The sequence below is a fragment of the Oncorhynchus mykiss genome, chromosome 21, assembly GCF_013265735.2.
Source record: "Oncorhynchus mykiss isolate Arlee chromosome 21, USDA_OmykA_1.1, whole genome shotgun sequence".
Classification (NCBI taxonomy): domain Eukaryota; kingdom Metazoa; phylum Chordata; class Actinopteri; order Salmoniformes; family Salmonidae; genus Oncorhynchus; species Oncorhynchus mykiss.
The window spans coordinates 33,968,700-34,112,878 of record NC_048585.1 but is presented as its reverse complement, the minus strand read 5'-3'; positions in this window follow the sequence as shown (position 1 = coordinate 34,112,878).

Below are 144,179 nucleotides of genomic sequence, written 5' to 3'. Positions count from 1 at the left end.
TAAGTATGCCCTCTCTAATTCTCTATTTCTTTCTCTCTCTCGGAGGACCTGAGCCCTAGGACCATGCCTTAGGACTACCAGACATGATGACTCTTTGCTGTCCTCAGTCCACCTGGCCGTGCTGCTGCTCCAGTTTAAACTGTTCTGCCTGTGATTATTATTATTTGACCATGCTGGTCATTTATGAACATTTGCACATCTTGGCCATGTTCTGTTATAATCTCCACCCGGCACAGCCAGAAGAGGACTGGCCACCCCACATAGCCTGGTTCCTCTCTAGGTTTCTTCCTAGGTTTTGGCCTTTCATGGGAGTTTTTCCTAGCCACCGTGCTTCTACACCTGCATTGCTTGCTGTTTGGGGTTTTAGGCTGGCTACAGCACTTTGAGATATCAGCTGATGTACGAAGGGCTATATAAATAAATTTGATTTGATTTGGTTTGAATTACTTCCTTAAGATCTTTCATCTGAACCATCCACACCGGCTCTTGGCTCTGGACAACTCCACGGTCAGTATCTGCTTTGTCAGGGACTCTGCTTGTATTCTGGCTGACTATAGAGCAATCATCCTCTAACTTTTTCTACCCAGAATGCACTAGATTATCATCTGAAACCCTGACTTTCGCTACATTCCATCTTCTTCCATGCTGTATGTAGATTTATGTAGCCCTCTCACATGATGTGAGCTATAACCTGTTTCCATGAACTACACTGAGACTTGCATAGATGTCTTCCATAATGGATGCTCTTAGTCCTAAACTGCCAAGGAGTCAGAGGCCCCATTTGGTCTACATAGAACTCCACTGAGACATCCTTCCCAATCCCACTCTCACTTCCTGTTTATCCAGATCAAGTGATCTCTTATGCTTGGTTAATACTAAATCCTCATTGTCCAACTACATGTCAATATTACCCTCTGGCCTTATCGGGGTTCATGGTGTATCAGGAATATGGCTCCCACGATCAGACAGCTTAGGATGGACAGCCCACCTATAAAGCCCCACCCTCTCCCAGAGAACACATCATCAGCATGAGGCCAGACACACTTTCACTTCTATGAACAAACACAGGGATGGAATGACGGGAAAAGGAAATCTTCATTTGAGAGATGGCCCCCGGAATTCTGTTAACCTCTTGAACCTATAGGGGCGCTGTGTCATTATTGGATAAAAAGACGTGCCCGTTTTAAGTGCAATATTTTGTCTCGAAAAGATGCTCGACTATGCATGGAATTGACAGCCTTGGAAAGACACAACTCTGACGTCTCCAAAACTGCAAAGATATTATCTGTGCGTGCCCCAGAAATAATGCAACAGGCGAAACCAAGATGATGTTTCATACAGGAAATGCCGCGGATTCTGAAGGCGCTGTGTTCCAATGTCTCCTTATATGGCTGTGAATGCGCCAGGAATGAGCCTGCGCTTTCTGTATATTCCCCGAGGTGTCTGCAGCATTGTGACGTGTTTGTAGGCATATCATTGGAAGATTGACCATAAGAGACTACATTTACCTGGTGTCCCGCCCGGTGTCCTGTGTGCGTAATCAGTAAGTCCATGCGCGTTCCATTTCTTCAGAATTGAAAGTAAACTGCCACGATGGATTTTATCGTCGATAGATATGTGAAAAACCCCTTGAGGATTGATTCTAAACATCGTTTGCCATGTTTCTGTCGATATTATGGAGTTAATTTGGAAAAAAGTTCGCGTTTTAATGACTTTTTTTTTTTTTTTTTTCTTACCCAAACGTGATGAACAAAACGGAGTGATTAGTCGACACAACATAACATAACATAACATTTGCTATCTAACAGAGTCTCCTCATTGAAAACTTCTGAAGTTCTTCAAAGGTAAATTATTTTATTTGAATGCTTTTATGTTTTTTTGTGGAAAATGTTGCATGCTGAATGCTAGGCTTAATGCAATGCTAGGCTATCAATACTCTTACACAAATGCTTGTTTAGCTATGGTTCAAAAGCATATTTTGAAAATCTGAGATGACAGTGTTGTTAACAAAAGGCTAAGCTTGAGAGCAAATAGATTAATTTCATTTCATTAGCCATTTTCATGAATAGTTAACGTTGTGTTATGCTAATGAGCTTGCTGATAGATTTACACAATCCTGGATACAGGGGTTTTTTCGTAGCTAAACGTGACGCAGAAAACGGAGCGATTTGTCCTAAACAAATAATCTTTCAGGAAAAACTGAACATTTGCTATCTGAGAGTCTCCTCATTGAAAACATCTGAAGTTCTTCAAAGGTAAATGATTTTATTTGAATGCTTTTCTGTTTTTTTGTGTAAATGTTGCCAGCTGAATGCTAATGCTACGCTAAATGCTACGTTAGCCATCAATACTGTTACACAAATGCTTGTTTTGCAATGGTTGAGAAGCATATTTTGAAAATCTGAGATGACAGTGTTGTTAACAAAAGGCTAAGCTTGAGAGCTAGCATATTTATTTCATTTCATTTGCGATTTTCATGAATAGTTAACGTTGCGTTATGGTAATGAGCTTGAGTCTGTATTCACGATCCCGGATCCGGGATGGGGAGATCAGAAAGGTTAATTCCAGTTCTCTTCTCAAACACATTGACACCTTGTTCGACAGTGTCAATGTGTTTTACCCTCCCGCAGTGTGATATGAATCCGGGTAGCTCTTTCAGCTAGCTGTCACCAGGAGTCCTTGGTATGGTTCCCCCAACAGGCCTCAGGGACTGGATTGAGTAACTTCACCTGTAATTCAACTGTAGTGCATAAAATATTGGACATACAGGTTTGTTTAATCAGCAAAAAACAAACTATACAAGAACTCACTACTATAATGGTTCAGATGACAAAATTACTCAGAGACTCATGTTTACATCTCAATAAAATAAAACACAGTCTGCATGTTCCTCAAAAAACAACAACTGATGCCTATGTATCAGGGGAAAAGCTCAAATAACCAAATTCATCCTAGCTAATTTCCCAAAACATATGCAATTGTTTTTTACTATAGAGATTGCTTTTCAACATTAATACCCTAACATTGTTCCACATAATGGAAACAGATTATAATGTTAGACTACATGAACTTTCCTGCTCAAATTAACTGGTGTTACTTAAAAGCCCTCCGACACAGCCTGAAATAAGATGTTAACTAGGGATTTACGACCCCTGGGCTTATAGTTGTATAGGTAAGACCTAATATCTGATCGACAGTCAAAGCTATTGAGAAGGTTTCCAAAAAGGAGAAAACACAAATAGAAATCCATACACATAGATTGTAATCATTAAAGAGACACACACATAGTCAGCCAGTAGATCAACCATAGTGACTAGGTAATGGTAAACAGCACATACATAGATCATAGAAATATATACACATAGATAGGGATAAATACCATAGCTACTAGGAGCGGCAAGGATTTATTAAACGTGAGTAGTAAATCCTCAGAGGAGGGCCCGAAATTAACGGGAGATGATAAAAATATGCAGGAAGAAGATAAGAGGAACACCTATTTTAGCCAGACATGGAGGAGTAAGTACGAATTTGATGAATGTTTAAATAAAGAAAACTGGAATCAATGATTAAACAAATAAATAGGGTTAGGCAGATAAACAACGGGCAGAGGGGCAAAATACAGCTAGGATATGGTTAGCCGAGGCGAGGAAGAGAGCTGAGTACAAAGGGAAATGAAGAGAGGCGCCCAAAGTCTGACTCAGACTAAGACGATGATGAACTCTGAATAGGAACTGATACTTTAAATTAGGACTATTTTCGGGGAATTCTTGGTGCCGGAGTTTGCGACTACAGACAATTATAATAATATAGTTATTGGCGGGGAACTCAATCATTTCAATAGCGTTGGTGGTTCAGCGGTAAAGTTACTGCCTACAACGCGGGAGACTGAGGTTTGTATCTCAGCTTTGACACCGATAGACTGAAATTGATTTTAGATTGTAATTCAGCTATTTGTATGTTTTGCCTGGAAAAATACGGTCGCTAGTGTTTGTATAAGATATCAACTGAATGTTTTTAATAGGTTGTTTAGGTTGAATTGAGAGAATTATTCATTCAAAAATAATGGCGAGGCAATTTAGATGTAATTCGTTGTGTTACCCAAAAGAATCTGCTGGAATAATATATTGAGACGGGAGTCGTATTTAAATAAATGTATCATAGAAGAGAAAGTTACCTAAACCTGATGAATTCTAAGGAATAACGGAGAGATACGATAAAGTTTTGTGCCATCAGGATGTTATATTTTTTTATGAATCGACTGACACACGATATAAATTTAGCAAAGAACATGGTACGTTTAAATGTTGGGGTATATAGAAAGTTGGGAGGTTCGGTTGGTTTTACTTTTTCGATAGAATTTAAAGCAGAACTCAATCTGAATAGGGGATATATATTTGACAAGAGGCAGGCTGACTGACGTTGAATACACAATAACGTTCCTCAAATTATGACAGAGAAAATGGGTTGTGTCATTTAGAGGGAAAATGCGTGCATTATAGCTTTGAGTCACTTTTCAAAAGTGGCTAAAAGTTCCAAATACATTTTTAAAAAGCAGCTGAATATCGTCAGGATAGTCTGAAAATATGCTACAGCTAGCAACAGAATTGCTAGGCGTTTCATTGGGCTATATTTGGCCATAAGATAGGGAGGTAAGAATAGTTGAATTGTAAAAAGTTGTGGTTGTTTCCCGGGTATTGATTTTTGGTTAGGTAACGCCAGTGAATTCGAACAAGAAGTTAACGTATTCTAAACATGATCTGTTTTCATTACGGGGAACAATGAAAGGTCTACAATAGGGTATGGCTGGCTGGGAGTGTTTTATTTTAAAGGGACAGTGCACGTTAATCACAGTTGTGTGAGTGTAATGGCAGGGTTGAAAAGTATTTTGGGGAGATAATTTGGAGAAAGACTGAATGAGTTACATGAAACATTGAGGAAATGTAAAACTAATGATTTGAGGGTATTATCATAATTATTAGGTTTTGTTTTTGTAGTAAACATTTGGGTTAAGGGGATTTCCATGTTCCCAGAGACAAGATATGTTAAAGGGGTACACTCACATATGGAATTTTAGGAGTTTAATTTCTGAGTTTTAATTAAACAAGTAAAACATTTTAGATAAAGGGTTCTTTAATATGTTTAATATGGTATGGAACACGAATGTAAAGGGTGGTGTAACCTTTGACCAGTTTTTCATGGCATTCCCAGGTGGTCTGATCAGCCACAGCGGAGAGCCATTTGAATAATGTATTTGTGGTCATGGGTGGTACTGGTTTATAAGGTAAATTAATTATAATGAGTTTATAGCTCTTTGGACATAATTATTAGTTTAGAACAACAATTATTAGTTTTGAACCACAGAGGAGAAAGAGGAATTGAGGCAGGACAAATTATGGGGAGTGGAGGAACAAATTCTAGTGAGGAAGAAGGCCAGATTCAGGGTTCTGTTTAAAACATTGGCTGTGAAGGGTTCAAATTGGCTACTATTGATTTAGTACTACAACAGGAACAGAAATCATATTAACCATCGATAATAAATGGGGGAGGATGGTCTTTTGAGGTTTGGACAGGACACAGTTTACTTGAAGCTAGGGGGCACTATTTTTATGTTTGGAAAAATAACGTTCCCAAAGTAAACCGTCTATTTCTCAGGACCAGATGCTAGAATATGCATATAATTGACAGCTTAGGATAGAAAACACCCTAAAGTTTCCAAAACTGTAAAAATATTGTCTGAGTATAAAGAACGGATATTGCAGGCGAAAGCCTGAGAAAAATCCAATCAGGAAGTGACTTTTATTTTGAAACCCCTGTGTTCCTATGCATCCCTATTGCCCATTGAAAGGGATATCAACCAGATTCCTTTTTCTATGGCTTCCCTAAGGTGTCAACAGCCTTTAGACATAGTTTCAGGCTATTATTTTGAAAAATGAGCGTGAACAACCACATTGCGTAAGTGGACAGGTGGGGGCTCTGAGTGATTTGTGCGCAAAAGAGAGAGGCGGCCATTATTACTCCCGGTCCTAGTGAAAAGCCAACTGTCCCGGTTGATATATTATCGAATAGATATTTGAAAAACACCTTGAGGATTGATTATAAAAAACATTTGATAATGTTTCTGTGTACATTATGGACATAATTTGGAATTTTTGTCTGCGTTGTCGTGACCACTCTTTACGGTAGATTCCTGGGCATAACGCACCAAACTAACGGAGGTATTTGGATATAAAAAATATCTTTATGGAACAAAAGGAACATTTATTGTCTAACTGGGAGTCTCGGGAGTGAAAACATCCGAAGATCATCAAAAGTAAACGATTAATTTGATTGCTTTTCTGATATTCATGACCAAGTTAGCTGAAGCTATGTGTACTTATTGTTTTGTTTTGCGATCGATAAACTTACACTAACGCTTGTATTGCTTTCACTGTAAAGCATAATTTGAAAATCTGAGACGACAGGGTGATTAGCAAAAGGCTAAGCTGTGTTTCGCTATATTTCACTTGTGATTTCATGAATAGGAATATTTTTTAGTAATATTATTTGACTGTTGCGCTATGCTATTCAGCGTTGCTGACGACAAATATACCAGATCCGGGATGGGTGGTTCTAAGTTAAGCCAACAATGCAGGAAAATACATGATAGAAAAGGTGATTTTATAAGCATTAAAATGATTTATGAATATAAATAAGTTGCAGTTCTTAGGGATATGGTTAGCATTCGTTTTGGCTTTAATTAACCATTAGAATATTTGTAGTTAAATAGTATTAAAGTTTGACAGGGATATATGACATATGTGGTGATTCAGGATTAGGGATAGGATCGAGAACCTTAATTAACCTATATAAGGACTTTAGAAATTGACACCAAAGACATGTTTTTCTAAAAAAATCCATGAGTTTAGATAAAGCCAAACAGTGAGACATTTAGTTAAAATTTGGAAGCAACACATAGTTGTTACAGACAGATAGGGGAAAGGGCAGACAGAGGAGTCCTCCCCTCACTGTTGAGACCTTGACGATTTGAGAGCAGAGAGGAAATGAACACAGATACCTCTTAAAGTAGATAAGACACTTGACAGAGAATTGGTACAGGATAGATATGAATGGATGCCCAAGGGATAATTGGACAAGTGGAGAATGAAAGGGGTGTTCCTACATGATAATGTCAGAACATAAGGATAATTGACTAATCTTACCTAAGTCATTGTTTAGAGTAGGCAAGGTTGTTACCTGGGCATAGCCAGGTATCAAAAGGGGGATGGGTAAATTGTGGTCTAGGATAGGACACTTAGTGGCCTATTGGATAATAAACTAATAATAAAAACATTTTTAGCTAACAAGTAGGCATGGAAGTTAAAGATAGAACATATGAGAAACTGTTTGTTAACCAAACCTGTATGTCCAAGATTTATGCACTACAAGTGAACTACAGGATAAATCCAGTCCCCGAGCAGAATAGACGGGAAGCAGCACGTTGGGTGGGGCCATACCAAGGACTCCTGGTGACAGCCTTTGCCCTGAGAATAGCTAAAATAACTACCTGGATTCATATCACACACTGCGGGAGGGTAAGACACACTGACACTGTCGAACATTCAGTGTTCGAGAGGAGAACTGGAATTAACAGAATTTCTCAAACGAAGACTTCCTTTCCCGTCATTCCATCCCTGTGTTTGTTCATAAAAGTGGAGGTGTGTCTGGCCTTTGGCTGCTGATGTGTTTTCTGGGAAAGGGTGGGGCTACGTTACAGCATTATTCTAACATTGATTAAATCGTTTTTCCCCCTCTCATCAATCTACAAACAATACCCCATAATGACAAGCAAAAGCAGGGGTTTTTCATTACAAAACCCCCAGATATATCACATTTACATAAGTATTCAGACCCTTTACTCAGTACTTTGTTGAAGCAGCTTTGGCAGCGATTACAGCCTCAAATCTTATTGGGTATGACGCTACCAGTTTGGTACACCTTTGCAGATCCACTCAAGCTATGTCAGGTTGGAAGGGGAGAGTTGCTGCACAGCTATTTTCAGATTTCTCCAGAGATGTTCGATCAAATTCAAGTCCGGCGTCTGGCTGGTCCACTCAAAGATATTCAGAAACTTTCCCGAAGCCACTCCTGCATTGTCTTGGCTGTGTGCTTAGGATTGTTGTCCTGTTGGAAGGTGAACCTTCACCCCAGTTTGAGGTCCTGAGCTCTCTGGAGCAGGTTTTCATCAAAGATATCTCTGTACATTGCTCTTTTCATCTTTCCCTCAATCCTGACTAGTCTCCCAGTTCATGTGTGTTTTTCTCACTGTCTGAGAGTGCTTTATTTGCCTTATGGCAAACTCCAAATGTGCTGTCATGTGCCTTTTACTGAGGAGTGGCTTCGGTCTGTCCACTCTACCATAAAGGCCTGATTGGTGGAGTGCTGCAGAGATGGTTGTCCTTTTGGAAGGTTCTCCCATCTCCACAGAAGAACTCTGGAGCTCTGTCAGAGGGACCATAGGGTTCTTGGTCACATCCCTGACCAACACCCTTCTTCCCCAATTGCCGGGCGGCCAGCTCTAGAAAGAGTCTTGGTGGTTCCAAACATCTTCCATTTAAGAATGACGGAGGCCACTGTGTTCTTGGGGACCTTCAATGCTGCAGCCATTTTTGGTACACTTCCACAGATCTATGTATCGACACAATCCTGTCTCAGAGCTCTACGGATAATCCCTTCCTCATCCGTCTTTCGGATGGGACATCCGTCTTTCGGATGAGACGTTAGACGGGTGTCCTGACTCTCTGAGGTCGTTAAAGATCCCATGGCACTTTTCGTAAGAGTAGGGGTGTTAACCCTGGTGTCCTGGCTAAATTCCCAATCTGGCCCTCAAACCATCACGGTCACCTAATAATCCCCAGTTTACAATTTGCTCATTCATCCCCCTCCTCTCCCCTGTAACTATTCCCCAGGTCATTGCTGCAAATGAGAACGTGTTCTCAGTCAACTTGCCTGGTAAAATAACGGATAAATTGGCTTTGTTTTTGCTCTGACATGCACTGTCAACCTTGGGACCTTACATAGACAGATGTGTGCATTTCCAAATCATGTCCAATCAATTGAATTTACTGCAGGTGGATGTCAATCAAGTTGTAGAAACTTCTCAAGGATGATCAATGGAAACAGGATGCACCTGAGCTCAATTTCTAGTCTCATAGTCTGAATAATTTAGCAATTAATTCAGCAAACATTTCTAAAAAACTGTTTTCACATTGTCATTATGGGGAATTGTGTGTAGATTCCTTAGGATCTTTATTTATTTAATCCATTTTAGAATTAGGCTGTAACGTAACAAAATGTGAAAAAGGCCAAGTGGTCTGAATACTTTCCGAAGGCACTGCATCCACAGCAGGGCTACAGTAATTTCCAGAGAGGATCAGGCTCCTTGGGCTTTGCGGTGTCAGGTTTGGGTGTCCTCGGCAGACCGGTGTCGCCTTAACCAAGTGGTCACATATAGTTCTGGATTCCACTGCGCAAGAGTAGAGAGGGGGTTGCTTGGAGTTTTATGACCAGAAAGGCAGATACGCAATGAATTAGGATTTTTTTTCAAAGTTATTATTGGCAAAAGTGGTCAAGCCTTTGACAGGCCCCCGCAGTGCACACATGTAGCCTATATCGTTTTTCATAATTTTCACCACCACCAGAGAGAAGACAGGGAATAAACTACCATTTACCTACCTCTAGGCTGCTACACATATTTATTTGGTTTGTCGTCCTATCGTCTTTCATGGAATTTTAATGATAATTAAATATAATTTATTCAGAAATAGTTTTACCAGCTCAAATTGAAGTGATGAAGTGCATCTCCTCCAAACTCATGCATCCTTACATCCCTGAAAGTGGGAAAATACAAATAATAATGCTGGATATCCCCACTTTGGCTAGATTCCGATATGAATTACACATCACTATACAAGCAATCATAATGTGACTTGCACGCCTGAAAACCATCAGTTTCAGACCACTATATTAGGGTCAAACTAGCCCCTCAAAATTAGGTTTTATTAAACACTTGAATTGTGTTTAAGAATTGAATTAGAATGATAACATAGTTGCTTAGAATCTCACAAACTCTCTCGTAAACTTTCAGGACCTTGTCTTTCAAAGACAATTCGTAAAAATCCAAATAACTTCACAGATCTTCATTGTAAAGGGTTTAAACACTTGGCAATTTTAATGTATAGGATTCCTATAATATCCAATAATGATAGTACTTAGCATCTGATTTGGACCAAACTTTTTCTAACAATGGCTAAGACATGAGGAATCCAAATAAGTGGTCAAAAGCCATCCATAGATCCCCCCACACCCCACGCCAATCTCACCCCATTAACGAGTGCATACTGTAGTATCAGTTCTCCATGTTTGACAAGTAGTGTGGAGCTGCGGCTCGGACAGCAACCCATCCTTTGGTTTTGTTTACCTGGCCACTGTTTCAAATGCTACCTTTTTCGAATATGTGGCACAAATACAGTGCAAGTCAATGTTACCTTTATTAGCATTTTCTCGTTTCATATCCAAATCATCGATAGGTAACATCACTGAGTTACACAATCCATTTTTAGATACTTTTGGATGATTTGGGCATGAAGGTGTGAAAATGCTAATATAGGTGTAATCAATTAGCTTAATTTGTTCAGAGATCAAATTATATTTCAACAAAATAATGTTGCAGTAATGCTATTGCAGTAATGCTATTAATATTATATGTTTTTAACAACAGGAAAGATTTCAGAACAATCTGAGATGGTGGTTGTCAAAATCCTCTTTCTTTTGCTTTTTGCGGTGAAAGGATCCTTATGAGAGGGTAAAATCTGCAGGGCATTATTTCTCTTGTCCAACAGCCCCAGCTTTCAGAGTGACAGACCTATTATACAGTGTGGGGAATTTATAGCATGATCATCTTTGAAGACCTGGGTGTCCAGCTGTGCTCCATCCACGCCTGTATGGGCTCCCAGTAATGTCGATGGTAATGATCGAGAGAGATGTGTGTCTCTCTCTCTCTCTGAAGAGTCATAGTCAATCTGACTCCCTCCACCAAAGGTATTGTTGACGGCTCCATTAACTAAAACAAATATTTTTCCAGCTTGTAATGTGGGAATAGCGGGGTTTTATAAGACGATAGGCGTTGGACTGTCTGTCTGGGAATAAAGCTAACAGATAATACGCCGGTATGCATTTGGTTAATGAGCTATTGATTGAGTTGAGTTATTGATTCATTTGAAATGTACACAAGGCATATGATTTATATTTGCTATAAGCAATCAAACACATATCTCATATTCCTCATATAATATGATAATGATTACCAGGTTCTTATATGGTTCATGAGATTTAGAGCATGATAAAACTTTAATACTCTTGGCTGCAGTTAGGCCTACATACAATCCACAAGGGCAGGAGAAGTAATAAGGGATTGCCATTGAGGTTTGCCTTTCCGCTGATATTTTTGGCCTTATAGGTGTAATTGTGTTTGAGAGGTCTCAGAACCTGAATGTACTGTTTTTCAAAGCTGAGAGATGTTTTGTATTTGACATGTTTCTCCTTTTCAGCGTTTTCATGTTAGCGCTGACTGAGTTCTGTGATAATTATGTTTATTTGGGCTAGATTGTTATTTTTAGTTGCATTCCTCTGGGGCATAGCAGAATTAAAAGAGAGGGATTTGTATTTGAAGCTTTCCCCCCCAATTTATCAACACTACTTTGTCTAATCTGCATTCAAGACATTACTTCAAAGATTTTGGGGGAGAAATCAGTTTTTAAAGGGATTGTACATTTTAAACAGAACTTTAGAAAATTGTACAACCTTGAAAAGGGAAAAGGAGTCCAAAACAAGTAGAAACCCAATAATCAATTAGAGATTGATGAAGTGATGACATCAACTTGAGGACCAGTTGAAAGCCAAATATTTAGTCACAAAGAGACAGAAGAATACGATTAATTTGAATTCCAATCCAATACTCTTGTTATGTTCAGCCCTTGCTTTGAAATGTGAAGTTTTGAAGATATACATTCCAATTGTCATAATTTGAAAAATAAATAGTAAACAGCAATATGTCCAAAAAGCCAAGATGATACTAAATCATATTTCTCAAAGCTTTTCCACCTCTGGGGTTGATAGAAAAGTTAAATAAAATGAATACATTTTCTATATTTTACCTTTGAAAAAAACAGATTTTTGATCAAACCAGAGCTGGGTCTCACAGGAGAGACCAGAGCAGACAGGTCAGATAGATAGATCCATTACTGATGCTGATTAGAGAATTAAAAAAAACTTTTACTGTTTCTCTTTCTTTTTCTCTCTCTCCTTCTCAACCTTCACCTTCTCTTCATCATTAGTCTCGTCTCTCAATTTCTACATCAGCTAACCCAAAACAGCAGGCCATTCTCTGTCTCTCTCTATCCCTCTCTTCCACCCTACTTCCCTTCCTATCTCCCTCTCCTTGTCTCTCTTCCTCCCTCCTCCTTTTCTCCCTTTTTATTTATTTATTCCTCTCCCTCCCTCTCTTTCATCCCTCCAGTCTCACCCTAGACCAGGCTGTGTCATTGTGGAGACAAGGACAATACTTTCCCCGGGCTGCCTTTAATTCTCAGCAGCTGACTCTAATCACTAGCTTATTAATAGTTGATGATCTTGATTACAAAAACACCAGTGCTATTAACCTGAGGTGCGTTCAGTTCCCTTGAATCCCAGCTAGCAATGAGGAATCAGCCCAGAAGCGGGCCTCTTCCGGGGGGCCAGAACTGATTGAATCGGCCCGAAATCGGGTGTCGGACTTGGCCTGGTATCAAAATGAATGACTGCCCAGAATCGGCTGACTTCTTATCAGAATCGACTTCTTACCAGTTTCGATCTACCAGGATTCAGCCTACTTCTTACCAGAAGCAGCCCGATGCAAATTTAAAATAAATGTATACAAATTTACCCGGTTTAGTAATTTTAAATAGTACTATTATACATTTTATACATACAAATTATACCCATCCACAATTTTAAATAATTGTATTTATTTATTTTATATATATTTTGCCCCTTTTCGTCAAATCCAATTGTCTTGTCTCATCACTGCAACTCCCTTATGGTCTCGGGAGAAGCAAAGGTCGTACGTCTTCCGAAACACAACCCCGCCAATGTGCCGGAGGAAACACTGTACACCTGGTGACCGTGTCAGCGCTCATGTGCTAGCTGGGATGTTTCCTACGTTGCGGAACGGTTTGTACTGACCGACACATTTCCTCAAAACGTTTCTGTACGTTCTTGAACAGACTGAGGTGCGTTTGCTCCCGTTTGGTGGGTGTGGCGAGGTGTGGCTTGAAGCAATGAGTAATGTATTTAAAGGGCAGTGGCCTTGCTGACAATGTTCCCCCAACTCACAATCTAACCCCTCCCTGGTTTGCAACTGTTTGATAAGTACAGCACCGTTTCCGTTCACTCTGGAGTCTATTGATTTAATGTCCTCCTCATCCCTCTAAATATTCAAGGTTGTCTGGGCCCGCTACCTAGGGACGTGAGGGGTAGGAAAGAAGAAACCAGACATAGGTTGAGGGATTTTTGCAGCATAAGGTTGAGAAACATATAGATCATGTAAATTATTTGACTTTGTAAACATGAAGGTGAGAATTGTCCATTGACAAGGATAATCTAGTAAAGTATATCATTTGTCCCAAGAAATGTTTTACAAACAACTTGATCTCTTAAACACCGTGGGCCTGTCATGCCAAATAGTGTCCCCATGTCCAAAAGGTTGGCTCTATTTTACCTCACTGCGGTCACATAGGACGCGGGCAGTTCTAGTTCTATTTCACCTTATAAGCGCTAGCTCAGTCCACGCAAAATTATTACCTCAGAATTGCTCTCCAAGGATGGTATTTTTGACAGTGACTACCTGCTGACTACCTACAGCTTCAGAGGATTGAAAAGACTGGAAAGAGAACACTCTTTCTTTACCATATACAGTGCCTTGCGAAAGTATTCGGCCCCCTTGAACTTTGCGACCTTTTGCCACATTTCAGGCTTCAAACATAAAGATATAAAACTGTATTTTTTTGTGAAGAATCAACAACAAGTGGGACACAATCATGAAGTGGAACGACATTTATTGGATATTTCAAACTTTTTTAACAAATCAAAAACTGAAAAATCGGGCGTGCAAAATTATTCAGCCCCCTTAAGTTAATACTTTGTAGCGCCACCTTTTGCTGCGATTACAGCTGTAAGTCGCTTGGGGTATGTCTCTATCAGTTTTGCACATCGAGAGACTGACATTTTTTCCCTTTCCTCCTTGCAAAACAGCTCGAGCTCAGTGAGGTTGGATGGAGAGCATTTGTGAACAGCAGTTTTCAGTTCTTTCCACAGATTCTCGATTGGATTCAGGTCTGGACTTTGACTTGGCCATTCTAACACCTGGATATGTTTATTTTTGAACCATTCCATTGTAGATTTTGCTTTATGTTTTGGATCATTGTCTTGTTGGAAGACAAATCTCCGTCCCAGTCTCAGGTCTTTTGCAGACTCCATCAGGTTTTCTTCCAGAATGGTCCTGTATTTGGCTCCATCCATCTTCCCATCAATTTTAACCATCTTCCCTGTCCCTGCTGAAGAAAAGCAGGCCCAAACCATGACGCTGCCACCACCATGTTTGACAGTGGGGATGGTGTGTTCAGCTGTGTTGCTTTTACGCCAAACATAACGTTTTGCATTGTTGCCAAAATGTTCAATTTTGGTTTCATCTGACCAGAGCACCTTCTTCCACATGTTTGGTGTGTCTCCCAGGTGGCTTGTGGCAAACTTTAAACAACACTTTTTATGGATATCTTTAAGAAATGGCTTTCTTCTTGCCACTCTTCCATAAAGGCCAGATTTGTGCAATATACGACTGATTGTTGTCCTATGGACAGAGTCTCCCACCTCAGCTGTAGATCTCTGCAGTTCATCCAGAGTGATCATGGGCCTCTTGGCTGCATCTCTGATCAGTCTTCTCCTTGTATGAGCTGAAAGTTTAGAGGGACGGCCAGGTCTTGGTAGATTTGCAGTGGTCTGATACTCCTTCCATTTCAATATTATCGCTTGCACAGTGCTCCTTGGGATGTTTAAAGCTTGGGAAATCTTTTTGTATCCAAATCCGGCTTCAAACTTCTTCACAACAGTATCTCGGACCTGCCTGGTGTGTTCCTTGTTCTTCATGATGCTCTCTGCGCTTTTAACGGACCTCTGAGACTATCACAGTGCAGGTGCATTTATACGAGTCTTGATTACACACAGGTGGATTGTATTTATCATCAATAGTCATTTAGGTCAACATTGGATCATTCAGAGATCCTCACTGAACTTCTGGAGAGAGTTTGCTGCACTGAAAGTAAAGGGGCTGAATAATTTTGCACGCCCAATTTTTCAGTTTTTGATTTGTTAAAAAAGTTTGAAATATCCAATAAATGTCGTTCCACTTCATGATTGTGTCCCACTTGTTGTTGATTCTTTACAAAAAAATACAGTTTTATATCTTTATGTTTGAAGCCTGAAATGTGGCAAAAGGTCGCAAAGTTCAAGGGGGCCGAATACTTTCGCAAGGCACTGTATTTGTCTTTATATAAGAAAATATTGCATAGGAAGAAATAATTTAAGGGTCATTCTTGGGCTCGGGTAATATTTCCATCCCTCTGATTTTTATTTTATATTTCAAGTATTGGGTCACCAAAATAAAATGTTAAAATACTTTATATAAATTGAAATGTCCAGTATAATGAATTTAAATAAATATAGCATTCATTTTAACTTTATTATTGAAAAAATCATATTTTTTTACTGACGCTAAGAATTGTGCCATGTCCCCCAGGTGTTTCACTTCATTTTTACTTGGGAAATGAAATTAATGTTAAAATGTGCACATAATTAATAACTTTTGCCATTAATGTAAACATCTATTTGTGTTCTTTTGTTGAGAAAGTATGTTTATCGAATAAATGCATGATTATTGATTAAAATCACACAATTAACTCTGTCCCTTAGTCAACCCTGTCACGGCAACCAAACTACGACAATAGAAATAATCAGTCCACCCTTATGTGCCATCATTAACAGGAAGTGACATCATTCAACAATGTTCAACTGCATGGTACAGAAACAGGCAAATAATCACATTATTTTAAATCTGTATTTTTTACTTTTTTAAAGTCAGGTGGGGATCGTCGAGCTGACCAACTCAAGCCTATTACATGAAATAAAGATGGAAAACTAGTACTTATCACAATTATATTTTAATCCATTAAAATATACAATCTATTAATTTAATGCACACCATGTGGTCTCCTGTCCTTCACCACATGAGGAGCAGAGGCCATTTTGAGCCAAAAAGCTCAACACCGTCATACTCAACCCTGGCACATGTTTCATTGTTCATTGTTCATTGTTGTAAAACCTGTGACAGGGTCGAGTTATTAACTTTTTTAAATGAATATTGCATCTAATCAAATTAATTATTCAATATATTATCCATTATATATTGTTTATATTCACTTATGAAACAAGCTGTAATGTGTTCCAAATGAGCAAAAACTATATTTTTAGGCAAGTAGGCTAGTGGTAGGAGAGTTGGTAAAGGCTCTTAACTTCAATTGTTCTTTTAAGTCGCTCTAGATCCAAAATTACTCAAGGATTATAGTGTACACATGTATATACAGTGGGACAAAAAAGTATTTAGTCAGCCATCAATTGTGCAAGTTCTCCCACTTAAAAAGATGAGGCCTGTAATTTTCATCATAGGTACAGTTCAACTCTGACAGACATTTGGTCAATAACAAAAGTTTCTCAATACTTTGTTATATACCCTTTCTTAGCAATGACAGTGGTCAAACGTTTTCTGTAAGACTTTACAAGGTTTTCACACACTGTTGCTGGTATTTTGGCCCATTCCTCCATGCAGATCTCCTCTAGAGCAGTGATGTTTTGGGGTTGTTGCTGGGCAACACGGACTTTCAACTCCCTCCAAAGATTTTCTATGGGGTTGAGATCTGGAGACTGGCTAGGCCACTCCAGGATCTTGAAATGCTTCTTACGAAGCCACTCCTTCATTGCCCGGGCGGTGTGTTTGGGATCATTGTCATGCTGAAAGACCCAGCCACGTTTCATCTTCAATGCCGTTGCTCATGGAAGGAGGTGTGGTCACATGATGCTCCCGGAGAAAATATTGCGTAAAGTACAGAGGTAGCCATTATTCCAATCACTTCTACTGAGAAACCAATTGTCTCGGTGGATATTATCGAATAGACATTTGAAATAGACATTTGAAAAACACCTTGAGGATTACAAAAATAATATTTTGGGAAAAAAAATGAACTTTGGCTATCTACCTGGGAGTCTCGTGAGTGAAAACATCCGAAGCTCATCAAAGGTAAGCGATTTAATTTGATTGCTTTTCTGATTTGTGACAAGGTTGCCTGCTGCTAGCTAGGCATAATGCTATGCTAGGCTATCGATAAACTTACACAAATGCTTGTCTTGCTTTGGCTGTAAAGCATATTTTGAAAATCTGAGATGACAGGGTGATTAACAAAATGCTAAGCTGTGTTTCAATATATTTCACTTGTGATTTCATGGATATGAATATTTTCTAGTAATATTTATGTCCGTTGCGTTATGCTAATTAGTGTCAGATGATGACAACGCTCCCGGACCCGGGATGGGTAGTTACAAATACAGCGTTGACATTGTTAATAATGTTAATTACTATTGTATCTGAAACAGCTGATATCTACGTAGGCGTACAGGAGCCCATTATCAGCAACCATCACTCCTGTGTTCCAATGGCACGTTGTGCCAGCTAATCCAAGTTTATCATTTTTTAAGGCTAATTGTCCATAAGAAAACCCTTGTGCAATTATGTTAGCACAGCTGAAAACTGTTGTTCTCTTGTTCAATAAAACTGGCCTTGTTTAGACTAGTTGAGTATCTGGAGCATCAGCATTTGTGGGTTTGATTACAGGCTCAAAATGGCCAGAAAAAAACAACTATCTTCTGAAACTCAGTCTATTTTTGTTCTGAGAAATGAAGGCTATTCCATGCGAGAAATTGACAAGAATCGGAAGATCTCATACAACACGGTGTACTACTCCCTTCACAGAACAGTGCACACTGTCTCTAACCAGGATAGAAAGAGGATTGGGAGGCCCCGGTGCACAACTGAGCAAGAGGACAAGTACATTAGAATGTCTAGTTTGAGAAAAGACACCTCACAAGTCCTCAACTGGCAGCTTCATTAAATGGCACCGGAAAACACCAGTCTCAAAGTCAACAGTGAAGAGGTGACTCCGGGATGTCGGCCTTCTAGGCAGAGTGTCAAAGAAAACACCATATCTCACATGCCAATAAAAACAAAATATTACGATGGGCAAAAGAACACAGACATTGGACAGAGGAACTCTGTGGAGATATGAGAACCTTCCAGAAGGACAACCATCTTCCAGAAGGACATCCACCTCTGCAGCACTCCAATCAGGCATATGATATAGTGGTCAGACAGATGCCACTCCTCAGTAAAAGGCACATGAGAGCCAGATTGGAGTTTGTCAAAAGGCAACTCTCAGACCATGAGAAACAAGATTCTCTAGTCTGATGAAACCAAGATTAAACTCTTTGGCCTGAATGCCAAGTGTAACGTCTGGAGTAAAACTGGCACAATCATTACGGTGAAGCATGGTGGTGGCAACATCATGCTGTGGGGAGGGTTTTCAGCAGCAGGGACTGGGCTACTAGTCAGGATCAAGTGAAAGATGAACGGAGCAAAGTACAGAGATCTTCAAAGAAATCCTGCTCCAGAGCGCACAGGACCTCAGACTCGGGCGAATGTTAACCTTCCAACAGGATAACGACCCTCAGCACACAGCTAAGACAACGCAGGAGTGGCTTCGCGACAAGTCTCTTAATGTCCTTGAGTGGCTCAGCCAGAGCCCGGACTTGAAGCCAATCTAACATCTCTGGAGAGATCTGAAAATAGCTGTGTAGCAAAGCTCCCCATCCAATCTGACATAGCTTGAGAGGATCTGCAGAGAAGAATGGGAGAAACTCCCCAAATACAGGTGTGGCAAGCTAGTAGCATCATAACCAAGAAGACTCAAGCCTGTAATCGCTGCCAAATGTGCTTCAAAAAAGTCCTGAGTAAAGGGTCTGAATATTTAAGTAAATTAGATATTTCCGTTTTTTTTGCTTTGTCATTATGGGGTATTGTGTGTAAGGGGAAAAGGGGAAGGGGAAAAATGATTTCATCCATTTTAGAATAAGAATGTAACGTAAGAAAATGTGGAAAAAGTCAAGGGCTCTGAATACTTTCTGAATGCTCTGTGTCTCCCATTTATAACACTACACTAATCCATCACATTTTCACACAGTAAAGTTTAACATTTGTGTTTGCTTGTTACGTCTCTGTCTCCTGTGAGAGTGAAATTACAAGATTAACAATAATAATGTTTTTCCATCAAATCGTTGTTTTTTGCAACAAAATAAGGTTCTTAGAACTATATTGTGTCTCTGTAACGGTTGTCGTTGGTGGAAGAAGGGGAGGACCAAGGTGCAGTGTGGTACGTGTTCATGATCTTTTAATTACACTGAACACTAGAACAAAAAGAACAAAAACGGCACAAACGAAACAGTCCTATCTGGTACAGAGACAGAAAACAACTACCCACAACTCAAGGGCGAAAACAGGCTGCATAAGTATGGTTCTCAATCAGACAACGATCGACAGCTGCATCTGATTGGGAACTATACCAGGCCAAACACAGAAATACAAAACCTAGTCTACAAAACATAGAATGCCCACCCCAACTCATGCCCTGACCAAACTAAAACAGAGAATTAAAAAAGGAACTAAGGTCATGATGTGACACTCTGTGAACTGAGAGGAGCTTCTGAGACAAACAAAAACAAATGTAGGGATGAGGTAGGTAGTTGGCCATTTACAGATGGGCTGTGTACAGCTACAGCGATCGGTAAGTTGCTCCGACAGCTGACGCTTAAAGTTAGTGAGGGCGATATAAGTCTCCAACTTTAGTGATTTTTGCAATTCGTTCCAGTCATTGGCAGCAGTGCACTTGGAGGAAAGGCGGCCAAAGGAGGTGTTGGCTTTGGGGATGAAATATACCTGCTGGAGCGTGTGCTACTGATGGGTGTTGCTATGGTGACCAGTGAGCTGCGATAAGTCAGAGCTTTACCTAGCAAAGACTTATAGATGACCTGGAGCCAGTGGGTTTGGTGACGAATATGTAGCGAGGACCAGCCAACGAGAGCATAGAGGTCGCAATGGTGGGTAGTATGTGAGGCTTTGGTGACAAAACGGATGGCACTGTGATAGACTGCATCCAATTTGTTGAGTAGAGTGTTGGAGGCTATTTTGTTAATGACATCGCCGAAGAATCGAATAGTCAGTTTTATCAGGGTATGTTTTGCAGCATGAGTGGATATTATAGTTGTCCACATATTCTAAGTCAGAACCGTCCAGAGTAGTGATGCTAGTCAGGCGGGCGGGTGCGGGCAGCGATCGGTTGAAGAGCATGCATTTCGATTTCTAGAATTTAAGAGCAGTTGGAGGCCATGGAAGGAGTTTTGTATGACATTGAAGCTCGTCTGGAGGTTTGTTAAAACCTGTTGGGGCAAGGAGTTCCTCACATTAACAAGTCCAATACCTCAAATGAAAGATAAACATCTTGTTCATCTACCCATCATGTCAGATTTTTTAAATGTTTTACAGCGAAAACACAACATATATTTATGTTAGACCACCACCAAACCAATGAAAAAACGCAGCCATTTTTTCCAGCCAAAGATAAAATCACAAAAGCAGGATTAGAAATAAAATGAATCACTAACCTCTTGAAATTCTTCATCAGATGACAGTCATATGACATGTTACACAGTACATTCAGGTTTTGTTCGATAATATGCATTTTTATATCCACAAATCTCAGTTTACATTGATGCCATGTTCAGAAATTCCTCCAAAATATCCGGAGAAATTATAGAAATCTACCCCAGATAACAGAAATACTCAAACTTTGACTAAAGATACATGTTCTACATATAATTAAAGATACACTGGTTCTTAATGCAACAAATCTGTGTCAGATTTTTTAAAACGTTACGGAAAAAGCCTAACAATATGAAAAACCCCGGTGGAGCGCACTCGCCCCCTGTTGGATTTTTGAAGTGTTACAACTGGCAATTGCCATATGGCATTTGCAATATACTTTGCATGAATCAACGCCAAATTGGGTGGTATTGGACATCGTGTATATGGTTTGTCCAATGCCAATAAGTTGACATTCATTTTTGTCCAATTCAGGGGTGTATTCCCTTACATTGCAATAATCTGAGACGGCGCTCAGACGTAACCGCCATGTTGGAGTCAACAGAAATACGAAATTACAACATATATATTCCGTTACCTTTGATGATCTTTCATCAAAATGTAGTGCAAGGAGTCCTAGTTCCACAATAAATAGTTGTTTTGTTCCATAATGTCCAATACTAGTGTCCAAGTAGCTGCATTTGCTATCACTTTCAGCTCACGTGCCCAAAAACTGACTGCTGGTCCAAGATAACTCGCACGAAAACTTCCAAAATATATATTCCAGGTCGAATAAACTGGTCAAACTAAGTAGAGAATCAATCTTCAGGATGCTATTATCATATATATCCAATAACGTTCCAACCGGATCATACGTTTTCATCTGGGGCCGAATGGAACAGCCGTAGCACCCACAGAGAAATGCGCCACAGCAAAATGGCATTCAGTCGGGACACTGACTATTTTCCCTCCCATTAGGTCAAAGTTCACAGCAAATGCTCCATTACACTTTCTACTGAATGAGGACATCTAGTGGAAGGTGTAGGAAGTGCTTCCAGATCCATATCTTGTTGGGATGACGTCAAAATTGCCCCAACTTTCAGAATTTAATTTCTTGTTTGGAAGATTGCCTGCCCTATGAGTTCTGTTATACTCACATACATAATTCAAAGAGTTTTAGAAACTTCAGAGTGTTTTCTATCCAATAGTAATAATAATATGCATATATTAGCAATCTATGACAGAGTTTGATGCAGTTCACTATGGGCACGCAATTCATCCAAAGTGAAAACACTGCCCCCTATCCTCAACAAGTTTTAACACAGTGTCCAAAGAAGGGCCAGATGTATACAGAATGGTGTTGTCTGCGTAGAGGTGGATCAGAGAATCACCAACAGCAAGAGCGACATCATTGATATATACAGAGAAAAGAGTCGGCCCGAGAATTTAACCCTGTGGCACCCCCATAGAGACTGCCAGAGAAAGGGCACTCCACACTGCCCTTTCCCACCGGGACAAAAGGAACATCTATGTGAGAATTCTATACATTGACTACAGCTCAGCGTTCAACACCATAGTGCCTTCAAAGCTCATCACTAAGCCAAAGACCCTGGGACTGAACACCTCCCTCTGCAATTGAATCCTGGATTTCTTTACGGTCCGCCACCAGGTGGTAAGGGTAGGTAATAACACATCCATCCCGCTGATCCTCAACACGGGGGCCCCTGTTCACTCATGACTGCACGGCCAGGCACAACTCCAACACCATCATTAAGTTTGCCGATGACACAACAGTGGTCTGATCACCGACAACAATGAGACAATGGACAATAGAGAGGTCAGAGACCTGACCGTGTGGTGTAAGGACAACAACCTCTCCCTCAACGTGATCAAGACAAAGGAGATGATTGTGGACTACAGGAAAAGAAGGACCGATCACACCCCCATTTTCATCAACTGGGTCGATAGATTCTCAAAAAGTTATACAGCTGCACCATCGAGAGCATTCTGACAGGTTGCATCACTGCCTGGTATGGCAACTACTCGTCCTCTGACCGCAAAGCACTACAGAGGGTAGTGCGTATGGCCCAATACATCACTGTGGCCAAGCTTCCTGCCATCCAGGACCTCTATTCCAGGCAGTGTCAGAGGAAGGCCTTAAAAATTGTAAAAGACTCCAGCCACCCTAGTCATAGACTGTTCTCTCTTCTACCGCACAGCAAGTGGTACTCGAGCGCCAAGTCTAGGTCCAAGAGGCTTCTAATCAGCTTTTACCCCCAAGCCATAAGACTCCTGAACAATGGCTATTTGCATTGACACGGAAACAATCACCCACAAAACAACAGTGAAACCCAGGCTACCTAAGTATGATTCTCAATCAGAGACAACTAACGACACCTGCCTCTGATTGAGAACCATACTAGGCCGAACACAGAAAAGCAACCTAGAAACACAAAACATAGAATGCCCACCCAACTCACGTCCTGACCGACTAAAACAAACAAATAACACAAGAACTAGGGTCAGAACGTGACAGTTGTATTCAACGCATGTGACAAATAGAATATGATTTGATTTGAACAAAGAGAGCAGAAGTGCCTGTATTTTGCACTATCCCTACATAAAGTCTATTAAAATTAAGGACAAAACTGTACCAATCATATGACCCACTGATGAGTCTTCAGTAAAGACTTAAAGGTTGAGACCGTGTAGGTATGTACGGCAGGACCAAATCAGAGAGATAGGTAGGAGCAAGCCCTTGTAATGCTTTGTAGGTTAGCAGTAAAACCTTGAAATCAGCCCTTGCTTTGACAGGAAGCCAGTGTAGGGAGGCTAGCACTGGAGTAATATGATCAAGTTTTTTGGTTCTAGTCAGGATTCTAGCAGCCGTATTTAGTTTATTTAGTGCTTTATCCGGGTAGCCGGAAAGTAGAGCATTGCAGTAGTCTAACCTAGAAGTAACAAAAGCATGGATTAATTTTTCTGCATAATTTTTGGACAGAAAGTTTCTGATTTTTGCAATGTTACGTAGATGGAAAAAGCTGTCCTTGAAACAGTCTTGATATGTTCGTCAAAAGAGAGATCAGGGTCCAGAGTAACGCCGAGGTCCTTCACAATTTTATTTGAGATGACTGTACAACCATCAATATTAATTGTCAGATCCAACAGAATAACTATTTGTTTCTTGGGACCTAGAACTAGCATCTCTGTGTTGTCCGAATTTAAAAGTTTAAAACATTCCACCATCCACTTCCTTTTGTCCGCAAGAACCATAGCCTAAGTGTTGAATCAGCGATACACAAATTGGCTTAATTATTTATTTACTAACTAAATAATCACACAGATAAGTAAACACACACACAAGGTATAGGTTATCGAATACTAACATAATGCATATGAAAAGTCCCTGATGGACTAAACCGATATGAGGGCTTTTTACTCAATGAAAGGGGGGGAGTAAAGAGCAGGAGAGACAAAGAGAGTGGACTCATCGTACATACACTTGGAAAATACACTCACTGTAAATGTTTATATTTAGCACCCTATCAACCGCTCATTCGGATTAGAAGTGCAACATATATTTACGCGTCTTTCTCTGTTGTCTCTGTTGAAACCACTCTATCCATCTATGGCGAGTAGTTCAATGTAAGTTGCTGGTTGTCCACCAGAGGTCACAATGTCCTTAGTTCTAGGCTACTTTGTCTCTGAGTTTTTGTTAGATGGATACATCAGAGGTGTACCACATTGTGTTCAGAGGGATCTGTACTTCCCTCTGTTCGTTGGTCAATTGTCTTAGACTACATTACATACCAGCTGCAGATTGGGAATGTTTTGGTATAGTCTTCAACTTCTTCGCTCGTCGAGAGTTTCAGAGGGTCTTACCATTTTCTGGTCTTGTAGATTTAACCATTTCGTGACGTCCGGCTCACATCGTCCGCCTGCTTGGTCTAATGTAAATTTAGTTAAGTATTGTTATACCTAATCATTTATTTTATACAGCATTTAGATGCAGACCTGATAACTAGGATTTGTACACTTTCAGAGTTACAGTTCTCTGTCATCTCTCTGTTGAAACCACTCTATCCGTCTATGGCGAGTAGTTCGATGTAAGTCTCTGGTTGTCCACCAGAGGTCACAATGTCCGTAGTTGGTGGCAGGTTGCCTAGTGGTTAGAACGTTGGGCCAGTAACTGAAAGGTTTCTAGATCAAATCGCCGAGCTGACATGATAAAAATCTGTAATTCTGCCCCTGAACAAGGAAGTTAACCCACTGTTCGCCGGTAGACCGTCATTGTAAATAAGACTTTGTTCTTAACTGACTTGCCTAGTTAAATAAAGGTTAAAGAAATACAAATATATATTGTTATACAGTCTTTCTAATAATTTTAATGATATCACAAAATATATATTAATTTTCCATATTCCATCTGTCATAATTCCCAACATTTGGATATTGAAATGTATTGTCCCAATGTTCATTCATTTGAAGTTTTGGCAAAGTCTCTCTCTGTTGTAACAAAGGGAATTTTAACTTCTCTATACTGCAGGGTCAAGAGAGATAACGTGTACGACTGGTCGTTAAGTCATAAAACCTTCCAAACTCCCCCAGGAGAGGGGGGTCCGGCTATCTTCAAACCATTGCCTAGTCCATGGGTCCTTTTGATCCTCACCAAGAACAGAGAGTCATAATAGTTCCTTAGTCCTAATCTCACAGGTTACATCCCAAATTGGCTCACTACATAGTCCCATAGGTCTCTGGTCAAAAGTAGTGCACCCTATAGGGAACGGGATGCCATTTGGGATGTAGCCAAAGTATTGTACTTACATTAATCACATTATTTCAATGCCTTCATCTCTCTGGTTACGTTTAAATTAGATTGAGAAAGAAAAGACGATCATTGTCCTTGGATGTTCCCATCACAAACCAGCAAAAAGGATAAACCGACAACAATGTTGTGTTTCTTCTCACACTTAGCCGAACAGAGGGGGCATGGCGGAATTAAGGTATGATACAAACATGGAGAGAATTGAGTCAATTTGACTCTATATAGGTTTGATGTGTAGCCAGCCCAAAATGAAGTGCTCAAATGAAAAATAAGGCCTCTCATCTTTGGTCTTAATTATGTTTTTCTGAGCTCAAAGAAGAGTTCCAGGAGAGTAGGCAGGCAGAACAGGCAGTGACAGAGATAACAAAAGCTGACATCACATTAGCCTGTGGAAGAGATGCTGTGGTGCATCACTGGCCTAATGGGTGCACAACACCGTGGCGTACGGTAGTTAGAGTCAGATGCTCCATGTTCCAGCCATCTGGAAGTAACAGGACGCCCCTCAGTTCTCGGTTAGATTCGGAGTGTGTGAAGACAGACGTGAAGACAGGGACATTAGGCTGATAAGTGGCCATGCAAACAGACATTAGGGTTGTTGTTCAATCAGAGGATACACGCTCAGAGGGCATAGACGTGCACACACACACCACATGCACGTGGTCCTTTCAGATTGTCAACTCAACTCAGAATTTATCACAACTGAGCAAAAAAACTTTATTTTTTTTTAAATTGAATCAGAACTGACAAACTTTAACCTGAAGTTCTCATTGTTGACCAGCAGACAGTTTGACACAATCATGTTGAGGTGTAAACATCTTTGAAAGCCTTTTTATCCTCCAACTCTGAGTGGGTACATTGAATCCATTAATCATTTTCTATGTGATGAGTGTCAGATTTGCTCTACTTTAGTTGTAATAGGTCTGAATTAGGCACTTTGTGCAATCTGGCACGTAGGCCTAGCATTGGGGCTTTGAAATACATAAATCTAACTTTAAACGAATACACACACGCACGGCTTGTCTCAGCCACTTTGCAAAGTAATTCATCTTCAAAGGACATGATTCATTCAGTTATTCAGGCAAATTGACAACCATGGCTGTCGTCCTTGTTGTCACCCTTAGGGTCATTTTGATTGTGGGACTGAGTGAATAGAAATGCGCTGGCCTTTATTGGCTGGCCCAGAAGACAGGAAATCAGCCAACTAAATATATCAATAAGAATGATCTCTACAATACATGACAACCTGCTTAGACTACAGACTGCTGAGGATGGACGGAGGAGGGGAGGGATGGTATGTGGGGAGTAGGCAGGGTGGTGGAGGGGTCATGTGTATGTGTGTCCACATGCAGCTGAATAGGGAGGTATTCATGTTTATTATTGATCCGCATTAACCAAGGCAGCAGCTAATCTTCCTGGGGCCCATCAAAATTAAGGCCGTTATACTGAACAAAAATATACATGCAACATGCAACAATTTCAAAGCTTTTACCAAGTTAGACTTAATTTCAGGATATCAGTCAATTGAAGTAAATAAATTAGGCCCTATTCTATGGATTTCACATGACTGGGCAGGGGTGCAGCCATAAGTGGGCCTGGGAGGGCATAAGCCCCACCCACTTGGCAGCTAGGCCCACCCACTGGGGAGTCAGGCCCAGCCAGTCAGATTTTTTTTTTTTACAAAAACAAAATACTCCTCAGCACTCCTCCACCCTCAGACGATCGTGCAGGTGAAGAAGCCGGATGTAGAGGTCCTGGGCTGGCATGGTTGCACATTGTCTGTGGTTGTGAGGCCAGTTGGACGTACAGCCAAATTCTCTAAAACAACGTTGGAGGCAGATTACAGTAGAAACATTGACATTAAATTATCTGACAACAGCTCTGGTGGACATTTCTGCAGTCATCATGCCAATTGCACGCTCCCTCAAAACTTGAGACATCTGTGGCATTGTGTTGTGTGACAAAACTGCAAATTTTAAAGTTGCGTTTTATGGTCCCCAGCACAAGGTGCACCTGTGTAATGATCATGCTGTTTAATCAGCTTCTTCATATGCCATACCTGTCAGGGGAATGGATTACAGTATCTTGGCAAAGGAGAAATGCTCACTAACAGTGATGTTAACAAATTACCTTTTTGAGTGTATAGACATTTTATTTTTATTTCAGCTCATGAAACATGTTGTGTTTATATTTTTTGTACAGTGTATATACGATTAAAAACATTACATTACATTTCACAACATATTTCACAGCCCAATACTTGTGTGCCCTCAGCCCATTACTCTACTACCATATATCTACAACACAAAATCCATGTGGACATGTGTATAGTGTGTATGTTATCGTGTGTGTATGCAAGTGTCTGCCTGGGTGTGTCTTTTCAGTTTCCGCTGTTCTATAAGGTGTATTTTTATCCGATTTTTAAATCTGATTTTACTGCTTGCATAAGTTACTTGATGTGGAATACAGTTCCATGTTAATTGAAATGCATTCCAGGTGACTACCTCATGAATCTGGTTGAGAGAATGCCAGTCTGAATGTTGAACACTTTTTTGGTTACTACATGATTCCATGCATGTTATTTCATAGTTATTATTATTCTACAATTAATAGAATACACATTGGTGCGGCTGGCTTCCAGGTTAAGCGGGCAGGTGTTAACCTGTTAGTAAAGTGTCTCACATGTATCGAAAGCCTAGAATCTTGCTAATCCAACTGCGTCAGATTTAAAAAAGGATTTACGTCGAAAGGATACGACGCGATTATCTGAGGATAGAGCCCCATCAAACCAACTATTTCAATGAGCACAGGCGTAACAAAATCACAAACTGCATTAAAATAAATAGTTTACCTTTGAAGATCTTCGTCTGTTTGCAATCCCAATGCTCATTGTTACACAATGAATTATCTTTTGTTTGATAAAATCTGTTTTATGGCCTAACACGAAACATTTTGTGAACCTCTTGTGTCGTGAATTCCGTCTCAATCCATTTTCGATGACACATTCGAGGTAAATACCCACACAAAACGTGACTTTTCCAGTCATGTTTGGTTTCATTGCAATCAACTGGTTTGTTTGTAACACAACCGAACGTGATGGGCCATTTCGCGGGACGTATTGACTGAAAGAAACCAATTTGAAGACAACAAGTAATGACATCAATGTGCACCAATGATATGACCACTGTTTCGTTGATTGACTGTATGTTAACCCAATGACCACTGATCGTCTTGAAATCTAGCTGGGTAGATAGCCAATGAGGTAAATGGCAATAAGTAATGGTTATGTGTTGCAAGACCAACCCATGTAGTAAACCACAGCGTAAAGAGAGTCATTCGCATTTAAGTTTCATACAGGAAGGAGCAACGCATATTATGCACAGCATTGTTTTGGTAAACGCGCAGATTCAGCTGTTTATATATCAATCAGTATGGCGACTAAGTCAGGGAAAGCTAAATCTAAGTATAGATATACAGACGTACACACAATTTACAGACGTACACACAGATATACAGACGTACACACAATCGGGAAAGTGAGAGAGAGATTGTTGTAGGACGATTTATTTAGCGATTCCCAAGTGGAGGAATATTTTTTTAACGGAGAGGACATCGTTTTGGACTGGTAAGTTCTTCTCATGCTAATGCCCTTGTTTGAAATAAAAAATATAAAATATTATTTGTGCTTTTTTTTTTATTTTAGAAGCAATATATAAAAATGTAATGTAATGAAATGTGAGATGCGTGTGTCTGCCCCCCCATCCCAACCCACATGAAATAGCCTATTTGAGGCTGTTGAGGGGAGGGCAGGCCCACAACAATGGCCAAAGTGAAATGGAGACAGTAGATACAGCTGGTCTGTTGTAATATAATAAAGACAGTAGATCTAGCTGGTCTGTCATAATATAATAGAGACAGTAGATCTAGCTGAAATGTCATAATATAAAAGAGACAGTAGATTTAGCAGGTCTATAATAATATATTCAACCTTGTGTTCCCCGTACTCTATATATATATCTGTTTATTATACCTGTTGATACAGGGCTCATATGTGAAACTATTCTAACTGAACATTTTCTTTCACAGTGACACTGACGAATGGGAGCCCCCAGTGCCAAGGTGTCCATCCCCCACTGAAGCTGGTTCATCCAGCTCCTGCCACAAGTGGTGTTCATCTGCCCAAATGTATTTCTGCAGGCATGGATGTGCCTCAGGGCCAAAAGGGCACAGCATGGAGGCGTCGCTGTGTTGTTTGCTAAATTAAGTCCCCCATCACCTGCTCCACATGCTTGGTGACCCTCTGCTTTACAGCAGAAAGAGACTGCTATGGCACCTGGCATCAGCAACACAATATTGTGTAGAGCTTTGGCAAAGTGGATGGGTTTATATCCTTCCTGTTTGGCCCTGTTCGGGGGTCTCATCGGATGGGGCCACAGTGTCTCCTGACCCCTTCTGTCTCAGCCTCCAGTATTTATGCTGCAGTAGTTTATGTGTCGGGGGCTAGGTTCAGTTTGTTATATCTGGAGTTCTTCTTATGTCTTATCCGGTGTCCTTTGTGAATTTAGGTATGCTCTCTCTAATTCTCTCTCTCTCGGAGGAGGACCTGAGCCCTAGGACCATGCGTCAGGACTACCAGGCATGATGACTCCTTGCTGTCCCCAGCAAGGAGTCATCAGTTCCAGTTTCAACTGTTCGGCCTGCGGCTATGGAACCCTAAACTGTTCATATTTACTCTTGAGGTGCTGTCCTGTCGCATCCTCTACAACTACTGTGATTATTATTATTTGACCCTGTTGTTCATCTATGAACGTTTGAAAATCTCGGCCATGTTCTGTTATAATCTCCACCCGGCACAGCCAGAAGAGGACTGGCCATCCCTCATAGTCTGGTTCCTCTCTAGGTTTCTTCCTAGGTTTTGGCCTTTCTAGGGAGTTTTTCCTAGCCACCGTGCTTCTACACCTGCATTGCTTGATGTTTGAGGTTTTAGGCTGGGTTTCTGTACAGCACTTTGAGATATTAGCTGATGTACGAAGGACTATATGAATACATTTGATTTGATAGAGGACTGAGGGTCTTACAAATATTGAAAGTGTGTAAATAATTACCCATGTTATTTTGTAAATGTATATATTTTTTTCTTCATATTTTTTTCCCCCATTTTTTTCCCTCCATTTTTTTTTTGGGGGGGGGGGGTGTGTGTGATAGAATACAATTTTTGCATTTTTGTATATAGTTATTCCATTAAAAATGTATAACTTCACCAATTTGGCCACTTCATTTGGGCTACTTGTGTGGAACATCTGGGTGACTTGTAGCACACTCATTTTGGAAGTTATCATTCTGAAATCATAATCACTGAAATTGTCCCCATCATCCTATCAGAATGTTTGTTTTATCTTGTTCATTTTAAAGATGATGATACAACAATAAAAATAAAACACGTTTTTTTTTCATTGTATTATCTAAACCAGATCTATTGTGTTATATTCTCCTACATTCAATTTACATTTACACAAACTTCAGAGGGTTTTCTTTCAAGAATATGCATATCCTTGCTTCTGGGCCAGAGCTACAGACAGTTAGATTTGCGTATGTCTTCAGACGGAAATTGAAAAAGGTAGGGGGGTATCTCTCTCTAGTGACACCCCATCCCGGGTCCGGGAGCGTAATCATTGACTAACACTAATTAGCATAACGCAACAGACATAAATATTACTAGAAAATATTCCTATTCATGAAAATCACAAGTGAAATATATTGAGGCACAGCTTAGCCTTTTGTTAATCACCCTGTCATCTCAGATTTTCAAAATATGCTTTACAGCCAAAGCAAGACAAGCATTTATGTAAGTTTATCGATAGCCTAGCATAGCATTATGTCCAGCTAGCAGCAGGTAACTTGGTCACGAAAATCAGAAAAGCAATCAAATTAAATTGTTTACCTTTGATGAGCTTCGGAAGCTTATAAGAAATCCCGCTATGCCCTCCAACGAACCATCAAACAGGCAAAGCTCGAAAACAGGGCTAAGATTGAATCGTACTACACCAGCTCTGACGCTCATCTTGTGGCAGGGCTTGCAAACTATTAGAGACTAAAAAGGGAAGCACAGCTCCGAGCTGCCCAGTGACACGAGCATACCAGATGAGCTGAATCACTTCTATGCTCGCTTCGAGGCAAGCAACACTGATGCATGCATGAGAGCATCAGCTGTTTCAGATAACTGTGTGATCACTCTCTCCGTAGCCGACGTGAGTAAGACCTTTAAACAGGTCAACATTTACAAGGCTGCAGGGCATGACGGATTACCAGAACATCTGCTCCGGGCATGTACTGACGAACTGGCATTTGTCTTCACTGACATTTTCAACGTGTCCATGATTGAGTCCATAATACCAACATGTTTCAAACAGACCAACATAGTCCCTGTGCCCAAGAACACAAAGGCAACTTGCCTAAACGACAACAGACCCGTAGCACTCACGTCCGTAGCCATGAAGTGTTTTGAAAGGCTATGAATGGCTCACATCAACACCATTATCCCAGAAACCCTAGACCCACTCCAATATGCGTACCGCCCAAACAGATCCATATGATGCAATCTCTATTGCACTCCACACTGCCCTTTCCCACCTGGACAAAAGGAACACCTACATGAGAATGCTATTCATTGACTAGAGCTCAGCGTTCAACACCATAGTACCCTCAAAGCTCATCACTAAGCTAAGGATCCTGGGACTAAATTACCTCCCTCTACAACTGGATCCTGTACTTCCTGAAGGGCCACCCCCAGGTGGTGAGAGTAGGTAGCAACACATCTGCCACGCTGATCCTCATTACTGGAGCCCCTCAGGGGTGCGTGCTCAGGCCCATCCTGTACTCCCTGTTCACCCACAACTGCGTGGCCAGGTACGACCCCAACACCATCATTAAGTTTACAGACGACACAGCAGTGGTAGGCCTGAACACCAACGAGACAGCATATAGGGAGGAGGTCAGAGACCTGGCCGGGTGGTGCCAGAATAACAACCTATCCCTCAACATAATCAAGACAAATGAGATGATTGTGGACAACAGGAAAAGGAGGACATTAGCACAACCCCATTCTCATCAACAGGGCTGTAGTGGAGCAGGTTGAGAGCTTCAAGTTCCTTGGTGTCCACATCACCAACAAACTAGAATGGTCCAAACACACCAAGACAGTCGTGAAGAGGGCACGACAATGCCGATTCCCCCTCAGATAACTGGCATGGGTCCTCAGATCCTCAAAAGGTTCTACAGTTGCACCATCGAGTGGTTGCTTCACTGCCTGGTTGCTTCACTGCCTGGTACGGCAACCGCTCGGGCCCCGACCGCAAGGCACTTCAGATGGTCGTGTGTATGGCCCAGTTCATCACTGGGGCTAAACTGCCTGCCATCTAGGACCTCTACACCCGGTGGTGTCAGAGGAAGGCCCTAAAAATTGTCAAAGACCCCACCCCAGTCATAGACTGTTCTCTCTACTACAGCATGGCAAGTGGTACCGGAACGCCAAGTCTAGGACCAAAAGGCTTCTTGACAGCTTTTACTCCCAAGCCGTAAGACTCCTGAACAGGTAATCAAATGGCTACCCGGATAATTTGCATTCTGTACCCCAACCCCTCTTTTATGCTGCTGCTACTCTGTTTATCATATATGTATAGTCACTTTAACCATACCTACATGTACATACTACCTCAATTAGCCTGACTAACCATTGCCTGTATATAGCCTCACTACTGTTATAGCCTTGCTACTATATATAGCCTCGCTACTGTTATTATTCACTGTCTTTTTACTGTTGTTTTTTATTTCCTTACTTATCTATTGTTTACCTAACACCTATTTTTACTTAAAAATTGCACTGTTGGTTAGGGCCTGTAAGTAAGTATTTCACGAATACACCTATTGTATTCGGTGCACGTGACAAACAAGGTGGCTTGTCATTGTTGATAGACAACAGCAACTTTTTCACCTCTTACATACACGTATCTTTCATAGTCTTGGTCAGTGTTGTATGCATGGCTGTCTAGGTACAGAATTTGTTGTTGGCATGTAGTTTGCTAATCTTGCCAATGAGAAAATAATTAAATTAGTTGGCAATATCAGTGTGATTTGTGATGAATGAGCCATCTGATTCAGTGAATGATAGAGCCAAGCTTGCCTTTTTGCTCAAATTTTCATTTAATGCTTGTTTCATAGTACAGTTTCTTCTTCTATTTGTTCAGTTTAGTCACATGATTTCACAATTTACAGCACCTTCTCCAGTGGATTGTGCAGTCAGATTTATTTGCCATTCGTTTTTCCCTGTCCCTCTCAACCATAAAATGTTTCCATTCTTCATCAATCCCACATGTTTTTTTTACAGTCATTTTCTAAATGGGTGCATGCTTATTAGTAACTGAAATAAGAAATGTCATAAATGTGTCATGCTCCTCGTTACACTAATAAAAGCATGAGCTGGTGCAGCGAAAATAATTTAGTGTAGAATTAGTGACTAACGGTGAATAAACTGTAAGCTATAAAACAAAGAGAGTCACACACTCCATATGTATAACCTTCCAGTCATTTATTGGGTAAAAAAACACCAATGTTTCGGCATCACTGTGTCTTCTTCACCACAGACCAGCAAATATTATTTTCATCTTCAACATAGGAATCACTACAAAACGTATTGTATGACCTCTAAAAAAACATATTATGCCCAGCCTAGATATGGCTACTATAGTATGACCACTGCATCCAATGGATTTGGATGCTGCTTTAGAGCCGATTTCTGCAGCATTTGTAAAGATATGATCAATACATGTGTATGATTTAATTCCTGTGCTGCTTGTAAATACCCTGACTGAAAACCTGAACCTAGTTGCAGGCACTGGTTACAGTTTGAAGCTTTTTCTTGAGTGGGCAGCTTAATCAAAGCCAGTCAATATTTAGGTCACCCAGAAAATATAACTATTTTGATATTACATACATTATCAAGCATTTAACACATATTATCCAGATACTAACTGTTAGCACTTGGTAGTCGATAGCAGCTTCCCAAAATAATGGGCTTTATGTGAGGCAGGTGAACCTGTAGCCAAATTACATCAACAGCATTTGACATGATCCTCTCTAAGCTTTACAGGAATATGACTCTGAACATAAAAGGCAACGCTTCCACCAGTGCCATTCCTGTCTGTTCTGAAGATGTTGAAACCATGTATTGCTACCACTGTATCACCAAATGTATAATTTAAGTGAGTTTCAGAGACAGTCAGTACAGTATATGACTTTCATGTGTTCTTAAACAAGTTATTGATTTCATGAACCTTGTTTATTAGGCAACATATGGGCTATTTTTCAGCACTTTTCTGGGATTCTTGATTGTTTTTATTGCTTTACTGGGAGGCTTATCAGAGGTAGACATGAGAGTGATATTTATGTTTGTTCTGATAGTGCAGGGTGAGCTGCACACAGTGTACTTCCTACGAGAGCAAACAGCCTCAGTTCTAAAAGTATAACTCAGGTTCCTAGGTACATGATTGTTGCATACAATAGCTGTAGGATTGACAGAGGCATTCAGGAGAGTTAGAAGGACATACAGTGCCTTCGGAAAGTATTTAGACTCCTTGACTTTTTCCACATTTTCTTAGGTTACAGCCTTACTCTAAAATTGATTTAAAGAAATTCCCTCACCAATCTACACACAATACAAAGCAAAAGTTTGTAAAAGTTTTTCCTAATTTATTACAAATAAAAAAACAAAATAGCAAATTTACAGAAGTATTCATATCCTTTACTCTTATTCAAAGAGGACAAAGAGTTCAATCTTGGTTTCATCAGACAGGAGAATCTTGTTTCTCATGATCTGATAATCTTTTAGTGCCTTTTGACAAACTCCAAGCGGGCTGTTTAACGAGGCATGGCTTCCGTCTGGTCACCATAAATGTTATGGTGAGTGAATGAGGACCCAAAAGCGAACTAACTTAAACAGAGCTTCTTTAATAACCAAACATAGGTAGGCTCAGATAGACCGGCAGATTCCGACAGGACAGGACAAGGTTACAGCAAACATGACGATAGTCTGGCTCAGGCATGAAACACAACAAACAAGAATCCGACAAGGACAGGAACAGAAACAGAGAGAGATATAGGGACCTAATCAGAGGGAAAAAGGGAACAGGTGGGAAACGGGGTGAATGGGTAGTTAGAGGAGACAAGGAACAGCTGGGGGAAAGCGGGGGAGAAAAGGTAACCTAACAACGACCAGCAGAGGGAGACAGGGTGAAGGGAAAGGACAGAGACAAGACACAACATGACATTACATGACAGTACCCCCCCACTCACCGAGCGCCTCCTGGCGCACTCGAGGAGGAAACCTGGCGGCAACGGAGGAAATCCTCGATCAGCGCACGGTCCAGCACGTCCCGAGAGGGAACCCAACTCCTCTCCTCAGGACCGTACCCCTCCCAATCTACGAGGTACTGGTGACCACGGCCCCGAGGACGCATGTCCAAAATTCTACGGACCCTGTAGATGGGTGCGCCCTCGACAAGGATGGGGGGGGGGGGGGGGAAGACGAGCGGGGGCGCGAAGGACGGGCTTGATGCAGGAGACATGGAAGACCGGGTGGACGCGACGAAGGTATCGCGGAAGAAGAAGTCGAACTGCGACAGGATTAATGACCCGAGAAATACGGAACGGACCAATGAACCGCGGGGTCAACTTGCGAGAAGCTGTCTTAAGGGGAAGGTTCTGAGTGGAGAGCCAAACTCTCTGACCGCGACAATATCTAGGACTCTTAGTTCTACGCTTATTAGCAGCCCTCACAGTCTGCGTCCTATAACGGCAAAGTGCAGACCTGACCCTCTTCCAGGTGCGCTCGCAACGTTGGACAAAAGCCTGAGCGGAGGGGACGCTGGACTCGGCGAACTGAGATGAGAACAGCGGAGGCTGGTACCCGAGGCTACTCTGAAAAGGAGATAGCCCGGTCGCAGACGAAGGAAGCGAGTTGTGGGCGTATTCTGCCCAGGGGAGCTGTTCTGACCAAGACGCAGGGTTACGAAAAGAAAGACTGCGTAAGATGCGACCAATAGTCTGATTGGCCCGTTCTGCTTGACCGTTAGACTGGGGGTGAAAGCCGGAAGAGAGACTGACGGAAGCCCCAATCAAACGGCAAAACTCCCTCCAAAATTGAGACGTGAATTGCGGACCTCTGTCCGAAACGACGTCTGACGGAAGGCCATGAATTCTGAAAACATTCTCGATGATGATTTGTGCCGTCTCTTTAGCAGAAGGAAGCTTAGCAAGGGGAATGAAATGAGCCGCCTTAGAGAACCTATCGACAACCGTAAGAATAACAGTCTTCCCCGCTGACGAAGGCAGTCCGGTGACAAAATCTAAGGCGATGTGAGACCACGGTCGAGAGGGAATAGGAAGCGGCCTGAGACGGCCGGCAGGAGGAGAGTTACCGGACTTAGTCTGCGCGCAGACCGAACAAGCAGCCACGAAACGACGCGTGTCATGCTCCCGGGTGGGCCACCAAAAACGCTGGCGAATGGAAGCAAGCGTACCCCGAACGCCAGGGTGGCCGGCTAACTTGGCAGAGTGAGCCCACTGAAGAACGGCCAGACGAGTAGGAACGGGAACGAAAAGAAGGTTCCTAGGACAAGCGCGCGGCGACGGAGTGTGAGTGAGCGCTTGTTTTACCTGCCTCTCAATTCCCCAGACAGTCAACCCGACAACACGCCCCTCAGGGAGAATCCCCTCGGGGTCAGTGGAGGCTACTGAAGAACTGAAGAGACGAGACAAAGCATCAGGCTTGGTGTTCTTAGAGCCCGGACGATAAGAAATCACGAACTCGAAACGAGCGAAAAACAGCGCCCAACGCGCCTGACGCGCATTAAGTCGTTTGGCAGAACGGATGTACTCAAGGTTCCTATGGTCAGTCCAAACGACAAAAGGAACGGTCGCCCCCTCCAACCACTGTCGCCATTCGCCTAGGGCTAACCGGATGGCGAGCAGTTCGCGGTTACCCACATCATAGTTACGTTCCGACGGCGACAGGCGATGAGAAAAATACGCGCATGGGTGGACCTTGTCGTCAGAGAGGGAGCGCTGAGAAAGGATGGCTCCCACGCCCACCTCTGACGCGTCAACCTCGACAACGAACTGTCTAGAGACGTCAGGTGTAACAAGGATAGGAGCGGATGTAAAACGATTCTTGAGGAGATCAAAAGCTCCCTGGGCGGAAACGGACCACTTAAAGCACGTCTTGACAGAAGTAAGGGCTGTGAGAGGAGCTGCCACCTGACCGAAATTACGGATGAAACGACGATAGAAGTTTGCGAAGCCGAGAAAGCGCTGCAGCTCGACGCGTGACTTAGGGACGGGCCAATCAATGACAGCTTGGACCTTAGCGGGATCCATCTTAATGCCTTCAGCGGAAATAACAGAACCGAGAAATGTGACGGAGGAGGCATGAAAAGTGCACTTCTCAGCCTTCACAAAAAGACAATTCTCTAAAAGGCGCTGGAGGACACGTCGAACGTGCTGAACATGAATCTGGAGTGACGGTGAAAAAATCAGGATATCGTCAAGGTAAACGAAAACAAAGATGTTCAGCATGTCTCTCAGGACATCATTGACTAATGCCTGAAAGACAGCTGGAGCGTTAGCGAGGCCGAAAGGAAGAACCCGGTATTCAAAGTGCCCTAACGGAGTGTTAAACGCCGTCTTCCACTCGTCCCCCTCCCTGATGCGCACGAGATGGTAAGCGTTACGAAGGTCCAACTTAGTGAAAAACCTGGCTCCCTGCAGGATCTCGAAGGCTGAAGACATAAGAGGAAGCGGATAACGATTCTTCACTGTTATGTCATTCAGCCCTCGATAATCTATGCAGGGGCGCAGAGACCCGTCCTTCTTCTTGACAAAAAAAAACCCCGCTCCGGCGGGAGAGGAGGAGGGGACTCTGGTACCGGCGTCAAGAGCTACAGACAAATAATCTTCGAGAGCCTTACGTTCGGGAGCCGACAGAGAGTATAGTCTACCCCGGGGGGGGGGTGGTTCCCGGAAGGAGATCAATACTACAATCATACGACCGGTGTGGAGGAAGAGAGGTGGCCCTGGACCGACTGAACACCGTGCGCAGATCGTGATATTCCTCCGGCACCCCTGTCAAATCACCAGGCTCCTCCTGTGAAGAAGAGACAGAGGAAACAGGAGGGATAGCAGACATTAAACATTTCACATGACAAGAGACGTTCCAGGAGAGGATAGAATTACTAGACCAATTAATGGAAGGATTATGACAAACTAGCCAGGGATGGCCCAAAACAACAGGTGTAAAAGGTGAACGAAAAATTAAAAAAGAAATGGTTTCACTATGATTACCAGAAACAGTGAGGGTTAAAGGTAGCGTCTCACGCTGAATCCTGGGGAGAGGACTACCATCCAGGGCGAACAAGGCCGTGGGCTCCTTTAACTGTCTGAGAGGAATGTCATGTTCCCGAGCCCAGGTCTCGTCCATAAAACAGCCCTCCGCCCCAGAGTCTATTAAGGCACTGCAGGAAGCTGACGAACCGGTCCAGCGTAGATGGACCGACAAGGTAGTGCAGGATCTTGAAGGAGAGACAGGAGTAGTAGCGCTCACCAGTAGCCCTCCGCTTACTGACGAGCTCTGGCCTTTTACTGGACATGAAGTGACAAAATGACCAGCGGAACCGCAATAGAGACAGAGGCGGTTGGTGATTCTCCGTTCCCTCTCCTTAGTCGAGATGCGGATACCTCCCAGCTGCATGGGCTCAGCACCCGAGCCGGCAGAGGAAGATGGTAGTGATGCGGAGAGGGAGGCGACGGAGAGCGCGAGCTCCTCTCCACGAGCTCGGTGACGAAGATCAACCCGTCGCTCAATGCGAATAGCGAGTTCAATCAAGGAATCCACGCTGGAAGGAACCTCCCGGGAGAGAATCTCATCCTTTACCTCTGCGCGGAAACCCTCCAGAAGGCGAGCGAGCAAGGCCGGCTCGTTCCAGCCACTGGAGACAGCAAGAGTGCGAAACTCAATAGAGTAGTCTGTTATGGATCGATTGCCTTGACATAGGGAAGACAGGGCCCTGGAAGCCTCCTCCCCAAAAACAGATCGATCAAAAACCCGTATCATCTCCTCCTTAAAGTCTTGATACTGGTTAGTACACTCAGCCCTTGCCTCCCAGATTGCCGTGCCCCACTCACGAGCCCGTCCAATAAGGAGAGATATGACGTAGGCGACACGAGCAGTGCTCCTGGAGTAAGTGTTGGGCTGGAGAGAAAACACAATATCACACTGGGTGAGGAACGAGCGGCATTCAGTGGGCTCCCCAGAGTAACACGGCGGGTTATTGATTCTGGGCTCCGGAGATTCGAAAGCCCTGGAAGTGGCCGGTGGATCGAGGCGGAGATGGTGAACCTGTTCTGTGAGGTTGGAGACTTGGGTGGCCAGGGTCTCAACGGCATGTCGAGCAGCAGACACTTCCTGCTCGTGTCTGCCTAGCATCGCTCCCTGGATCCCGACGGCTGAGTGGAGAGGATCCGAAGTCGCTGGGTCCATTCTTGGTCGGATTCTTCTGTTATGGTGAGTGAATGAGGACCCAAAAGCGAACTAACTTAAACAGAGCTTCTTTAATAACCAAACATAGGTAGGCTCAGATAGACCGGCAGATTCCGACAGGACAGGACAAGGTTACAGCAAACATGACGATAGTCTGGCTCAGGCATGAAACACAACAAACAAGAATCCGACAAGGACAGGAACAGAAACAGAGAGAGATATAGGGACCTAATCAGAGGGAAAAAGGGAACAGGTGGGAAACGGGGTGAATGGGTAGTTAGAGGAGACAAGGAACAGCTGGGGGAAAGCGGGGGAGAAAAGGTAACCTAACAACGACCAGCAGAGGGAGACAGGGTGAAGGGAAAGGACAGAGACAAGACACAACATGACATTACATGACAATAAAGGTGAGTGCTGGTGGAGTGCTGCAGGGATGGTTGTCCTTCTGGAAGGTTCTCCTATCTCTACAGAGGAACTCTAGAGCTCTGTCAGAGTGACCATCGTGTTCTTGGTGACGTCCCTGACCATGACCCTTTCCCCCGATTGCTCAGTTTGGCCGGGCGGCCAGCTCTAGAAAGAGTCTTTGGTGGTTCCACACTTCTTCCATTTAAAAATGATGGATGCCACTGTGTTCTTGAGGACCTTCAATGCTGCAGAAATGTTTTGGTACCCTTCCCTAGATCTGTGCATCGGCACAATCCTGTCTCGGAGCTCTACAGACAATTCCGTCGACCTCATGGCGCTGACATGCACTTTCAACTGTGGGACCTTATTTAGTTGTGTGCCTTTCCAAATAATGTCCAATCCCAGTTTAATTTACCACAGGTGTACTCCAATCAAGTTGTAGCTACATCTCAAGAATGATCAACGCAAACAGGATGCACCTGAGCTCAATTTTGAGTAAGGTATCTGTTTTTTAATTTGAATACATTTGCAAAAATGTCAAAAAACCTGTTTTCACTTGGTCATTATTGGTATTGTTTTTTTCATTGATTTTAAAATAAGGCTTTAAAATAACAATGTGGAAAAAGTCAAGAGTTCTGAATACTTTTCGAAGACATTGTAAATATGGTTACTTACATTTTGACTGCTAACCCTCCTGGGACAATGTACATTTGCAGCAGCACTACAACAATTAAGTGACACAACTGTAAGATTATCTGAGCAGGGCTTGGGTCAGAGATAACTCATTGTCTCAACGCAGCCTTGAAATGCACAGACAGGGTCCAGGAGCCTAGATTATTTGGATGGACTCTGGTCATTCCTGTAGAGCAGTGGTCCCAAACTTTTTGTAGTCCCGTACACCTTCAAACTTTCAACCTCCAGCTGCATAACCCCTCTAGCACCAGGGTCAGCACACTCTAAAATGTTGTTTTTTGCCATCATTGTAAGCCTGCCACACACACATACACTACACGATAGATACATTTATTAAACATAAGAATGAGTGTGAGTTTTTGTCACAACCCGGCTCGTGGGAAGTGATAGAGCTCTTATAGGACAAGGGCACATATAACAATAATCAATAATTTTGCTCTATATTTAGCCATCTTACATATAAAACTTTATTTCTTAATCGAAAATTGTGAATAACTGACCACAGGTTAATGAGAAGGATGTAATTGAAAGAATGCACATAACTCTGCAATGTTGGGTAGTGTTGGAGAGTCTCAGTCTTAAATCATTGTCCACACACAGTCTGTGTCTGTATTTAGACACAGTCTGTGTCTGTAGTCATGCTAGTGAGGGCTGAGAATCCACTCTCACATAGGCACGTGGTTGCAAAGGGCATCAGTGTCTTAACAGCGCGATTTGCCAAGGCAGGATACTCTGCCCAATCCAGAAATCTGGTAGTGGCTTCTGATTAAATTAAATTTTCACAGAACCGCTTGTTGCAATTTAAATGAGGCTCTCTTGTTCAGATATCGGTAAGTGGACTGGAGGCAGGGCATGAAAGGGATAACGAATCCAGTTGTTCATGTCATCCGTTTTGGGAAAGTCCCTGTGTTATTGCGCACCCAACTCACTCAGGTGCTTCACTATATCACATTTGACCTTGTCCGTAAGCTTGAGTTCATTTGCACACAAAATTCATACAATGATGGACCTGATGGACCTGTGTGTTGTCCTTGTTAATGCAGACAGAGAAGAGCTCCAACTTCTTAATCATAGCCTCAATTTTGTCCCGCACATTGAATATGGTTGCGGAGAGTCCCTGTAATCCTAGATTCAGATCATTCAGGAGAGAAAAAACATCACCCAGATAGGCCAGTTGTGTGAGAAACTTGTCACCATGCAAGCAGTCAGACAAGTGAAAATTATGGTCAGGAAAGAAAACTTTAAGCTCGTCTCTCAATTCATAAAAACGTGTCAATACTTTGCCCCTTGATAATCAGCGTACTTCTGTATGTTGTAAAAGCTTCACATGGTCGCTGCCCATATCATTGCAGAGTGCAGAAATTACATGAGAGTTCAGGGGCCTTGCTTTAAACCTGTTACGGATCATGCGAATTCTCGCAGCTTTTCGCAACTTTTTGTTAAAAATCGCGCAACATTTCAACGTCCTGCTACTCATGCCAGGAATATAGTATATGCATATGATAAGTATGTGTGTATAGAAAACACTCTGAAGTTTCTAAAACTGGCTAAATCATGTCTGTGGTTATAACAGAACGTGTTCAGGAGTAAAAATCCCAGGGAAAACTGTTCACCAAAAACACAAAAAAAATATTCATCCGCCAGTCTTTGAATTGTCTAAGGCAATAGAAAATAGATGAGGTTCCGTTTACAACGCCTACAGCTTCCACGCAATGTCGCCAATACTGGTGGGATGACGTATAGGCACTTCCTGTCTTGGGGTGATCGATTATTAACGTTTATTAATACCTAAAGTTGGTTTACAAAAGTAGTTTGAAGTGATTTGTAAAAGTTTATAAGGCAACTTTTTTAATTTTAAAAAGTGACGTTGCGTCTTGTAAAGTTGAATTTTCCTTGGATCAGACGGCCTTCATAAATTGACATTTTGGGCATACTTTGCCAGGCCCGTCTGGGCATACTTTGCCAGGCCCGTCTGTTGACTCATCCAGCTGTAACGCATATAACTCACTGGCTTGTATGCGAAGCAGTAATAGTTTCAAAAATTCTCCTGCCATGTCACTGATGCATCGTGAAACAGTGTTGTTTGATGAAGGAATTGTCTGTATAGTTTTTGGGCCTTCCACCCAGCATTGTTGTTTCTAAATGTCTGTGCAAGAGTGAAGGTTTCATCTAGTTGTGATAAAGTACTTTTGCACATATAAACACAATGTGGCTGAGGAAAGGCACTACTTCCAATATAAGTGAACCCCAAATCAATGTACAGTAGTTCTCATCATATTTGTGCCTCTTCAATGGTTCAACGTCCCTGTCTGTTGTTCGGTGCTTTCCGGGGTATGGGGGCAGTAGTTCTTTGGCTGCATCATATTCACAACTGTCAGTGTCCATACTAGCTGGGCTAACAACAAATGTAAAATTACTGATGCTAGCATTGGATGTGCTCGTGGAAGCAGATAACTTGTGTCATCGACAGGTGCAGGTGTTGTACTGCTGGTAGTAGCAGTACTACCAATAGAGCTGGTATGTGTTTCTATGGCTGTGGGCCTTACTTGTTTTAACCATTTCGAGCAAACGGAATGAGCAGCAGCTATATTCGGCTACACACGGACCGTTAGTGGAATTCCCGCGAGAGAGTAACGTTTAAAGTGCCCGTCCGGCTATACATTCATTTAAAAAAAATATGTTTTAAAATGTGAATCACATTTTTATTTGGCGTACCCCCAACGGCATTGCACGTACACCAGTTTGGGAATAACTGCTGTAGAGCATCTTCTGTTTACAAAATAATTGGCAGTTTTTTGGAATCTTTCAGAGCTAGAATCAGTTCTTCAAAATCAATTTCCAGCTGTTCTGAGCTAGCCCTCCTAATGTCGTTTGACCCCACATGGACTATGACAGCGTAAGCCCCTGGCAACTGTCGAAGAATGGTATCAAATCCAATGTATTGGTCAGATTAACATTTTTAGTAGATGTAAGGGTGTAGCAAAATGCTTCTGTTCCTAGTTCCAACAGTGCAGTATTATCTAACAATACACACAAATCTAAAGGTAAAACAATGGAATTACAAAACATATAAATATAAGGACGAGCAATGTCGGAGTGGCATTGACTAAAACACAGTAGAATAGAATACAGTATATACAGATGAGATGAGTAAAGCAGGATGTTAACATTAATAAAATGACTAGTGTTTCATTATTAAAAGTGGCTACCAGGTGGTAGCTGGCTAGTGATGGCTATTTAACAGTCTGATGGCCTTGAGATAGAAGCTTTTTTTTCAGTTTCTCAGTCCCAGCTTTGATTCACCTGTACGCCTTCTGGATGATAGTGGGGTGAACAGGCAGTGTCTCGGGTGGTTGTGTAACCTTTATTTAACTCGGCAAGTCAGTGAAGAACAAATTCTTATTTACAATGACGGCCTACCCCGGCCAAACCCGGGCCTATTGTGTGCCGCCCTATGGGACTCCCAATCACGGCCGGATGTGATACAGCCTGGATTTGAACTAGGTTGTCTATAGTGACACCTCAAGCACTGAGATGCAGTGCCTTAGACTGCTGCACATCTCGGGAGCCCCTGATTTAATGTACTCGATGATCTTTTTGGCCTTCCTGTGACATCGGATGCTGTAGGTGTCCTTGTGATGAGTTGGGCAGACCGCACCACCCTTTTCGAGAGCCCTGCGGTTGCGGACGGTGCAGTTGCCTTACCAGGCAGTGATACAGCCCGACAGGATGCTCTCAATTGTGCATCTGTAAAAGTTTGTGAGGGTCTTAGGGACCAAGCCAAATTTCTTCAGCCTCCTGAGGTTGAAGAGGCGCTGTTGCGCGTTCTTCACCACACTGTCTGTGTGGGTGAACAATTTCAGACTGTCAGTGATGTGTACGCCGAGGACATGAAGCTTTCCACCTTCTCCACTGCGGTTCCGTCGAGCTTAATGATGAGCTTGGAGGGTACTATGGTGTTGAAGGCTGAGCTATAGTCAATGAACAGCATTCTTACATAGATATTATTCTTGTCCAGATGGGATAGGGCAGTGTGCAGTGTGATGGCGATTGCATCGTCTGTGGCTCTATTGGGGCAGTAAGCAAATTGAAGTGGGTCTAGGGTAGAGGTAGAGGATAGAGGTAGAGGATATATGATCCTTAACTAGTCTCGCAAAGCACTTCATGATGACAGAAGTGAGTGCTACGGGGCAATAGACATTTAGTTCAGTTACCATTGCTTTCTTGAGTACAGGAACAACGGTGGACATGTTGAAGCATGTGAGGACAGCAGACTGGGATAAGGAGAGATTGAATATGTCCGTAAACACTCCAGCCGTGCACTGGTCTGCGCATGGTCTGAGAACGTGGCTAGGGATGCCGTCTGGGCCGGCAACCTTGTGAGGTTTAAGACTCTTAAATATCTCACTCACGTCGGCCATGGAGAGCGAGTGCCACTTTGGTGTCTCTGTACTGACTTTTTGATTGCTTTCGGAGGTAATAACTACACTGTTTGTATTTGACCATATTCCCAGTCACCTTGCCATGGTTAAATACGATTATTTATTTAACTTGGCAAGTCAGTTAACTTCTTATGGATGACAGGCGCTATTTCCACATTCAGATGAAAAGCGTGCCCGGAGTAAACTGCCTGCTACTCAGGCCCAGAAGCTCAGATATGCATATCATTAGTAGATTTGGATAGAAAACACTCTGAAGTTTCTAAAACTGTTTGAATAATTTCTGTGAGCATACCATAACTCATATGGCAGGCAAAAACCTGAGAAAAAATCCAACCAGGAAGTGGGAAATCTGAGGTTTGTAGTTTTTCAACTCTTTGCCTATCCAAGATACAGTGTAAATTTGGTCCGATTGCACTTCCTAAGGCTTCCATTAGATGTCAACAGTCTTTCGAACCTTGTTGCAGGCTTCTACTATGAAGGGGGCGCGAATAAGAGCTGTTTGACTAAGGGGTCTGGTAGAATGCCATGAGCTAAATAATGCGCACGGCCGTGAGAGCGAGCTGCGTTCCCTTTCATTTCTAAAGACAAAGGAATTGTCCGGTTGGAATATAATTGCAGATTTATGATAAAAACATCCTAAAGATTGATTCTATACATCGTTTAACATGTTTCTACGAACTGTAATGGAACTGTTTTGACCTTTCGTCTTGACTAAGTGCCTGCGCCTTGTGAATTTGGATTTGTGAACTAAAAGCGCAAACAAAAAGGAGGTCTTTGGACATAAATGATGGACTTTATCGAACAAAATAAATATTTATTGTGGAACTGGGATTCCTGGGAGTGGATTCCGGTGTAGATCATCAAAGGTAAGTTAATATTTATAATGTTATTTCTGACTTCTGTTGACTCGACAACATGGCGGGTATCTGTATGGCTTGTTTTGGTGCCTGAGTGCTGTACTCAGATTATTGCACGGTGTGCTTTTTCCGTGAAGCCTTTTTGAAATCTGACACAGTGGTTGCATTAAGGAGAAGTATATCTTTAATTCCATGCATAACACTTGTATTTTCATCAACATTTATGTTTAGTATTTATGTAAATTGATGTGTCTCTCTGGATGTTTTGGAAGCAAAACATTACTGAACATAATGCACAAATGTAAACTGAGATTTTTGGATATAAATATGAACTTTATCGAACAAAACATACATGTATTGTGTAACATGAAGTCCTATGAGTGTCATATGATGAAGATCATCAAAGGTTAGTGATTAATTGTATCTCTATTTCTGCTTTTTGTGACTCCTTTCTTTGGCTGGAAAAAATAGCTGTGTTTTTCTGTGACTAGGTGCTGACCTAACATAATCGCATGGTATGCTTTCGTCGTAAAGCCTTTTTGAAATTCGACACTGTGGTGGGATTAACAAGAAGTTTATCTTTAAAATGGTGTATAATACTTGTATGTTTGAGGAATTTTAATTCTGAGATTTCTGTTGTTTGAATTTGGCGCCCTGCACTTTCACTGGCTGTTGTCAAATCGATCACATTAACGGGATTTCAGCCCGTCTCATCCCTAAGAAGTTAAGAACAAATTCTTATTTACAATAACGGCCCATCACTTTAGCCTGAAGCAAATCTCGCCCACCTGTCCTGTAGCATTCACAACAGCCTACTATCCCTCTAGTGCTTTGGAGTTGGTTTTAGAGTGCATGGCGAGGTGATAATCCCTATCTACCTTTCATTTTGATTATGGATTTATGTTGGCAGAAATGTATTGAATGTGGTCTCTAATATGTCCATGATATGCTGTAGACACATATGTATTACCCACTATCTCTCTTCATCTCCTTGGGAAATAACACTGTGGCTTGGATTTAAAATTGCTTTGACTGAAACAGCAGCCAATAAACATGCCCATCTAAAATGTGTGTGAGAGAATCATTTGGAGTTCAATTTCCAACAGTAACTCTTTTGCTTTGTCAAACAACAAACTTAACAGAGGTTATCTCAGACAGAAAGACAGGTGTTTGTCCGCGCGTGAGTGTCTGTCTAGACACCGAAATTCCCCGGTATTAAAAAATACTACAGAGAATGTTAAATCAAGAGGAAGTCTTGTGTCTGTGGAATCATATAGACACTGGAACAGTGTTCAATTAACATACCGCTTAGTGTAAAACCTTATTCAAATACTTACCAGAGTGCCCTTGCCTTTGCGCAAGTTGTACAGTTACAGTGTTTGTTGGATTCATCCATTTTTATGGACTTCAAGTGAGATCCTGAACGAATATGTTATCCTTAATTTTTTATATGATTTAACACAATACCATATGTATTTCACAAGGCCTTATTTTGAAGGCCTAGTTTTACCCTAATATTGGGGCCTGAAACTCATACACATTACTTTTAACCAAACCACATCATTAACCAAACCAAACCACATAATTTTCACATTTCCCAGCATTCTCCATTGCAAGTTAGTTTTTTTTGAAATGTTTGTTTCAATATGTATGTTTTGTACATTGATTGATTAATTAATGAATTCATCTTTTGCTACTCAAATATATATTACAAATATTTCCTAAACTAATCCAATATGGTACTTGGATAAATTGCACCCTACTGAAATGGTTGTTCCAGCTTTAGGTAGTCTCATAGATTGGGTTTTCAATCTCTGTCAGTCATTCTGAATTCCGGTTGCAGGTGAATAAAAATTCAAATAGGAATTATGCATCACCTTGCAAGCCAGCATAATTTGACATGTTGGCCTAATGTGCCTAAACCACGCGTATCAGGCCCTTGTATTATATTCTCAGATGTTGTAGAGAGAGGTGTTCAGTCCCAGGGTCCGGAGCTTGGTGATGAGCTTGAAAGTGATGGGAAAACAAATCTTTCTGAAGCCTTCAAAGCTTTTACCAAATTGTGCCGAATAATGTGACTCACCACCTGGATTTGGCCTTGAAATTGTTTTTTTTTTTTTTACATGGGATAAAAGTAGAGACTCAGAGCTACACAATGGTATAATCATACACTGCATTTGAGGAACAATGGGAAAGTACAATGTATTTGAGCTTGTGTCCTCAAAAGTGACTACACTTCAGCAATTTAGAACTATTTTCACTAGAAAGGTGAGATTTTAATCTTTCTTGAAGTATGCATCATCACTAAATATTGTTGATGGCCCTCTCATGATAAATTATTAATTTTGTGTATGTCAAATGGTGGGGCTGATACTGTATTGTTTGTATTTTGTCAAAATAATGTAATTAATTAGTTTATTAATTCATATCCAAGTTGATGATATGTCCAGTTCAGCTGCAGTGGAAGAGAGAGTCAGGGATGCCACCCCAACTTTTGATTATTTCAGGAGACACAAGTCAGACAACCTAAACATGTTTTTTTTTGTTTCCACCCTATTTTCTTTTTAAAGAGGGCACCATTCTGAAGTGGCTATCATACAGTGAAGAAATCCATGCTTTAAATTGTTCAATTTGTATGGCATTTGCCAAACCCACTGACAGCAGAGGACACAATTGTTGTTCACAGTAATGTTTTTGTAGATAAAAATACTACTTGGAAAATATGATGTCTGCTTCTGTCTCAGATAGTATTATGGCTAATATACTTCCTCTGTTTTATTCTAGGCTTTAGAAGATAGGATGTTGTTTAATCATGTCAATTTAGTATATGTTCTGTAGCACTCAGAAATAGTACTACATTAGTGTTCTAAAGCTGTGATGCAGCTAGGTAGTGTTATTAGGGGCTGGTATTAGGGGCTGGTGTGGGTGCGTGCGTACGTCGGTGGAGTGGGGCAATGGAGTATCCACCGGCCGGTTGTGGTGGCAGGTCTGCGTCAATGTCCAGAGCTGTTTCTGCATAAGGGGAGGTCCAAGGCAGGTTGGATTAATTTGCATACATCGGTTAGCAGTCAGTCAAACTGTGCAGAAGTGAAACGAAAGCTTAAAGGGCGACTGCACTTCCTAATTTGGCCTTGTTTTAGATTTGGTTCACTAAGAAATTATTCAAATCAAATGTGAGTTGGTTTTGGGATGTGGTTTGATGTGGGTATCTCTTATGTGTGTTCACAGGTAGGAAGAGTTAGCCAAAATATTTTGCCAATTCGTTTCAGCCGACTATTGTGTGACTGTGGCAAAATTGGTTTAACTTTGGATAGCTTCTCTCCGGGGCTGGTTAGGGACCGTCAATAAATTATATAATGTAAATGAGACAATATTTCATTGATGCACACCTTTTACTTTCCTCATTAAATGCTTTCAATATATGTATATGAATTTCTACAGTTTATAGTTGGTTTTAGGCTTATAAGTCTTTGAAATTTGGAGCTATTGGAATTTTAACATATTGTCCTATGTACATTGTGTAATTTACCGATGGTAACTAGCCCCATAGGGATATCCAAAATTAACCCAAGTTTACCATGGGCATTACGATTGGGTCACGTGCAGCTTCACTCCGAATTGATGTGCTGTCTTCTGTGGGCATGTGGGCAGGATTGAAACAAACCCAAACTTCATTTACGTTGTGATGCAGTCACGACCACAAATCTCACAAAACTCTGTTATGGACGAGACTGACTTTATGACCATAATTATCCCATTAACACTTCAATTTTGACAGTAGAATAAATGTTTCTGACTCATATCGTTGCCACATAGGCTGTTTTCTAAATTATACATTTTTGGGGGCATTTGCTCTTTAACCTTTTCATGCGTGGGTTCCAAATATCTCTAACGGTCGCCCCAGCGTGAGTGTTTTCAAGCACGTGATGTTAGAATGTTCTCTCCATTCCAGACAGTGATTGTTACGTAACAGTACATTTAATCTGCACTGCCCTCAAACCAAGACTGTTTTCAACATGTCAATTTGAAATGATTTCCTAACAAGTTTTTATTTTCTAAGAACAGTTTGAATTGAGGTGTGTTCGCCTCCTCATTCATTCACATAAAAGTAGTCCTTTTTACTTTTGTGGACAATTCATTTTTTTTGACATTTCTGACCCGGACAAAATTCCCCAAGCACTTCCCAATATTTTGTGCAGTTCAAGTCTGCAAACATTTGCACATCTCCCATCAGAACAGGATCTGCACACACATGTTCACATTTTCCGTCTGTTGTCCGCATCGCAGTCAGTATTGTTTTCGTTACCAATAATAACTTTGGAAATGTGTGCGTTTCTATCAAAGTAAGTGCCTTATTACGTTATAATAGTTTCTGTATGTTGTGTTATGTTGTTTCTACTGTAGCTCACTGTACAGTGCCTTGCGAAAGTATTCGGCCCCCTTGAACTTTGCGACCTTTTGCCACATTTCAGGCTTCAAACATAAAGATATAAAACTGTATTTTTTGTGAAGAATCAACAACAAGTGGGACACAATCATGAAGTGGAACGACATTTATTGGATATTTCAAACTTTTTTAACAAATCAAAAACTGAAAAATTGGGCGTGCAAAATTATTCAGCCCCTTTACTTTCAGTGCAGCAAACTCTCTCCAGAAGTTCAGTGAGGATCTCTGAATGATCCAATGTTGACCTAAATGACTAATGATGATAAATACAATCCACCTGTGTGTAATCAAGTCTCCGTATAAATGCACCTGCACTGTGATAGTCTCAGAGGTCCGTTAAAAGCGCAGAGAGCATCATGAAGAACAAGGAACACACCAGGCAGGTCCGAGATACTGTTGTGAAGAAGTTTAAAGCCGGATTTGGATACAAAAAGATTTCCCAAGCTTTAAACATCCCAAGGAGCACTGTGCAAGCGATAATATTGAAATGGAAGGAGTATCAGACCACTGCAAATCTACCAAGACCTGGCCGTCCCTCTAAACTTTCAGCTCATACAAGGAGAAGACTGATCAGAGATGCAGCCAAGAGGCCCATGATCACTCTGGATGAACTGCAGAGATCTACAGCTGAGGTGGGAGACTCTGTCCATAGGACAACAATCAGTCGTATATTGCACAAATCTGGCCTTTATGGAAGAGTGGCAAGAATAAAGCCATTTCTTAAAGATATCCATAAAAAGTGTTGTTTAAAGTTTGCCACAAGCCACCTGGGAGACACACCAAACATGTGGAAGAAGGTGCTCTGGTCAGATGAAACCAAAATTGAACTTTTTGGCAACAGTGCAAAACGTTATGTTTGGCGTAAAAGCAACACAGCTGAACACACCATCCCCACTGTCAAACATGGTGGTGGCAGCATCATGGTTTGGGCCTGCTTTTCTTCAGCAGGGACAGGGAAGATGGTTAAAATTGATGGGAAGATGGATGGAGCCAAATACAGGACCATTCTGGAAGAAAACTTGGAGTCTGCAAAAGACCTGAGACTGGGACGGAGATTTGTCTTCCAACAAGACAATGATCCAAAACATAAAGCAAAATCTACAATGGAATGGTTCAAAAATAAACATATCCAGGTGTTAGAATGGCCAAGTCAAAGTCCAGACCTGAATCCAATCGAGAATCTGTGGAAAGAACTGAAAACTGCTGTTCACAAATGCTCTCCATCCAACCTCACTGAGCTCGAGCTGTTTTGCAAGGAGGAATGGGAAAAAATTTCAGTCTCTCGATGTGCAAAACTGATAGAGACATACCCCAAGCGACTTACAGCTGTAATCGCAGCAAAAGGTGGCGCTACAAAGTATTAACTTAAGGGGGCTGAATAATTTTGCACGCCCGATTTTTCAGTTTTTGATTTGTTAAAAAAGTTTGAAATATCCAATAAATGTCGTTCCTCTTCATGATTGTGTCCCACTTGTTGTTGATTCTTCACAAAAAAATACAGTTTTATATCTTTATGTTTGAAGCCTGAAATGTGGCAAAAGGTCGCAAAGTTCAAGGGGGCCGAATACTTTTGCAAGGCACTGTATGTATGGAGCATAACGTATTTGTGTATATTCCATATAACCGCGTACACACGAGGTAACGTTCCTCATTGCATAACCTTTATGCTGTTATATTCAATTGTGCTTATGTAGCTAGCTACATTATTCTATTAGCTCTGTAAAACAATGCTAATTGTGTCAGAGAAGTATTAATTAATTTTGAAGCTACCTTGTCCTTATGACTCTCAAGTGGCGCAGTGGTCTAAGGTACAGAATCTCAGTGCTAGAGGTGTAACTACAAATTAAGTGCCTTATTATAATAGTATTTATATGTGAACTGTATGTCCAATTACAAAAAATACCTTGTTCAGTGAACTATTTTTTCCAATAACACCTACAGTGTCGATGAAATATCTTTGTTTTCCGACTGCATTCCACAAAGCTGTTTATCATGTCCGCCTTATCCACTGCCCCCATTTTGAGGTTATAGTCAAGCACGCAGTCTGGTTTGATATTTCTCTCTCCCGTCAGGTGTTCCACCTTCCCTGTGGCCGACATGGTTGCTGTATGGACAGTGGAGAGGACATGGACGTCTCGTTTGTCATGCCACTTTACTGCCAGCTGGTGACCGGTCTCCTTGAACTGTAGATGCTGGAAGAGTGTGAGACTGCTGTAACAATTGTCCACATACCAGCATGGTCATCACCACGGACCCGGACACACCAAGCCCCTCATAATGTTGGATGTCAGTGGTGGACCCTGTGTAAAACTATAATTTCTTCACGTCGCACATGACAAAGAACTTGACCCCAAACCTGTGCCTTCTGGAGGGAATATATTGACGGAATGCAAGCTTACATTTCCATAACATCAGGGACTCATTGATGCATAGGTATAGCACAACGATCCGACCAAATTCTGATATCAGGCTGGTAAGAACATCACTTATTTTGTATAACGGGTCATTTAGGATGGCAGTAGCATTGTCAACTAAATGCAGGTGTAAGGCTCTGGGTGTCGTGGGTGTGGAGTCAAATGCAGGAGACAGAGAGTTCAATGCTGTGCGTCTTTTAATAGCACCAACGCACCACAGGGTGAGTGGCGTAGGGAGTTCTGAGCCATTTCAGCCCAGGGAATGTATCGTGCCCACTCCCCTGGCCGATCCTGGCAATACGACCGCAGAAACCTACCCACCTCCTGGTTCACTCTCTCCACCTGCCCATTACTCTCGGGGTGATAACCGGAGGTCAGGCTGACAGAGACCCCCAAGCGTTCCATGAACGCTCTCCATACCCGAGACGTGAATTGGGGGCCCCGATCAGAAACGATGTCCTCCGGCACCCCGTAGTGCCGAAAAAAATGGGTGAATAACGCCTCCGCAGTCTGTAGGGCTGTAGGGATACCGGGCAACAGGAGGAGACGACAGGACTTAGAGAACCGATCCACAATCACTAGAACCGTGGTGTTCCCCTGAGACGGCGGAAGATCGGTCAGGAAATCTAAGGACAGATGTGACCATGGCCGCTGTGGAACGGGGAGGGGTTGTAGCTTCCCTCTAGGAAGGTGCCTAGGAGCCTTACTCTGAGCGCACACCGAACAGGAGGAGACATAACCCTTAACGTCCTTAGCCAACGTAGAGGCTCCCCACTGTCCTCGTCACCCCAGGGTGACCCGAGGAGGGTAGGACGTGAGCCCACCGAATCAGTTTGTCCCGAACACCAAGCGGCACGTACCTTCGCCCCGCTGGACACTGAGGAGGCGCGGGTTCAGCCCGTAAAGCCCGCTCGATGTCCGAGTCCACCTCCCATACCACTGGGGCTACCAGCTTTGAGGCGGGAAGGATGGGAGTAGGTTCGGTGGACCCATCCTCCGGGTCGTAAAGGCGGGACAGTGCATCAGCCTTTACGTTCTGGGAGCCCGGTCTATAAGACAAAGTAAACCGGAACCGGGTGAAGAATATGGCCCACCTTGCCTGACGTGGGGTAAGTCTCCTAGCTGCCCGAATATACTCCAGATTCTGGTGGTCGGTCCAGATGAGAAAGGGGTGTTTAGCCCCCTCAAGCCAGTGTCTCCACACCTTCAGAGCTCTAACCACCGCTAGCAACTCCCGGTCCCCCACATCATAGTTATGCTCCGCTGGGCTGAGCTTCCTTGAGAAGAAAGCGCAGGGGCGGAGTTTTGGTGGCGTACCCGAGCGCTGTGATAGCACGGCACCCACCCCAGCCTCGGACGTGTCCACCTCCACTATGAATGCTAGAGAGGGGTCCGGATGCGCCAACACGGGCGCATCAGTGAACAGCGCCTTCAACTTGTTGAATGCTCCGTCCGCCTCTGCTGACCACTGCAACCGCACCAGGCCCCCCTTCAGCAGTGAGGTGATGGGAGCCGCTATCTGGCCAAAACCCTGGATAAACCTCCGGTAGTAGTTGGCAAAACCCAAAAACCACTGCACCTCCTTTACCGTGGTTGGAGTCGGCCAATTACGCACGGCCCTAATGCGGTCACCCTCCATCACTACCCCCGAGGTGGAAATGCGATATCCCAGAAAAGAGACGGCTCGTTTAGAGAACACGCATTTCTCAGCCTTGACGTATAGGTCATGCTCCAGCAGTCTACCAAGCACCTTGCGCACCAGAGACACATGCGCGGTGTGAGTGGCCGAGTAGATCAGAATGTCATCGATATAAACAACCACTCCCTGCCCGCACAGGTCCCTGAGAATCTCGTCTACAAAGGATTGAAAAACGTCTGGAGCATTTTTTAACCCATACGGCATGACGAGGTACTCATAGTGGCCTGATGTAGTACTAAATGCGGTTTTCCACTCGTCTCCCTTCCGAATACGCACCAGACTATACGCGCTCGTGAGATCCAGTTTTGTGAAGAACTGCGCTCCGTGGAACGATTCCACCGCCGTAGCGATGAGAGGTAGAAGGTAACTATACCCCACTGTGATGGCGTTTAGACCTCTATAATCGATACACGGACGCAAACCCCCCTCCTTTTTCCTCACAAAAAAGAAACTCGAGGAGACGGGTGAAATGGAGGGCCGAATGTACCCCTGTCCCAGCGACTCCGTGACATATGTCTCCATTGCCAACGTCTCCTCCTGGGACAGCGGGTACACGTGACTCTCTGGAAGCGCAGCGTCTACCTGGAGATCTATCGTACAATCCCTTCCCGGTCGATAAGGTGGTAATTTAGTCACTTTCACTTTACTGAAAGCGATTGCCAAATCGGCATACTCGGGGGGAATGCACACCGTGGAACCCTGGTCTGGACTCTCCACCGACGTGGCACCGATGGAAACTCCCAAACACCTTCCAGAACACTCCTCTGACCACCCCTGAAGAACCCCCTGTCTCCACAAAATTTTAGGATTGTGCCGGGCCAGCCAGGGAGTCCCCAGCACCACTGGAAACGCAGGCGAATCAATAATAAAGAAACTGATACTCTCCCTATGATTCCCCTGCGTCACCATGTCCAGTGGGACCGTGGTCTCCCTGACCATCACTTGATCCATCGCGGATCCGATCCGATGGAGGACGGTGGTGTGGTGGAGAACCCGTTCCTCCATCGATGGGAGAGGGTTGGCTGCTGCTCCTGCTGACTCCATTCAATTTGATAGGTGCGGGATTCTGTAAGGCTCCGGGTGTCGTGGGTGTGGAGTCAAATGCAGGAGACAGAGAGTTCAATGCTGTGCGTCTTTTAATAGCACCAGGGTGCTCACAAAAGTTACGTTCCCAAACACAGGGAATCAAAATGTACAATGGAAAAAATCACGACCAGGCACTAACACGTACCTCTTACAACAGAGCCGAAGGTTACATTGAAATAATCCCGCACAACAACCAGGCGGGCCGGCTGTCTAATAAAGACAAACCAATTAAACATAAACAGGTGCTACCACTAAACATACAAGGAGGGGGAGGAAAGACAATCAGTGGCAGCTAATAGGCCGGTGACGACGACCGCCGAGCGCCACCCGCCCGGGAAGGGGAAACACCCTCGGTCGGACTCGTGACAGCAGGCATCGCAGCAGAACAAGGAAGCGGTGGCCTTCCAGCTACCACAGAACTCCTATACTTATTCCACTGTCGGTCTGCCTCCATCACCACCAGCATCTTCAAAGGGACCTGGGACATCGTCAGTGGTCTGAGTATGACTTTCATACTCAGACTCATTGTCAGAATTTGAGAAATCTCCAGAATTTCCACATTTGTGAGTTGTCTCCTTTTGAAAGACATTGCTAATGTTACAGCTTTTCTCACTAGCTACATACATAAACAACAACACTGAATCACTCAGAGTGGGAGTGAGAGGTTACATGATTGACTAAACATTTTCAAGTTCTATTGATAAATCATGCATTCCGACTCTTGCATAGATCGTAATGTGTGTGTAAAATACTTTTATGAAGGTTGTACTGATTATGATGAGCTAAGCTAATTCCAGCTATGTGTGGAGGCATGTTTGTTGACATATAATGCATTCTGGGTGTCACGTAATCGTCTGTCGGACCAAAGATGTTATAACAAAATGAGGTGAATAATGGTTCACTAATTAGTTTGAGAACTTCACGAAGTGAATGAATAAACAGACCAAACTCATCTTGTTTTCTCTTATTATCTTTGGTTTCTGTGAGATCAAAAAAGCACATTGTCGGATTTCTTTCAATTTCTAGAAAGTGGATTACTCAATTATTTTGATCAATGGTGAGCTTACCCGTGATGTGATTAATTATAATAGTAATTGCTATTAGCTAATTAATATTGTAGTTTATGTCAGCAGAGAGTTATAAAAATATGACCCCTTTTGTTATGTCAATCTTTCCTCAGTTAGTACTAGGACAAATGTGGCCTACATTTCTTCAGTTTGGATGATTGTGTTATGCTATAGATACTTCTGTGAATGTCTGAACATTGCATCCAGAAATAAACTGCTCACATTCTGGACATAACTTTGTAAGGACTGTGTTTGTGCAAAATGTTTCTGAAAAAAAAACAGTGTGGCCAGCTCAAATGCTGATTGTTGCGTCATTCGAAACTGGCCGTTCTAAATAAGCGTTCTAATCACAACGGTTTGATCGTACGCTACAGGGACCAATGTAGAATGATCACACGCATGTGTTGGTACGCGTGAAAAGGTTTAGCCAGTAAGTATTAATGTTTGGGTAAAGTTTAGGCATCCATTCAGAGTGTTTAAGGTTAGGGTTCAGGTTTGGGCTATGGTTATACCAGAAAAATTTCAATTACAAAATGAGTCCCTAGCACTGGGATTGAACCCTCAGGTTTAACCCATCCTCACCCCCATTTACAACGTCCTAGCTCACAGGTATCAAACTCATTCCATGAAGGGCCGAGTGGCTGTTTTTTTATCCCACTTGATTGTTGAATTAACATCACTAATTAGTAAGGAACTCCTGACACCTGGTTGTCTTAATTGAAAGGAATGACTTTGACACCCCTACCCTAGCTCATATTGAGCCTACTAGATAGTAACAGGCACTCGCATTGCCCCTAATGGATGGTTGGAAATTGCTATGGAATTAGAATGGCTTGCGTAACACTACCATTTCAAAAACGGGTTGACAGAACGTTCTGCACTGGAGTTTGGGCTCACCAAACCAAATCTTACTGTACTGTTCCTGGACAGTCAGGAGAAGAGAGTCAAAGGTATTCATGAGAGTGAAAGTGGGAATGTTGAAGGTGTGTGTGTGTGTGTGTGTGTGTGTGTGTGTGTGGAGTACTGTTAGCCTGGGCCATGTGTACTTACACTAGACTGAAACGCGCTACGATATGCCAGCTGGACTCCTTATGTGAGGCTCAAAACAGCACTCACTCTTTCCCTCACTCTGACACTTTCACTCGTCCACATTCACACCCATCTCTCTCCCACACATTTCTTCTCTTTCTCTCTCCTAACTCTCTTTTTGGCTCTCTCTCCCTATCGAACACTACGCTATCACGTCAGAGGACGTTTGGATACAGCATCTCTTTGTCTTGTTGTTGTATGCTTTGGATCACGTCCAGATCGTTTGCTGAGATTGTCTCAGACCACCAGGGATTTATTGAGATACTGTAGATAGAGAAATGTTTATGGATTTCTGTGTGATGACTTGTAATACTGCCATTCAATTTGGTACTTTCAATCTAATACATGTAGTGACACTGATGAGTGGTGTAAAACAAAATTAATATTAATACTAAAAACAACGTTTTAAGTGAAATATTGGCGTTTGTCTGAAGCCAAAAAAGACAGTCAATTCCAAATCTAATTTGACCTATGCACTAACTAGGCTTTTCAGCATATGCAGCTTGACACCTGCTAGAGTACTGTTGCTTTATTGATCTACTGTACTTCAACAACAGATGTACTCACATTGGATGGATTGATTACACTAAACAAAATGCTGGGTTGTTTAGTTGACCCAACTGCTCGGTTGCAGGAATTATATAAAACAATAATCTGAAGGCCACGCCTCCAGACAATATGCTATGGATTACATTAAGAAAGTCCTAGCTGCTGGGTTAACCCAACTGATGGTTTGGTAAACAAAACAAAACAACTGATGGTTAAATTGAACCATATTTGGGTAATCCAAACAACCCAACATGTTGGTTTATTCACACAACCCAACAGGCTGGGTCAAAATAACCTGTCCAATATTTCCCCAGCTCTGGGTTACCAAACAACTCAAAGGTACTAAAACATAACTCAAACATTACAACATAATCTATGGGTTAAAAAACCTAGCTGACATGGGCTAGTTAATCAGGACATTTCTGACAAGTTATAAATAGCTCTCTAAGGCAGTGTTTCCCAAAGTCAGGTATGCAGACATTTGCACATCTCCAGTCAGAACAGAACTTGCACTAACCTTTTCCCCCTGGCACATTTTCTGTCTGGTGCCCGCATAGCCTTCATTGTTGTTCCCCTTACTAATAATGATTTTGAACATGTGTGCGTTCTATCAAAGTAAATGCCTTATTACGTTATCATAATAGTTTCTGTATATCGTGTTAAGTCGTTTCTACTGTAGCAGACTGTACTGGTGGTTCTTCCTTAACTTCTTCGATATAGGGGGCGCTCATTTAATTTTTGGATGAAAAACGTTTCCGTTTTAAACAAGATATTTTGTCACGAAAAGATGCTTGACTATGCATATAATTGACAGCTTTGGAAAGAAAACACGTTTCCAAAACTGCAAAGATGTCTGTGAGTGCCACAGAACTGATGTTACAGAAAAACCCAGATAAAAATATAATCAGGAAGTGCCGCATTTTTTGAAACCGCCTCATGGCAATGACTCCTTATATGGCTGTGGAGGAGCTAGGAGTCAGCTTACCTTTTCCACGTTTTCCCCGAGGTGTCTACAGCATTGTGACGTATTTGTAGGCATATCATTGGAAGATTGACCATAAGAGACTACATTTACCAGGTGGTCGCTTGGTGTCCTCCGTCGCAATTATTGCATAATCTCCAGCTGCAGTATTTTTCCGTTTTCTTCTGATAAGAAGCCAGCTGCCACCACTGATAGATTATCGAATAGATATGTGAAAAACACCTTGAGGATTGATTCTAAACAACGTTTGCCATGTTTCTGTCGATATTATGGAGCTAATTTGGAAAAAAGTTTGGCATTGTAAGTGACTTTTTTTTTTTTCTTAGCCAAACGTGATGAACAAAACGAAGCTATTTCTCTTACACAAATAATATTTTTGGAAAAAATTAACCTTTGCTATCTAACTGAGAGTCTCGTCATTGAAAACATCCGAAGTTCTTCAAAGGTAAATTATTTTAATTGAATGCTTTTCTTGTTTTTGTGAAAATGTTGCCTGCTGAATGCTAGACTTAATGCTATGCTAGACTATCAATACTCTTACACAAATGCTTGTGTAGCTTTGGTTAAAGCATATTTTGAAAATATGAGATGACAGTGTTGTTAACAAAAGGCTAAGCTTGTGTTTCAATATATTTATTTCATTTCATTTGCGATTATCATAAATATGAAACGTTGCGTTATGGTAATGAGCTTGAGGCTATGATTACGCTCCCGGATACGGGATTGTTTGACGCTAGAGGTTAAAGTTGTGTCATACTGCAGCATGAATTGCAGGCTACGGCAGAATTCTATGGCACGTTATTTAAGTGTCAGCCATTGTTGCCATTAATGCTAGTTAGTGCTAGTTTGACCACCAGAGGGCATCTTTGAGAAGCTTTTTACTGTTTTTAATATTGGCTGTAATACAGAATTTAAAACCTTTTTGTAAGAACATAGTACATGGGATTGATTATAAGAAATTTACTCTAATTCATTTGAATAATATTATGGTGTTTCTATTCCAAGAAAATTTCAAACCGAAACCCTCAGGGTTTCCATTAGGAAAATATTGTGCTGTACAACATGACCAGCTGGGAGTAGGCTACTGACTGTAAATGAAGAGCAAATTAATCCTAACATTTCCACACCCTAATTGTAGGCTAACCAATACCCAAATGGAGATTCAGTGAAATGGAAAAGCTCATTAATTTATGGTGCTGAAATAGTTGACCACACACGATTAGGCTATTGCTTCAAATCCTATTATAACAGTTGGATAACTTAGGTTGTTCCAGTAAGGAAAAAATGGTTGCCTTCATTAGCCTACTTTCTTCCAATATGTCTGTCATTCAGTGAACTTTATTCCCATAGTAATTTGTTATGGATTCATCCAGATGTGATTAGAAAACAATGCATTTGGTAGACTCTATAAGAGTCTATTGTCCTGCTGACAGCTCATCAAGGGTGCATTGCTTCCTTTGTATTCTTAACTTCATATGGCTGCAGGGGCGGTATTGAGTAGCTTGGATGAAAAGGTGCCAATTGTAAACGGCCAGCTCCTCAGTCTCAGTTGCTAATATATGCATATTATTATTAGTATTGGATAGAAAACACTCTAAAGTTTCCAAAATTGTCAAAATATTGTCGGTGAGTATAACATGACTGATATTGCAGGCGAAACCCTGAGGAAAATCTAAACAGGAAGTGGCTTCTATTTTGAAAACTCCATGTTCCATAGCCTCCCATTGCTGGATTTAAAGGGATATGAACCAGATTCCTTTTCCTATCGCTTCGTCAAGGTGTCAACAGTCTTCAGACATAGTTTCAGTTTCTTATATTTAGAAAAATGAGCCAGAACGATAACATTGCGTCAAGTGGTCACATGAGTATTGCTTGTGCATCATAATTCGGACAGCCATTTCCTTTCCTTCTCCTACTGTGAAAGACATTTGCAGTTGATATATTATCGATTATATATTTTTAAAACAACCTGAGGATTGATTATAAAAAACGTTTGACATGTTTCTGTGGACATAATGGAAACTATTTGGAATTTTCATCTGCGTTGTCGTGACCGCTCTTTCCTGTGGATTTCTGAACATAACGCGACAAACAAACTGAGGTTTTTGGATATAAAAATCATCTTTATGGAACAAACGGAACATTTGTTGTGTAACTGGGAGTCTCATGAGTGAAAACATCCGAAGATCATCAAAGGTAAACAATTAATTTGATTGCTTTTCTGATTTTCGTGACCGAGCTACCTGATGAATGAGTGTACTTAATGTTTTATCGTGTGATTGATAAACTTACACAAACGCTTCGATTGCTTTCGCTGTAAAACATCATTTCAAACACGACAGGTTGATTCTTATGGATAGGAGAAATGCTAGCGTCTCAACTGGCAAAATTGCTGGGGGAAATGCAGAGCGCCAGATTAAAATAAAGTGCTATAAAATTCTGACTTTCATTAAATCACACATGTAAGATACTAAATTAAAGCTACACTCGTTGTGAATCCAGCCAACATGTCAGATTTTTAAAATGCTTTTCGGCGAAAGCATAAGAATCTATTATCTGATAGCCTGCACCATCTGCACCAGCAGTAAACAAAGGACCTAGCATAGCAGAGGCTACACAAAATGCTTAAATAAAATATAAAACATGCATTACCTTTGACCAGCTTCTTTTGTTGGCACTCCAATATGTCCCATAAACATCACAATTGGTCCTTTTGTTATTTTAATTCCGTCCATATATATCGAAAATGTCCATTTATAAAGCGCGTTTGATCCAGAAAAAAACAGCTTACAAAACGCAACAAAATATTTCAAAAGTTGCCTATAAACTTTGCCAAAATATTTCAAACTACTTTTGTAATACAACGTTAGGTATTTTTAAACGTTAATAATCTATCAAATTGTAGACGGGGCATTCTGTATTCAATACAGGAAGGAAAAGAAACCAGCACTGCTTTTCACGTCTTGCGAAACTCACAAAAGTGTCCCCAGTTCCGAGTTGGCCTACTTCCTCATAGCACAAAGGAATAACCTCAACCATATTCCAAAGACTGGCGGCGACATCCAGTGGAAGCGGTAGGAACTGAAAATAGGTTCCTATTAAATATCCAATGGGAAAGACAATATAGGGAACAGAGAAGAGGGGGAAAAAATATCTGAACAGTTAGTCCTTGGGGTTTTGCCTGCTACATAAGTTATACTCACAGACATGACTCAAACAGTTTTAGAAACTTCAGAGTGTTTTATATCAAAATCTATGAATAATATGCATATCTTATATTCTTGACTGGAGTAGCAGGAAGTTGAAATTGGGCACTCTATTTATCCAAAAGCGAAAATTCTGCCCCCTAGCTTTAAGAGTTAACAAAAGGCTAAGCTGTGTTCTCCTATATTGCACTTGTGATTTCATGAATATAAATATTTACAGTAATATTTATTGTATCTAGCGCTATGCTATTCAGCGGTTGTTGATGACACTTATCCCGATAGGGGGATTGCAGCCATAACAGGTTAAAATAACTTCAGCACAGAGAAGAGAAAGGAACTTTGAATAATTAAACATGTTGGTAAAACACTGTTAGACTTGGAGATTATGGTCACGGACAATGCTATTCACCTGTGTTACGCCGAACTTGAAAGCCCAATAAAATGAACAGGTACAGGTGGCTACAATACTGTAAAGTAGGCATAATTATGCTAAAAATAACGCTTAAATAAATCTACTGTTGGTCTTTACTGCATGCTGCACATTTTTACATTGTATTCCATTTCCAATGAAACTATTCATGCCATCACCTCAATGATGGTTGAAGATGACGAGCGATCGGCATAGGCATTCTGGAATCTTCTGGCATCACGACACAACATCAACATTGCTCTAATCATAGTCAGAAGACAGTTGAAGAAACTTGAGTTTATATATATATATATATATATATATATATATATTATATATATATATATATATATATATATATATATATATATATATATATATATATATATATATATATATTAGAAATATACAGTTGAAGTCGGAAGTTTACATACACTAAGGTCGGAGTTATTAAAACTTGTTTTTCAACCACCCCACTAATTTCTTGCTAACAAACTAAAGTTTTGGCAAGTGGGTTAGAACATCTACTTTGTGCATGACACAAGTAATTTATCCAACAATTGATTACAGACAGATTATTTCACTTATAATTCACTGTATCACAATTCCAGCGGGTCAGAAGTTTACATACACTAAATTGACTGTGCCTTTAAACAGCTTGTACTATTCCAGAAAACGATGTCATGGATTAAAAAGCTTCTGATAGGCTAATTGACATAATTTGAGTCAATTGGAGGTGTACCTGTGGATGTATTTCAAGGCCTACCTTCAAACTCAGTGCCTCTTTACTTGACATCATGGGAAAATCAAAAGAAATCAATCAAGACCCCAACCAAAGAATGTATAGGCCTCTACAAGTCTGTTTCATCCCTGGGAGCAATTTCCAAATGCCTGAAGGTGCCATGTTCAACTGTACAAACAATGATACGCAAGTATAAACACCATGGACCACGCAGCTGTCGTACCGCTAAGGAAGGAGACGCATTCTGTCTCCTAGAGATGGACATACTTTGGTGTGAAATGTGCAAATCAATCCCAGAACAACAGCAAAGGACCTTGTGAAGATGCTGGAAGAAACAGGTATAAAAGTATCTATATTCACAGTAAAACGAGTCCTATATCGACATAACCTGAAAGGCCGCTCAGCAAGGAAGAATCCACTGCTCCAAAACCACCATGAACAAGCCAGACTACGGTTTGCAACTGCAATAGGGTCAAAGGTCGTACTTTTTGGAGAAATGTCCTCTGGTCTGATGAAACAAAAATAGAACTGCTTGGCCATAATGACCATCGTTATGTTTGGAGGATAAAGGGGGTGGCTTGCAAGCTGAAGAACACCATCCCAACAGTGAAGCATGGGGTTGCAGCATCATGTTGTGGGGGTGCTTTGCTGCAGGAGGGACTGGTGCACTTCACAAAATAGATGGCAACATGAGGATGGAAAATTATGTTGATATATTGAAGCAACATCTCAAGACATCAGTCAGGATGTTAACAAGAAATTTGTGGAGTGGTTGAAAAATTAGTTTTAACCCTTTCACATGTACCATCACACGGGTGTGATCGTTCTACAGTGGTCCCTTGAAGCATACGATCACAGCCGTGTGATTAGAATGCTCATTTAGAACGCTTATTTAGAACGGCCAGTTTCGAATGACGCAACAATCAGCATTTGAGCTGGCCACGCTTTTTTCAGAAACTATATACACAAACACAGTCCTTCCAAAGTTTTGTCCAGAATGTGAGCAGTTTATTTTTGGATGCAATGTTCAGATATTCACAGAAGTATCTATAGCATAACACAATCATCCTGTAAATCAAACTGTAAAAATGTAGGCTACATTTGTCCTAGTGCTAACTGAGGAAAGATTGACGCAACACAATCGGTCATATTTTCTAACTTCTAAACTACAATATGAATTAGCTAATAACAATTACTCTGTATAATTATTCACATCACGTGTGAGCTCACTGTTGATCAATATAATCGAGTAAAACACTTTCTAGAAATCGAAAGTAATCCGACGATTAGTTTTAGCGCGCAGCCATGCATTTTGTCCTCACAGAAACCAAAGATAATAAGAGAAGACAAAATGAGTTTGGTCTGTTTATAGTATGCATGTTGAAGGGGTGTGTCATCTACCATCGTTCACATCCCACCATTCACTTCCTGAAGTTCTCAAAAAATGAGTGAACCCTTACTCACCTAATTTTGTTATAGCATCTTTGGTCCGACAGACGATTACACGAAACCCAGAAACCCATTGTATGTCAACAAACATGGCTCCACACACATAGCTGGTATTAGCTTAGCTCATCATAATCAGTACAACCGTCAACAAATAATTTTACACACATATGTGCCCATTACAATCTATGCAAAAATTGGAATGCATGATTCATCACCGGTAATTGAGAAACGGGAATAAAGTAGTAAATATATCAATAATACCACACAAAACATTTTCTGATAGTGATTTATTGATACAAATGACGCGTGCAGGCAGTCAATCATGTAACCTCTCACTCCCACTCTGAGCCATTCAGTGTTGTTGTTTATGTATCTAGCTAATGAGCTAAGCTGTAGCATTAGCAGTGTCTTTCAAAAGGAGACAGCTTACAAATGGGGATATTCTAGAGATTTAAAAAGAAAATCTGACAATGAGTCAATGTCAGGAATCAGATTCTGACAATGAAAGTGAGGAGCTGCCACCAGCCATTGAGAACCCTGAATCTGAGGACCCCTTGTCCACTGACAAAGTTCCATTTGAAGATGCTGGTGGTGATGGAGGCAGACCGATAGTGGATGAAGTACAGTAGTTCTATCATAGCTGGAAGGCTGCCAGTCATTTCACCCTTCTTGGCCATGCTGTTTGCGTTGATGAGTCCCAGTCTGGAGTGCAAAGGCCCTTGCCAATTACATCTGAGACTGTGCTTCAATTTGTTTCTGACAGAGGAGCTGGTGGGAGACATAGCAGAGACCAATCGCTATGCCTTGGAGCCGCAGGAGAAGAGTGAGCCAGGAGTGGGGGGGACAACCACAATTAGTGAAATGTATACCTTCCTGGTGACAGTCCTTCACATGGGGATAGTAAAGAAGAACTCCCTAAGAGAATACTGGAGCACAGATCCTATGTTTGCAACTCCCTTCTTTGCCACCCTCTTTTCCAAGACCGCTTCCTAGTTCTACTGATGTGACTGCATTTCATCAACAACGCTACTGCCATTCTAAATTACTCGTTATACAAAATAGCAGTAAAGTGCTATGACAAATGAAACGTCCATGTCTTCTCCACTGTCCATACAGCAACCATGTCGGCCACAGGGAAGTTGGACCACCTGACGGGAGAGAGAAACATCAAACCAGACTGTGTGCTTGACGATAACCTCAAAATGGGGGCAGTGGATAAGGCGGAAATGTCAGCTTTGTGGAATGCACTCAGAAAACGACCAAGTGGTATAAGATATTTTTCAATTTTTCCAGGGTAGCTTCAAAATACAACAAGCCAATACTTCTGATGCAACTAGCATTGTTTTACAGAGCTAATAGAATAATGTAATAAGGCACTTACTTTGATAGAAACGCAGTCTGGATTTGAACAAGGGTGTCTGTAGTGACGCCTCTAGCACTGAGACGCTGTGCCACTTAGGAGTCATAAGGCCAGGGTAGCTTCAAAATACAACACATGTTAATACTTCTGATGCAATTAGCATTGTTTTCCAGAGCTAATAGAAGAATGGAGCTAGCTACCTAAGCATTGAGTATAACACCATAAAGGTTATGAAACGAGTAACATCACATCGCGTGTCCATGGTTATAAGGAATCTACACAAAAACATTATGCTACAGTAGAAAATACATAACACGACATGCAGAAACTATTATCACGTAATAAGGCACGCACATTGATAGAAACGCACACATTTCCAAAGTTATTATTGGTAACGAAAACAACTTTGATTGTGATGCAGGCAACAGACGGAAAATGTGAACACGTGTATGCAGGACGGGAGATGTGCAAATGTCTGCAGAATTGAACTGCACAAACAATTGGGAAGTGTTTGTGGGATTTTGTCCGGGTCAGAAATGTCAAAAAAAATGAATTTGTCCGCAAAAGTAAAAATGACTACTTTTATGTGAATGAATGAAGCGGAACACACCTAAATTCAAACTGTTCTTAGAAAAACAAAATCTTGTTAGAAAATAATTAGAAATTGACATGTTGAAAACAGCCTAGAAATAAAAACAAGAAGCGTGCTTTGGTTTGAGGGCAGCATGGATTAAATGTACTGTTACGTAACAATCACATTCTGGAATGGAGAGAACGTTCTAACTTCACGTGCATAAAAAAACTCACGCTGGGCGACCGATAGAGATATTTGGAACATTAAAGGGTTAATGACTCCAACCTAACTGTATGTAAACTTCCGACTTCAACTGTACATGACTTATCCACCTATTTGACAACATCAAGCAGGAAAGTGAGAAGGGGAAATATACAGGTCATATACATGGTCATGTTAGACTTGCAGAAAGCTTTTGACACTGTGGACCATGATTTTTCTCCTGATGAAACTGAAATGCATAGGTCTAAATTATGCAGCAGTGAATTGGTTTAGATCTTATCTGACCAACAGAACACAAGTATGTAATGTTGGCGATGTTTTGTCAGAGTCCAAAGAAATATCACGTGGAGTACCGCAGGGATCCATTTTAGGGCCTCTCTTATTTCTTATAAACATTAATGATATGCCAGGTACAGTAATGTGCATACTCCTGCTTTATGCTGATGACTCAGCCATACTGGTATCAGGAAAGGATACAGTTTACATAGAGGAGACCCTGACTAAGGAATTGCAAGTGTAACTTATCTTGTTGTGTTCCTATATCAATCCCTTTCTGGAAAACTGATTGCTGCTAAATTATTTCTAAAATGGCGAACAAATTGACATGTATATATTGTAACACTGGATATTTTAACATCAAAGTTAAGAAACTGCATTCTCAACCTTGATTCAGTGTCATTTTGATTATGCCTGCTCTCCTTGGTATAGTGGGCGATCAAGAAAAGCTGAAAAAGAGAATGCAGGTCATGAAAAATGATGTTATCAGGTATATGCTGTCCCCCCTAGGACCCACATAGGGGTACATGAGTTCTAGGTGTGTTTTTTTTTGCCTTTGTAGTCCAGAGTGGACCAACTTAAACTTAATCATATGTTTGACATCTTAAATGATCGTGCCCCAGGTCATATGAAAAACCACATTGATATGGTATATAACCAACACAGTTACAATACCAGAGCTAGTGTTTTGTCTTGTAAAGTCCCAAGGGTTAACAGTACTGTGAGGAACACGTTTTTCTATACAGGCATTTGTCTATGGAATAGCCTCCTCTTGAACATCAAGCAAATAAAAAATAGAAATAGCTTTAAAAAGCAGGCAAAGATTTGGACAAGGTTGTCTAAGTAAGAGAAACCACTTCACTGCCCCTTGTGCCCCCTACTGCTGGTCAAGTGTATTTCTTGGAATGATAGGTAATAGGTAGGAATGTGAAATTAATGTTTGATTTTTAAGGTTAGTGAAAAGTGCTGTGAATAGTGCCACTTTTTAGGATGTCAATATACATTCATGTATTTCTGGTTGTTTGTAATTTTGTCTTGCCTTTCATTCATTCTATGTGTTATTGTTTTTACCATTGAGGACCACTTTGGAAACAAGCGTTTTAATTAATACTTTTAAGTGACATCCAAACTGTACATTTCGTTGTATATGTCTGTTACCCAAAATAAATGAAAATCAATTAAACTAGCATGCTGGAGAAGAGTGCTCTTCTCATATGAATCCCGGTTTCAAATGTACTGGGCAGATATCAGACAGCGTGTATGGTGTCGTGTGGGCAAATGGTTTGCTGATGTCAACATTGTGAATAGTGTCCCACGGTGGAGGTGGGGTTATGTTATGGGCAGTAATAAGCTACGGACAACAAACACAATTGCATTTTATTGATGGCAATTTCAAATGCACAGAGATACCGTGATGAGATGCTGAGGCCAATTGTCGTGCCGTTCATCCACCGCCATCACCTCATGTTTTAGCATGATAATGCACAGCCCCATGTCGCAAAGATTTGGAAGCTGAAAATGACCCAGAGCTTCCATGGCCTGCATGCTCACCAGACATGTCACCCATTGAGCATGTTTGGATTGCTCTGGATAGACCCAAAATCCAGCAACTTCACACAGTGGGACAACATTCCACAGGCAACAATCAACAACAGCCTAATCAACTCTATGCGAAGGAGATGTGTCACGTTGCATGAGGCAAATGGAAGCCACACCAGAAACTGACTGGTTTTCTGATCCACACACCTCTTTTCTTCTTCCGTCTACCCCCTCCTTTTTCGAACGTTCTGTTAAAAATTGCGCAACATTTCAGCGTCCTGCTACTCAAGCCAGGAATATAGTATATGCATATGATTAGTATGTGTGGATAGAAAACACTCTGAAGTTTCTAAAACTGATTAAATCACGACTGTGACTATAACAGAGCGTGTGTTTCATCGAAAAGCGCAAGAAAAACTGATCACTGAAAACTGAAAAAAATATCCATGCGCCACTTGCATGTATTGTTTAAGGGACACCAAATTAAATAGGGCCCAGCTTCCACACGACGTTGCCTGTCTTGTCATTTTCCTGAGAGTTATTTCTTGGTCAAACAAAGGAGAGAGATTCCATTCCATCCGGTCTCCGACAGGACGTCTTGGAAGAGAGATTTCCCAAACATGATTTCAAGACGTGGAGCTATTGAATACACATCGCTAAATTTTGTTAAATTTGATAGATTATTAACGTTTACTAATACCTAAAGTTGGATTACAAAAGTATTTCGAAGTGTTTTGTGAAAGTTTATCATCAACTTTTTTAATTTTACAAAATGACGCTGCGTTTTGAAACGGTGTTTTACTGAATCACACAGTTTCCATAGATGGATATTTTGGGTATATATGGACCAATTTAATCGAAAAAAATACCCAATAGTGATGTTTATGGGGCATATAGGAGTGCCAACAAAGAAGCTCGTCAAAGGTAATGAATGTTTTATATTTTATTTCTGCTATTTGTGTAGCGCCGGCTACGCTAATTCTTTAGTTTACGTCGCCTTCAGGTATTTCGGGGTGTTGCATGCTATCAGATAATAGCTTCTCATGCTTTCGCCGAAAAGCATTTTAAAAATCTGACTTGTTGGCTAGATTCACAGCGAGTGTAGCTTTAATTCAATACCCTGCATGTGTGTTTTAATGAACGTTTGAGTTTTAACGAGTACATTTAGCATTTAGCGTAGCGCATTTGCATTTCCAGGTGCCTAGTTGAGAGATCTGCGTCTCGGGTAGGAGCAAGAAGTTAAGGTATCTAAGACCAATGCATATCCGTATTCCCAGTCATGTGAAATCCATAGATTAGGTCCTAATGAATTTATTTCAATTGACTGATTACCATATATGAACTGTAACTCAGTAAAATCTTTGAAATTGTTGCATGTTGCATTTTTATTTTTGTTCAATGTAGGTTGGTGAGGAATCAGCTAAAAGTCAATCAATCCACCAATCAAATCAAATTGTATTTGTCACATGCACCGAACACAACAGGTGTAGACCTTCCTGTGAAATGCTTACTTACAAGGCCTTAACCAACAATGGAGTTAAGAAAATAGAGTAATGAAAAGATTTACTAAATAAACTAAAGCTTCTTGTGACTCCCAAACCCGCATGCGGGAGCGTAATCATCGCCTGAAACTAATTAGCATAACGCAACAGACATAAATATCCCTAGAAAATATTCCTATTTGTGAAAATCACAAATGAAATATATTGAGACACAGCTTAGCCTTTTGTTAATCACCCTGTCATCTCATATTTTCAAAATATGTTTTACAGCCAAAGCTAGACAAGCATTTGTGTAAGTTTATCGATAGCCTAGCATAGCATTATGCCCTGCTAGCAGCAGGCAAACTTGTCACGAAAATCAGAAAAGCAATCAAATTAAATCGTTTACCTTTGATGAACTTCAGATGTTTTCACTCACGAGACTCCCAGGTAGAAGTTCCAAAGTTCATTTTTTTCCCAAAATATTATTTTTGTAGGCGAAATAGCTCCGTTTGTTCTTCACGTTTGGCTGAGAAATCGCCCGGAAATTGCGGTCACAACAACACTGAAAAAGATTCCAAATTAGCACCATAATATCGACAGAAACATGGCAAACGTTGTTTAGAATCAATCCTCAAGGTTTTTTTCTAATATCTATTCGATAATATATCCATCGGGACAATTTGTTTTTCAGTAGGACCGAATGGAGTAATGGCTACCTCTGTATTTTACGCGAGAGTCACGCTGGGAGCCATCATGTGACCACTTACGCAATGTAGCCGCCTACGGCTATTCTTCAACATAAATGCGTTAAACTACGTCACAATGCTGTGGACACCTTGGGGAATACGGAGAAAGTGTAAGCTCGTTGATCGGACATTCACAGCTCAATAGGGACTTTTTCTCAGGCTTTCGCCTGCAACATCAGTTCTGTTATACTCTCAGAAAATATCTTTACAGTTTTGGAAACGTTAGAGTGTTTTCTATCCAAAGCTGTCAATTCTTTGCATATTCTAGCATCTTGTCTTGACAAAATATCCCGTTGAAAACGGGAATGTTTAAAAAAAAAAAAATGAAAATACTGCCCCTAGAGTCGCAACAGGTTTTAATTAAAAAAAAGTAGCACAATAAAATTACAACAACGAGGCTATATACAGGGGTACTGATACTGAGTCAATGTGTGGGGGTACAGGTTAGTCAAGTTAATTTATACATGTAGGTAGGGGTAAAGTGACTATGCATAGATAATAAACAGCAAGTAGAAGCAGTGTAAAACAAAGGGTGTGTAAATGCAAATGTCCGGGTGGCCATTTGATAAATTGTTCAGCAGTCTTATGGTTTGGGGATGAAAGCTTTTAAGGAGTGATAGTTAGTTAGATTGAATCAAAAAGTTTGTTAGGATCAACACAGTTATAGGCAGCAAGCCAGAACCCAACCACAGTCTAGAAACCAGTCAGCGCTAGGACCCAAAATAAACACAACCAAAGCATAAAATCCACCAGCTTAACAACAGCAAGGAGAGAGCGGTGACTTACTCAATACAATTCAATTAGTACATTTGACAGAAGCTAACAAATCAGTTGAAATTGCACTGTGGATGTATTAGACTTCATAAATGCATTAGGGGCATACTTATACTGGGTATACCAACCCTGCCCTCCATATTTTCACTCAGAACAGCCACAATACATTGGGTCATGGACTACACAAGGTGTCGAAAGTATTCCACAGAGATGCTGGCCCATGTTGGCTGGATGTCCTTTGGGTGGTAGACCATTCTTGATACACACAGTAAACTGTTGAGCATGAAAACCAAGCAGCGTTGTAGTTCTTGACACAAACTACCATACCCTGTCGAAAGGCGCTTACATCTTTTGTCCTGCCCATTCACCTTCTGAATGGCACACATACACAATCCATGTCTCAATTGTCTCAAGGCTTAAAACTCCTTCTTTAACCTGTCTCCTCCACTTCATCTACAGTGATTGAAGTGGATTTAATAAGTGACATCAATAAGGGATCATAGCTTTCACCTGGATTCACCTGTTCAGTCTATGTCATGTTTTGTATGCTCAGTGTATACAGCCTTACCTATGGATTGTGGTTCAATGAAATGGGGTATCAGCCTATTCAGTTACACCCAGAGATCACAAGTGTGAAGAAGTTACACACATATTAGCGTGGTAGCTAATATGTGTGTAAGTCCAACAAAGCTCTTATTGCAGGACTTTGTGGGAAATTACAGTAACTGGCCATTTTCTGCCAGTAAGTTACTGTACAATGTACAGGAAATGTTTTGCAGTGCATTACTAGGGTCAGGTGTGTTTTTAGTTTTATGTACTGCCTAAGCAGTACTACAGTGTGTGACGTTGGTTCATTGCAAGTTTCTTGTTTGATAGATGGTGTGTTTACATTTTTTACTGCAGCACCCACATAGAAAAATACTTACATCCGTTTAAGATCATGTCAATCTAGCCTAGTGGGCGTCCTACGAGTAAATGAGAGTCTACGGTATGTGTCCTACATTTTTGACAAAGATTACAACAGCAGTGTGTTGGTAGGAGGCTTCTTTATGTTAATCTAATCACCAGCTTCCTCTAAACCAAGTGTTTGATGTTGGAGTCTTGTATACTTGAGTCATTCAGATATGCAGCACAGCAGGCAGTCCTACCATCTGAGGTGGAGAGAGAGAGAGTGCAGGAGAGAGAGAATATCCATTTAGCACAGAAAGATCTATTAGCAAAATAAAGTATACAGTACATGGGGGATTCCACATTTCAACACGCTATCTCATATCTTTTGTTGCCTGGGAGCGTTTTATAATATCATGACTCCTCTGGACCTTGATGAATGAGACCTAGTCTACTCTGTCAGTGGTAGAGACAGATACTTACAGAGAGAAATTGTAACAAGAGTGTGTGCAGTGCCTCCATTTTGTAATGTGAGGAAATGCAGAAGGCTCAAATCAAACAGTGGTGATCAGTCAAATATACTGAGTATCATGCTGTGAAGGAACATGGCTGAGTGTTTGGTTATGAAATGACCCTGCTCCTCTACGGCTCAGGAGGCAAACACCAACTGTTACCTCATCTCCTCTACCTCTTTCTCTTGCTGAATACCCAAACCTAATACCCCCATAGTGTGGGAGAAATTAGGTACATATATGGATAAATATACTGTCCTATATAATGGCATTTGCCATTCTGGTAAGGTACATTGTCTATTGTATAGGACAGGAAGCCAGAGTGGGGCCATGGGAGAGGGCAACACCTAGGGCAGCTGGACATACAAAGGTCAGAGGTTATCTAAGGAGGGGGTCAGCCAAAGGACCAATTGATGGATTACATACATCAATCACATCACAGGAGACAAGTCTGTTTGATCTTAGACAACCATATGAAGAGAAGGCGACCAGAACAGCTAGGCACCCTAAAGCTAAAGGAGATGAAAGACACCAAAAGGGACACATGGAGTTAATTACAGGGTATGAACACAGGCCACAGGAAAGGGGAATGTATAGTATTTTTAGTATAGCTGAGCATGCTAAAAACAGAAGAGACACATAGTCTGCTGACCCTAGATAACACACAAACAGGAGAACGCATTAAGCTGAGTGAAGGGTCAAAGCAAGGGTCTTGTCACCATTAGGATCTAATGGAAAGCAGATGGGGGCGTTATTGGGCTGAACAAGCAGGAAGCACGGATTGGGATGTAACTTAATTTGCATATGGGAGGGACTTATATGGTAGGTGTATAACTCAGAGCGAGGGCTCTGAAAAAGTGTGTGTGTTCCGCGGACCGCTCCGGCTTATGATACTGTTGTATTAAAAGTCTATATTGATTTTCACAAAGTTCTTGGTTGTGTCATATTTGAACCGATTTGCCACTACAATAGGCATTTCACCCAGATCTGAAAGGATCGGATAGGTAGAAGCAATTCGGTAATGGCTCTACCTTGTCATTTGTGAGCCACATTTGGATACATCTGTCCAATCTTCTCAGATCGACAGAAGAGCCTGTGGCGAAGGAGCAAGGAACGAAAGTGGTCGATTGTGGATTCAGCCTCTGTGGTTCAAGACCCTAACCTCCCTTAACTAGTTTTGATTCAAGAGTTACATTTTACAGTGTGAAGAGAATAAGTAACAGTAAGCAGTGTAAAAGAACCCCAGTGTTGATGTTAATAACCAGTTGAACCAAAATCACACCCATCATTATGATACAGTATTTCCCAGCATGCTCTATTGCATCATTCATTAATCTATGTTTTTGCATCATTAATTAATCTTAAACTACTCAAATATAAATAACAGATTTTTCTAAACTATTTCAATCTCTTACTTAGACTTATTGCACGCATTACTGAAATGGTTGTTCCACTTAAGATGTTTAAGGTAGTCTCATAACTTAGTCTTCCCAACCATGGCAGTTTGTGGGTGAATCAGGCTTAAGACCCTAGAGGTCTAGTAAATTCTGGTCCTGGAGGGCCAAAACATTTTTGTTTTTTTGTATGGTTCTTCAAAGACCCCACAATGGTTGTCTTATTTCATCGCTCTGAAGAACCTTTAATTGTTTCCAACTTGCACCATTATTTTTGAGAGTCTGGACCTTGATGAAGGAGAACTAATCTACTCTGTCAGTGGTAGCTTTCACGATCATGTATCACATTTCTAAGATATCGCCATACGGGGATATTAACAGACACATTGGCATAGCTAAAGTCTATAATAATCTTACATTCCGTACTTCTCTGACGTTAGAGAAAAGAGAAAGAGAGAGAGAGTAAAGTAGGCTCTAGCTCTATGAGTTTGGATAAATCAAATCGACAGAGTCGAAGAGGAAGATTTACAAATAAGCAAATTGCTCAATGGAAATATATTTGTGACTGTATGGGGACTTAATTGTTTATTTATTTAATTAGAAAGGTGCTATTCATTTTTGATGGACTACCTGGTGCACTTTGAAATAACATACTGCTTTCTAAATTAGGGATATAGCTACAGTAAATGTGTTACAAATAATTTATGCGTACAGAGCAAATTGATCAGTGTTACTAGTGTTGATTTTTCAGTGTAACATTTATAGTGTTCATATTTCTAAGCATGCTCTATTGTGTGTAGATGTTTTGAATGGTTTGTTTCAGTGTCTATGTTTTTGCATTGATTTATTAATTAGTCTTATCCTACACAAATATTAATAACATACAGTACCAGTCAAAAGTTTGGACACACCTACACATTCAAGGGCTTTTCTTTATTTGTACTATTTTCTACATTGTAGAATAAGAGTGAAGACATCAAAACTATGAAAAAACACATATTGAATCATGTAGTAACCAAAAATGTGTTAAACAAATCAAAAAAAAAATATTGTATTTTTTTAGACTCTTCAAAGTAGCCACCCTTTGCTTTGATGACAGCTTTGCACACTCTTGGCATTCTCTCAACCAGCTTCACCATCTCAACTGGGTTGAGGTCGGGTGACTGTGGAGGCCAGGTCATCTGATGCAGCACTCCATCACTCTCCTTCTTGGTCAAATAGCCGTTACATAGTCTGGAGGAGTGTTGTTTCATTGTCCTGTTGAAAAATAAATGATAGTCCCACTAAGCACAAACCAGATGGGATGGCGTATTGTTGCAGAATGCTCTGGTAGCCATGCTGGTTAAGTGTGCCTTGAATTCTAAATAAATCACAGACAGTGTCACCAGCAAAGCACCCCAACACCATCACACCTCCTCCTCCATGCTTCACAGTGGGAACCACACATGGGGAGATCATCCGTTCACCCACTCTGCGTCTCACAAAGACAACGGTTGGAACCAAAAATCTAAAATTTAGACCAAAGGACATATTTCCATCAGTCTAATGTCCATTGCTCATGTTTCTTGGCCCAAGCAAGTATCTTCTTCTTATTGGTGTCATTTAGTAGTGGTTTCATTGCAGCAATTCAACCACGAAGGCCTGATTCACGCAGTCTCCTCTGAACAGTTGATGTTGAGATGTGTCTGTTACTTGAACTCTGTGAAGCATTTATTTGGGCTGCAATTTCTGAGGCTGGTAACTCTAACGAACTTGTCCTCTGCAGGAGAGGTAACTCTGGGTCTGCCTTTCCTGGGGCGGTCCTCATGAGAGTCAGTTTCATCATAGTGCTTGATGGTTTTTGTGATTGCACTTGAAATTTTCCACATTGACTAACCTTCATGTTTTAAAGTAATGATGGATTGTCGTTTCTCTTTGCTTATTTGAGGTGTTCTTGCCATAATATTGACTTGTTTTTTTACCAAATAGGGCTATCTTCTGTATACCACCCATACCTTGTCACAACACAACTGATTGGCTCAAACGCATTAAGAACAAAATAAATTCCACAAATTAACTTTTAACAAGGCACACCTGTTAATTTAAATGAATTCCAGGTGACTACCTCATGAAGCTGGTTGAGAGAATGCCAAGAGTGTGCAAAGCTATCATCAATGCAAAGGGAGGCTACTTTGAAGATTCTCAAATATAAAATAGATTTTGATTGTTTAACACTTTTTTGGTTAATACATTATTTCACATGTGTTATTTCATAGATTTGATATCTTCACTATTATTGTACAACATATAAAATTGTAAAATTAAAGAAAAAACATTGAATGAGTAGGTGTATCCAAACTTTTGACTGGTAGAATACATTTTTCTAAACTAATCCGATATACTAGTTGGATTTATTGTACATGTTACTGAAAAGGTTGTTCCAGTTTAGATGGCTTGGTCACAGGCGTCAAACTTATTCCATTATATTTTTTCATAAAAGCTGTTCACTCCTCTCCTGTACTCAATCAATTAAGGTCAGTGATTATTTAGGAACTCACATCACTTGGTTGTTTAGGTCTTACTTGGGCATGAATTAAAAGGAAATAAAAAAACAACAGACTGTCGGGCCTCCATGGAATGAGTTGGACACCCCTGGTTTAGGTACATTGTTAGCCGTTTTTGTAATTATATCAGTAATCAACAGTATTATACTGTATAATCTAAATACACATTAAAATATTGTACATTTGTTTTACAGCACACTAAGAGCTTTTTGTAATTGAGAATCGCTGAGACGGTTTCTGACAATTTGTGCAGAAATTATTTGGTTATTGAAGTCCAGTTTCATTAGCTGTCTGGGTGGCTGGTCTCAGACGATCTCGCAGGTGAAGAAGCCAGATGTGATATGCCACACCTGTCAGGTGGATGGATTATCTTGGCAAAAGAGAAATGCTCACTAACAGGAATGTAAAGAGATTTGTGCACAACATTTGAGAGAAATAAGCTTTTTGTCCGTATGGAACATTTCAGGGATCTTTTATTTTAGCTCATGAAACATGGAACCAACTCTTGACATGATGTGTTTATATTTTTGTTCAGTATATTAGCCCTACCCAGAGATGGTCAGAGATATATCACATTATATTTTATTGTAATTATAATTATTTTTAAGAGCAATGCATGCTTAACTACAACAAAATGTTCAATAACGGTTACAGAAACATTTTACTTGCTATGACTGTGATGTGTTTTTTTTATCAACCTTGGTTGAGTGCACTGACTGTAAATTGCTAAGGACAAGAGCACCCACTTAATTACCAAAATGTTAATGTAAAACATTGTACTTGCAAAGAGCACTAGGTAATATGTCACTGCAAGCCAGCATAATGTGATTTACAGGCCTGATGTGGCCCATTGACACTGACTTTCAGAACAATGTATTAGGCTAAAACTAGGCCTCACGAGACATGTAATGCATTGTCTTAAATAATTACATTTTAAGGATAACATATTGACTTAAGATCTCACATGGGGAAGGCCACAGTTCTGAAAGTGAAGGAATGTTGCTTGTTGCAAGCATGTCTCTGTCACTAACAAATACAGTCATAGGTGGTAACTCTACAATTCACACGAAAGGCAAGGCACAATGGGAAATATGCAAATAAGACATTACAATTTTGAATCCGCATCATGGAAGTTCAGTTTTACAGGGTGATTGAAATTTAAATGCAATGTCCCTGCTTAAGAGGAGACTGCATATGTTGGCTCAATTGTAAATTAACCTTTACATTAATAGGCTTCAGCTTTACAGATTGACTTGTCTCCTAAGCAAAGTTTAACTCTAATTTAACTATGAAAATTGTGGACCGTATAGACACTGTAACAGTGTTAAAATCAATCCTCTCAGAGTTGATGAGTCCAGGGTGTGAATCAAGTTAGATCAAATTTGTTTATGTACTCTCCTCTCCATCTCTGTACCCAGCATCCCTCTACAGAGACAGGGTGACCCTCTGGCTGTCAATTTAAATGGGTCTGAGGGTTGGGCCCGAACTGGGAGCACCTGGCTATATGGCACAGTTGGAAAGTGATGGAGGGTAAGAACTCACCTGGCATTGGAAGGAAGAGGGAGGGAGGGAGTTTCACCTGGCAGAAGGCTAGAGATAATATGAGAGAGGGAGAGAGGAATGGAGGGTGAGAGCTCACCTGGCTGATTTTGTATTTAACTAGGCAAGTCATTTAAGAACAAATTCTTATTTACAATGACGGCCTAGGAACAGTGGGTTAACTGCCTTGTTCATGGGCAGAACGACAGATTTTTACTTGTCAGCTCTGGGATTATTATCTAGCAACCTTTCGGTTACTGGCCCAACACTCTAACCACTAGGCTGGCTACATGCCGCCTCGGATGGCTGGATATAGAGAAAACAAGAGAGACAAAAAAGGGAGGTTGAGAGCTCACCTGTCTGAGAGAAGCGAGGGAGAAGGATGGATATGGATGGAGCTCACCTGGAAAAAGTCTGGATTTAATCGGAGAGAGGGGGAGCTCACCTGGCACGGGCTGGTTCTGGAGCTTCTGTGCTGGGCTTGGTTTCCCAGTGGGACATGGGCCCGTCGGACACAGAGATCCAAACAACCTCTCCTCTCCTGTCCTGTCAGAATTCAACTGGGCCCAGACCCCCGGGGCTAAGGAACTGGGCCACCCTGCCGTCTTCATCATTAGGAGAGAGAGAGCAACATGCCCTGCTCTATTTATAATACCACTTTTTTCTGCCCCCACAACACACAGGTGCAGGTGCGTACACGTGCAGGAAGATACACATGCTTTTGCTGACACACACCTGATCTCAGAAAAAAAAGAGACGTCCTCTCACTGTCAACTGCATTTATTTTCAGCAAACTTAACGTGTAAATATTTGTATGAACATAACAAGATTCAACAACTGAGACATAAACTGAACAAGTTCCACAGACATGTGACTAACAAAAATGGAATAATGTGTCCCTGAACAAAGGGGGGTCCAAATCAAAAGTAACAGTCAGTATCTGGTGTGATCACCAGCTGCATTAAGTACTGCAGTGCATCTCCTCCTCATGGACTGCACCAGATTTGCGAGTTCTTGCTGTGAGATGTTACCCCACTCTTCTACCAAGGCACCTGCAAGTTCCCGGACATTTCTGGGGGGAATGGCCCTAGCCCTCACCCTCCAATGCAACAGGTCCCAGACGTGCTGAATGGGATTGACATCCGGGCTCTTCGCTGGCCATGGCAGAACACTGACATTCCTGTCTTGCAGGATATCACGCACGAACGAGCAGTATGGCTGGTGGCATTGTATCAGGATGAGCCTGCAGGAAGGGTACCACATGAGGGAGGAGGATGTCTTCCCTGTAACGCACAGTGTTGAGATTGCCTGCAATGACAACAAGCTCAGTCCGATGATGCTGTGACACACCGCCTCAGACCATGATGGACCCTCCACCTCCAAATTGATCCCACTGCAGAGTATAGGCCTGTGTAATGCTCACTCTTTCGACAATAAACACAAATCAGACCATCACCACTGGTGAGACAAAACCGTGACTCGTCAATGAAGAGCACTTTTTGCCAGTCCTGTCTGGTCCAGCGACAGTGGGTTTGTGTCCATAGACAACGTTGTTGCCGGTGATGTTTGGTGAGGACCTTCCTTACAACAGGCCGACAGGCCCTCAGTCCAGCCTCTCAGCCTATTGCGGACAGTCTGAGCACTGATGAAGAGATTGTGCCTTCCTGGTGTAACTCGGGCAGTTGTTGTTGCCATCCTGTACCTGTCCGGCAGGTGTGATGTTCGGATATACCGATCCTGTGCAGGTGTTGTTACACGTGGTCTTCCACTGCGAGGATGATCAGCTTTCCGTCCTGTCTCCCCTAGCTCTGTCTTAGGCGTCTCACAGTACGGACATTGCAATTTATTGCCTTGGCCACATCTGCAGTCCTCATGCCGCCTTGCAGCATGCCTAAGGCACATTCACACAGATGAGCAGGGTCCCTGGGCATCTTTCTTTTGGTGTTTTTCAGAGTCAGTAGAAAGGCCTCTTTAGTGTCCTAAGTTTTCAGAACTATGACCTTAATAGCCTACAGTCTGTAAGCTGTTAGTGTCTTAACGACCGTTACACAGGTGCATGTTCATTAATTGTTTATGGTTCATTGAACAAGCACAGGTGTCACGACTCCCACCAAGGTGGCTCTTCTTCCTGTTCGGGCGGCGCTCGGCGGTCGTCGTCACCGGTCTATTAGCTGCCACTGATCCCTTTTCCCTTTTCTGTTGGTTTTGTCTTATTGGTTACACCTGTTTCTTGTTTAGGTTTTAGTTGGGCTATTTAAGCCGGTAATGCCCGCCTGCTACTTGTGCGGGCTTATTTTTCCTCTGTTCATGTTTGTGGTTGTGTGATATCCTTTGTTTTTCTCCGGACTGGTTGGGTCCTGGTTTTGGGCCGGTCTTGTTATTGCGCCTGGTGTTTTGGCGTGACCATTTTCCCTGCACCGGAATAAAACATTGTTCTTTACCCTCTGCTTCCTGCTTCTGACTCCGCACCCACTACGCATAGAGTGCGTTACAGAAGCCCGCACCTACACATGGAGTCAGCAGGAGCAGCGGCCACCCCCCTTCCATCGATGGAGGAGCGCGTCCTCCATCATACCACCATCCTCCATCGGATTGGGTCGGCGATGGACCAGATGATGGAGAGAATGGACCGATGGGAGAGGAGTCCTCCGGCGGTGTCCGGCTCCATCGCACTTCGTCTTGAGCCCCTGAGGGAGTACGATGGAGCGACGGCTGGGTGCCAGGGATTTTTGCTCCAGCTCGAGCTGTACCTGGCTACCGTGAGGCCGACTCCCTCTGGCGAAGAGAGTGTGAGTATCCTCGTCTCCTGCCTGACGGGCCTAGCCCTGGAGTGGGCCAACGCAGTTGGGCCGTGTTTGACCCCCTCCGGAGGGCCAAGCAGCGGGTGAACGGCTGTTCCACCTTAGGCAGGAGACGTGGAGCGCGCAGGACTTCGCGCTGGAGTTCCGGACCTTGGTCGCTGGGGCCGGGTGGAATGACAGGGCCCTGATGGACCACTACCCGTGCAGCCTCCGGGAGGACATCCGCAGGGAGCTAGCTTGTCGGGACGCCACTCTCTCCCTCGATGAACTCATGAACATGTCGATCCGGCTGGACAATCTGCTATCTGCTATTTCCCGCCCCCATGCCTATGGAGTTAGGGGAGGCCGCATCGAGAGGTACCGGAGGAGGAGGCTCCTCCTGCACCAACTGTGGTCGGAGAGGACACACTTTCGACTGGTACTGGAGGAGCCCGTCTGAGGGCAAACGGAACACTTCTCGGTCACCCCAGGTGAGTCAGCACCAAACTCACCCAGACCTCTCTGTTGGTCATATGTTTGTATTATAATTTTTTTCTGAGATTTCTCCCTCTCTCCAGCAGAAGGCGCTAGTCGATTCAGGCGCAGCTGGAATTTTGTGGATCGCGGACTCGCCCGTAAGCTGGGGATTCCGCTGGAGCCAATAGATCCACCCTTCCCCGTGCACTCCTTAGATAGCCGACCGTTAGGGTCAGGGCTGGTCAGGGAGGCCACGGTTCCACTGGACATGGTAACGCAGAGGGATCATAGGGAGCGGATTAGTTTCTTCCTTATCGATTCACCTGCGGTTCCAGTGGTGCTGGGGGTTCCCTGGCTGGCCAGTCACAATCCCAGGATTTCGTGGAAACAGGGGTGGTCAGAGGAGTGTTCAGGTAGGTGTATGGGAGATACAGATACTCAACTAGTATAAAGAAGAAGGCCAGTTTTATTGTTTCTTTAATCAGAAGAACAGTTTTCAGCTGTGCTAACATAATTGAAAAAGGGGTTTCTAATGATCTAATGATTCTAATGATACTCCCTACACTCAGTAAGATATCGGAGGGTATTGTGAGTAGACAAATGTGGGAGTATATGGAAAAGAATGATCTGATTACAGCCAATCAGCATGCTTATCGCAAAAACCATTCCACTACCACTGCATTGGTTGATATGACTGACCAGTGGCTCAATGCTATGGATAATGGCAGGTTTGTAGGTGTACTATTTTTAGATTTCAGTGCAGCATTTGATTTAGTGGATCATTAAATTATTTTGACAAAATTAATGCATTCATATCTAACTGACAGGAAACAGTCCACCTATATCAATGGTTCATTTTCTTCCCCTAATGTGTTAAACGGTGGATTACCGCAGGGCATCTGCCTTGGGCCATTTCTCTACTTAATATACACCAACGACCTTCCCTATGCCTCGGTTGAAACTCAAGCTACTATATTTGCAGATGATGCTACATTTTATTCAGCAAGACAATCGGTTCAACAGGTACAGCAAGCTTTGCAAGGAGATTTGGAGATTATCAGGAAATGGGTTTGCCAAAACAAACTTGCTAAACACCAAGAAAACCAAAGTTATGTTGGTCTGTTCAACTAGGAAAAGGCCAAAACAGCATGGGATACAATTAAGTATGGGAGGAGTATAAATTGAAGAAGTGGCAGAAACCAAACTACTGAAAGTGCAGCTAGACAACTGCTTATCATGGTCGTCTCAAATAACTAATCTATGTAAATATATTAAAACAGCATGCATAATCAGAAGGATAGCTAAATATTTACCAGGGATAATCCTTCAACAAATAACACAGGCATTGGTTGAGAGTCAAGTGAACTATTGTTCGGTGGTCTGGGGAAATGCATCATCTAGTGAAGTTAGGAGGCTGCAGAATGCACAGAATAAAGCAGCAAGGATTGTTTTAAGGCGGAGATATGGTTCTTCTGTTGCAGTCATGCGCAGTGTTCTTGGTTGGTCATCAATCGACAAGGTAATTGAAAAAAACATGCTTATCTTATTTTATAATATACATCATTTAAAACGGCCAAGTTCTATTCACAATGGTATTCAGTTGGTAAGAGACAGACATTCCGTAAATACTAGGAATAGATTGTCCACCATCTATGCGTTATCCAGACAGAAAAAATAAATGGGCAAAAGAACATTTCGATTTAGAGCAATAAAGAAATGCAATAAATTGACTGAGCAAACTAGAAACATTTCAATATATAAGTTTAAACATTATTTAAAAACAATTTAAATATAGTATATAGAAATGTTGTGGGACTATAGTAGATGAAGAATCAATATTCTTTTAGATTGAGTATTTATTGGGTCATTATGCTAGTGTATTATGTATGTTTGTAATAGTGTGTTATATGTGAAAGTGTGTTTGTATTATAAATTGTATTTTAATGTTAAGGACTCTTGGAGGATTAGTCCAAATGGGGACTAAAAGAGATCCTAATAAAATCCAATCAAATCAAATAAGCCTTTTAAATTATAAACTTGGATTAACTAACACAACGTGCCATTGAAACAGAGGAGTGATGGTTGCTGATAATGGGCTTATGTACACCTATTTAGATACTCCATTAAAAAAATATCTGCCATTTCCAGCTATAATAGTCATTTACAAAATTAGCAATGTCTACACTGTATTTCTGATCAATTTGATTTTGTTTTAAATGGACAAAAAACATGCTCTTCTTTAATAAACAAGGAGATTATTTGTATTTAAAAAAAGGAGACATATAAAGGGGGAACTATGGTCATGATGCTTCTTCAACCATCCATAATCTAGTGACACACCAAGATAGTGATGCCGACAGGAGAGGTTGGACAGGGAGGTAGGATAGGAAGGGTAAGAACAGACAATCCTTTTAACATTGTGGGAGAGAGAGAGGGAGAAAACAAACGAAAGGGGAAAAAGAGAGAGAGCAAGAGACCAAGGTAACCCATTCATACTTGTCGCCACCGCCAGGGGAAATCTCTTTAACTAGAAGGTTAATTAAGCACTGAAATAAGATCAAGAAGCTTTATTTTCCAACTCATTAACAAATTACAACCCCCCCCCCCCCCCCCCCCCCCCTTCACCAAATAGATCAACATTCATATTGGACAGCCGGTAATTGGTTGTCAATGTGAGTAAAAACTCCAATGTCGGCCAACTGTCAGGATGTCGGGAAAAAGGTCTCCGGCGGTTATAAATATATAAACAGTGTGGCAGAATTAAGAATGTTTTTTCATTATTACTGCTCTATTCTTTGGATTGGGATAGCAGTTGAAACATAGTATCTTTACTGCTACCGACCAAATCTTTGTGACCACACAGCACCTTCCCTCTGGGGCTTGTATCAAACATTTGTGAGTTCAAAAGCCTTGAGAGACTGAAGCATGCCATTACACAATCCAGATAGAGAGTCTCGCCACCTGAGGCCAGATAACCAGCTAGGTGTACCAAACAGCATGTGCCACACACAATAAACTCACTCTCCATTTGACTGTTCTCCAGTTACAGAATAGTCTCAGCACAATCATTGCATGTGCCAACCCATTAATTACGTTACTGCCAGGTTTCACAATATGAGGACATTGGCAATCTTACTCCACTAGCATGTACCAACATGTACACAGTTATCATGAAACCATCAAACAGCACCAATGTGTCTGAGTATGAGAACATCTCCAGTCTTCCCTCCTGTAGAGGTCTATATCAACTCCACAATGGCTTGAAACATTTTAGGTTAAACAAAGACAGTTCGGCATTGATATTTGAAAACATCTTAGATTTAAAGACCTCTGTTTTGGAGAACATGGTTTTGGTAACGGTTCTGACCATCATTTTTGCGTATAAATCGATCATAGATCGAAATGGCTTGCGTTGAGCGGTAGCCCTGATTTTCACAGACACAGAAGTATGTATTTTTTGCCTGTGTGAAGCAGGATGTGAAATCTGACACCACTTGAAGCTGGGATGTCCCTCCTACCATTTAATTTGCTCTTCCAACTGTCCATCAACTCCTGGCTGAACCCTACAGAACAGCCACTAACAACATATGTCTGGAATCCTTACATCGTAGAGCAGCAGGAGAGAGTGGTTCTGTCGCTGTAGCACATTCAGAGATCGATTTATAGCCAGTATTCTAAAATAATTCATATATTTTAAACAAAAAAACACGTTCACAGCAATGGGGGCAGAAGTTTTGATCAAGAGAGACATTTAGAAAATATGCAAATCTTCTCTAACACTAAACATACAAATACGTATTTCACAGTTATAAGAAAGGTTCAATCTTATAGTTAGTTGTTTTATAATTTGTTTGTACTATTATTTAGAAAGCATATGTCATTTCAAGCCTTAATTATACAGTTTTGTTAAATAGGCGATACATCATACAAAATATTACATTATTTCATATTTTTATCAAATTTGGTCTGTGTACTTGTGTTTGTGTTCTCAAAAGTGACTATACCTCAGCAATGTATAACTATTTTTACCAGAAAGGTTAGATTTGAACCTTTTTTGGAGATTGCAGCATTACTAGTTATGGTTTATGATAAATAATTACTTTTGGTGATTATGTAGATTACATTTTTAATAACATTTAGTTATATTTAACTGGTTAAGAAAAAAGGAAGCTATGAACAATTAACCTATTTTACTATGTAACACTAATGCTTCAAATATTCATAAAAAAATCTTCTCATTGACTAAAATTTAGATTCACTCAAAATGTGATGCCTAAAAAGTTTGAGAAAATAATGTTGATGCGTTCAAAGATGGCCACACTATACCTGTAGATGCATAATAACACAATACCCTATATATACAAAAGTATGTGCACAACCCTTCAAATTTGTGGATTAGGCTATTTCAGCTTGTTGCTGATCGGTGATTCAAATCGAGCCATGCAATCTACATAGAAAACCTTGGCAGTAGAATGGCCTTACTGAAGAGCTCAGTGACTTTCAATGTGGCACCGTCAAAGGATGCCACCATTCCAACAAGTCAGTTCGTCAAATTTCTGCCCTGCTAGAGCTGCCCCGGTAGGTAAACTGTAAGTGCTGTTATTGTGAAGAGGAAATGTCTAGGAGCAACAACACTCAGTTGCGAAGTGGCAGGCCACACCAGCTGACAGCACGGGAAGACTGAGTGCTGAAGCGTGTAAATGTTGTCTGTCCTTGGTTGCAACACTCACTACTGAGTTCCAAACTGCATCTGGAAGCAATGTCAGCACAATAAATGTTAGTTGGGAGCTTCATGAAATGGATTTCTATGGCCGAGCAGCCGCACACAAGCCTAAGATCACCATGCACAATGCCAAGTGTCTGCTGGAGTGGTGTAAAGCTCACTGCCAATGGACTCTGAAGCAGTGGAAATGCGTTCTCTGTAGTAATGAATCACAATTCCCCATCTAGCAGTCCGACAGACAAATCTGGTTTTAGAGGATGGCAGGAGAACGCTATCTGCCCCAATCCAGAGTGCCAACTGTAAAGTTTGGTGAAGGAGGAATAATGGTCTGGGGCTGTTTTTTCATGGTTCGGGCTAGGCCCCTTTACTTCCAGTGAAGGGAAATCCTAATGCTACAGCATACAATGACATTCTAGACAATTCTGTGCTTCCAACTTTGTGGTAACAGTTTGCGGAAGGCCCTTTCCTGTTTCAGCATGACAATGGTTTGTCGAGATCGATATGGAAGAACTTGACTGGCCTGCACAGAGAAAACCTTTGGGATGAATTGGAACTCCAATTGCAAGCAATGCCCAATTGCCCAACATTAGTGCCTGACCTCACTAATGCTCGTGGCTGAATGGAAGCAAGTGCCCGCTGCAAGTTATCTTCTGACCCACTGGAATTGTGATACAGTGAATTATAAGTGAAATAATCTGTCTGTAAATAATTTTTGGGAAAATGACTTGTGTCATGCACAATGTAGATGTCCTAACCGACTTTCCAAAACTATAGTTTGTCAACAAGAAATTTGTGGAGTGGTTGAAAAACGAGTTTTAATGACTCCAACTTAATTAAGTGTATGTAATCTTCCTACTTCATCTGTACATACCGTAGAATGATAAATCACGCAATTATTATTCTCAAGCTAACCAAGAGCATTTAGCTGTGAACGCCTGTTCTCGCCATTTTCAGTTGAATTCATCTAACTTTCTTTTATGGCATCTCATAAGCAGGCCATGTCCTTGTTGTTTCATAGTCAATATATAATCATATTTCATGACAGTGTAACGGTTAGCTTTTTTTTTACAGAGGGATGAAAGAACACAATATGTCTGTCAGGGAATGCTATCCTGATATGTCAGATGAAGAGTTAGACCACAAAGTTAGCACCATTAAAACTTCTTCATGCTAGGGTCTATTTTCTCCACTTCCTGTCTGACTGACGTGCCCAAAGTAAACTGCCTGATACTCATGCCCAGAAGCCAGGATATGCATATAATTGGTACCATAATTGTTACCGTTTCTTTTTTGAGTGCCCATGCTCTTCCAATGGAAAATATAGGGTCATATCAAAATCCAGCTCCCAGATTGCAATTCCTATGGCTTCCACTAGATGTCAACTGTATTTGTTCAAGGTTTCAGGCTTGTTTCTTCCCAAACGAGGAAGAATTTTTAGTTTTAGTACTGGAAGTCAGAGTTGGAAATCAGTCTGTGCGCAGAAGACGAAGAGGACGCGGACCTACTAATTGTCCTTTTCTATTGAACTTACTTCTTTCCGTATGAAATATTATAATTTAATTACATTTTAGGGTACCTCAATATTGATTTGAAAAAACTGTTTGACATGTTTTAACAAAGTTTAGCGGTAGCTTTTTGGATTCCTTTCTCTGCATGTTGAATGAGTGGATTACTCAAATCGATGGCGCCAACTAAACAGACCTTTTGAGATATAAAGAAGGATTTTATCTAACAAAATGACCATGCATGTTGTAGCTGGGGACCTTTGGATTGCAAATCAGAGGAAGATTTTCAAAAAGTAAGTGAATATTTAATCGCTATTTGTGATTTTATGATGCCTGTGCTGGTTGAAAAATATTTTGATTTGGGGCGCCGTCCTCATGCATGGCATGCTTTCGCTGTAAAGCCTATTGTAAATCTGACAATGCACTTAGATGAACAAGACTTGATGCTTTTAACCGATACAAGTTTCTTATATGTACCTACATTTTTAATATCCATCATTTTTACGATTATTTATTTGAATTGCGCGCCCTCCAATTTCACCGGAAGTTGTCGGGACGCCTAGCCCTAAGAAGTATTTTTTAAATACTTTTGCATATTAACGTACACTAAGTTGACTGTGCCTTTAAACAGCTTGGAAAATTCCAGAAAATGATGTCATGGCTTTAGAAGCTTCTTAGCTTTAGAAGCTAATTGACGTTAATTGGGTGTGTACCTGTGGATGTATTTTAAGGCCTACCTTCAAACTCACTGCATCTTTGCTCAGTGCATCTTTCAGCCAAGACCTCAGAAAACAAATTGTAGACCACCACAAGTCTGGTTCATCCTTGGGAGCAATTTCCAAATGCCTGAAGGTACCACGTTTATCTGGACAAACAATAGTACGCAAGTATAAACACCTTTGGGACCACGCAGCCGTCAAACCGCTCAGGAAGGAAATTTGTTCTGTCTCCAAGAGATTAATGTACTTTGGTGTGAAAAGTGCAAATCAATCCCAGAACAACAGCAAACCTTGTGAAGATTCTGGAGGAAACAGATACAAAAGTATCTATATCCACAGTAAAACGAGTCCTATTAAGACATAACCTGAAAGGCCGCTCAGCAAGGAAGAAGCCACTGCTCCAAAACTGCCATAAAAATGCCAGACTACGGTTTGCAACTGCACATGGGGACAAAGATTGTACTTTTTGGAGAAAGGTCCTCTGGTCTGATGAAACAAAAATAGAATGGTTTGGCCATAATGACCATCGTTATGTTTGAAGGACAAATGGGGATGATTGCAAGCTGAAGAACGCCATCCCAACCGTGAAGCATGGGGGTGGCAGCATCATGTTGTGGGGGTGCTTTTCTGCAGGTGGGACTGGTGCATTTCGACAAAATACATGAGGCAGGAAAATTGTGTGGTTGTATTGAAGCAACATCTCAAGACATCAGTTAAAGCTTGGTCACAAATAGGTCTTCCAAATGGACAATGACCCCCAAGCATACTTCCAAAGTTGTGGCAAAATGGCTTAAGGACAACAAAGTCAAGGTATTAGAGTGGCCAACACAAAGTCCTGACCTCAATCCCATAGCAAATTTGTGTGCAGAACTGAAAAAGTGTGCGAGCAAGGAGGCCTACAAACCTGACTCAGTTACACCAGCTCTTTCAGGAGGAATGGGCCAAAACTCCCCCAACTTATTGTGGGAAGCTTGTGGAAGGCTACCTGAAACATTTGACCCAAGTTAAACAATTTAAAGGCAATGCTACCAAATACTAATTTAGTGTATGAAAAACTTCTGACTCACTGGGAATGTGATGAAAGATATTAAAGCTGAAATAAATAATTCTCTCTACTATTATTTTGATATTTCACATTCTTAAAATAAAGTGGACAGGAATTTTTTCCTAGGATTAAACGTCAGGAATTGTGAATAACTGAGTTTAAATGTATTTGGCTAAGGTGTATGTATACTTCTGACTTCCGAAATTAAATTGCACTCTATTACAAAATATTTTATTGATACATTTTTACTTTGAAGCCTGATTTTTGCTTTTAGAACAATTTATTTCCTTGAAAATTTAAATAAATGCTCTCGACAAAAAAACATCCATTTGCTGCAAGTTCGGGAGGGGGGCTAATAGCTGAACAATATACTATTCAACCTTTACTAAAGAATAGTCTAATAGCAGAGCCAGGTGTGAAAATCCCCCGTCCTATCACAGACCAGATTTGCCCTAACGACCAAGGGGGAGTTAGAGCACTGATTATGCTTTTGGCACCCAATGCACTGCTGTGTCTCTAACTGACAATGAATGGGCAATATAAACCAAATAATAAACTGATAATTGTGCATGACTGCAAATGAAACAAGTAGGGAGCAGGTTTCGAACCCTCAACCTTCTTGCACGAAGTCCAGCACACGATTGGTTGTGCAGGCTCAAGCCGCAGAGTTGATAGAGCGCATCCTCACGGTAGCTTGCTACTCAACGTAATAAAGTAATGACTTTTCAAATAAGTTAACTTATCATTATGGCAGTAGCTAACATACCGGTGCATATCTACAGTGGGGCAAAAATGTATTTAGTCAGCCACCAATTGTGCAAGTTCTCCAACTTAAAAAGATGAGAGAGGCCTGTAATTTTCATCATAGCTACACTTCAACTATGACAGACAAAATGAGAAATAAAAATCCAGAAAATCACAGATTTTTTATGAATTTATTTGCAAATTATGGTCTAAAATAAGTATTTGGTCACAAACAAAAGTTTATCTCAATACTTTGTTATATACCCTTTGTTGGCAATGACAGAGGTCAAACGTTTTCTGTAAGTCTTCACAAGGTTTTCACACACTATTGCTGGTATTTTGGCCCATTCCTCCATGCAGATCTCCTCTAGAGCAATGATGTTTTGGGGCTGTTGCTGGGCAACACTGACTTTCAACTCCCTCCAAAGATTTTCTATGGGGTTGAGATCTGGAGACTGGCTAGGCCACTCCAGGACCTTGAAATGCTTCTTACGAAGCCACTCCTTCGTTGCCCGGGTGGTGTGTTTGGGATCATTGTCATGTTGAAAGACCCAGCCACATTACATAGTCAATGCCCTTGCTGATGGAAGGAGGTTTTCACTCAAAATCTCACGATACATGGCCCCATTCATTCTTTCCTTTACACGGATCAGTCGTCCTGGTCCCTTTGCAGAAAAACAGCCCCAAAGCATGATGTTTCCACCCCCATGCTTCACAGTATGTGTGGTGTTCTTTGGATGCAACTCAGCATTCTTTGTCCTCCAAACACGACGAGTTGAGTTTTTACCAAAAAGTTCTATTTTGGTTTCACCTGACCATATGACATTCTCCCAATCTTCTTCTGGATCATCCAAATGCTCTCTAGCAAACTTCAGACGGGCCTGGACATGTACTGGCTAAAGCAGGGGGACACGTCTGGCACTGCAGGATATGAGTCCCTGGCGGCGTAGTGTGTTACTGATGGTAGGCTTTGTTACTTTGGTCCCAGCTCTCTGCAGGTCATTCACTAGATCCCACCGTGTGGTTCTGGGATTTTTGCTCACTTGTGATCATTTTGACCCCATGGGGTGAGATCTTGCGTGGAGACCCAGATCGAGGGAGATTATCAGTGGTCTTGTATGTCTTCCATTTCCTAATAATTGCTCCCACAGTTGATTTCTTCAAAGCAAGCTGCTTACCTATTGCAGATTTAGTCTTCCCAGCCTGGTGCAGGTCTACAATTTTATTTCTGGTGTCCTTTGACAGCTCTTTGGTCTTGGCCAAAGTGGAGTTTGGAGTGTGACTGTTTAAGGTTGTGGACAGGTATATTTTATACTCATAACAAGTTCAAACAAGTGTCATTAATACAGGTAATGGGTGGAGGACAGATGAGCCTCTTAAAGAAGAAGTTACAGGTCTGTGAGAGCCAGAAATCTTGCTTGTTTGTAGGTGACCAAATACTTATTTTCCACCATAATCTGCAAATAAATTCATTAAAAATCCTACAATGTGATTTTCTGGATTTCTTTTCCTCATTTTGTCTGTCATAGTTGAAGTGTACATATGATGAAAATGACAGGCCTCTCATCTTTTTAAGTGGGAGAACTTGCACAATTGATGGCTGACTAAATACTTTCTTGCCCCACTGTACATAATGTTAGTAGTGTGAGGTTCTGTGTTATACACTATAGCCCGTTACCATATCATAAGTGATGGAATATTATTTGCTGTTGGCTTGTGTGGGTGTATGTGTCATGCAACATAGCTGACTTGAGACATTTGTCGTGGAAATTTCCTCTATTTACCAAATCATGGGAGCAAACCACACACACAAGTCAGAGTTAGTTATAAAAGTCCATCTTTAATTATATGAGCTCTATCACAACCCTGTGACTCTCAGATAAATTCAGTGTCTTTCAGTGAATTCTCTGAGAGCCCCCTTACAATACAACTGAGTTCCTTTAATAGCAAAGACACACAGTCAGACAGCATAGACATAACTCATCGTTCAGCTTTGTCTCCTTTCCCAAACCCAGAACCATAAACCAATCCTCTGTTACAACAGGCATATATCAAATTGTCATTTAGATACAACCCACTCTAAATACAAACTCCTGGACAAACTCACGGAGAGGAGGGTGAGGCTATAGTTTAAGATAGAAACAACACTGCAACCCTTCTTTCCCCACTAGAAAAGGTAGGGAGTAAAAGATATGTTTACACATGATGACACTTTGACCTCTCCCCTCTCAGCGGCCATGCAACTTAGTCTTGACATAGAACAGATACTTCAACCCTGCCCACAGTATTATACAAAAATACCATTCTGATGAGAATTAACTTACACACATTTGATAAATATAAAACATCTTACATATGTTACCAACAAATTCTGAATCTTCCCTAACATTCCCCTCTCAAGGGACTCAGTTCCTTTTGAAGAATCAGAATAGTAACATACTCAATATTTTAAAATTCAAATCCCCTCAATGTCAAATACCTTAGCTTATATGTAAACTTTCTCCCTTCTGAAACTAAGTTTACAACCCTTATTCTACAAGACAAACTTGCACATGTTTTAATAACACAGAATAATCCATTTGAGGAAAAATAAAAACATAACATATAACTGCTCTTTAAATTACATGAGAACCAGTGTCTAAACACAGGCCTCCTCACAACATATAGGACAGACATCCCTCTAAGTACTCATGCTCAGAAATATACTCAGGAATAGAGAATAGGTCATTGAAATCATTCATATTACAAATCATAAGTAACAACCCAACTATTTATCAAACCAATATTTAGAATATTTAGCACTCCTCAGTGATTCAAATTTGTCTTATCACTCAAAGTAAAAACCTCAATTTAACACACATCAATATTAGCAGATTTACATACAGTATAATTATCCCATAATTCTACTATTAACTTTTTTAATCATGATTTTAATGCAGATCAGTATCTCAATGCATTCTTAATCTAAATTACTACAATTTACATGGTGTAGACCTCTTCAATCAATCTGATACCACAAAAGTATAAACAATTTTAATGGCACAGTTAGATTAAACCCCCCCCTCTCAGGCACGGCATCTTCTGGCATCTTCGTTTTTCTTCAAATAGCTTTACAGTTCAAAGTGGACGGCCCTTGATAATGTCCCAATTTCAATGTCTCATCTTTACCACTTATGTCTTGTCCATTCGTCAACCAACATACCAGCATCATAAGAAAAATGTTAGAACAGATCTTTCTCCATGATCACTCCAAGTGGATTCTCACAGTATGAGAGAACCATGAAAGAAAAGCAGTTGATAGCTTAGATCTGAGACTGTACACCAATTTCTGGCTTGGTTCTTTTCTCTCGGTAGAAGTGGTTTGGAAAGCCTCCTTCAATGCCTTTGTCTCTCTTCTTCAGCCAGTTAGAGGGGGTTTTGAGGTACACACACCATTCGGTCCAAATGATCTCTTCCATGCATTAAGATACCGTCTGATGTCACCCTTCATGATAACCTCGAAAGAACAGATCAGAACAACAGTTTAGTTCAGTTCATTAACTACATGATAAATGATTACTTTTACCAATTATTCTTAACACACATATCTAAACATATTTCACAGAGAATATCAAAACATTCTATTGAAACTATTCTTTCAAATTGGTTTATACTCCCCATCTCACTGTCAACTCCATCGTAGAGCCAAGGATCAAGAAATTAGACCTATACCCCTCGGGAATAGAACAAAACAAACACAACAATACAATACACTCAACAATACAATACACTCATTCACATATCACTTAAGTTGTATAACTTCAATTCAAACCCTCAAAAAACTGAATCCTCCCCCATGTTTTACACACATCTCTCCGTATGAGAGTAATGTAAAACAAAATTTCAGCTAACCTAATCAAATTAAAATCACTAAACTGAAGAAGAAAAAAAAAAACACTAAGACACAAAGAAAAATTATTTAACCCCTATGGTCATAGGAAAATAGACTTAAAGCAGCATACCCTTAGTTAAAAGCAATGCCCTCTTCACACTGGTCCAAATTACAAATATGGATTAAGAAACATATTTACCAATTACACAAATTATTTTGAAAGCAGTATTACAAATGACCATACATTTATTTTCCAAATGGCTTTCCAATGCGGGTGATCAAGCCACAACGGAAAGTCATCAGAAGGTCATAGGTCATACAAAACCCTCCAAAGCAGTGTTTTGCACTATATGAAACAATTTGCAAACAATAATCAACTAGTTCCAAACATTTTCATAATTCCATGTTCCCAGAACATTCCTTTATCAAAAGAATTTGCGTGTGTAATGAAAAGTCAGAAAATAAAAACTCATTACAATCCCAATGTGGTGAGTGCCCCAATTTCACTCACTCTCCCCAAGAGTATATTCCCTGGACACATTCCAGAGAGAGACAGTGAAATATCAATTTTCCCGAAGAAAACACAAAAACACTTAGTATTCATTTACACTACATTGATTCAGAAACTCAAACGTGAACTATAAACCAAACCTAATGATAATTCCACTGTACCTCAAATCATTAATCATAAGTTTTAATCAAATCAATGTATATGCATGATAAGTTAAATCAACTCTTAAAAAAAACTCTTAATCAGCAACCTAATAATTTCAATCTGTTGATATAAATTTAGTAAAAAAACAATTCTGATTTTTTTTAACAAATCTAAAATCCTTCAAAAGTCGGTGCTGTCTCATCATCGTAAAATAAAAATAAACTTAATTTTTTTCCCCACTGATATCCACAAAGGTCAATACTGTTCAGCACATCCATTAATGAACTTCCTTTAGTCTGTACAGGGTCTGAAATTCCAATGTATGCAGATGATACAGTGATAAATTCATGCAAATAACAAACTACACAAGAACTCACTTCTATAATGATTCAGATGACAAAATAGCTAAGTGACTCATGTTTACATCTCAATAAAATAAAACACAGTCTGCATGTTCCTCAAAAAACAACTACTGATGTAAAAAGCTCCTGGTGGTATCTGATTTTAAGTGCCAAGGCATCATACTTGATTCCAACCTTTCTTTTAAAAAGCAAATAATAAAGGAACTCAAATACCTAATTCAACCTAGCTAATTTACCAAAACATATGAAATTGTTTTGACTACACTATATAACTACTATAACAACACTATAATTAAAATCTATGATACTCCCCCACTTAACATACTAGTTCAGTCTTTGGCCCAATCTTGCTTTTCAACATTCATACCCATTCAGTCTTCTGTCAACAGGTTGGCGTACTATTCAATCCAGCAATCACCTTTAATGACCTGACATTGTTCCACATAATGGAAACATGCCATAACCTTAGAGTACATGAACTTTCCTGCTCAAATTAACTGGTGTTACTTAAACAATCAAACCAAGAATCAATAACCATCAGAAGCTATCCTTACGATGTTTTATGATTCCGACATCCAGTCTCCCAATTCTCATAGCCTAATAGAGTAAATATAAACGCCACAAATCTATGATGCCCACCTAGCGAATCAGCTGCTAGAAATACAGAAAAAAATGTACCTGAACAACGGTTAAAACAATTAGAGTAAGGTTATTGTATATTCAAACTAATAACGCAAATGTACGTTATTCTACAACAATCTACCTGCCTCCAGAAACTTTCCCTGACAATGAGCAGCCAACATAACAACTCACTCTCTTACATACTTTCAACTCAACTTTCCTATTTCTTTTTCCCCCAGTTGGGCAAAAATATAACCCCTCTCATTTCAACGTTTTTCCCTTACCTCTATCGTAAGATTAAAACCTAAACTTTATAACTTCCTCTTCTCTTTGCTCTCCACACTTATGAAATGTATCATATTTCTTTAAAAATAACACACACAGCGCAAAAATTATAACATGCGTCAGTCAATCTATAAGAATGAAAAACATTTCGGTAACCACTTTCCTATCGCCATTCTCTCCCCGCTATCATTCAGAGTGTCTTTAACTTAGGTAACTGTCTTCTCTATTGATACAGTAATTTAAATACGACCCAATTCTCAATACATTATTCCAGCAGATAATTTAGTGAACAGATATCGTCTTGCATCAGTATTCGCTTCGTTATTATTTTAAATTGAATTAGCCTATCAATTTAACCTAAACAATCTATTGAAAACGTTCAATTTATCTCTTATAGCGACCATAACTTTCCAGGCAAAACATACAAATAGATTATTTACAGTCATAAAGTCTGAAATCAGCCAGCGCCGTGACTGGGAATGGAACTCGGGCCTCCCGCGTTGCAGGCGAGAATTCTACCACTGAACCACTAATGCTATTGCCAATAACCTAAATTCTCCGGATATAAACCCCATCTACAAAGTAAAATCAAAACACGTCACTATCGGTAATTCCCAGAAGTATAATAGCCCAATTTTAATAGTACAAACATTGCTCCAGCTATGATTCTCAAATTCCAAATGAATATATTAGCAATCAAATAAAAAAATCGACACTAATGACTAGGAAACAGTAAAAGTAGATTATGTTTACTTATGCAACGTATTTCAATTACTTTACTACATCACTTTAATCACGCAATGATAATTAGCTTGATGGAAAACCTTAGGCTTTGTACAACATTATAAATTACATCGAGCATCCCTCGAATTCTATTTAACTTTATGGAAAACAGTTTATTCAATAAATCCCGCAATTTCTCTCATACTGGGAAGAAAAAATATAACATGTTCAGACCTTAAGGGCAGTTTGATTTCAAATGTTTCACCCAGACGGAGATAATCCAATATGCGTTTTATAGTTACATCGTTAGGGTAAGATAATCAAAAGTGGACACACTCTAAATCAGTTTCTAGAGCTCAATTTCCCAGATTTTGTAGATTACTTTAATAGTGCTTAAAAACTTGATCTTTATCAAATTATCCATTTAAGATATCAACTCAAAACCTACGTACGTCTACGAATGGGTGGTTTAAATTGTATCTAATCATTTTCAGCATTACTTTATACACACATACCATTTATCATAATTTCAAATAATTCACAGAATCCATATAAAATTTAAGAAATCTTAGTTACTCACACACTTTCAGGATCATCCACACAGGATTGGTCAGATTTTTCACATAGAACTTTTCTGACGTCCACACAGAACATCAAAAGGTTTGCCCACACAGAGTAAACCCTACCCCGCTCACACAGAACGGTCCGACTCACACAGAGTAACCCTACCCCGCTCACACAGAACGGTCCAACTCACACAGAGTAAACCTGCCCCGCTCACACAGAACGGTCCGACTCACACAGGCTCTTGGTCACTGGCAACCGGACAGCGCAGAGTATCTTTTGAGTCCATAAAACCCCCAGATTACTCTCCTCTGACTCGGCCCTGCTTACGCCGCCAAGGTGCCTTCCTTACAAAGGAATTCACGCTCAGAGTATACGTAACAGGCATAATAAAAAAAACTCGACTTCAAATCTGTGTGTGGTTCGCTCACCTTTTTCTTTAAAAAAAACTCAGTTCGAGATGTGGTATCCACTCGGCTCGCTTCCTCTTAGATCAAAGGTTGGTCCATCTGCTACGTTTCCCGAAGTGTGGTTCTCCCTGAGATCCCAAGTTTAGGGGATCCCTCGTGCACGATTTATTTACCTAGATCGTAGGAACGGTCACCGAGTGAAGATTCACATCCCCTCCTCGTCGCCAAATGTCGTGGAAATTTCCTCTATTTACCAAATCATGGGAGCAAACCACACACACAAGTCAGAGTTAGTTATAAAAGTCCATCTTTAATTATATGAGCTCTATCACAACCCTGTGACTCTCAGATAAATTCAGTGTCTTTCAGTGAATTCTCTGAGAGCCCCCTTACAATACAACTGAGTTCCTTTAATAGCAAAGACACACAGTCAGACAGCATAGACATAACTCATCGTTCAGCTTTGTCTCCTTTCCCAAACCCAGAACCATAAACCAATCCTCTATTACAACAGGCATATATCAAATTGTCATTTAGATACAACCCACTCTAAATACAAACTCCTGGACAAACTCACGGAGAGGAGGGTGAGGCTATAGTTTAAGATAGAAACAACACTGCAACCCTTCTTTCCCCACTAGAAAAGGTAGGGAGTAAAAGATATGTTTACACATGATGACACTTTGACCTCTCCCCTCTCAGTGGCCATGCAACTTAGTCTTGACATAGAACAGATACTTCAACCCTGCCCACAGTATTATACAAAAATACCATTCTGATGAGAATTAACTTACACACATTTGATAAATATAAAACATCTTACATATGTTACCAACAAATTCTGAATCTTCCCTAACACATTGTTAACAGTTTCAGGGCCATGGGCCTTTCTTGTGATGGAAAAATACAGAATAACATAAAAACAGACACATACAGAACGTAGTGTAGGGAACAAACGGTCTTTTGATAGATAACAGGAGCCAGGTGCGTGATAACTGTATGGGCGCATAGATATTCTACACAACTACAACGCCTGACCGCTGAAGCGTCTAGGGGGCTGGGACCAGCTTGGGCGCCAACAAGCAACGATAGGCTGAGTGAGTTTAAACCACGCCCAGTCTCTACTCTGACAGGCCGGCTCGGAAGCAGGAACTACTTCTGTCAGAGAATATTATAATAATTTTGTCAGGAACAAGTCAGTTCTCTGTTTGCCCTGCGAGGTGTGACAGAGAGCCCATATATACAAAAATTGCATTTACCACTTATTGCTTAGCTAATAAAAAGTACATAGTTTACAATCGGTGACTCTTTATGATATTTATCCTGATACCAGATTCGATTGACGCAACCCTTAACAGTAGTTATACATCAAACTTGACAGTATATTAACTATTGGCTATCTAACTACCCAACATTTATTAACTTGATTATTTCCGTCATTCTTAGCTTAGCTAAATGGTATAGTCATTGTGCATCCTCAATGGACATTCGGGTGATTTAGATTCGCTCTGGCTATCTACTCTGATTTCAGAGCACTCTCGTCTGAGTTTACTGGAGTGCCGAATAATGAATTTACGAGCCCCCAACACATGTTGAATATGGCCGGTGTCAGTAAACGTAGGCAAGAAAGTGTAATTAAATTATTTCCAGCTGCACAGTTACAGTCACCAACGCTTTGGTTAACACGAAAACTGCCTAACCAGCTCTGCTGGGGCGAGTAAAATGGTCAGAGTGGTCTCATTTGTGTCTGGAAGTAGCTAGCAAGCTAGCCAACGTTAGCTTGAGTGCTTGACTGCCGTTGTAAGGCCAGAACGCTCAAATCAACCCTACTCCTCGGCCCAAACGTTCAGCGTGCGCTCCGAGAGCGAAACGGTCTGAATTTACCAAGAGGGTTTTTCAAATTTCATGGAATAGAAACATCATAATATTAATCAAATCAATTAAGCATGTACCAGTCAAAGGTTTGGCCACACCTACTCATTCCAGGATTTTTCTATATTTTTACTGTTTTCTACATTGTAGAATAATAGTGAAGTCATCACAACAATTAAATAACACATATGGAATCAGTTAAGAACAAAGTCTTATTTACAAGGAAAGCTTCCTCCTTCCTCCTGATCAGGGGATTCAACCCCGTCCGTACGACACAGGGATTCTTTAGCTAAATAGCCCAGTACTGTGCTGCTGACTGTCACGTTGTACAGCGCGACACTTCCCATTCCATCCTAACAGAAACCCAGAGGGTTTTTCATTTTTCATGGAATAGAAACACCATAATAATAATCAAATGAATTGTGCCACAGAATGCCGCAAGGAGGTAACACTGTAGTAGTATAGTGTGGCCGACTTTGAATACAGCAACTAATCGTTCTCAAATTCATTTGATGATATTTACCAATCTGGAGTCAATCTGATTTATGGTCCATGAGAAGAAGATTTTTTTTGTATTTTTAGCATATGCACTAACATGAATCTATAGGTACAGTGTGGCCATATTTGAATGCAGCAACTACGTTTTCTCAAAACCATTAAATGTAATGTAATAGGTCTAAATACAACATCTGGAGTGAATCTAAAGCACTATGGTGATGGTTACTGAGGAGAAAATGATTGCAGATGATTTTGAGCATTAATAGTTTCTTTGTTTTTTGAGATATCAATACCAATTCATCGTAGGGACTCCAATGATACCGATGACAAGTTTGAAGTTGATAGACAACTATGGAGTAGATTTACACTGGTTTAAAGGGACACATAAAATATGACTTTTGATTTGTCAATAACTCAGCCCTCATTGACCAATCCCTAAGCTTTTCTCAAACTGAGGTAAAAAACGTGTTAGGGATAGTTTCCTGAATTTCCACCTCACTGACGTTCCGAAAGTATTACTGCCTATTACCCTGGCCCAGAAGCCAGGCTATGCATTTAATTGGTAGCATTGGATAGTAAACACTTTGGCGTTTCTAAAATTGAGACTATAACAGAATTGATATGGCAGGCAAAAATCTGAAGAAAAACCAACAGTCCTTTTTGGACTCCTTTGTCTGGATGTTGAACGAGTGGATTACTGAAATCGATGGCGCCAACTAAACAAGACTTTTTGGGATATGAAGAAGGATTTTATCTAACAAAATGACCATTCATGTTGTAGCTGGGACCCTTGGGATTGCAAACAGAGAAAGATCTTCAAAAGTAAGTGATTTATTTCATCGCTATTTGTGATTTTATGAAGCCTGTGCTGGTTGAAAAATGTTGATGTGGGACAATCGCATGGTATGCTTTCACTGTAAAGCCTATTGTAAATTGGAAAATACAGTTAGATTAACAATAATTTAAGCTTTTAAATGTTATAAGATGTATGTTCAAGAATGTTTAATATTACGATTATTTATTTGAATTACGTGCCCTCCAATTTCACCGGATGTTGTCGCCTGGTGTCCCGCTAGTGGGACGCCTATCCCTAAGGCAAGGTTGCCCCACGCGGGCTTTAGAATGGTCAAAGGAAGTCTCAGAGCAATGGGCCATCATGTACAATGGTGTCACGTTCTGACCATAGTTCTTTTGTGTTTTCTTTGTTTTAGTTTTGGTCAGCACGTGAGCTGAGTGGGCATTCTATGTTGTGTGTCTAGTTTTCCCATTTCTATGTTTGGCCTGATATGGTTCTCAATCAGAGGCAGGTGTTAGTGTTACGGTGCGTGAATGAGGACCCAAAAGCGAATTAACGTAAACAGAGCTTCTTTAATAAGAAAACAAACGTAGGCTCAGATGGACCGGCAGGTTCCGACAGGACAGGACAAGGTTGCAGCAAACATGACGATAGTCTGGTTCAGGCATGAACAACACAAACAAGAATCCGACAAGGACAGGAACAAAAACAGAGAGAGATATAGAGGACTAATCAGAGGGAAAAAGGGAACAGGTGGGAAAAGGGGTGACGAGGTAGTTAGGAGGAGACAAGGAACAGCTGGGGGAAAGAGGGGGAGAAAAGGTAACCTAAAACGACCAGCAGGGGGAGACAGGGTGAAGAGAAAGGACAGAAACAAGACACAACATGACAATACATGACAGTACCCCCCCACTCACCGAGCGCCTCCTGGCGCACTCGAGGAGGAAACCTGGCGGCAACGGAGGAAATCCTCGATCAGCGCACGGTCCAGCACGTCCCGAGAGGGAACCCAACTCCTCTCCTCAGGACCGTACCCCTCCCAATCTACTAGGTACTGATGACCACGGCCCCGAGGACGCATGTCCAAAATCCTACGGACCCTGTAGATGGGTGCGCCCTCGACAAGGATGGGGGGGGGGGGGGGGGGGGGGGGGAGACGAGCGGGGGCGCGAAGAACGGGCTTGATACAGGAGACATGGAAGACCGGGTGGACGCGACGAAGGTATCCCGGAAGAAGAAGTCGAACTGCGACAGGATTAATGACCTGAGAAATACGGAACGGACCAATGAACCGCGGGGTCAACTTGCGAGAAGCCGTCTTAAGGGGAAGGTTCTGAGTGGAGAGCCAAACTCTCTGACCGCGACAATATCTAGGACTCTTAGTTCTATGCTTATTAGCAGCCCTCACAGTCTGCGCCCTATAACGGCAAAGTGCAGACCTGACCCTCTTCCAGGTGCGCTCGCAACGTTGGACAAAAGCCTGAGCGGAGGGGACGCTGGACTCGGCGAACTGAGATGAGAACAGCGGAGGCTGGTACCCGAGGCTACTCTGAAAAGGAGATAGCCCGGTCGCAGACGAAGGAAGCGAGTTGTGGGCGTATTCTGCCCAGGGGAGCTGTTCTGACCAAGACGCAGGGTTGCGAAAAGAAAGACTGCGTAAGATGCGACCAATAGTCTGATTGGCCCGTTCTGCTTGACCGTTAGACTGGGGGTGAAAGCCGGAAGAGAGACTGACGGAAGCCCCAATCAAACGGCAAAACTCCCTCCAAAATTGAGACGTGAATTGCGGACCTCTGTCCGAAACGACGTCTGACGGAAGGCCATGAATTCTGAAAACATTCTCGATTATGATTTGTGCCGTCTCTTTAGCAGAAGGAAGCTTAGCAAGGGGAATAAAATGAGCCGCCTTAGAGAACCTGTCGACAACCGTAAGAATAACAGTCTTCCCCGCTGACGAAGGCAGTCCGGTGACAAAATCTAAGGCGATGTGAGACCACGGTCGAGAGGGAATGGGAAGCGGCCTGAGACGGCCGGCAGGAGGAGAGTTACCGGACTTAGTCTGCGCGCAGACCGAACAAGCAGCCACGAAGCGACGCGTGTCATGCTCCCGGGTGGGCCACCAAAAACGCTGGCGAATGGAAGCAAGCGTACCCCGAACGCCAGGGTGGCCGGCTAACTTGGCAGAGTGAGCCCACTGAAGAACGGCCAGACGAGTAGGAACGGGAACGAAAAGAAGGTTCCTAGGACAAGCGCGCGGCGACGGAGTTTGAGTGAGTGCTTGCTTTACCTGCCTCTCAATTCCCCAGACAGTCAACCCGACAACACGCCCCTCAGGGAGAATCCCCTCGGGGTCAGTGGAGGCTACTGAAGAACAGAAGAGACGAGATAAAGCATCAGGCTTGGTGTTCTTAGAGCCCGGACGATAAGAAATCACGAACTCGAAACGAGCGAAAAACAGCGCCCAGCGCGCCTGACGCGCATTAAGTCGTTTGGCAGAACGGATGTACTCAAGGTTCCTATGGTCAGTCCAAACGACAAAAGGAACGGTCGCCCCCTCCAACCACTGTCGCCATTCGCCTAGGGCTAAGCGGATGGCGAGCAGTTCGCGGTTTCCCACATCATAGTTACGTTCCGACGGCGACAGGCGATGAGAAAAATACGCGCAAGGGTGGACCTTGTCGTCAGAGAGGGAGCGCTGAGAAAGAATGGCTCCCACGCCCACCTCTGACGCGTCAACCTCGACAATGAACTGTCTAGTGACGTCAGGTGTAACAAGGATAGGTGCGGATGTAAAACGATTCTTGAGGAGATCAAAAGCTCCCTGGGCGGAAACGGACCACTTAAAGCACGTCTTGACAGAAGTAAGGGCTGTGAGAGGGGCTGCCACCTGACCGAAATTACGGATGAAACGACGATAGAAGTTCGCGAAGCCGAGAAAGCGCTGCAGCTCGACGCGTGACCTAGGGACGGGCCAATCAATGACAGCTTGGACCTTAGCGGGATCCATCTTAATGCCTTCAGCGGAAATAACAGAACCGAGAAATGTGACGGAGGAGGCATGAAAAGAGCACTTCTCAGCCTTCACAAAAAGACAATTCTCTAAAAGGCGCTGGAGGACACGTCGAACGTGCTGAACATGAATCTGGAGTGACGGTGAAAAAATCAGGATATCGTCAAGGTAAACGAAAACAAAGATGTTCAGCATGTCTCTCAGGACATCATTGACTAATGCCTGAAAGACAGCTGGAGCGTTAGCGAGGCCGAAAGGAAGAACCCGGTATTCAAAGTGCCCTAACGGAGTGTTAAACGCCGTCTTCCACTCGTCCCCCTCCCTGATGCGCACGAGATGGTAAGCGTTACGAAGGTCCAACTTAGTGAAAAACCTGGCTCCCTGCAGGATCTCGAAGGCTGAAGACATAAGAGGAAGCGGATAACGATTCTTCACTGTTATGTCATTCAGCCCTCGATAATCTATGCAGGGGCGCAGGGACCCGTCCTTCTTCTTAACAAAAAAAAACCCCGCTCCGGCGGGAGAGGAGGAGGGGACTATGGTACCGGCGGCAAGAGCTACAGACAAATAATCTTCGAGAGCCTTACGTTCGGGAGCCGACAGAGAGTATAGTCTACCCCGGGGGGGAGTGGTTCCCGGAAGGAGATCAATACTACAATCATACGACCGGTGTGGAGGAAGAGAGGTGGCCCTGGACCGACTGAACACCGTGCGCAGATCGTGATATTCCTCCGGCACCCCTGTCAAATCACCAGGCTCCTCCTGTGAAGAAGAGACAGAGGAAACAGGAGGGATAGCAGACATTAAACATTTCACATGACAAGAGACGTTCCAGGAGAGGATAGAATTACTAGACCAATTAATGGAAGGATTATGACAAACTAGCCAGGGATGGCCCAAAACAACAGGTGTAAAAGGTGAACGAAAAATTAAAAAAGAAATGGTTTCGCTATGATTACCAGAAACAGTGAGGGTTAAAGGTAGCGTCTCACGCTGAATCCTGGGGAGAGGACTACCATCCAGGGCGAACAAGGCCGTGGACTCCCTTAACTGTCTGAGAGGAATGTCATGTTCCCGAGCCCAGGTCTCGTCCATAAAACAGCCCTCCGCCCCAGAGTCTATTAAGGCACTGCAGGAAGCTGACGAACCGGTCCAGCGTAGATGGACCGACAAGGTAGTGCAGGATCTTGAAGGAGAGACAGGAGTAGTAGCGCTCACCAGTAGCCCTCCGCTTACTGATGAGCTCAGGCTTTTACTGGACATGAAGTGACAAAATGACCAGCAGAACCGCAATAGAGACAGAGGCGGTTGGTGATTCTCCGTTCCCTCTCCTTAGTCGAGATGCGGATACCTCCCAGCTGCATAGGCTCAGCACCCGAGCCGGCAGAGGAAGATGGTAGTGATGCGGAGAGGGGGGCAACGGAGAACGCGAGCTCCTTTCCACGAGCTCGGTGACGAAGATCAACCCGTCGCTCAATGCGAATAGCGAGTTCAATCAAGGAATCCACGCTGGAAGGAACCTCCCGGGAGAGAATCTCATCCTTTACCTCTGCGCGGAGACCCTCCAGAAAACGAGCGAGCAAAGCCGGCTCGTTCCAGCCACTGGAGGCAGCAAGAGTGCGAAACTCAATAGAGTAGTCTGTTATGGATCGATTACCTTGACATAGGGAAGACAGGACCCTGGAAGCCTCCTCCCCAAAAACAGATCGATCAAAAACCCGTATCATCTCCTCCTTAAAGTCCTGATACTGGTTAGTACACTCAGCCCTTGCCTCCCAGATTGCCGTGCCCCACTCACGAGCCCGTCCAATAAGGAGAGATATGACGTAGGCGACACGAGCAGTGCTCCTGGAGTAAGTGTTGGGCTGGAGAGAAAACACAATATCACACTGGGTGAGGAACGAGCGGCATTCAGTGGGCTCCCCAGAGTAACACGGCGGGTTATTGATTCTGGGCTCCGGAGATTCGAAAGCCCTGGAAGTGGCCGGTGGATCGAGGCGGAGATGGTGAACCTGTTCTGTGAGGTTGGAGACTTGGGTGGCCAGGGTCTCAACGGCATGTCGAGCAGCAGACAATTCCTGCTCGTGTCTGCCTAGCATTGCTCCCTGGATCTCGACGGCTGAGTGGAGAGGATCCGAAGTCGCTGGGTCCATTCTTGGTCGGATTCTTCTGTTACGGTGCGTGAATGAGGACCCAAAAGCGAATTAACGTAAACAGAGCTTCTTTAATAAGAAAACAAACGTAGGCTCAGATGGACCGGCAGGTTCCGACAGGACAGGACAAGGTTGCAGCAAACATGACGATAGTCTGGTTCAGGCATGAACAACACAAACAAGAATCCGACAAGGACAGGAACAAAAACAGAGAGAGATATAGAGGACTAATCAGAGGGAAAAAGGGAACAGGTGGGAAAAGGGGTGACGAGGTAGTTAGGAGGAGACAAGGAACAGCTGGGGGAAAGAGGGGGAGAAAAGGTAACCTAAAACGACCAGCAGGGGGAGACAGGGTGAAGAGAAAGGACAGAAACAAGACACAACATGACAATACATGACAGTTAGTCATTGTCTCTGATTGGGAACCATATTTAGGTAGCCTGTTTTGTGTTGGGTCCTGTGGGTGGTTGTCTTCTGTCTTCGTGTGTCTGCACCAGACAGAACTGTTTAGGTTTTTTCCACATTTGTTGTTTTGTATTTTGTAGTGTTCACGTTTATCGTCTTTATTAAACATGATGAACACTAACCACGCTGCGCTTTGGTCCTCTCCTTCGTCCATAGAAGAAAGCCGTTACAAATGGCAAAGAGTTAGGGAGTCTATGCAGCGTGTGGATGGTGCAGCTATCATTGCCAGAAAGATCCAGCTTCGTTGCGTTGCTTGGCAAAATCACTCTGTTCCTGCTCCCCTGTCTCTCATCCACAGTGATACAAATCATAAATTGATAAGGTACTAAGATGTATTGACAAACATATCAAGACTGTTTCAAGGAAAGCTTTTTTCCATCTACGTAACATTGCAAAAATCAGAAACTTTCTGTCCAAAAATTATGCAGAAAAATTATTCCATGCTTTTGTTACTTCTAGGTTAGACTACTGCAATGCTCTACTTTCCGGCTACCCGGATAAAGCACTAAATAAACTTCAGTTAGTGTTAAATACGACTGCTAGATTCCTGACTAGAACCAAAATATGTGATCATATTACTCCAGTGCTAGTCTCGCTTCATGTCAAGGCAAGGGATGATTTCAAGGTTTTACTGCTAACCTACAAAGCATTACATGGGCTTGCTCCTACCTATCTCTCTGAATTGGTCCTGCCGTATATACCTACGCTACGGTCACAAGACGCAGGCCTCCTAATTGTCCCTAGAATTTCTAAGCAAACAGCTGGAGGCAGGGCTTTCTCCTATAGAGCTCCATTTTTATGGAATGGTCTGCCTACCCATGTGAGAGACGCAAACTCGGTCTCAACCTTTAAGTCTTTACTGAAGACTCATCTCTTCAGTGGGTCATATGATTGAGTGTAGTCTGGCCCAGGAGTGTGAAGGTGAACGGAAAAGCTCTGGAGCAACGAACCGCCCTTGCTGTCTCTGCCTGGCCGGTTCCCCTCTTTCCACTGGGATTCTCTGCCTCTAACCCTATTACAGGGGCTGAGTCACTGGCTTACTGGTGCTCTTTGATGCCGTCCCTGGGAGGGGTGTGTCACTTGAGTGGGTTGAGTCACAGATGTGATATTCCTGTCTGGGTTGGCGCCCCCCCCTTGGGTTGTGCCGTGGCAGAGATCTTTGTGGGCTATACTCGGCCTTGTCTCAGGATGGTAAGTTGGTGGTTGAAGATATCCCTCTAGTAGTGTGGGGGCTGTGCTTTGGCAAAGTGGGTGGGGTTATATCCTTCCTGTTTGGCCCTGTCCGGGGGTAACATCGGATGGGGCCACAGTGTCTCCTGACCCCTCCTGTCTCAGCCTCCAGTATTTATGCTGCAGTAGTTTGTGTTGTGGGGCTAGGGTCAGTTTGTTATATCTGGAGTACTTATCCTGTCTTATTTAAGTATGCTCTCTCTAATTCTCTCTTTCTCTCTTTCTTTCTCTCAGAGGACCTGAGCCCTAGGACCATGCCTCAGGACTACCAGGCATTATGACTACTTGCTGTCCCCAGTCCACCTGGCTGCTGCTCCAGTTTCAACTGTTCTGCCTGTGATTATTATTATTTGACCATGCTGGTCATTTATGAACATTTGAACATCTTGGCCATGTTCTGTTATAATCTCCACCCGGGACAGCCTGAAGAGGACTGGCCACCCCTCATAGCCTGTTTCCTCTCTAGGTTTCTTCCTAGGTTTTGGCCTTTCTAGGGAGTTTTTCCTAGCCACCGTGCTTCTACACCTTCATTGCTTGCTGTTTGGGGTTTTAGGCTGGGTTTCTATACAGCACTTTGAGATATCAGCTGATGTACGAAGGGCTATATAAATACATTTGATTTGATTAATAAATCAGTTAAACTTTTTTATTCTTACTTATTCCTAGACACATTTCCAATGATGTATGAAATTGGTGTTGTTCTTCATCAACTGGTAATACATAAATAATGAAGCAGGTTAATAGGTTAAACATTTCAGTTTTAATTCCAAATTTTTTTTTCAAGATACAACAGGTAAGTATATTATTTTGCATACATTTTGCATATTTCCCATCACCTAATGAACCACAGTTAACCCACTGTTCCCAGGCCGTCATTGAAAATAAGAATTTGTTCTTAACTGACTTGCCTGGTTAAATAAAGGTAAAATAAAAAAAAATTAAAAAAAAAATACCAGTCTGGTGTTAAGCTTTCTGTGCTGTATTGACGTATCCTGAAAATGACATCTGCAGCTTTAGATCGGTCATATCTCAGTTATTGTTTTCATATCTTCAAAAATAAGCTATTTTCTTTAAACCAAACTTGAAACCAAACGATGTATTGGGTAAGTATGAAGCCTTCCAGAACATTCTGAACGAAGACCATCGAAGGTAAGGGAATATTTATGCTTAAATCTGTGTTTCTGTTGACTCCAACATTACGTAGAAATGTAGCTTGGAACTGAGCGCCGTCTCAGCATATTGAATAGTGTGCGATTTCTGTAACGTTAAAAATAAATCTAACAAAGAATATGTAGAACATGTATATTTAGTCAAAGTTTATGATGTCTATTTACGTTATCTTGCCTCGCTACCTAGATTTCCTGCGGGCATTTTTGAGTAATTTCTGAACGTGAACTCACTGTAAATGGACATTTATGGATATAAATGGCATATTATTGAAAAATAATAATATGTACTGTGTAACATGTCATATTACTGTCATCTGATGAAGATTTTCAAAAGGTTAGTGAGCGATTTATTTTTTAATCCTGCGTTTGTTGATTGCATGTTTTGGCTATTCAAATGAGCTGTGTCTGGTGGTGGTTTGACATATATATGTGCTATGTTTTCGCCGTAAAACATTTTAGAAATCTGACTTGCTGGCTAGATGAACAAGGTGTTTATCTTTCATTTGAGCTATTGGACTTGTTAATGTGTGGAGGTTAAATATTTTTAAGAATATTTTTGCGTTCCATGCGCCACCGTTTCAGCTGAACGTGGGAGGGTTGATTCCCAATTGGGAACCAATATCGTAGACAGGATATTGCCATATGTTCACTGTCCAGGGAACAGGCCGTGAAAGCTTTATTGCTGGCAAAGCGTCCATAACCAGAAGTAATTAAACTGTTCTGTATTATTTTTTTATCTTCGTCTTTGCCTGTCTTGTGGTACATGGAGCCTGTCTCACATGCACAGTTTGGAGGAAGAAGGATACCTTAACCTGTCAAATTCTATCCACCTCTTCTGTGTGGGATATGTGTTCCTACCTCATCTTTGGGAAGATCTGCAGCATTTCACAGAGAGTTTGAATAATCACACTTTAAAGAGCGTGCTGTGGCACTTCACCAGCTGTGGCATATTGGAATGCTACAAACACCTGTGCACATTTTTGTTTTTGTCTTAATTAACACTACACAACTGATCCAAATGATCAAGTCATCATCAGGCTTCAAGTGCTATTTATGTCAGATAATGACATTATCATCTATTTTTTGTCCTCATGTGTCTGTTTTTCATCATAAAGGTGAGACCACACACACTCACACACAATAACAGTCTCTCTCCTTCACTTCATCCCTCTCCCCCTTCTCTCCTGCCTCTGTTCTTACCTCCTTCCCTTTCTGTCTTCTACACATCTCTCCCCACCTTGTCTTTCTTCCTAATTTTATAATGCACACCAAATGTACATTGAAGTACAGATTGAACATGTATTCATAATATAATATAACAATTATCATAATTATAATGCATGCATTATATATTTATAACACCTGGATAATGAACTTCTTTCAATAAAGCGTTTCACATTCTCCACTGGTTGAAATTAAGTATCACATTGAAATACTATTCTGTGTCCTCAGATTAATGCAGATGACAGGAGTTAGACATGCATAGGTTTTTTTTCTGTATATATGAATTCAAATCAGCCTTTTTCTTAAATCATGTTTCTGGTCTATTGCATAGTTACAATGTGTAATCATTGATGTCCCAGGAGCAGAACTGGTAAACACTGTTTTTGCTTGACTTGTTATGATGTTATAATTACTTACATTTGCTTCCACCGTACTGTTTTGTCATTCATCTTTGCTGTAGAAAGTCACCAGGGACGGGTGGCTCGCGTCAAATTCGTCATTGGAACCACTCGATATGATTGGTCATATAAAAACCTTGGGACCCAAATGCATAATGAGTGCTCTAACTCTCCCTTGTGGTGGTCTGGAGCAATGAAGCTGTGACGCTGGGTACCTACCTCTAAGTCCCACGGTGTAAGCTCACAACTTACACTGCGGAACTTAGAGTGCCCTCAGAAAGTTTTTAACAAGTGCTTTCAGAAAGTATTCATAACCCTTATTCCACATTTTGTTGTGTTACAGCTTGAATTCAAAATACCCCATAACGACAAATTCAAAACATGTTTTTGAAATTTGTGAAAATGCATTGAAAATTAAAATACATAAATATTTAATTTACATAAGTATTCACACCCCTTAGTCAATACATGTTGGAAGAACCTTTGGCAGCGATAACAGCTGTGAGTCTTTCTGGGCCACATCTCTAGGACCTTTGCACATCTGGATTGTAAAATATTTGCACATTATTCTTCAAAAACAATCTTCAAGCTCAGTGAAGTTGGTTGTTGATAATTGCGAGACAGCCATTTTCAAGTCCATAGATTTTCAAGACGATTTAAGTTAGAATTGTAACTAGGTCATTCAGGAATGTCGTCCTGCTGAAAGGTGACTTTGACTCCCAGTGTCTGATGGAAAGCAGACTGAAACAGGTTTTCCTCTAGAATTTTTGCCTGTGTTTAGCTCTATCCCATTTATTTTATTCTAAGAAACTCCCTAGTCCTTGCCGATGACAAGCATACCCATAACATGATGCAGCCACCACCATGGTTGAAAATATGAAGAGTGGTACTCAGTGATGTTTTGGATTTTCCCCAAACATAACACTTTGTATTCAGGACATAAAGTACTTTTCTTTGCCACATTTTTTGCAGTTTTACTTTAGTGTCTTATTGCAAACAGGATGCATTTTTTGAAATATTTTATTCTGTACAGGCTTCCTTCTTTTCACTCTGCTATTAGTATTGTGGATTAACTACAATGTTGTAGACTCATCCTCAGTTTTCTCCTATCACAGCCATTAAACTATTATAACTGTTATAAAGTCACCATTGACCTGGTGAAATCCCTGAGAGGTTTCCTTCCTTTCCAGCAACTAGGAAGGATGCCCATATCTTTGTAGTAACTGTGTCTATTGATGCACCATCCAAAGGATTTTAATAATTTCAAAGGCATATTCCATGTCTGCTTTTTACCTTTTCTTTTTTTTAACTCAGGTTATCTGATTCATTCCACAGTGCCCTGCTGAAAAATACCCCAAAGTTGTGGAATTTTGGGTACACAAGCATGAGAGAGTGGACACATCTTGTGGTTATGGAGCACACCAAGATTGTGGGTAAGAAACCAGCAAGGGACACTGAAAGGTATAAAATCAAGACTACAACAGTAATGACACAACCACCTAATTTTTCTCTTTAAAGATGTTCAAAACACAATACAAAGACATGTCTACAAAAATCCCCTGCAAAGGGCTACTATTGACAAGAATGATCTGGCAAAGTCAATGCGCTGGGGGAGGACAGTACTTTGAGATGAGGAAGGGTGATTTGGTTGTGCAGAATTGTGCTAGACAGTCAATTTATTGTTGTGACACCTTTACCAGCATGACTGTTTTTTTTCTTCAATACAGAAACTAGTAAAAATAAGGAGAATCCCTTCCCCCTCAAGTCCGCCTCCTATGTAAAAAAAAAGCACACCTTCGGGGAGGTATGGGGGCCAGAGCATGAAGCACCACCCAACACAAGTTGTAGTCTTTCAGAGACTGGAAAAAATATGTCTGCTTGTATAATTAGCAATGAATCTGCTGACATGAACACCCCCTGATCTTCCTTCCTCCTGGGCAAGTATGTGGGAAACACATATCACTGTCCTAGAAGATGCCTCGGATATGATGAAAACAAGCCCAGATTTCCCCAGGGTGAAATTCCCCTTAAAACAGTCATATTGATTGAATATGAATGGCAAAGATGACATGAGACAAAACAACGAGGCGTAACAGTTGCCTGAAGTAATATGATTCGCCTAGTGTTGTACATGCTGTCTCTAGGCCTAAGAGTGGAGGCCCCTTATAGAGTTACCAATTATCCGTAATGTAAGGCCAATTAACTGCAGACTACTGAGCCTGACAATCAACCAAAATTACACGTATGGAAAACATCCACAGTAAAATCTGTCCTCAGAGGGCCAACTGTCTAACACATAATAGGATCTTGAGATCAGGCACTGTTGCAACCCCTTACAAAAATAAACAAATTGCTGTTCCTGGCAAATTTGCTGCAAACTAAATAGTGTGCATAAAATGTTGGCAGGAGTTTGCGAACCTTTGGCAACAATAACATTTATTGCAACTTGTGGTAAATAAGTTCTCAAGAGTTTTTTCTGGAACACAAATCTCTCAAGATTCTATTTGAATCTGTGGCAAACCTGTGGAGCAACATTTATTGCCACTAGTGGAAAGACAGTTTAGCAGAATCTGTTTCTGGTGAACACGATAAATTCCAAGACAAGTACCCGTTGATGGCCAATTAAGGGGATTAGAAACATATGTTGGAAAATAGAAACCAACCTATCTAACTAGCTACAGCACCGAGCTACCAAAGTTGTCCGGTGAGTTTCCAACTCATTAATTAAACTTCCTAATAAACTTTAACATTTTATTAGCTAAATGATGCCTAGTTAGCAATATCATGTTTAATGGGATTGAGGGAAACACATTTTGTTCATTGTTAGCTAACATTAGCTATCATCAGCTAGCTAACTAATGATTTCTCCTAAACTTACATTTTTAGGTGAATACGTTGCTGTCTTTTAATACCAATATGCTAGTGTCACAGGTTCAGTAGCATGTTAGCTAGCACAACAGCTAAGGTAGCTGGCTAGCAACAATGTAAGTTGACTTGACATCAAAGCAAAATGTAACTTTTGCAGATGGATACCCCTCCCCTACCCGTGGGGTTGGAAGAGGTTGTATTAGGAGGAGGAGGAGGCATCAACAACATAGGAAATATGTTTGTGGTGCACTCACTCATAACACTTTGAGTGATAAATGAGTGTTTCCTCTTAAAAGGTAAGTCAATATTAAAATGGCGCCGGAAGAATGGAAGCAGTTTTACAGGTGCCCAACCAATTTTGTACATAATGTTTCTGCAACCTTATCTTACGCCAAAAAAATTACTTCTGGATATCAGGACAGTGATCACTCACCTCAGATTAGACAACTATTTTTTCTACAACAAGGAGGACGCACAGGACATTCTCCAAACACCCGACAGGGCCGACATCCCCGTTATTTGCAGAGGAAGCAACGCAAGTACAGAGGACAAAGAGCCGGATGCCTTGTCAGGACCCGGAGAAGGCGAGTGGGAAAGCTGCCGTTACCGTCAATAATATTCGCCAATGTGCAATCATTGGACAATGAATTAGATGAGTTATCGATCACGAATATCCTACAAACGGGACATCAAAAACTGTAATATCCTATGTTTCACGGAATCGTGGCTGAATGACGACATGGATATTCAGCTAGCCGGATATGCGCTGCACCGGCAATATAGAACAGCACACTCCGGTATGACGAGTGGGGGGCGGTCTGTGCATATTTGTAAACAACATCTGGTGCACGATATCTAAGGAAGTCTCTAGATTTTGCTTGCCTGAAGTAGAGTATATTGTGATAAATTGCAGGCCACACTGCTTGCCGAGAGAGTTTTCAGCTATACTTTTCGTGGCTGTTTATTTACCACCACAGACAGATGCTGGCACTAAGACCGCAATCAGTCAGCTGTATAAGGAAATAAGCCAACAGGAAACCACTCACCCAGAGGCGGCGCTCCTAGTGGCCGGAGACTTCAATGCAGGGAAACTTAAATCAGTTCTACCAAATTTCTATCAACATGTTAAATGTGCAACCAGAGGGAAAACAATTCTAGATCACCTGTACTCCACACATAGAGACACTTACAAACCTCTCCTTCGTCCTCCATTTGGTAAATCCGACCACAACGCTATCCTTCTGATTCCTGCTTACAACCTAAAATTAAAGCAGGAAGCAGCAGTGACTAGGTCTACAAAAAAGTGGTCAGATGAAGCAGATGCTATTTTGCTATCACAGACTGGATCATGTTCCGGAATTCTTCCGTTGGCATTAAGGAGTACACCACAGTCACTGGCTTTATCAATAAGTGCATCGAGGACGTCGTCCCCACAGTGACTGTACGTACATACCCCAACCAGAAGCTGTGGATTACAGTCAACAATCGCACTGAGCTAAAGGGTAGAGCTGCCACTTTCAAGGTGCGGGACTCTAACCCGGAAGGTTACAAGAAATCCTGCTATGCCCTGTGACGAACCATCAAACAGGCAAAGTGTCAATACAGGGCTAAGATTGAATCATACTACATCGGCGCCAACGCTCGTCTTATATTGCAGGGCTTGCAAACCATTACAGAATACAAAGGGAAGCACAGCCATGAGCTGCCCAATGACACGAGCATACCAGACGAGCTAAAACATTTCTATGCTCGCTTCGAGGCAAGCAACACTAAGGTATGCATGAGAGCATCAGCTGTTCCGGACGACTGTGTGATCACGCTCTCTGTAGCTGATGTGAGTAAGACCTTTAAACAGGTATACACAAGGCTGTGGGGCCAAACGGATTACCAGGACGTGTGCTCCGGGCATGTGCTGACCAACTGGCAGGTGTCTTCACTGAAATGTTCAACATGTCCCTGATTGAGTTTGTAATACCAACATGTTTCAAGCAGACCACCATAGTCCCTGTGCCCAAGAACACAAAGGCAACCTACCTAAATGACTACAGACCCGTAGCACTCACGTCCGTAGCTATGAAGTGCTTTGAAAGGTTGGTAATGGCTCACATCAACACCATTATCCCAGAAACCCTAGACCCACTACAATTTGCATACCGCCCAAACAGATCCACACATGATGTAATCTCTATTGCACTCCACACTGCCCTTTCCCACCTGGACAAAAGGAACACCTACGTGAGACTACAGCTCAGCGTTCAACACCATAGTACACTCAAAACTCATCACTAAGCTAAGGATCCTGGGACTAAACACCTCCCTCTGCAACTGGATCCTGTACTTCCTGAAGGGTCGCGCCCAGGTGGTGAGGGTAGGGAGCAACACATCTGCCACGCTGATCCTCAACACTGGAGCTCCCCAGGGGTGTGTGCCCAGTCCCCTCCTGTACTCCCTGTTCACCCATGACTTCATGGCCAGGTAAAACTCCAACACCATCATTAAGTTTGCAGACGACACAACGGTGGTAGGCCTGATCACCGACAACGACGAGACTGCCTATAAGGAGGTTGTCAGAGACCTGGCCGGGTGGTGCCAGAATAACAACCTATCCCTCAACGTAACCAAGACTAAGAAAGATGATTGTGGACTACAGGAAAATGAGGACCGAGCACGCCCCCATTCTCATTGACGGGGCTGTAGTGGAGCAGGTTGAGGGCTTCAAGTTCCTTGGTGTCCACATCAACAACAAACTAAAATGGTCCAAACACACCAAGACAGTCGTGAAGAGGGCACGTCAAAGCCTATTCCCCCTCAGGAAACTAAAAGGATTTGGCATGGGGCCTGAGATCCTTGCATATGGCAAGCGGTACCGGATTGCCAAGTCTAGGACAAAAAGGCTTCTCAACAGTTTTAAGACTCCTGAACAGGTAACCAAATGGCTACCCGGACTATTTGCATTGTGTGCTCCCCCAACTCCTCTTTTGCGCTGCTGCTATTCTCTGTTTATCATATATTCATAGTCACTTTAACTATACATTCATGTTCATACTACCTCAAATTGGCTAACCAGGTTATCTGCATTGTGTCCCACCACCCGCCAACCCCTATTTTATGTTACTGCTACTCTCTTTTTATCATACAGTATATGCATAGTCACTTTAACCATATCTACATGTATATACTACCTCAATCAGCCTGAATAACCGGTGTCTGTATGTAGCCTCGCTACTTTTATTGCCTCGCTAATGTATATAGCCTGTCTTTTTACTGTTGTTTTATTTATTTACTTATATATTGTTCACCTAATACCTTTTTTGCACTATACGTTAGAGCCTGTAATTAAGAATTTCACTGTAAGGTATTCATTCACCTGTTGTATTCAGCGCACTTGACAAATCAACTTTGATTTGATTTTAAATGCATGTATTATTCTCATAAATATACAAATACATTCATTATTTTTAACAATTAGATATTTAATTGCTTTAAACTAGTAGTTAGCTCATCTTGATCATGTGTTGTTCTTTCTGTCGTTCTAGAAGCAATCAGTTAAAAGGCAAAAAATACAGATTGAGGCCTTCAATCAAACTGAGGACAGAGAAATATATGTGCACCAGACATGTCAAGACTACTTGCATGCATGGCTTTGAGATGGAAGTTACAATTATTATTTTTTTAGGTTGTTTGGATGACCCAATTGCTGGGTTGCAGGCATTGAGTCAATACTTGTGTTGTCTGTAAATACAGCAAGGTTGGGTTGTTGGTGCTGGGTTATTTTAATGTTGAGCTATGGATATTTCTATTTTTAAGTCTTCTAATTCTAGTGCGACTGTGTGACTGACTGGAAAATGGCTAATGTTATTTCGACAGCCTAAAAAACGTAAAAATAGTGAGTAACAAAAATTACGAATTATAATTTTTGATGGTAATTCAGGTTAAAAAAGTGTCAGCTAATGTTTGCTGCCTAGCTAGCTAAGTTACCATAGTTAAAGTTGACTTATTCTCCATCTGGGTTAATTTAACCAAGCTATTTGGCAGGCTCTCTCATGCTTGCACGGTGATTGAATGAGTTAGCTAGCGTTGATGTGCTGATTTTCAATGGGTTTTGACAGTGGCAGCTGTAGTCGTACTTGTGAAGTTGAGGAGGATGGATGCAAATTTTGTTAGCTAGCTAATGTTAATTTACCTTAAATTTGATGTAGACAAGTTAGATTAGATAGCAAGCTATATTTCTTGTACTTAAATGCAAATGTCAAAACAAATTAAATGGACAGCGTGGTAAAGATTCAATGAATGAGAGGAACCTGGCCTTTTTAATTCCAAAGTTTGAGGATAAGTAAATCCGATAAAGTATTTTTGATAGTAGGGACAGAGCTTTGAGGTGAAAAAGACACTGAATTTCATTGACCCTATGTAAAACACCACCTACCTCTTCCACATTTTCATTGATAACCAATACTATAACCTTAATAGAAACTTGAAATACCTTGACCAGAGCCTCTTAGAACCATGTAGCCACTTTGGGACTAGATACATTACATGCACAGCTACCATAGATAGTCTGGCCTTCATTTTACCATACTTGCTTTATTGGTCATTTGCACAAGATATTCTGTCACAGTAACCAACCTGACAAACATCACAGGCTGGGAGCAGTTTGCTCATGGGCACACCAGCAGTAGGAAGTATACAGAGATATTGTAGCTGGTAACTCTCTGGCAGATGGATCACTCCCTGCAGATTCCCCCGCAGGCAGCTCGGGAGTTTGAATATCGGACTGCCTTTCTAACCTCAAAGCTTCTGCCGCCCTTATTCATTTGGCTCTTTTCTCAGTTGATCAACCATTTGACCTGGTTGATCAACCCTTCCTTCAATGTATTTAATTTAGAAATGTGGGTGAAACTATCCCTTAAAATCTCCCCCCTAGCGTTTTAAAATGTTTATTTTTTATTTCACCTTTATTTAACCAGGTAAGCCAGTTGAGAACAATTTCTCATTTACAACTGCTACCTGGCCAAGATAAAGCAAAGCAGTGCGACAGAAACAACAACACAGGGTTACACATGGAATAAACAAGCGTACAGTCAATTACACAATAGAAAAAAAGAAAGTCTATATACAGTGTGTGCAAATGGCATGAGGAGGTAAGGCAATAAATAGGCCATAGTAGCAAAGTAATTACAATTTAGCAGATTAAAACTGGAGTGATAGATGAGCAGATGATGATGAGAAGATGGTGGTGTGTAAGTAGTGATACTGGTGTGCAAAGAGCAGCAGAGTAAATAAAAACAATATGGGGATGAGGTAGGTAGATTGGGTGGGCTATTTACAGATGGACTATGTACAGCTGCAGCGATCGGTTAGCTGGTCAGAAAGCTGTTTAAAGTTAGTGAGGGAAATGTAAGTCTCCAGCTTCAGCGATTAAAAAAAAAACTGGCAGCAGAGAACTGGAAGGAAAGGCGGCCAAAAGAGGTGTTGGCTTTGGGGATGACCAGTGAGATATACCTGCTGGAGAGCGTGCTACGGGTAGGTGTTGTTATCGTGACCAGTGAGCTGAGATAAGGCGGAGCTTTACCTAGCATAGACTTATAGATGACCTGAAGCCAGTGGGTCTGACGACGAATATGTAGACTACGTCCAATTTGATGAGTACAGTATTGGAAGCTATTTTGCAGATAACATCACCGAAGTCGAGGATCGGTAGAATAGTCAATTTTACTAGTGAAGGAGGTTTTGTTGCGAAATAGAAAGCCAATTCTAGATGTGATTTTGGATTGGAGATGTTTGATATGAGTCTGGAAGGAGAGTTTACAGTCTAGCCAGACACCTAGGTATTTGTTGTTGTCCATGTATTCTAGGTCAGAACCGTACAGAGTAGTGATGCTAGTCAGGTGGGCGGGTGCGGGCAGCGAGCGGTTTAAAAGCATGCATTCGGTTTTAATCGCGTTTAAGAGCAGTTGGAGGCCACCGAAGCAGCGTTGTATGGCATTGAAGCTCGTTTGGAGGTTAGTTAATAACACAGTGTCCAAAGAAGGGCCAGATGTATACAGAATGGTGTATAGGTGGATCAGGGAATCACCAGCAGCAAAAGTGACATGGTTGATATATACAGAGAAAAGAGTCAGCCCGATAATTGAACCCTGTGGTACCCCCATAGTGACTGCCAGAGGTCCGGTCAACAGGCTCTCTGATTTGACACACTGAACTCTGTCTGCGAAGTAGTTGGTGAACCAGGCTAGACAGTCATTTGAGAAACCAAGGCTATTGAGTCTTCCGATAAGAATGCAGTGATTGACAGAGTCAAAAGCATTGGCCAGGTCGATGAAGACGGCTGCACAGTACTGTCTTTTAACGATGGCAGTTATGATATCGTTCAGTACCTTGAGCGTGGCTGAGGTGCACCCATGACCAGCTCGGAAACCGGATTGCACAGCAGAGAGGTCAGTGATCTGTCAGTGATCTGTTTATTAACTTGGCTTTCAAAGACTTTAGAAAGGCAGGGCAGGATGGATATAGGTCTATAACAGTTATGGTCTAGACTCTAGAGTGTCACCCCCTTTGAAGAGGGGGATGACCACGGCAGCTTTCCAATCTTTAGGGATCTTGGACGATACGAAAGAGAGGTTGAACAGACTGATAATAGGGGTTGCAAAAATGCCGGCGGATAATTTTAGAAAGAGAGGGTCCAGACTCTCTAGCCCAGCTGATTTGTACGGGTCCAGGTTTTGCAGCTCTTTCAAAACATTGGCTATCTGTTTTTCGGTGAAGGAGAAGCTGGGGAGGCTCGGGCAAGTAGCTGCGGGGGTGCGGAGCTGTTGGCCGGGGTTGGGGTAGCCAGGAGGAAAGCATAGCCAGCTGTAGAGAAATGCTTATTGAACTTTTCGATTTTCATGGATTTATTGATGGTGACCGTGTTACTTAGCCTCAGTGCAGTGGGCAGCTGGGAGGAGGTGCTCTTGTTCTCCATCGACTTTACAGTGTCCCAAAACTGTTCGGAGTTAGAGCTACAGCATGCAAATTTCTGTTTGAAAAAGCTAGCCTTTGCTTTCCTGACTGACTGTGTATATTGGTTCCTGACTTCCCTGAACAGTTGCATATCGCAGCGACTATTCTATGCTATTGCAGTCCGCCACAGGATGTTTTTGTGATTATCAAGGGCAGTCAGGTCTGGAGTGAACTGTGGATAGTCAGTTTTACTAGGGTAAAACTGACTATCCACAGTTCTTAGTTCTACATTATTTGAAAGGGGCATGCTTATTTAAGATGGTGAGGAAATTACTTTTAAAGAACGACCAGCCATCCTCGACTGACGGGATGAGGTCAATATCCTTCCAGGATACCCGGGCCAGGTCGATTAGAAAGGCCTACTCGCTTAAGTGTTTTAGGGAGCGTTTGACAGTGATGAGGGGTGGTTGTTTGACCACGGACCCATAGCGGATGCAGGCAATGAGGCAGTGATCACTGAGATTCTGATTGAAAACAGCAGAGGTGCATTTGGAGGGCAAGCTGGTCAGGATAATATCTATGAGGGTGCCCATGTTTATGGATTTAGGGTGGTACCTGGTGGTTTCCTTGATATTTTGTGTGAGATTGAGGGCATCTAGTTTAGATTGTAGGACTGTCGGGGTGTTAAGCACATTCCAGTTTAGGTCACCTAACAGAACAAACTCTGAAGATAGATGGGGGGCAATCAATTCACATATGGTGTTCAGGGCACAGCTGGGAGCTGAGGGGGGTCTATAACAGGCGACAACAGATAGACTTATTTCTGGAGAGATACATTTTTAAAATTAGAAGCTCGAACTGTTTGGGCATATACCTGGAAAGTATGACAGAACTTTGCAAGCTATCTCTGCAGTAGATTGCAACTCCTCCCCCTTTGGCAGTTCTATCTTGACGGAAATGTTGTAATTGGGTATGGAAATCTCAGAATTATTGGTGGCCTTCCTAAACCAGCATTCAGACACGGCAAGTACATCAGGGTTGGCGGAGTGTGCTTAAGCAGTGAGTAAAACAAATTTAGGGAGGAGGCTTCTGATGTTAGCATGCATGAAACCAAGGATTTTTCGATTACAGTCAACAAATGAGAGTGCCTGGGGACACACAGGGCCTGGGTTAGCCTCCACATCACCCGAGGAACAGAGGAGGAGTAGAATGAGGGGACGGCTAAAGGCTAGCAGAACTGGTTGTGTAGTGCATTGGGGACAGAGAATAAAAGGAGCAGATTTCTGGGCATGGTAGAATAGATTGAGGGCATAATGTGCAGACAAGGGTATGGTGGGGTGCGGGTAAGGTGGAGGTAAGCTCAGGCACTGAGTGATGATAAGAGAGGTTGCATCTCTGGACACGGTGGTTATACTGGGTGAGGTCACCGCATGTGTGGGAGGTGGGACAAAGGAGGAATCTGAGGCATGTACAGTGGGACTAGGTGCTCCGCAGTAAACTAAAACAATGATAACCATCCTAAACAACAGTATACAAGGCATATTGACATTTGAGAGAGAGATAAAGCAATCACAGGTGTTGATTGGGAGAGCTAGCTAAGACATCAATGGGTAAGACAACAACAGCTAATCAGCTAAGACAACAACAACAGGTAAAATGGCAATGAATGGGCAGAGAGGGTCGGTTAACTACACGCAGGGCCTGAGTTCGAGGCTCGGGCCGACATATAAACAAAGGTAAACAAAGTGGAGTACCGTGATAAATGAACAGTCCAGCAGGCATCAGCTATGTAGCCAAGTGATCATAGGGTCCAGTGTACAGCAATAGATGGAACAGGGAAGCCGCAGGGTAGTCGTTGCTACGCTAGCATGCGGGAGACACAGCGTTTAAAGTTAGCAGGCCGGGGTAAGCAGAAGATTCTGCACCGACGTCCGGCTAACACCGGTTGAGGCACAGCGGATGGAATTACGTCTGTGGACCAGTCGTGGGGGTACGGCAGGGCGCCGTGTCGACGAAGGGATCAGGTCAGATGGCGAAAGAGGTATTGTAGTTGTGGTAATTTCATTTGCTAGCCAGGAGATGCGCCTGAATCAGGGATAGCTTCAGGGCTGGGTCACTCGGTGACAGCTAGCTAGCTGTGATGATCAGGAGTAATGGTCCAGGGTTTACGGCAGGAATCCGGCGTAGTGGTGGAGAAAAACAGTCCGAGGCTGGCAGGTATTATCCAGGCTAAAAAAATGACTGGTGCCTGAGCAGAGGGTAAAGGCCACTAGCAGTGGCTAACAATGACTAAATAAAGGAAGACATTCCTAACCAAATACTGTTTGTTTTGTGTGTTTGTTTTATGAGTGTGTGTGTATTGACGAGAGATTTATATTATGGATGGACAATGGACCCTAATTTTGGTCATATGTGTTGTCAACAACAGTGATATGTGAAGTGTGATACTGGTATAAGACATTACGTCTTCCATATTCTCCAGTAGTAAATTGGCAGACACTTCAGTAACGGTTCTAATACAAGGCATCAGGTGCCGTGAACAATTAAAAAGGTGCCGTGAACAATTAAAAAGGCACAAATACCATAACTACTCTCTGGGGAAGTGGGTATTTAAAAAAAAATGGCATATATTATAGCCGTGAGTGAGGAAATCTAAACACTCTGGACACCGAGAGAAGCGCAAAAATAACCTCCATGAAAATATGGTCTGTGGTTTATGACACTCCCGTAAAAGGGGGAATAGAATAGGTAAACTATAACAAAGCCATAGAGGCGCTAAAAGAACTGCAAGTGCATTCTACCAATTAGGCTCGAACATGGAAAAAATCCAGTCATGGATAAAATTGGGCTGCATTTCCATTCTGACGGAAAATTCCAATCTAATAAAGGATTCTGAGATGCTATTGTGAGTAGGCACAATGACATGAAATAAAAATGAACAGCTCAATACACCAGTGTTTTGATGTTAGCGTTCAACAGAAAAGCAAAACTGATAAAGCCAAAATTATTATATGTACTCAGCATAAAAAAGACTGGGTATGTGAATATGTTAATATAATGTGTACATATGCTTTGATGGCAGGTTTGAAACCTTTTTTTTACTGATACAAACTTGTCTTGGGCATACAGATAAGAGCCTTTGATCAGAGCCTTTTGGGGGCGACCGCAGTATGTGACATCCCGTTTTCAATATCTGCAGGAACAGACAAGTGTGAGCTGTGGCATCATCAGCTATCTTAATCTGCACAGAGAAGCTAATCACCTTTTACACACTATGTTCCACACCTCTGCTAAATGCCATGTAGACAAAGAGGTTGTACTTTTCTATAAATGTATCCTTTATTTAAGTAGGCAAGTCAGTTAAGAACAAATTATTACTTACAATGATTGCCTACCCCGGCCAAACCCGGACTACGCTGGGCCAATTATGCGCCGCCCTATGGGACTCCCAATCACTGCCGGATATGTTACAACCTGGATTTGAACCAGAGATTGAGATGCAGTGCCTTAGACCTTGCATGGATCGTGCATGGATGCGTCTTCCTGCCAGGAATGCCATCCCACGGTTGCTCTTAGTTTGAAGATGAAATCCAGAGACGTTTGTTTCCTCCAGCTCTTTAGCTATCACACTGTAATTCCACTGATTTCAAAACTTGATCCTCCAGAAAGTGGAGAGCCACACTTATGCGGCTCCACTACACAATACATTTTAAAAAGCTGAGTTCAACAGGATTACCAACACAGCTTCTATGGCAGACCAATCCGAACTCCTCTCTCGGCATGTCCAGCCCACTCATTATCTCGGCCAATCATGGATAGTGGGAAGGTTGCCAGCTTTTTTCTGTGGCTTAATCAACAAGGCTTGTAAATTTAACAATGTTATTCATATTTACAGATGGCATACGAGTTTGTTATTAAGGCACATGAGATTTCAAAAATATTTCTGCAAAAAAATGCATTTTGATAAAAAAAAATGTTTACATTCAAATGTAAAACTGTTAAGTCGTGACTTGCGACATATGCCTACTTTCCTGATTCGGGTCACACATACTGAGCATTTGTTGGCTGCTTTTCCTTCACTCTGCGGTCCAATTCATCCCAAACTATCTCAATTGCGTTGAGGTTGAGTGATTGTGGAGGCCAGGTCATCTGATGCAGCACTCAGTCACTCTCCTTCTTGGTCAAATAGCCCCTATAAAGCCTACTAAGTGCAAAACACTAAGCGCAAACCAGATGGGATGGCATATCGCTGCAGAATGCTGTGGTAGCCATGCTGGTTAAGGGTGGCTTAAATTCTAAATAAATCACAGACAGTGTCACCAGCTAAGCACCCCACACCATCACACCTCCTCCTCCTTGCTTCATGGTGAGAACCACACATGCGGAGATAATCCATTCACCTACTCTGCATCTCAAAAAGACAACGGTTGGAACCAAAAATCTCATATTTGGACTCATCAGACCAAAGGACAGATTTCCACCAGTCTAATGTCCATTGCTCATGTTTCTTGTCCAAATTAAGTTTCTTATTATTATTGGCATCCCTTAGTAGTGGTTTCTTTGCAGCAATTCGACCATGAAGGCCTGATTCATGCTGTCTCCTCTGAACAGTTCATGTTGAGATGTGCCTGTGAAACTCTGTGAAGCCTTTATTTGGGCTGCAATTTCTGAGGCTGGTAATGAACTTATCCTCTGCAGCAGAGGTAACGCATGAGAACTGTCCTCATGAGAGCCAGTTTCATCATAGCTCTTGATGATTTTTGAGACTAGACTTGAAGGAACGTTCAAAGTTCTTGATATTTTCTTGATTGACTGACCTTCATGTCTTAAAGTAATGATGGACTGTCATTTCTCTTTGCTTATTTTCAGCGGTTCTTGCAATAATATGGACTTAGCCCTATTTTTAAATGACCATCTTCTGTATTCCACCTATACCTTGTCACAACACAACTGATTGGCTGAAACGCATTAAGATGGAAAGACATTCCACAAATTAACTTTTGACAACGGACACCTGTTAATTGAAATGCATTCCAGGTGACTACCTCATGAAGCTGGTTGAGAGAATGCCAAGAGTGTGCAAAGCTGTCATCAAGGCAAAGGGTGGCTACTTTGAGGAGTCTCAATTAGAAAATATATTTTGATTTGTTTAATACTTTTTTTGTTACTACATGATTCCATATGTGTTATTTCATAGTGTTGATGTCTTCAATATTATTCTTTAATGCAGAAATGAGTAAAAATAAAGAAAAACCCTGTAATGAGATGGTGTGTCCAAACTTTTGACTGGTACTGTATGTGTTATGGCTTTTCAACCTCTGCCATATTGTGGATTCAGAGCTATCAAAATAGTTTTCTTTAATGGAAGCTTCTCTAATGTCAAACATGTAAAGAGTGGTGTACCGCGGGGCAGCTCTCTAGGCCCCCTACTCTTTTCTATTTTACCAATGACTTGCCACTGGCATTAAACAAAGCATGTGTGTCTTGTTAGCTGATGAGTCAACCATGTACGCATTAGCAACCATAGCTATTGAAGTCACTTGAAACACTTAACAAAGAGTTGCACTGTGTTTTGGAATGGGTGACCAGTAATAAACTGGTCCTGAACATCTCTAAAACTAAGAGCATTGTTTTTGGTAAAAATACTATGCATGCCAGTCTCTCTTGGATAAGAGTTGAGGAGAGACTGAGTGCATCAATTCTTCTTTTTACAGAAACAGTAATGTGTTGAAAATCCTAAATTGTTTGCAAAGTCATCTTACACACAGCTCTGACACACACACTTACCCCACCAGACATGTCATCAGGGGTCTTTTCACACTCCCCAAATTCAGAACAGATTCAAGAAAGAGTACAGTATTATAGAGCCATTATTGCATGGAACTCCATTCCATCTCATATTGATCAAATAAAGAGCAAACCTGGTTTCAAAAAAGAGAGACTGAGTGCATCAAAAAAGAGATAAAGCAACAACTCACGGCACAATGCCTCTCCCCTACCTAGATAGTTTGTGTGTATGCATTGATATGTAGGCTATGTGTGCCTTTAATTTTTCTTATTGTAGTTCTGTCCTGAACATAATTTTTCTTGTCTATTCATGTTCTGTATTGTGTCATGTTTCACGTGTTGTGTGGAACTCAGGAAGAGTAGCTGCTGCTTTTGCAATAGCAAATTGTGATCCTAATAAAATAGCAAATACCAAATCTGCATGAAATGGTTGGCTAGAAAGGTGGTTTGCGTTGCGTAAATTAACCTATGAGCCCCAGACCCAAATTAATGGAAGATGTAGGCATCAAACAGGGATTGGTTGTTGATTGATGTAAATGGCTATAAAATATACAAAATAAATTGTGTGTAATGGAATTATCAGTGTGCCTCAATGTTTTTCACTTTCTCGTATTCTAAAATCAAATGATTACTCTAACAGGTTGGGACCAACATGGTTGAGTACCTGCACCTGGCAGAGGTTTGTATTGGCTCTTAGGTACTGCTCACAGGTGTTTACAGTCATTAATGGACTGGCATTGGAGCAAGGTACACTGCTTGGGGCACTGGATGTGTGCTTCAAGTCCTATTAAGTGTTTGATATCATTCCCATTGTACCTCAGCATGGGAATTCCTACAAACCACGGTGTATCAGCTGCCAGGATCAGAATGATTTGATTTGAATCCCCCGCAGTAAGACTATTGCGAGCATGCCTTTTTTCCACTGAACAATAGTGGATAAGTATCTGCTCTTTTATGTAGTGTGAGAAGTGACAGGAAGAAGCACAGCCTTCCGGCTGATGTGTTCCTGTAAATTAATCGACCAATGGCCAGCTGACAAGGTAAAATTATGTCGTTCTACTCCTGAACAAGGCAGTTAACCCACTGTTCCTAGGCCGTCATTGTGAATAAGAATTTGTTCTTATCTGACTTGCCTAGTTAAATAAAGTTTAAGTTTAAATTGAAATTTTAAAAAATTAATTAAAATAGATGGATGAGCCATGAATGTCTCATTGAAATTATAATATGCCTAAGACACTATTTATAGCTCTGTTAAATTGACTAGCATTTGTTCCTGCTTTTTTTGTTCCTGTATGTGGCTCTTTTGCCTTTAGTTAATCTACTGAAATGCTTTCTGGTACACTTTCATTCTATCACAACCATTCATTTTAAATACAAATGTCACATTTTGGGGAGTGTGAAAAGTGCTTTATGAATAAAATACAGAATGAAATATTAGGTAATGAGTCATTAGTCCATGTCCTTAGAGTGACCTTCAGATGTAATATTTTACACTTGTTCCGTGTAACAATGTTTTAACTTCTTGATTCTACTTGAGACGCAGATGTCTCAAGTAGACACCTGGAAATGCAAATGCGCTACGATAAATGCTAAATGTACTCGTTACAACTCAAACCTTGATCAAAATTCACAAGCAGGGTATTGAATTAAAGCTACACTCGTTGTGAACCTAGCCAGCAAGTCAGATTTTTAAAATGCTTTTCGGCGAAAGCATGAGAAGGTATTATCTGATAGCATGCACCACCTGAAAATGCCTGAATGCGACGTAAACAGAGACTCCGCTTATCCGACGCAGCACAAAACGCAGAAATAAAATATAAAACATTCATTACCTTTGACGAGCTTCTTTCTTGGCACTCCTATATGCCCCATAAACATCACTATTGGGTCTTTTTTTCGTTTAAATCGGTCCATATATACCCAAAATAGCTTTGTATGGAAGCTGTGTCATTCAGAAAAAAACATCGTTTTTAAACACTGCGTAATTTTTTAAAATTAAAAAAGTTGACGATAAACTTTCACAAAACACTTCGAAATCCTTTTGTAATCCAACTTTAGGCATTAGTAAACGTTTATAATCTATCAAAATGATTACAGGGCGATGTCTATTCAATAGCTCCTCGTTTGCAAATCAATGGCTGCCAATGTCTACATTAACAACATCCGGGTGAAGACTGGAAGAAACGGATGCCAGATAGATGGATTTTCCAACAATTAATTCAATTGAAAATGACGACAATGGCGACATCGTGTGGAATTTGTATGAATTGCATGCAGGTCGTTATTAAATTTTGTCCTCTTTTAACAACTCGTGGAAGTGACTTATGGAAATTATTTTTAGCTTTCAGAGAGCAGTTTTTCTTGCGTTTTTCAATGAAACACACAATATGTTATAGTCACAGCCGTGATTTAACCAGTTTTAGAAACTTCAGAGTGTTTTCTATCCACACATACTAATCATATGCATATACTATATTCCTGGCATGAGTAGCAGGACGCTGAAAAGTTGCGCGATTTTTAACAGAATGTTCGAAAAAGGAGGAGGTAGAAGAAAGAGGTTTTAACTCGACCCAAATGTAGACCATTATTGTATGGAAAAACAGCATGGTGTGTGTGTTCTGTCACCTAAGATAGCTGAAGTGTGTCAGTGAATGTGAATATCTATTGATTAGCTCCTGTACTGTCTGATAGACCGATCTGTGTTTTTCTCAGATTGCAATCTGAGAGTGCACATCAAGTTTAATTGAGGCTTTAGTCTGTTTGGACTGTTTGGTTCATGAAATAATTTAAATACATTCTAATAATAAATCCTATTTTATGAAATCTTGTGAAATAATACACTGCTCAAAAATATAAAGGGAACACTAAAATAACACTTCCTAGATCTGAATGAATTAAATCTTCATATTAAATACTTTTTTCTTTACATAGTTGAATGTGCTGACAACAAAATCACACAAATTATCAATGGAAATCAAATTTATCAACCCATGGAGGTCAGGATTTGGAGTCACACTCAAAATTAAAGTGGAAAACCACACTACAGGCTGATCCAACTTTGATGTAAAGTCCTAAAAACAAGTCAAAATGAGGCTCAGTAGTGTGTGTGGCCTCCACGTGCCTGTATGACCTCCCTACAACGCCTGGGCATGCTCCTGATGAGGTGGCGGATGGTCTCCTGAGGGATCTCCTCCCAGAACTGGACTAAAGCATCCGCCAACTCCTGGACAGCCTGTGGTGCAACGTTGGTGGATGGAGCGAGACATGATGTCCCAGATGTGCTCAATTGGATTCAGGTCTGGGGAACGGGCGGGCCAGTCCATAGCATCAATGCCTTCCTCTTGCAGGAACTGCTGACACATTCAAGCCACATGAGGTCTAGCATTGTCTTGCATTAGGAGGAACCCAGGGCCAACCACACCAGCATATGGTCTCACAAGGGGTCTGAGGATCTCATCTCGGTACCTAATGGCAGTCAGGACACCTCTGGCGAGCAAATGGAGGGCTGTGCGGCCCCCCAAAGAAATGCCACCCCACACCATGACTGACCCACCGCCAAACCGGTCATGCTGGAGGATGTTGCAGGCAGCAGAACGTTCTCCACAGCGTCTCCAGATTCTGTCACATCTGTCACATGTGCTCAGTGTGAACCTGCTTTCATCTGTGAAGAGCCAGTGGCGAATTTGCCAATCTTGGTGTTCTCTGGCAAATGCCAAACGTCCTGCACGGTGTTGGGCTGTAAGCAAAACCCCCACCTGTTGACGTCGGGACCTCATACCACCCTCATGGAGTCTGTTTCTGACCATTTGAGCAGACACATGCACATTTGTGGCCTGCTGGAGGTCATTTTGCAGGGCTCTGGCAGTGCTCCTCCTGCTCCTCCTTGCACTAAGGCGGAGGTAGCGGTCCTGCTGCTGGGTTGTTGCCCTCCTACGGCCTCCTCCACGTCTCCTGATGTACTGGCCTGTCTCCTGGTAGCGCCTCCATGCTCTGGACACTACGCTGACAGACACAGCAAACCTTCTTGCCACAGCTCCCACTGATGTGCCATCCTGGATGAGCTGCACTACCTGAGCCACTTGTGTGGGTTGTAGACTCCGTCTCATGCTACCACTAGAGTCAAAGCACCGCCAGCATTCAAAAGTGACCAAAACATCAGCCAGGAAGCATAGGAACTGAGAAGTGGTCTGTGGTCACCACCTGCAGAACCACTCGTTTATTGGGGGTGTCTTGCTAATTGCCTATAATTTCCACCTGTTGTCTATTCCATTTGCATAACAGCATGTTAAATTTATTGTCAATCAGTGTTGCTTCCTAAGTGGACAGTTTGATTTCATAGAAGTTTGATTGACTTGGAGTTACATTGTGTTGTTTAAGTGTTCCCTTAATTTTTTTGAGGAGTGTACTTATTTAGACAATAGGGCTTAGTTTCAAGGTCATATTTTTTAAAATGATATTCTCTTGTACATTCTCTGACGTGGTGTAGGTTCTGAAATGCAGGCAAAATATAGATTCATTATTTGAAATTCAACATTGCATCTTGATTGTGTTTGTGTATGAAAGGGAGGGTTGGGATGGTAGGGAAGGCAAAAATATGCAAACAAAATTGGAATTAGGATGACACTGAAAATGACCCGAAGGATTACATAATTAATCTATCTGCTGTGTCAATCCCCCAACCCAATGTGCTGGGTTTATGTCACAACCCAACACACTGGGTTGTTTTAACCCAGCAATATAGTCTAAGAAATTCGGCTTGTCACCAAAAGCACTCACAGACTTCTACAGATGCACAATCGAGAGCATCCTGGCGGGCTGTATCACCGCCTGCTACGGCAACTGCTCCGCCCACAACCGTAAGGCTCTCCAGAGGGTAGTGAGGTCTGCACAACGCATCACCGGGGGCAAACTACCTGCCCTCCAGGACACCTACACCACCCGATGTCACAGGAAGGCCATAAAGATGATCAAGGACAACAACCACCCGAGCCACTGCCTGTTCACCCCGCTATCATCCAGAAGGCGAGGTCAGTACAGGTGCATCAAAGCTGGGACCGAGAGACTGAAAAACAGTTTCTTTCTCAAGGCCATCAGACTGTTAAACAGCCACCACTAACATTGAGTGGCTGCTGCCAACACACTGACTCAACTCCAGCCACTTTAATAATGGGAATTGATGGGATATGATGTAAAATATATCACTAGCCACTTTAAACAATGCTACCTAATATAATGTTTACATACCCTACATTATTCATCTCATATGTATATGTATATACTGTACTCTATATCATCTACTGCATCTTTATGTAATACATGTATCACTAGCCACTTTAATTATGCCACTTTGTTTAAGGTAGTAGTTTTGGAATTGTTAGCTAGATTACTTGTTGGTTATTACTGCATTGTCGGAACTAGAAGCACAAGCATTTCGCTACACTCGCATTAACATCTGCTAACCATGTGTATGTGACTAATAAAATTTGATTTTATTTTATTTTAAATTTACCTACCAGTTGGGTCAAGCGCTCAACTCAAGGTGCTGGGTTAGAAGCTCAATCCAAACCCGCTGGGTTGAATTAACCCAATGCTGTGTTTGGCCAATATTGACCTAGCTCTGGGTTGTCAAAATTACCCAATTTGGGTTATTTTTAACCCAACATCTTTTACAGTAACAATAATTCATTTTGGTAAAATAATATGAATTGCTATATTGGGTATAACAAAAGGTCTACCTTTTTAATATTCTAAAATAGATGAAGGAAAAAGGAAACCGCACACTGCTCTTGAAAGTATCACTGATCTGTAATAAGTTTACGTATCGGCCTCACGGCCTTCGTCAGAGCTTTTGTGATTTTTTTTACATTTGCACCTTTATGTAGACCAAGCCCCACCCACATCCGTTCCACACATTGAAGGGGGTTGGAGGCAGAAGAAAAAACAAATAAGTGCTACCAAATATAACAATATGCATTTCAGAAATATTACAAAAGTGTATAAATAAGACATATGAAACACGTCTGTAAAACCACAATAAGGACATAGCAAGTTTTCAGTAATCAATGGGTACATCGCACGAAAAACAGAGTAAGCTTAAATAGGCACATAATTCATGTTCAAATTCACAACATAACATACATAGCCATTTCATCATTAAGTCCTTTAGGACATAATTTCTGGAGGGTGAAAATCCCAAAACATTCTCTTTTACTCAGAGTATTATTATCACCTCCCCTGTCTGATATCTTAACTTTCTCTAAGCCACAAAATCTAAAGGTAGAAATGTCATGCTTCAGGTCATTGAAATGTACTGCGACTGGATAATCCCTGACGTTTCTCCTGATTTAACTTTTATGTTCACAAATTCTCTGTTTGAGAGAACAAGGTTTTACCGACATAGCAGAGCCCACATGGACATAAAATAATGTAAATAACATGCGTGGTGGAACACGTAGTAATGTCATTTATTTGGAACCGTTTTCCTGTGTGTGGGTGGCAGAGATATTCACACTTCATCATATTGTTGCACTGTGCGCATCCTCTGCATTTATAGCTACCATTTGGTAGAACGCGTAAAAGAGCCTGGCTGATTTTCTTTTGTGGCTGGCAGTTGGCATGAACCAATTTATCGCGTAAATTGCATCCTCTCTTAAACACAAGTGGTGGATTTTTAAATTCAGCCGGCAAAGCTGGGTCTGATGATAAAATATGCCAGTGTTTCTTGACCACACCTTCCACTTTTCACAAGTTCAAAATATATGTAGTTGTGAACATTACAAAGTGTTCTTTAGCTTTAGCGGGTCTTTTTTGTAACAGTTCATCTCGTGTTTTTCCCAATGCCAAATTAAGAGCTTCATCCACACATTGTGGCAAATAGCCTCTTCTTAGAAACCTAATGCGCATCTCCGCTGCTTTTTCTAGATAATCCTCTGTGGAGTGGCATTTACGGCGCAGTCTGAAAAATTGGCTTCTTGGAAAGCCCCTTTTTAATTGCTCAGGATGGAAGCTGTTCCCCTGCAATAGAGTATTTCTGTCTGTTTCTTTTCTATACAGAGTTGTAAACAGGGTTTCGTTTGATTTCTCAATCCACATACTGAGGTAATGAACACGTTGAGTGTCACGTTCAATAGTGAATTTGAGATCGGGGTCAAGGTCATTGAGTATTGCCATAAAATCAGAATGTCATCAATATATCGATACCACTTCAGGGCTTTATTCAAAATTGGATTTTCTCTTTTTATTTTTAAGAAGTGAGCAATAAATATAGCAGCACGAGGAAGTTGGGATCCTCTTTTAAATAGTGGCCAGTCAAAACTCTGTTTTCAATGACTGGGCGTATAAGAACACATTTCACTAGGCTCTGTAGGCTATGTGCTTTCCAACTGTGTTCCAGGGGTCCTAGGCCTATAGGCTATGTTTGGAGTTATTTCAGATTCAGTTTTCGAAAACATTAATGTCCTCAGAGAGGCAATTCATTTTGCAGCAGTCATAAAACATATCACATTAAAGAAAATAGGCAGGGTAAGTGCAGTTTCATAGTGCAAGTGCTAAGTGCAATTTGTCCAATATTTTGTTAAATTGAGGAATTGCATTGGGAATAAAAGAGTACTTGGCCCAATTTTTTTAAACCTTAGGTAGTCTGTACCTGCGGCATGAGGGAAGGAGCTGGAATTCGGGGTGGAATGGACGGGAAGCGTCAACCACCAATTTTTTTCGCCTTTTTGGAGGGTTCTGCCCAGGTAGAGTTAACAGTTCTTATTGTTGCTGCCACATGATTTTCCCACAAGTTCTGACTATCTTGCACAACCTATTTTTCTGTGCAACCTTGATATTCCCAAACCAGCAGGTCAAGCAGTAGGACAGAATGCTCTCAATGAATGATTTATGACAGCTGATGAAACTGAGGAGTCATCTGGCTGGCACTGGCTCCCCATTCTGATTGGCTAGGCCTGGCTCCCAAGTGGGTGGGCCTATGCCCTCCCAGGCGTGAAATCCATAGATTAGGGCCTAATTCATTCATTTCAATTGACAGATTTCCTTATATGAACTGTAACTCAGTACAATCATTGAAATTGTTGCATGTTGCGTATATACTGTATTTTTGTTCACTATAGTAGGTCTAGTCTCCTCAAACTCCACTCTGGACCTCAAAGCCAGTTCCACGGCCTTTATTCATTGTTCCCTTCTAATCAGATTCTGATTTAGACCTGGGAGACCAGGTGTGTGTAAAGAATTATCAGGTAGAAGAGATGACCAGCAGGCTCTGGACCTCGTAGGGTAAGAGTTGAATGCCCCAGGTTTAGCCTATAGAAAGCTGATGGGATCCTCTAGTGTCTGTGATGGATCCACTCACACACGCGCGCACACACACACACACACACACACACACACACACACACACACACACACACACACACACACAGAGAGAGAGCCCAAGACAGCGCATTAAACATTATGACCATCGCAAAGTGGAGACCGACAGTAAAACTCTTACTGCCAGCGATGCTATGAACAGGGAGGAGAACGCCATCATAGAACACCATCATGTCCAACTCTCTCTCTCTCTTGCTTGTTCGCTCTCCCTCTCTCTTTCACTGTCTGTCCCTCTGTTTCTCTCTCTATTCGATTTGTGTCTCTCTGTATCTGTTGCTCTGGAATATCTTAAACACAAACAAAATAATTCATCAAATCAATATTGACACAGATAGATAATAAGAAAAAGCAATGCTCAATTACTAATAATGATTAGCAGGACAATGTTTCTTCTCTCTCTCTTTCTCCCTCCCTGTCCCCTACATTACTGATAATAGAGCCATTAAAGGGAGTCTGTGTGGAGATACACTACCAGTCAACAATTTTAGAACACATACTCATTCAAGGGTTTTTCTTTTTCTTTATTTGTACTATTTTCTACATTGTACAATAATAGTGAAGTAATTAAAACTATGAAATAACACATGGAATCATGTAGTTACCAAAAAAGTGCTAAACAAAAAGATTTTCAAATAGCCACCCTTTGCCTTGATGACAGCTTTCGCTTGGCATTCTCTCAACCAGCTTCACCTGGAATGCATTTCCAACAGTCCCACACATGCTGACCACTTGTTGCCTGCTTTTCCTTCACTCTGCGGTCCGACTCATCCCAAACCATCTCAATTTGTGGAGGCCAGGTCATCTGATGCAGCACAACATCACTCTCCTACTTGGTAAAATAGCCCTTACAGAGCCTGGAGGTGTGTTGGGTTATCGTCCTGTTAAAAAACAAATGATAGTCCAAGAATGCCCAAACCAGATGGGTTTTTTATATACATATGTATGTATGTATGTATGTATATATATATATATATATCTATATATATATATATATGTTGTGGTTCCCGAGTGGCACAGCGTTCTAAGGCACTGCGTCTCGGTGCAAGAGTCTTTACTACAGTCCCTGGTTCGAATTCAGGCTGTATCACATCCGACCGTGATTGTGAGTGCCATAGGGCTGCGCACAATTGGCCCTGCGTCATCTGGGGTAGGCCTTTATTGCAAATAAGAATGTGTTCTTACCTGACTTGCGTAGTTAAATCAAATCAAATTTTGTTGGTCACATACACATGGTTAGCAGATGTTAATGTTAATGAGTGTAGCAAAATGCTTGTTCTTCTAGTTCCATCAGTGCAATAATATCTAACAATTCCCCAACAACTACCTAATACACGGAAATCTAAAGGGGTGAATGAGAATATGTACATATAAGTATATGGATGAGTGATGGCTGAGCGGCATAGGCAAGGTGCAGTAGATGGTTTAAAATACAGTATATACTATACATGTGATATGTAAGGTATGTTATTAAAGTCACATTATTTAAAGTGGCCTTGTTTAAGACTAGTGATCCATTAATTAGTGTCCAGTGATCAGGTCTCAGTGTAGGCAGCAGCCTCTCTGAGTTATTGAAGGCTATTTAACAGTCTGATGGCCTTGAGATGGAAGCTGTTTTTCAATCTCTCAGTCCCAGCTTTGATGCACCTGTACTGACCTCACCTTCTGAATGATAGAGGTGTGAAAAGGCAGTGGCTTGTTGTCCTTGATGATCTTTTTGGACTTCCTGTGACATTGGGTGCTGTAGGTGTCATGGAGGGCAGGTGATGCGTTGTGCAGACAGCACCACCCTCTGGAGACTGAGTTTGGGTAATCCAAAAGTTACGTTACTGATTACAATTTTGGACAGGTAATTAGTAACTGTAACGGATTACATTTAGAAAGTAACCTACCGAACCCTGGATGTGGTCCATGCTCTGGTAGCTAGGCTCCAGCCAATTTAAAGAGCAATTAGTCTCTCCATGCCACCAGGGTCAGACAGCAGAGAGAGCGAGAGAGTGCGCGAGAGAAAGCGAGCGATACTAAGCAGACTAATGATATAGAACTGGGGAAAGGGTTTCCATGCTTTTTGGTCAAGAGTTCTCTTAAGCTATATTTTCTCTGATTATATTATCCAGAGATACTGAATGCATTTGTATCTAATTGACTTAACCCTGGCTTGGCTGTGCACTACTACCAGTGTGTGACAGGAGAGTGCATGGACTGTAATGCAGCCTAAACACTATTCTCTGCTTTGAATTGTGGGTGGGATAATAAGCGGAGCAAATGGAAAGGTATCAAACACATGGATGACACGTGTTTGATGTATGTGATACCATTCCACCTATTCCACTCCAGGCATCAGCACGAGCCTGTTCTCCCCAATTAAGGTACCACTAAACTTCTATGGTTTCGGTTCCACTAGAGAAAGAGTCCATCAAAAGTTATGCCACTGAAGGACTGTATGTTATTCATAATGAGGGATGCCTGGAGAAAATTGGACATCTCTGAATTGAAAATTAATAGCCCCCCCTTCAGTAAAATGTATCCCTGAACGCTTTAAAAAAAGTGACCCTCCCCTTTACCCTAAATAATAATTAAAACATCAAGTGGATAGCAGAGAACATGCCAACCGATTACCCTCACTCCTAGGACAGAACAGAGACTTACAGTGCATTCGGAAAGTACTCAGACTCCTTGACTTTTTCCAGATTTTGTTATGTTACAGCCTTATTCTAAAATTGATTAAATTGTTTTTTTCCCCCCTCATCAACCTACACACAGTACGGCATAATGACAAAGCAAAAACAGGTTTTTATACATCTTTTGCAAATGTATAAAAAAACATAAAAAAATGGACAGCCAGTATTCAGACCCTTTAACCCTTTGTTCGCACCTTCGGGAGCGATAACAGCCTTGAGTCTTCTTGGGAATGATGCTACAAGCTTGGCACATCTGTATTTCGGGAGTTTCTCCCATTCTTCTCTGCAGATCCTCTCAAGCTCTGTCAGGTTGGATGGGGAGCATCGTTGCACAGCTATTTTCAGGTCTCTCCAGAGATGTTCGACCGGGTTCAAGGCCAGGCTCTGGCTGGGCCACCCAAGGACATTCAGAAACTTGTCTTGAAACCACTCCTGCATTGTCTTGGCTGTGTGCTTAGGGTCGCCCCAGTCTGAGGTCCTGAGTGCTCTGCAGCAGGTTTTCATCAGGGACCTCTCTGTACTTTGCTCTGTTCATCTTTCCCTTGATCCTGACTAGTCTGCCTGCCGCTGAAAAACATCCCCACAGCATGATGCTGCCACTACCATGCTTCACCATAGGAATGGTGTTAGGTTTCCTCCAGATGTGATGCTTGGCATTCAGGCCAAAGAGTTCAGTCTTGGTTTCATCAGACCAGAGAATCTTGTTTCTCATGGTATGAGAGTCCTTTAGGTGCATTTTGGCAAACTCCAAGCGAGCTGTCATGTGCATTTTACTTAGGAGTGGCTTCTGTCTGGCTAGCCTATATTATAAACTGGGTAATTGGAGCCCTGAATGCTGATTGGCTGACAGCCGTGGTATCTCAGACCGTATACCACAGGTATGACAAAACATTTATTTTTACTACTCTAATTACTTTGGTAACCAGTTTATAATAGCAAAAAGGCACCTCGGATGTTTGTAGTATATTGCCAATATACCATGGCTAAGGGCTGTAACCAGGCGCTCTGCGTTGCGTCGTGCATAAGAACAGCCCTTAGCTGTGGTATATTGGCCATATTCCACACCCCCTCGGGCCTTATTGCTTTAAGTATAGGCAATGGATCATTTGATTGAGACTACACTAGGCTCAGCAGAGAATCAAGGATGAGGGGCACCATCGGGCACACATTGAAATATTATAAGCTACTCATTCTCAAAGCTTGAGCAATATGACATTTAATCCATTTCAAATTACATGACCCTCCCCTGGACTAAATAAAAAATTATTAAACCCTCCCCCTGATTGAAATTGAATAAAAGCATGACCCTGCCCAATTTTACTCCATGCAACAACTGTGTCAATTTCGACAACTCGCTAATTCAGAGGACAATGAAGATGTTTCCTGATATAGAAGCACGCTTTGCTTAGCTTTTTATGGCTGCAGGGGCAGTATTGAGTAGCTTGGATGAAAAGGTGCCCAGAGTAAACAGCCTGCTCTTCAGTCATAGTTGCATATTATTATTAGTATTGGATAGAAAACACTCTGAAGTTTCTTTTAAACTGTTTGAATTATGTCTGTGAGTATAACAGAACTCATATGGCAGGCAAAAACCTGAGAAGTTCCACTTCCTGTTTGGACTTTTATGAGGCTGGTAGATTTTCAAACAAGCTCCCATTGAAATTACAGCGAGATATGGATGAGTTTTCACTTCCTACTGCTTCCACTAGAAGTCAACAGTCAATAGAACATTGTCTGATGACGCTAATGTGAAGGAGGGCCGAAGGAGACAAGAATGAGTAAACACTGCCATGAGGTGACCATGAGGCGATTACGCACGTTCACGTGAGAGGCAGCTCCGTTCCATCGCTCATTTGAAGTCAATGTAATTCTCCGGTTGGAAAGTTATTCAAGATGTATGTTAACCTGTTAGATCTCTAGGGGCGCTATTTCATTTTTGGATAAAAAACGTTCCCGTTTTAAGCGCGATATTTTGTCACGAAAAGATGCTCGACTATGCATATTCTTGACAGTTTTGGAAAGAAAACACTCTGAAGTTTCAGAATCTGCAAAGATTTTGTCTGTAAGTGCCCCAGAACTCATTTTACAGGCGAAACCAAGATGATGCATCAACCAGGAATTAGCAGAATTTCTGAAGCTCTGTTTTCCATTGTCTCCTTATATGGCTGTGATTGCGCAAGGAATGAGCCTACACTTTCTGTCGTTCGCCCAAGGTCTTAGCAGCATTGTGACGTATTTGTAGGCATATCATTGGAAGATTGACCATAAGAGACTACATTTTCCAAGTGTCCGCCTGGTGTCCTGCGTGGAATTCGGTGCGCAATTGCCAGCTGCTTTTACTTTACCATTTGATTCAGGGGAGAAAGCATGTGTCCAAGAACGATGTATCAATGAAGAGATATGTGAAAAACACCTTGATGATTGATTCTAAACAACGTTTGCCATGTTTTCAGTCGATATTATGGAGTTAATTTGGAAAAAAGTTCGCGTTTTGAGGACTGAATTTTCGTTTTTTTTTTGGTAGCCAAATGTGATGTATAAAACGGAGCTATTTCTAATACACAAAGAATCTTTTTGGAAAAACTGAGCATCTGCTATCTAACTGAGTCTCCTCATTGAAAACATCAGAAGTTCTTCAAAGGTAAATGATTTTATTTGAAGGCTTTTATGTTTTTGTTGAAATGTTGCGTGCTGGATGCTAACGCTAATGCTAACGCTAAATGCTAACGCTAAATGCTAACGCTAGCTAGCTACTTTTACACAAATGATTGTTTTCCTATGGTTGAGAAGCATATTTTGAAAATCTGAGATGACAGTGTTGTTTACAAAAGGCTAAGCTTGAGAGATGGCATATTTATTTCATTTCATTTGCGATTTTCATGAATAGTTAACGTTGTGTTATGCTAATGAGCTTGCTGATAGATTTACACAATCCTGGATACAGGGGTTTTTTCATAGCTAAACGTGACGCAGAAAACGGAGCGATTTGTCCTAAACAAATAATCTTTCAGGAAAAACTGAACATTTGCTATCTGAGAGTCTCCTCATTGAAAACATCTGAAGTTCTTCAAAGGTAAATGATTTTATTTGAATGCTTTTCTGTTTTTTTGTGTAAATGTTGCCAGCTGAATGCTAATGCTAAATGCTACGTTAGCCATCAGTACTGTTACACAAATGCTTGTTTTGCAATGGTTGAGAAGCATATTTTGAAAATCTGAGATGACAGTGTTGTTAACAAAAGGCTAAGCTTGAGAGCTAGCATATTTATTTCATTTCATTTGCGATTTTCATGAATAGTTAATGTTGCGTTATGGTAATGAGCTTGAGTCTGTATTCACGATCCCGGATCCGGGATGGGGAGATCAGAAAGGTTAATAACATTCTTAAGATTGACTCACAATATATCGTTTGACTGTTACGGAACTTTTTGACATTTCGTCACGTTATAGTGGACACGCTTTGTGACTTTGGAATTGTTTACCAAACGCGCTAACCAAAGAACCTAATTGGACATAAATAACGGACATTATTGAACAAATCAAGTATTTATTGGGGACCTGGGATTCCTAGGACTTCATTCTGATGAAGTTCATCGAAGGTAAGGAAACATTTATCATGTATTTTCTGGTTTCTGTTGACTCCAACATGGCGGCTAATTTCTCTTTTGTTCTGAGCGCCGTTTCAGATTATTGCATGGGTTTCTTTATCCATGATTTAAAAAAAGAATCTAACACAACGGTTGCATTAAGGAGAGGTATATCTATAATTCCATGTGTATAATTTGTATTATCATCTACATTTATGATTCATTTTATCTCTATATGTGCTTTTTCTCTCTCTCTCTTTGGCTGGTAAAATTGGCTGTGTATTTTAGTGCGTTGTGGTGAGCTAACATAATCGTTTGTGGTGCTTTCCCCGTAAATCCTATTTGAAATCAGACATTGTGGTGGGATTAACAACAAGACTACCTTGAAAACGATATAAGATGCATGTATGTTCGAGGAATTTTAATTATGAGATTTTTGTTCTTTTGAATATGGCGCCCTGTACTATCACTGGTTGTTGTTATATCGCTCCCGGTAACGGAGCCATAACAAGTTAACTGCTTTGCTTTTAGTCTCAACACCATGGTTATAAGGATTGGTAACTAAACCTAATAAGCTGTATAGTTCTGCTCTAGTGCTGTGTACTGGTGGTTGATGTTGATTATAGGTTCAGACCCGTATAGACCAGTATAAGAGCCATAATGTAGAAGTACTGTAGATCCTCTATGTGAGTGATGCACATCACATATTGAAAAGTAGTGGATATACACTATTGTTAGGTTCTAATTTTCAGTATAAAAACTCAACGGACACTATGAAAGCTTAACCAAGTTTGTTCATCGAGGATCAATACAGCTGCATTAGACAAAAACCTTTTCACACAAGCACTGATATTTAACCCTTGCTCATAGGCTGAGTCTCCTCCTACATATCTGTACAAACATTGTATCTTTACTGCTAGGCAGGACACTAAGTGATACGGGCCATAAACTTTTATTTCTCCGTTAGCGTGACCTGATCTCAATCCCCCCTTCATCACTAATCCATTGCTCTCTCCCCTTATCAATGCCTGCCACATGTGATTGCTTTCCCTACACTCAGTACATTCCAAGCTTAATTATCCCCCATATACTTTCCTCCTACAGATAGCCATTAACTTCTGGTGTAGACCCTCTAAACCTAAGCACTCTCTCAGTGACATGAATAAGTATTTTTCATATTCTCAGAACCCAACACAATCTAGAGAAGTTAACGTTAATGGATTCAGCTATTTCAGCCACACCCGTTGCTAACCGGTGTATAAAATCGAACACACAGCCATGCAATCTCCATAATCAAACAAGTGTGCTGAAGCGCGTAATGCGTCTGTCCTCGGTTGCAACACTCACTACAGAGTTCCAAACTGCCTGTAGAATCAACTTCAGCACAAGTACTGTTTGTCGGGAGCTTCATGAAATGGGTTTCCATGGTTGAGCAGCCACACACAAGCTTAAGATCACGATGCGCAATGCCAAGCGTCGGCTGTACGGGTGTAAAACTCACCACCATTGGACTCTGGTGCAGTGGAAAAGTGTTCTCTGGAGTGATGAACCACAATTCACCATCTGGCAGTCCGACGGACAAATCTGTTGTCGTGGAACTTCTTACACAGGGACACTCGAAGTCAATCTTAAATTAATTATTCTTTATATGTCAGTACGCTTGAGAGGTTCCAACTAACTCAATAGACCATAGTACACATGTCAATCAGGAGCTCTGCCTGGGCATTCCCAGCAGTTGTCTTATATACGGCTATACACAGACAAGTTATATTTGCATGATTTAGCATAATTAATTAATCACTACCATTTTGTTTCATTCATGTGACCGACCAATACTGGTTCATAAAATGTGACAGACCTATACCTCACGAGGCTTCTTCTCTCTAAGCTGAGACCTTGAAACTGAGATATCTTTCATTCTTAAAAACAAGGTCCAGGCATTCAGCCAAATTGCCTGGGTGTACTGCCAAATTGCAGCTACTGA